This window comes from Mustela erminea, chromosome 6 (genome assembly GCF_009829155.1).
Source record: "Mustela erminea isolate mMusErm1 chromosome 6, mMusErm1.Pri, whole genome shotgun sequence".
NCBI classification, from domain to species: Eukaryota; Metazoa; Chordata; class Mammalia; order Carnivora; family Mustelidae; genus Mustela; species Mustela erminea.
In genome coordinates, this window is record NC_045619.1 from 52923953 (window position 1) to 53044132 (window position 120180).

General features: G+C 37.0%; 1 protein-coding gene across 1 annotated transcript; it reads right to left on the minus strand.

Annotated features, from left to right (window-relative positions):
* Window positions 1–49359: 49359 nt before the first annotated feature.
* Window positions 49360–95245, minus strand: LOC116593234 (ovostatin homolog 2-like). Its single transcript, XM_032347209.1, has 36 exons — window positions 95011–95245; window positions 94517–94700; window positions 93848–94004; window positions 92213–92265; window positions 91839–91859; window positions 89351–89519; window positions 88795–88879; window positions 85241–85358; window positions 81765–81876; window positions 80360–80469; window positions 79863–80021; window positions 78663–78890; window positions 77812–77866; window positions 77230–77375; window positions 76689–76838; window positions 72880–73050; window positions 71900–72047; window positions 69213–69318; window positions 68149–68377; window positions 67654–67783; window positions 65385–65503; window positions 64580–64631; window positions 63381–63464; window positions 62360–62536; window positions 61516–61597; window positions 60380–60536; window positions 58351–58425; window positions 57068–57233; window positions 56037–56248; window positions 54842–55051; window positions 54041–54165; window positions 52975–53065; window positions 52542–52610; window positions 51427–51529; window positions 50639–50714; window positions 49360–50184 (listed from the first exon to the last, which is right to left on the minus strand). Exons 1-35 carry the CDS (start codon window positions 95073–95075, stop codon window positions 50662–50664), a joined length of 4371 nt encoding a protein of 1456 aa, XP_032203100.1. The 5' UTR covers window positions 95076–95245; the 3' UTR covers window positions 49360–50184; window positions 50639–50661.
* Window positions 95246–120180: the final 24935 nt, after the last annotated feature.

Genomic DNA, 120180 nt, shown 5'->3' on the forward strand with positions numbered 1-120180 from the left:
TGTGCTTTATAGTCCTCTATGATCTTAATACCTTGGAAATCTTCCTTGTTTATAGGGTATTGATAATTTAGGGGGGTTAAGGGATCAATTTGGATCTTAACAGGAGGGTCAGTATGAATTCTGCCTATGTCTATGAAGAATTTTGCCAATCAAGTAAGGGACACTAAAATTAATAATGGAGATGAAACTCATGTTTGATCTTCTTTGGTTTGTAAAGTACATTGAAAGGAAAAGATGTTGGATTTTGGGGAGTTACATTCGAAGGATATATATTCAGTTCAGGGAATTTGAACTCAAGAGAAAGAAATGGCAGTATGATATTTTCCTAGGAAATCTTTTCCTAATAAGTGGCTAGTTCACTGATGAGAAATGGATGTCTATCTTACAAAAGTCCCAAGTGAAAAGTATAGGTTTAGAAATAGGAACACGCTGTGGCTTATTTGAGACCCCCCTATTATTTGAATAAATGGCTTACTCTGAGGAAGAGAGTATTTAATTGTTGTGGTGTTGAACACCAATATAATAGTTCGCTCCTGTGTTAATATTGTGAGAATTTGTCCCTGATCTGAATAGTAGTTCTCCCTGGCCTACTTAATGGTAGAATGGGAAACAGTCCCTATGTTTCCCTGGAGTCCTATCATTGGTATAGTTTTGACATTGGGATTGGGATGAGTCTGACACTTGGCTCTTGGAAATCTCTGTTCATTAAACTTTTTTAATTTGTAGCAGTCCTTTTCCTAATGGTCAGGTTTTGTGTTTTTTTGTGTTGTTTTTTTTTTGTTTTTGTTTTTAACAATAATGACAGAACCTAATAGGGAGAGTTTGCTTAGGAGATTCCCTATACTGAATTTGGAAATTTGAAATTTTAGTTGCTTTTTTTTTTTTTTAATCATCTTCTAGGGTGTGGTTAATTTAATGAGATCAAGGGTGGATGCTATTTCCCATGCTATGCAGGTTCTCTTGACTAACAGAGGTAGATCTCTATCTAAACCATTTGTAAACACTGAATTAAGGGCTTCCCTGGCGAATTCAATGTCCCAGGGAGTCCAGAAGTTTCTTTAAAAACAGCTTGAAGTCTACTATAGTAATGATGAACAGATGAAGTCTTTTAGCCATTGGCATGAGCTTGATCACATAATAGGTCTGTGGCTGACTTAACTGGAATTCTAAAGATTGTTCAGGGCTTTTCTAATTGCAGGTTTCATCCAATGTTGGGCTTGACTTTCTCCAGCAATGTTGGGCTTGACCTTCTCCATCAAGCATGTGGACTAATCGATAAAGATCAGAGAAGCCAGGTTGGTAAATTTAAATTACAAAACTGAATCCTTTGGCAAGTCTATGAGGATCCTCAGTTACCTTGGGAAAATTTTTTTTACTGTAGCTCTAAGTTCAGGTTTGGTTCATGGATTGTTAAGAATTCAGTGGTTTAGCAGGATCCTCAGAGGCGGCATTTTTAAAGGTAGGGTTTTAAAAGGCTCAGTTGGTAAGGTTTCAGCTTTAGAGAAGACGGGGAGTTCAGATAGAGGAAGGCATTAGAAGAAAGCAAAGGTGGCTTTAAAGGAGGTGGGGCAATGGCATTGGGGGAGCCTTTACTGGTATTGCTAAAGAAAGGGCCTCAGATTTCTTTTTAAATCACCTTTAGGTTTGCTTTTTTTTTTTTTTTTTTAAGATTTTATTTATTTATTTGACAGAGGTTACAAGTAGGCAGAGAAGCAGGCACAGAGAGGAGGAAGCTGGCTCCCTGCTGAACAGAGCCTGATGTGGGGCTTGATCCCAGGACCCTGGGATCATGACCTGAGCTGAAGGCAGAGGCTATAACTGACTGAGCCACCTAGGCAGTTGGGGTGGGGGTCCACCTTTCAGTTTTTTATTTACTTCAGTTAACTTAGTATTTTGTAAAGAGGCAAATTTAGAATCCTGAATACATTTAGAATCCTCTAGGTATTGATTAAAATAGCTATCCCATTCAGTTAGTTTGTTCTATCACTATGGTCTTCTAATATAGTCTGAAGAAAAGCAAGTCTGGGAAGATGGCAAGTTCCCCATAGTAGCCATTGAAGTTCTAATTTAGAGACACTTGGAGCCTCTAAATACACCACTGTTAGAGCATTTAGGTGGTTGGGATCCCTCATCTCAGAGGTTTTTTGTTTTTGTTTTTCTTTTTGTTTGTTAAGATTTTAATTTATTTGAAGAGAGAGAAAGAACACAGGTAGGCAGAGTGGCAGGCAGAGGGAGATGGGGAAGCAGGTTCTCTGCTGAGCGGGGAGCCCAACACGGGGCTTGATCCCAGGACCCTGCAATCATGACCTGAGCTGAAGGCTGAGGTCTGAGCCACCCAGGTATCCCCTCAGAGGGTTTCTTGAAAGCAAAGAGAAAAGCAATCCCTGAACAGCCTGATGGGTGTGGTTTTATGGTTGGGAGCTGTGTTTTGTTTTACAGTGTTCCTTTCACAGGATACTTTCTTTTTTTCCTGGAAGATGGCCATTGCCCTAGTTGTCTGACAATGACCAGGTGTCTCTTACTGCCCAGAAGTTGTCTCGTAGTTGGCAGGTGACTAAATGCCTATTTGGCCTGTGTGCGATCAACTTACCCTCTTACAAGAGTCTTTTACTTCAGACATCAGAATCTTTTATTTGGAAGAGGTGGGCCCTCTAGTAGCATTTTTTGGTTTGACCTGTGCTGACCACATTTTTTTTTTTCTCTTAAGAATTCCAAAGAATTATACCAAAATTCTAGCATGCTTCTGGAAATCAAGAAAACAAATGAGTATTCACAAAAATGGACAAAGCTCTTAAACAGATCTCACATGAAATTAGAAAACTCAACTAAAAGGAAAGAGCTCAGAATGTGGAAGACACATGAACCAATCATAAGCAGCAACTTCCGGAAGCAAGGAGCTCAAGGGGCTTGGAGAAGAGAGGGCATCTCGCTCCATTTGGAGCTTCCTTCATGGTCATCTTTATCCTTCATAGTCATCTCCTTTGGATACCTCCCCCCTTCTTTTTCTTCTTCTTCTGAGTGAGAGTGATGGAGTGGGGAGCAGGGAGTGGTAGAGTGTAGGGGAGGTAATCCTTTTTTTTTTTAAGATTTTATTTATTTATTTGACACAGAGAGACAGGGGTCTCAAGTGGGCAGAGAGGCAGGCAGAGAGAGAGGGGAAAGCAGTCTCCCCACAGAGAGCCAAATTCGGGGCTCTATCCTAGGACTCTGAGATCATGACCTGAGCTGAAGGCAGAGGCTTAACCCTCTGAGCCACCCTGGCGCCTGGGGGAGGCGCCAATCTTAAGCAGGCTCCACTCCCAGGGCAGAGCCCCTGGCAGGGCTCCATCTCACAATCCTAGATCATGACCTGAGCCAAAATTAAGAGTGGGATGCATAACCAACTGAGCCACCCAGGCGTCCCTGGATCCTACTTCTGATACCAAGGAAATCTGACTTAAAAGAGAATAAACTGAAGAAGCTCAAAATTGTAAAAAAAAAAAAAAAAAAAAAAAAAAAAAAGAGGATGAGTTTATTTGGGAATAGCAGAGGAATTGCAATTTGGGATGGACAGACTGTAGCAGGAGGAATGTGATGAGGATTTGGGGTAGGCTGTATTTATGGGCAGGGAATGTGACGGGAGAGTACACTTTAGAGACTGTTAAAATCAAAAGCAGAGACCAGCTTTGAAAATTCCCTGAGCAGACAAAACCGGTCCAATCATATAAATAAAGTTCACTTTTACTTATTTTGTCAGATCAACCTGATCTGGGGCATTTCTTGTTTATGTCTATAGAAACTATAAATAAAAATATCCCAAAGTCCATATAAAGTAACCCCTGACCAGTTCCCTATCATTTAAGAAAATTTCAACCTTATCGGTTTTCTGTAAATCAGGCATTTATGGAAAATCATTTTCTTACATTTTGTTTTCCTAAGTGAAGAGTGCATATTCATGAGATTTTTCATTTTATATCTTCCAGTTCTATTTTAGATTGAAATTTCTTCACAAAGTAAAATAAACCAAAAGGGAAAAGGATGGAAATGATACAGAAAAGCAGACAACAATTTTAAATAAAATAAGTGCTTTCAAATGTCATCAGACTAGAAATGTTACTTCTGTTTCTCCATAAAATATCTAGAATGAAACAGACAAGTTTGAAAAGTAAAACAGTTAAGTACAAGACTAATAGCAACTCGTTATTTCCTTCTACTGAATACACAGCTGGTAGAGATCGGTTTCAAATAGAGACAGCAGCTCCATCTACATGAAAGAAGGCTGAAAGACATTTCATTCTTGCCTCCTTTGTTTAGAAACATTGGATGGTGTTAAACCAGAAAACTGAACAGTTATCCCTGAACTGTGTATGCTGTCCACTGGAGAAAGAAAGCAACTCTTCCAACCATCTTCTGCTTTATCATTGCATTTAAGAGCATAAAAAACCAGGGCCAGAAGGCTTTGGGGAGAGTGGTAAGGAGGAATGTGTCAAAGTATCAAAAAAAGTTTTATTATATCCTGATGTGTAACAAATAACGAACATCAGAAGGTGGATTTGAATTTTGTTATGTTTCTTTATTTCAAAGGATTAGAGATACAGGCCGTGGGGCTAGTATTTAAACCAATTTGAGCACAGCCGATCAAGTCAGGAGCAGTGCTCTTCAAACAGTTCTGACGATGACAGTGGTAAGAAATGCATTCTACAAACATATATATGTATATGCACACACAACTGAAAAAAGCCATCACCAAGTAATACTTCAACAGTTATGTGTGATGCACAGTGACATTGCTGGTTGTGATTTTCTTTCTTTCTTTTTTTTATTTTTAAGATTTTTTTATTTATTTGTCAGAGAGAGAGAGCGAACACAGGCAGACAGAATGGCAGGCAGAGGCAGAGGGAGAAGCAGACTCTCTGCTGAGCAAGGAGCCCGATGTGGGACTCAATCCCAGGACGCTGGGATCATGACCTGAGCCGAAGGCAGCTGCTTAACCAACTGAGCCACCCAGGCGTCCCGCTAGTTGTGATTTTATAAAATGATTTCAGGATCTGTTAATACATGGTAATCTTCAGTTTGGAAAACACTGTCTTAGAGAAAAGAGTTTGGGTAGAGCACTGGGAATTCAGAAAAGTGCTAATGACAACATATTGACCTATAAGTATAAGTTTTAGAAGGGCATTTAAGCCATGTATGTGTATATCAAGTGAATAGAACCAAGAAAAATCTACATGCCTCTTAGCATGGGAGTCTGGCAAGATTCCTACTCATTTGAGGAAACATAAAAATATTTTTAAAAAATAGTATAAAAAAGAAGAAAATCTTAAATATTAAGAAAAATGATCATAAACTTTAAGACTCAGAGGAAGAGCTCAGTTTTTTAAATGGCTTACTGATTAAATTAGCTAGAAATTTAAAGTTAAAACTGGTCATCAACTGTTGAAAGGTATGACCTCTGTGGAATAGGGACAGAAAGTTTAGGAAAGAACAGATTAAGGTTCTAGGAAAACTAGATAAAAAGGAAATAAAGATATGAAAAGATATAAGTACAAATTATAATGACACAATTTAAAAGTGCACTAAAGTTAATAAAAAAATGAACTGAGGGTGAATGATTGTTTTAGGCTAAAGTTTGAGTAGTTTCTGAGATGATGAAGACAGAGATGTAGGGAGTAAAATGTTGGGAAAGAAAATTTAGAAAGCAAAATAAAAAGGAATCATGAAGTGTATGTTTATAAAAAATTATAACAAATGAGATAAAAGCAACACTTAAAAATATTAGAGAAGAAAAAAATTTGGCATTAACATATCTGTAGCATATAAGTTGATTTATTTTGTAAAAAAATACTTCACTGGGTCTAATTTAATAAAAATTTAAAAAAATTAGACACATATTGTAGAGCATCACATTCTTTATTTTGATACCTGTCGAGATTATCACCTGATATTTTTCTTCTCAGTTTACCTTGTTAATTTACAACATAAACGGATGTTTATTCTTTAATACCTGCAATAAATCATGCTTCTTCCTAATATATTACTTTCGTAAGAAGCCTTTAAAATACTAACAAATCGGGTGCCTGGGTGGCTCAGTGGGTTAAGCCTCTGCCTTCGGCTCAGGTCATGATCTCAGGGTCCTGGGATACAGTCCCGCATCGGACTCTCTGCTCGGCAGGGAGCCTGCTTCCCCCTCTCTCTGTCTGCCTCTCTGCCTACTTGTGATCTCTCTCTCAAATAAATAAATAAAATTTTTTTAAAAATAAAATACTAACAAATCTATGTTAATCAATATGGTTTGTCCATAGTTTTGTTTTATGGTTTTAAGTTAGTATTATATAGAAGAAAATGATCATAGTATGAAAGAGATAAAAGAAAACTTAGAATAAAAAAACCACAAAATTTAGTTAGTGCATAACATTTGATAAGGAGAGAAATTAGGTACAATATTACTCAAGTACATGTTTTTTAAAAAAAATACGATAGAAAGATGACAGAATAAATATATTGAAATATATTGAGTTAAAATATATCCTCATAAAACATCATTGAAATACTCAAACATTAATTCAAAATAGAATACATACATACATACATAATACAACATACATAATAAGAATAAACTGAGAACAACTAAGTTGAAGGAATTTGAAAAGAAAATTATTTTGATGTTCAGGGAAAGATAATCCAAAATAAATAAAACCTGTACTTCTCAAAGCATCCTAATAAGTGGAAAAGGTATTATAGGAATAAAGATGTCACACTTTGCTTTCAAACCGAAAGGGCATCTTTTGGATGTAAAACGCGAGAGACTTAGAGGAACAAAGTAGGGAGAAGGGATGTGTTCAGGTCCCCGAACCGGGGGGGAGGGATTTGTCTTAGACGAAAATGAAATAGAATGAATATAACGATGAAGGTCCCAAAATAAGGAGATACACATTTCAAATTGCAAGTGTTTGAGCACTGAAAGTCATCATAGGGTACAACTTAAGATACGCAATTTAAGTAAGACTTCCCTAAAGAAAATTGTATTAAGGTCTGTGGTTACCGGCTCTTTCTAGAGTCTTTACCAATGATTTTTAACTTATCAACATATATTTTGATTTGATGCAAGGAGAAAGACATGAACTATTTAAAAGGAAATGTTAACGCTTTCTCAAAATTATAGATCCGTTAAAAACTGCACTGATTGGTTTAACCCTACCCTTTAAGCTGCCGCCTGCCCTAACCATGAACAGGTGAGAGGGGCTTGAGGAGGTTAACTGTTCTAGGTGTTGCAGATTGACCCCTGGTGCCTGGGCTGGGTCTCCTGCCAGCGACACCCGGCCCGGGCCAATCCCAGGTAAAAAACAAAAACAAAAACAAAAACCAGCGTGAGTGGGGAGACATCCAGGATATGCCTATTAGAAAAAAATCTTGATAGGGAAAAGAAATTGATTAAATGTTTTGTGAGCTTTTATTCCTTGCCAAAAGTTATTCTTGGCAACTTTTGATCTTGGTTTGGAAACTGAAAGTAAAATAAGGAAGACTTTGTATTTCCTCTATTATAGTTCCTCTATTCTAAGACGTCTGAGTACCATGGGGAAAACCCCTGACAAAAATTGATTTTACCTCTCACTAATGCTGCAGCAGTGGAGATATGGTTTTCTTAAAAAACTAGCTTCTTTAGTCACTGAGAATACATTAATTGTGAAAGAAAAAGTCTCCCAGGTTTGGTTTTATAAACAATATTCTAAAAGGAAAGCTATTTTTGATAACAAAGAATTGAATTATTTATTTCCCAAGTAGATGAAATTAAATTAATACATGACTGGTGTTTTCAGTGGCTTTTTCAAATGAAATTTGTTCACATTACAGTTTATTTCCCGCATGTAAATTCTTTAGGAAAAAGTTAATGAACTTCACAAGCTTCTGAAAGACCAGATTTATGAAGAATTAAGGATAGATTCAGGATGTATTTTTTCCTAATTAGGAGTGACTTCCTTCTCAGGGAAAAATTGAAGTTTCTTTCTTTTTTTTTTCATTCTAATAAGGCAGGTATTTAAGGTCCATAAGAGACAAAAATCAATCAGAGAAATTCACAGAATATTAGTTTGCTTTCTAAACACAACACCAAAATAATTTTTAGTATTACTGAAATTGGAATGTTTTTCAACTCTGCCTAAAATGGAAAACTTCATTTTCATATTCACAAAGTAGAATTTCCGTCTCTCATGTCAGCATTTTTAGGAGCAACATGGGAGGGAGACACCATCTTTAGTTGCTTTAATTGTAGGATCGTTGTTGGCAGATATTGTTAAGCTAAACAAACAAAAACTTCTATTGAGCTGAGAAAAAAAAACATTATCACCTGTCCCTTGATGAGTGTAAATAAATTTTTTGAAAATTTATCAAATATTTTAAGGCCATCACTGCAATGGCAAATTTGTATTTTCTTTCTGAATCTGAAATTCTAGAAGCGAAAAACAAATAGCTCGAACAGAAGAGTCCTATTTTAGCCTCTCAATACAGTTGTACTCACTCTTTCTTGGCACTACTACTAATCTTCCTAATGTTTAAGATGCAGGATAAATAGGACTGTGTTTAGACACTAGACTCTTCCGGGAAAATTTGCCTGTCCAGGGATTTAAACATGACTTCCATAAATGCACGTCAGGGATTAAATATACCCCTAGAAGATTTAAGCACTTAAAAGAAATGGAGAGCATAATCTTCATGTTGAAAGAGTCTGAAGCTTAATCAGATTATTAGGGTATGTGAGAGCCTAACTTGATCTAATCACTTGAAATTGCTTGGCTGGATTTTCACTGATCAAATTTACTTTCCTTTAAAAATCGAACTCTCCCACTGGAAATCTGTCTTCGGCAATTTCAGAAATGGAGTGCTTGCCATCCAAGGTGAGTTATCACTTATACCCAGGAGTTAGAGAAAAATTGGAATAATCGAAAACTGTTATCAAAGTTGTGTAATTCTTTTAGGGCAACCAAGCATCCTGGGGATGCTAAGGGAATATTGACATTGGACATGTGAATTTAAATACTAGTGACTCCACGTCCAGGGCATGAAGGGAATGTTGCATAAAAAAATATTAGTATCGAACTACTTCACCATTCAATGACTGTTAGCTCTAAAAAATTATATATAATTATAAATGTTCTTGTGAGGACTATGGTAGTATAAAAGTGGAGCATAAATTCACTGGAACTGTACTGGATTTTTCTTGAGCCCATTGTTGGGCACAGAATCACAGTGGCATTGGGGCAAAGCCATAGATAATGGAACTCTCTCCAAGTGACTTCAGTGACCTAATTGCCTATGAATGTTCTGACTAAAAGCAATCAGATAAAATTTAAGTTTGTGAGATAATTACAGCTTTAGTTTCCCTTTATCTTTTGGGTGACAGTATTCAGCAAAAAGACACCCACCAATGTCAAATTTAGTTATCCACTCTGTCAAATAAATCTAATTGCTCCAGTGTGCTCAGACATCTTACCAAAATGAAAATTATCTAAATTTTATTTTCCAGAATCATTCACTGGAAATTCCTTGGAACATATTCCAAAAAGCGGCTATCTCCCATACAGGTATCCTTTTCACAACCTTGACCCTCTCATCAGAATTTGCGTGTGTTATTCCTTTAGCTGTTGCCTTTAGGATCCTTAATCCTATTGCATTTAGGATCTGTTACTTTTCAATACTTTTCTGTCCTGGTTGAGGAAAGGAAAAAGTCAAGACCGAAGAGAAGACTACATCTTTAAATCGTCGGAGCTTTTAGTCTTTTATGAATTGAAATCTTCCCTCCTGTTTCACTCTATACCTGAATGAAGGAAGTAGGCCCACTTCTCGTCTCTCTCAGGCTGTGCCTGTCTCTCTTTGTCTCTGTTATCTGTTAGTTTGTTTGCTTTTCTTCTTCTGTTATCTATGGTGCCCGCTAGTGCCGTAACTCTAATTCTTGAAGTGGGGGTGTTACTTCATGTTGAACAAGAAGAATATTTTTTTGTGAAATATAATTTCCTCAGAAGACTCCAGTTTTCAGCAGTTTTTTTTTTTTTTCCTCCTATATTGTCAGATAAACCCGTCGTCGGTGATGAATTTCTAGTAAAGTTTTTACAAAACTATGAAATGGAAGAAGATGTTCGAATGCTATTGGAGATGCCGGCAAATGGAGAAAAAGAACTAGCAGGAAGGAATGATGGGTCTCAAGCTACTTCACCAGGTTTGTCTCTATGAGAGGTTTTGAGGTCAGGTGGGTGGGGCACACATAGAGATGAGATGTAAGAGACAAGGTTTTATTCCTGGCTTCTTGTATTTGCTTAGGACCTACTTCAGGCTCTTAGACTCTCTCAGTTGAATTGCTCATACATACAGCCCCTCTTTCATGTATATATTTCTACATGCACGGATCTTAATCTCAAATATCCCCGAGTCAGGAGAAACTGACATTTGTCATTTCCCCTCAGGGCTAGTTTTCTTGGAAGGGTCAAATTTGAAGCTGGATGATCAGGAGGGAGAAAAGATATCCCTGGTTTCTGAGAGGGACCGGGGTGGAAGGTGTGAGTCAAGACCAGAGAAGATACTAAGGAAAACTCACCACCGTGCCAGGAAAAAGGTACAGCCTATGGCAATTTGTGTGTAAAATTCATTTCTCAAAATGGACATTTATCTTTGTGTCAGAGGCCTCCTTGAAAGGAGAATTGCCTTTAACTTGGCCACATTCGAAAGTAAGAGATGGTGGTTTTTGTTTTTTTTTAAAGATTTTTATTTATTTGTCAGAGACAGAGGGAGAGAGAGTGAGCGAGCACAGGCAGACAGAGAGGCAGGCAGAGGCAGAGGGAGAAGCAGGCTCCCTGCCGAGCAAGGAGCCCGATGTGGGACTCGATCCCAGGACCCTGGGATGATGACCTGAGCCGAAGGCAGCTGCTTAACCAACTGAGCCACCCAAGCATCCCAAGAGATGGTGGTTTTAAATACTTGAATTTCCCAAAGTTCCATTCACGAGAGTATATGAACATGAAAACTTCACCATGATTAAAAAACAATGAGATAAATACGGTTTTTTAATTTTTAAACTAAATAAGATTGAATAATGAATACAATTCATTTCTATTTTAATGAAGGCATACCTGCCCCATAAAAAGAAGAGAACATTTCTCAAAATGTTGTATGAAACAATGGAAGAAGTGAAGAGCTGCGTAAGTATTCTTTCTCAGTCTGTCCCTAGTCACTGAACACTTTCTCTTCCCAATACCTTTATCCACTTCTTTGCCATGTTTATTGGCTTGACCAGAAGCTGTGGTCTTAGGTTCACATTAGCAATGAAATCCAAGAGACACAACAGGCTTTGTCCTGCCCAGTTTACTTTCCTTATGAAAGTAGGCAGGACAGAGGCGCTTGAGGGGTTCAGTCCAAGTGTCTGACTCTTGGTTTTGGCTCAGGTCATGAACTCAGGCTTGAGAGACGGAACCCTGTGTTAGGCTCCGTGCTCAGTGAGAAACTTTTGAGATTCTCTCCCTCTCCCTCTGCCCCTGCTCCCAAGCACTCTCTCCCTCTCTCTAAAGTAAATAAATAACTTAAAACTTAAAGAGTATATACAGGGCAGGGAAAACCACAGTGTATGGAGGTCTTCCAGAATGACATTCTGAAATCCCTAAATCAAATAGTATTAGGGACCCCAGTGGTCATAAAGTCATGACAGATGAGGAGGGATTGGCTCAGACCACCTCCGCTCAGGGCGGCCATCAGACCGCGATATTTTCAGTTTTTATGCTGTCAGTCACATAATCTCTTCCAGTGCTCATCCCGGGCATAAGGGACCAGCCCTCTTCTCAGGTGTTGTTGCAAGGTTCTTCTCTCGAGCGGAAGAATGAATCTCGCAGACACAAAAGGGTGAAGTGAAATGAAAGTTTAATAAGTGAAGGTGAGAGCAGAAAGGAAAGAAAAAAAGCTCTCTAGAGGGAGAGGGGTCCCAAGTGGGTTGCCACTGTGGGCTGTCACTGGCAGTCTTTTCTTTTTTTTTTTTTCATTTCTTTTCAGCGTAACAGTATTCATTGTTTTTGCACCACACCCAGTGCAATCCGTGCCCTCTCTAATACCCACCACCTGGTTTCCCCAACCTCCTACCCCACCCCCCGCCCCTTCAAAACCCTCAGATTGTTTTTCAGAGTCCATAGTCTCTCATGGTTCACCTCCCCCTCCAATTTCCCTCAACTCCCTTCACTGGCAGTCTTTTATTGAGAACTGATGGGAAAGCTCCTTGTGGCCTTGAGATTCTTGTGCTGTTTTGGTTTGAGCAAGGACTATTGGTAACATCCTTAGTGTTTATTTCTGCTTTGAGGTCTGGTCATTTTCTGTGGTTACAGTGTAGCTGCCATAAAAAATATTGCCTAACATCCAGGGTAGGGTGGTCTGGTTTGTTCCCTTATCTCTTTTTCGCCCTGTCTTAGCATCTCTGCCTGCCAGGAATATTTCTGGAGCCCAGTCAGGGCCCTCCTCTGTTTCCTTGCCTACCCCTTAACCTTTCCCTACTCAGTGTTTGTGCCTTATCATTCAGGTTACCCTTTACTCAATAAACTTGACAGTGAGTACAGAGTGACCTGATCCAGAGTCTCATTATCTTACATCTGAGGTACTCTTACTTTTTTTTTTTTTTTAAGAGTTTGTTTATTTATTCGACAGACAGAGAACACAAGTAGGCTGAGAGACAGGCAGAGAGAGAGGAGGAAGCAGGCTCCCTGCTGAGCAAAGAGCCCAATGTAGGGCTTGATCCCAGGACCCTGGGATCATGACCTGAGCCAAAGGCAGAGGCTTTAACCCACTGAGGCACCCAGGTGCCCCATCTGAGGTACTCTTACAAATTATTTGAAATAGTATTTCTTTTTTTTTTTTTTTACATCCTCACAAGTTATTTTTATTAAAGCTTTCTTAAAATTATACATATAATTTTATATCTACATATCTCTATATATCTAGAATCATATTCTTTTTTTTTTTTATTTTACACTTTTTTTTTTTTTATTTCCAGCATAACAGTATTCATTATTTTTGCACCACACCCCGTGCTCCATGCAATCCGTGCCCTCTATAATACCCACCACCTGGTACCCCAACCTCCCAACCCCCGTCCCTTCAAAACCCTCAGATTGTTTTTCAGAGTCCATAGTCTCTCATGGTTCACCTCCCCTTCCAATTTCCCCCAACTCCCTTCTCCACTCTAAGTCCCCATGTCCTCCATGCTATTTGTTATGCTCCACAAATAAGTGAAACCATATGATAATTGACTCTCTCTGCTTGACTTATTTCACTCAGCATAATCTCTTCCAGTCCCGTCCATGTATTTCAAGGAGGATTTGACCAAAGATAAAGTCCTTGGGCATCCCTGAGGCTGGAAGAAAGAACAAAATCCAGCTGTTCATCCTCCCACTATCTTTTATTTTTCCTTCTGTTTCTCTTCTTGTTCTTGCTCCTTTTCCTCATGGTTCTCTCTTTTTCTCTGTATATGAGCATCTCCCTTTTTCACACACGCTGTCTCTCTCCATGACAATTCATGGAAAATCTTACAAATTTTAATCTTAGTCTCTTGTGTTCTTCTTTGGAATACGGTGAAAGCATATGGAACATGCTTTTCAGACCAATTATGAGATTATTTCTTTTCACACGTTGCTTCTGAATTACATATTTTATCCAAGTCTCTAGCTGCCCACAAATACATGGATATACAATTACAGTACAATTAATTTGAACATTTTTAAAAAATTTCTTCCAGGAAAAACTAGTTTCAAGGATGCTACATCTTCTGAAATGACCACTGCTTCTAGAAGATCAGTCAACTGAAAATATTTGTGGACTTCCTTCCAATAACTCAAGGTTTCAAATGAAACACTGTGAATATCTTGTAATGCTTTCTACATCAGCCTGGGCTGACTTGTCACCAATACAATTACAAAGCAACATCTAACCCTGAGAAATGACTTTTTAAGGGAAACTTTAATTCTGATAAATGAAGACTTCAATGACTATACATTGTTGTTATAAGAAATTATATCAAAAGGTGTCTAGATATGAATTGTTCTTGCATATTCTGTGAATAAAATCTGTTTTTGATATGTTACTGGATTGTATTGGATAGCATTTCATTTAGAATTATCTATACTCCTATTTGATATTGGTTAGTTTTCATTTTTGGAGCCATGTCTCTGGGTTTTGGCATTAAGCTGACTTTATAAAATGAAATGGAGGTTCTATTCGAGAGAGTAGTTGAAATATTACTGGAAGTTCCCAGCTCACTAAATGTTAACTATAACTCAGTTAAGTGCCTTTTTTAGTAAAATTAGTAAAATAAATATGGTATTTATTCTGTTCTAGCATTCAATTATATTTGTGTCAAGTTTAGTCATTTACTTCATACTAGGAAAAGTCTACTCTCTCTTTATTTTCAAATTATTGCACTGATTCTCATTATAATCATCTCTTGAAATAAGTAAAACTATATAATATATTGTCCAATTTAGGACTTCTGACACAAAATGGCCAGTAGTCATAATTAATTTGAGCATAACAGGCACAAGTCAGTGGGTCCCAGACCGACTAGTACATAAGTTTAGTACATAAATTCTTCACTCATAAATTATTCATTGCCCATTTAGGCAGACTTATGTATCCTTTCTCATTCCAGTGCTGGTTTTATGGGTCTCTATTTTTCACTTTTGTAAGAATGTTAGTTTTTACATTTATTTTCAAAGAATTGTTGGTTGAGTTCACTCCTTTTTTTTTTTTTAAGATTTTATTTATTTATTTGACAGAGAGGTAGAGAGAGCAGAAGTAAGCAGAGATGCAGGCAGAGGGAGGGGGAGAAGCAGGTTCTCTGCCGAGCACGAATGTGGGGCTTGATCCCAGGGCTCTAGGATCATGACCTGAGCTGAAGGCAGCCGCTTAACTAACTGAGCCATCCAGGTGCCCCTGTTCACTGCTTTTTAAAGTGTGATTTTCTGTTTTATTTTTTATTTTGATCATTACTAATTCACTCTTTCAAGCTCCTGAAAATTAGCTTTTTATAATATTTTTAACTACATAAAGCGAGTAATTAAGATCATTATTTACAATCTTTCTTTGATTAGCTTATTTTAAATCAAACATTTCCCTCAGAAAACTCCTTTTCTTCTGCTTTGGTGGCTGTGGTATGAAGAGGCTTCAATTTTCATTTCTTTTTAAAGAGTTTGTAATCAGTTCTGTCAACCTTACAGTTTATTTGCATAACAGGTTTTAGATTTCTATTTCTTTCTTGGTATTTTTGTGAGAAAAGTCAGGCTTTTTGTTCAGTTATTTTTTTCAGCTTTTTCTCTCTCGATTCATGTGGCAAGATATCTTTCTCACGCAGTTCCAAGGATCCCTGGGCCAAAAGAACTTTCTAGAATCCTTGTTTCAGAAGTTTTGATTACCTTCCTTTTAAAGCTCTTTTATCTCTTCAAGTCACAAATCAGCTTTCCTATAATTTTTTTTTCCTTGATAATTTCCTGAAGCCTGACTGGTTGTCAATCAGGTTTGTTGCATGTATAAATTTTTCATATAGGCTATTCATGTCTAAATATCCATTAATTTAAAACACTTCCAAGCACCCTGGATATCATCAAACTTAAACCTCTCTTTCTCAGGGGAATGGTTTTAAAGCAGAGAGATAATTTGAACTTGTAAAACCGAAGCTGTATTCCAAATAAATTATAGTTTTAAAGAAATTAAGAAGACCTCTTTCGCTTGGTTGCTCTTTTATGGTGACTTTTTGCCGTTGTTCTGAAATAGCCTTATTTCCAAATTGAAGTAATTTTTCTGCTGTGTGAGTATTTGTTGCAATACACCTATAACATTGAATAACTTGGGTTTAAGCATTTTATCCTTTTGGGGGCTCTGTATGACTTATTCGAAGAACATCAAAGTTTTGGAGAAAGCACATATACATTTCTGTCTTCCTGTTACCTCTTTCTCTATTCTTATCTTTAATGCATTTCCAAATCAGAGAAGGACATTCTTTTTGTCCTGTAATTTGAAAATAAGATTTCAGGACAGGTCAACATTTCCACATTTTTGACACGGCTGACATCTATGACAATCATCTTGTGGGCACATGTCTAACTAGGCTTTCTTCCATTTCTGTAATGTCAGAAATCTTACTGATGTGCTTCTGCATATTTTGAAGAAGCTAAAAAGTGAGAAATCTTTCATTATGAAAGCCTCAATACTATAGGTAAGCAAATTACACCCTTTTCAGCTATCTTGTGTACATGATATGCAGGACATTTTTCTTTTTTCTTTTTTTTTTTTTTTTGTAAAAATTTATAGACTAAATAGAATTTGTCAAAGCTTATATTTTCATGGTCTGCCAATGTGAAAAATCTAGTTTGTATTTGGAGAAGGTATCAACAATCTTTTGTTTTATATTTCCTGTGGTTTTGTTAATATCTTCATTAGAAATCAAGGAGAGGATTTAAAATTTCATTTTTCATATCAGAGTACATAAGATCTAAGGAGGACATTTTTGTGAATATAATTTGATGAAAGTTACTTGATACGCTGTTGAAGTCATGATCTTCGGTAAAGATCTGAAAAAAAATAGCTTTAACCTATAAAGGACCAAAGACACGTCTGTCATCAAAATTTCCCTCTTGTTTGCCTACAGGCCATTGTAGTTGTGACCTTTAAATCAGAAAATGTAATTTTACTTAGTTTTTCATAGAACAGTCCAGGGATGGATGCAATGATGTGTGTCCCTCCAAGTAGCATGCCAAAACAAATTTAGTGGCTATTATTTTTCACTAATTGATTTGGGAGATGAAAAAAACTTTTGGCTGACCTTGGAGTGATCACCTGTCATACTGTAGACTTGTGAAAAACAGTCTTTTTCTTTAAAATCACTTTGAGGTATGACTAACATGCAAAAAACTCTATATATTCTATGCATTCAATGATGAGTTTGTAGGTGAATATAAATCTGTGAAATGATCACTAGTGACATACACATATCCATCACTTCCAATAGTTTCCTCTCATTCTCTTTATTATTATTATTATTGTTATAATTATTTTTTTGAGAGATTCAGTCTTCATGTGCTTTTATATCCTTTTCTCCACCATGCTTAATTCCAAATTCTTTCCTGCATGCTGTGCAGGATGCTCACTCCCTGATCCAGTTGCACGTATCCTTTCATCGATCATTAAAATAACACATAAAATTAAATGCCTGCTTTCGGCTCAGGTCATGATCCTGGAGTCTTGGGATCAAGCCCCATGTTGGGTCCCAGGCTCAGAGGGAGTCTGCTTCTCCCTCCCCCTTATCCTTGCTCCTTCTGTCTCTCTCTCTCTCTTGCTCAAGTAAATAAATAAATAAAATCTTTAAAAATAAAATAACACATTTAGCTTTTTATTTTTTTATTTTTTTTGTATTGTCTGGGTGATGCTGGCCTTGGTATATCCCTGGGCTGAGTGTATCACCCCAAGGTTCACACATTGAGGCCCTAATCTCCTGGGATGGTTTTTAGAGGTGGGGCCTTTGGGAGGTACTTAGCATTATATTAATTCTTGAGGCTGGAGCTCTCATGATGGGATTACTGCCTTGATGAAGGAAGGAGGAGACACAAAATCTCTCTCTACAACTTGTGAAGATATAGCAAGAAGACAACCATCTGTATCCTAAGAAGAGGGGTCTCACCAGATCCAGACCATGCTAGCACTCTGATCGCAGATTTCCAGCCTCCAGAACTATGAAAAATAAATGTTTGTTGTCTAAGCTACCCGGTCTATGATATCTTGTTATAGCAGCCCAAACTGACTAAGACTACAATGCAACCATTTTCATTTTAATTATCTGAACTCTTATACTACATAATCAAAATAGTCATGATGTCAAAAATTAAAGTAGTACTCTTTTAATACTGACACTAGTTCACGAAGTTAAGGATGGATTGTTAATGTCTATGACCACAAAACACATAAGTTGCTTGCTTAAGTAGCATCACTTTGGTATAATGGATGGCCCATTTTTATGATCGATGGATCATGGTGGTCTGTATCAGTGGTTGGAAAAAAAACTAACTATAAGAGGCCGATAATGCTATATACAGTAAACATTGAAAACAGTGTTGTTTCCAGCCCCTATATTTTGCATCATCATATGTGTTTTGTACTTTTTCTCCAACTTCTCACTTCCAAAAATCCGAATTTTTTTTCATCCTGGGGAATGACTTACCAGGAAATAGATTTTCATTGCCGTTGTGGGCCAGACTTTGGTGAATCAAGAGGGTTGGCCATCGTAGGGTATCTGTTCTTATTGAGACATTGGGAAAGAAAAATCTGACTCTGCATGAGGATCTTATTGCCCTGCTCTTATGTCAACAGTTTTTTTTAGTTTGTTTTCTTTTTTGCTGTGGTCTTGGAATGCTCTAAGGTGCCAGTGAGAAAGCACAGGGGAGGGAAATATTTTTAAAATAAATAGTTTAAATTCTGAGATCTAACCCTACCATACTTAATAACATCTGCTGAATACATTAGACTCATTTTGAAATTGAAAAGCAAACAAACACCCAAGCAAAAAAAAAAAAAAAAAAAAAAAAAAAGACTCTTACAGAGCTTGCTTGATTTGCAGAGCAGAAGGTCATAGGATAAATAAGTAGCTTCTCTGCTACAAATGCCCTTTCATCCACTTCGTGTATATTCAGAGCAGTAGGAAGGATAATTAGTTGAAAATCCATTTTTTTCTTAAACAATGTGATCTGGTTTTCACCAGAAAAATAATAAGGAAGAGATTAACTTGTCATTATTTTGCTATAGCACTCCACAAGGATAATTTGCTAAGTGCTTGCCATAGAACAGATGCTATCCTAAGAATGTGACACTTATTCATGCATTTAATCCTTACAGTAATCCAGTGATGGAGTTGATACTATTATCTCAATTTTAGAGTCGAGGAAACTCATGCACAGAGACATTGGCAAATTGCTCAAATCTGGAACTTGAACCTAGTCGACACATTTCAGAGATTGTGTTTTTAAACTTACACTTAAAAAGATAAAGCTGAAATCATCAGTGGGAAAAGAAATATTAGAGCTAATAAAATGATTCAATAAAATTGTCTGATAAAAAGCAGAAACACCTAAACCAAGAATTTTATAAAAACCAGGTACAAGCAAAATAAAGACAAAAGCAGGTCACAAAAACATTTTTTAAAATTAAGAATAATATTATTGAGAACAACATACTTGTCTGATTACTAAAACTTTATGATGAAATAAACATAGTTGAAGGTACAGACATAAATTCTTTATTAAGGAAACTAAGTCTTCACAAAATAGTTCAGCTATTTTCAAACAAATCTAAAATTTGGAAATGACTGCCAAACTTTCTGAAGATTCTACTGTCTGGTCATTTTGGGAGAGAATTCCTCTCTGGTAGGGCCTAGCATAGTAAAAGTTAGGTTTTAAAACAAATGGGGGTATGTGTGTGTGGAGACCCCTACCTTAATATCTGTGGAATATTAAAGAAAAGTACTAGCATTATCTTCATCGCCTGAGCTGAAGTCAGATGCTTAACTGACTGAGCTACCCAGGCTCCCTCCCCCTCTTTCTTCAGAAATAAATAATAAGAAGGAGAATGGTGATGATAGTTTATTTCTGTATAGAAGCTTATTTGTAAGGTGGTTGTTAGTCTGAACTGTGCCCCGCCCCCCCATTTCCAAATCTATATGCTGAAGGTCTAACCCCCAATACCTCAGTCTGTGACTGTATTTAGAGGTGCGGCCATTGAAGAGGAGATTACATTAAAAAGGAGGCTGTTAGGGTGGGCCTAATCTAATCTGACTCGTGTCTTTATAAGAGGAAATTTGGACACCGCAAAGACACTCAAGGAATTTAGAACACAGAAGAAAGACCTTGAGGACATAGCAAGAAGGGCAATGGCCACATGTAAAGCAAGAAAAAAGGACTCAGAAGAAACCAAACCTTCTGACACCTTGATCTTGGAATTCCAGCTTCCAGAACTGTGAGAAAATAAAATTTAGTTGTTTAAGCCCCTCAGTGTGTTGTATTTGTTACAGCATTTCTAGCAAATGAATGAGGACAACAGTAGGATGATTTCCCCACATGCAGGTTAAAAGGCCCAGAATGCCAATGGAGTGTATCTAGATTATACCTCTAGACTGCTGTTTGCATTTTTCAGTTATGCTGGGGCTGTGAACAGCCAAGACTACTTGCCAGAAAGAAAGGTTATTAGATGAACAATTAATGCAAAACTATAAAAGCTATCAAAGAGGTGTGTTAGTCCCATATTATTCTTGGATAGATTTTTTTGTTGTTGCTAAAAATTCACACTTGCTTGTTTAAATACCAAATTGCACAATCTTGGACAAATAAGAAGGGTATACATAACGGCAAAATGAGAGAAGTCCCACAGAGAAAGAATACTATAGGATGGGGAGAGGCCTTGGCAGAGGATGCAGAAATTTTTTTTTTGAACAGCCATCAGGGCACCAGGGACAACCAGAAGACTGAAACACTGACACCTTTCTCTGTCCAGGTAGTCCAGAGGCCAAACATTGTTCCATGAGCAACCCAACTAGGGCTCTCTGTTATAGGATGTTGGGAGATAGAGGTACAACCTGGGGAATCGCAGGGCTTCCCAATGGTGTTGTGAAGGCTATTTTCCTGGAAGTTGCTGGAAGGATGTGGGGGGAGCTAGGGAAATGGGATTTATAGTGCTGAGATGGAGGCACCTGGGTGGCTCAATCATTAAGTGTCTGCCTTTGGCTCAGGTCATGATCCCAGGGTCCTGGGATCGAGCCCGGCATCAGGCTCCTTGCTCAGCAGGAAGCCTGCTTCTCCCTCTCCCACTCCCTCTGCTTGTATTCCCCCTCTCCCCCTCTCTCTGTCAAAATGAATAAATAAATCTTAAAAAAAAGAAAGAGTGCAGTGATTCGCATCTGGGCAGCCAAGGCCACCTTGGAAGTCCAAGCGGCAGGGGCCAGTACCTGGAGAACTCAGATCTGGCAGGAGGTGTTGACCAAGAAGAAGAAATAGTAAGTAACCAAAAACATTTATTTGGAGTCAATGGATTGCTATTCTGGAGACAAAGTGGACCAAAATCAAAAGTGAGTAGTACAGGCTTGTAAAGGCAAAAGCCCCCACAAGGTTATATAATCTGTTTAGAAGGAATGGGTGCTGATAGAGTTAAAAAGGCTAATAGACAATTGCTATTCAGTTAACAGATGCTACATTATCTCTATTTCACTGCAAAGTAGTAAGATGTATTCCATAAGATGGTGCAGGTGCAACTGACAGGTTGCAATTGACAGAAGCCAGAAGTTCATGGTGTTCCAGAAATTGAAACAGGAGACATGCATAAGTCCTGCTTCCTCAATATCCTCCTGACCCTATTCTGAGGGACTCTTTTAGCCATGTTTACTTCATTTGGAATTTTCTTCCACATATGTTCTTGCAAGAGGCTGAGCCCGACTTCCCTTACCAGAGATTGTCCCCACCTTTCTTCCTCAATTCGAAGTACCCACCTGTGGTACTACATATTTCACAGTTGAAAACACTGAAGCAAAAGGTGTTACAAAATGTGCCTAGATTGCAACCTTGACATTTTAGCCAAGGTAGTGTGCTTCCTGAGTCTATGCTTTTACCACTGTACCATAATGCTTCTACAATGAAGTAATTAAATAATTACTGAAGTAATCATATAATTAAAATTAAATAATTAAATAAATAATGAAGTAATCAAATAATTAATAATTAAATAATGAAGTGATTAAATAATAGTTAATCAATTAAATAATCAATTAAATAATTAAATAATTCATAAGAAGTAATTCAGAAATAATATCAAATACAATTACCACACATGAATGGACTGAATTCTCTCATTAAAACACAGACTACCAGATTGGGCTAAAGAAAAGAACATTCACCTTAAAATAATTTACAAAAACATTTAAAACAAGAATGTCATAGAAAGCCTAAGGTAAAGAAATGGGAAAATGGAAAATGTACTCAAATTAGGAGCTGGTATATCATCAGCATGCAAATGTTATTTAATGTTGAAAATAGTAAATTAGTTAATGATCAGCATCACATAATATACAGCAGTAAAAGGTAATTTACCAAGAAGATACTAAATCAGAGAACATAAACCTACAAACATTAGATGAGCATTAGAAACACAGGAAGTTACTAAAAATAGTAACAGCATTGAGTAAGCACAGAGAAGTCAATAATATGAGCAACACATTTTATTTAAAGCAAGTTTAAAGACTCTCATATGCTTTAAAGAGTCTATAATAGTAAAAAATGGTCATTTATGTTGTCAAAAATAAAATTTTAACAGATTTTATTAAGTATTGATTTTATTGTCCACAGTCTCTGATCATAATATAATAAAAAAAGGTTCAAAGTGTTGCAGGATTGCAAAGTTCTTGTCTCATAGACTCAAAGAATGAATCTTGTGGACACAAAGGTGGGAAGTGAAGTGAAAGTTTATTAAGTGAAGGTGAGAACGGAAAGAAAAATCAAAAAGCTCTCTAGAGTGAGAGGGGGTCCTGAATGGGTTGTCACTGAGGGCTTTTTTGGTTGGTCTTTTATAGGAAACTGGGTAAATATCTCATCTATAGTATTTAAGACAAACAAGGTGGATTTGTGACTTTTATGAAAATATCTCACTTTTATTTAGAATAAACAAGGTGGATTTGTTGTGCTCTTTTCTCTCTGGTAAATATCTTATCTATAACACTTCTCCACAGCTGGGATTTCTGCGAGCCTGGTCACCTAGCGCCCCTGAGTGATCCTAGTCTCTTAGCCTTCTACCTATCTCCTACCCCTACCTGTTCCTTACTCAAAAGGATTTCATTCTCTCATCCAAAACTAAACAAGTAAACCACCAAAAGCGAGACAAATAAGCTGGCATTTGTTATAGAAATTAAGAAATGTATTCATGGATAACCCTCAGGAAAGTAATGATCTAAACGGTGTTATAAAATATTTAAAATGCAATAAAAATCACTAACATTTTATATAAAAATATATAGGGAAGAACACCAAAAACAATACTCCAAGGAATGCTCATAAATTTTAAAAGTGCTCATCAAGAAAAACTACTAATAAAAGTATTCACTGTCCATTTTAAGGAATTAAAAATATTAAATATGAACTTTGAGATTTAATATACATAATTTTTTATCTAAGGAAAGCAAGGTGTTGTAGTACAGAGAAATTTCCATCTCAAGTCAGAATACCCGATCAGAACAGAGCCCTTGTTCTGTTGTTTATGAGTTTTGTGATTTAAGTAAGAAATCATCATTGTTGAGCTTTGGCTAAAACAAACAACATGATTAAAAATTTGGTTAAAGAAGAAAATGGAAACACCAAATTACTTAGCAAAGTAGCTCTAATTATACAAATATTTTATTTTACTTGAAAAATCTCACTGGCCTGGGAAGTATCTGGATAAGTGGATAATAGCCTTTTATACAGATAGCCAGACTAATTCGTTGAAGGATCAGAGACCAGAGTAAGTTACTTCAGCCAACAGTCAGCTCTTCTCCAGCCAAGAGCCTGCCACCAGCTGGACATTTGAATGGTGTCACCCTAGATCATTTAGCCAGACTGACCTCAGAACAGTTGAGCCCAGAACCCGGCCCAGTTGAGCTCAGAACCCGGCCCAGTTAGCTGGGTTGATCCATGGTTGTAAGGTTTCAAAATATGATTTGTCAAATATTCAAAATTATTTTGACAATGTTATTTTGAGGGACACCTGGGTGGCTCAGTTATTAAGTGTCTGCCTTTGGCTCATGTCATGATCCTAGGGTCCTGGGGTCGAGTCCCACATTGGACTCCCTGTTTGGCTAGAAGCTTGCTTCTTCCTCTCCCTCTTTCACTCCCCTTGCTTGTGTTCCCTTTCTTGCTGTGTCTTTCTCTTTCAAATAAATAAATAAAATCTAAAAAAAATCCCAATATTATTTGACACTTACATCCTTAGGAAAATTTTTAAAAAAATTAAATAACTCACAATATGCCTCAGATATATACACCAACACACAAACCAGATTATGACAGTAAACTTACATTTCCAGATAGAAAAAGGCATGGCCGGATTTGATTTCTACTTTGTCATCTTTCTGAAGCTAAAATGAAGAGGATAAATGTGCTGAAAATTCAGGGAACAAGTTTAGTTTCAAGTTGGTGGTTATTCTGCTTCATTATAAATACTTGCAGTGTTTCCATATAACCTCAATAGCAAATATTAATCTGTGAGACTCACTCCAACATTTTTGAGAGATACCATTTTGAGAGATGGGTAAATATTAGTTTCTAATTTTTAATAGATAGTATAATAAAAAAGGATAGAATAATACTGAACACCAACTCATGTACCTGTTTTTTTTTCATGACTGTCTCAACAATATAAGGATATAAATTTGAGAAGTTCAATGTTGTACTACTAGAGACATATGAGACTCAAGTTTTATTCCTTAAGAAAAGAAAACACATCCTTTAAAAAATCAACTTGGGTCAATGTACAGCACAGGACCTAAGACACTATATCTATGTTTGAAGTTATTTTAATTAAAAAAAGATTTAATTCTTTCCCTTCTTAACAGATGATTTATTAGGTACAAAGTCTGAAGCATCAGTGACTGGTCCATGTTAGAAGTGTGGCACCTTTCATAACTTTTTAAAAAAGGTACAAAATTTAAAAAAAAATAAAATAAAATAAAAAAATAAAAAAGGTACAAAATTTAACATTGAAAAAAATTTGCTCATTATTTAGGAAAATGAATTAACAATAAAAATGCATTTTTATGCAAAGAAATTTGTCATAACCTTATAGCTTTCATGGTTCTGATACTGGAATAATTTAATAATAAACTGAAATTAATTGTGATGCAGTGCCCACACAATCCAAGACATTTAGAACCCTCACTTGGAAAGTGGAAACCAATATAATCATTTTGCCAATCTCTTACTGGTTGGAAACTCTGGTGAATGTCCCTGACTTCTTTGGCAGTTGCTTTGGGCATTGTTTAGAACACACAGGACATGTTCTTATTTCATGAACCAAGTTACTGTACTTCAAGGACAACCTGGCATCCTTGGCAATATGCCACCTCACTTGGGCAGCACTGCAGGGGTCACTTCTTCTATGACCTACTGAAGGGTCAGTTGCTAAGGCTTAACCCTTAGCTAGGGCATCAGCTTTTTGAATGGCAGGGCGTGTCAGTGACTTATTAGGCAGGATGTGGAAGACAATGAAGACAGTTGAAGGCTTTTGCAGGTGAGCCCACACACATCCTGGCCCCATTAGGGCCCATTCGTGATCATCCACTTCTTGGCTTCCCATTGTCGAAGACATTGGGTTAATCTCTTTAGAACAGCCCAATAGTACAAGAGGCTAATGGCCAGGGTTTATGAGTGATCACCAGCCAGACCATGCTGAGCTCAGCCTACTGGCTGCCGTGGTTTGTTCCTGTTTCCAACCAGATGGTGTCAGTGTTGGGCCGAACAGGGTCCACAGTCCCTGTGGGTGAATTTCCTTGACTAGATCCCGCTATATACCAGGCTTCAGAGGAAATTTATCCTGCTCCCTCTTTATAGGACTAGAGGGGGAATCTCCAGGATCCACATATTGGTAGCACCCACTTGTCTGGAGACAGTACTCCTCTGCTGCAAAGAGACATATCACTTAGTCAAAGTGGGATTTTGAGCCATGCCAGAGGTGAATCCATGGAACATGTTGTCAACCCATTCCTTGCTAGGCAGGAAAGTTACCATAACGTGCTGTCCTTCAGTGAGCAGCTCTACTTGGTGGGGGGCGAGAGAGGGGTGCTGTATACACTGCTAGGAATGATCACTTTAGGGGGGTATATCAGGTTTCTGGCCTCTTCTAGAGCTGAGGCCAAAACCCAAGAGTAGACACTCCTGTTTTTTTCTGCCACAGGGTCCATCCCATATTTTATGGAGTCATGGAAACATCGAACTCAAACAGTAGCCCTACTTGGGAGATGCCCAAAGCTTTAATGTGTTCTACCAGTACTTTTGCCTTTCCAAAGGCAGCTTGTTGCTCTGATCCTCAGTCCCATAGGTGCACTTTCTTTACCAGGCAGTGTAAGGGATGGATGCCAGGTAGGGAATAAAAGTCCTCCAAAGCCTCCAAATCCCTACAAAGGTTTATACCTTGTTCACATGCTTAGGGGTTGGATAGGTTTGCACCTTATCAATCACATTTTCTTAGACAACACAGGTCTCACCCAACCAAATAATTCCCCAAAGATTTACAGTGGTGCCTGACTCTTGATTTTTCTTTGGGTTAGTTGTCCATCTTCTCCTTCACAGATGTTCCAGCAAAACCTGCAGAGTGTCCTGCAACAGAAGCAAGTCTTCCCATGTTAACATTATCACATCAATGGAATGGGCCTATTTTACTGATGTGGGGAAGGACAACAGGGACAGATCTTGGGGTTCCATCCTATGACATAAGGTGGGGTTGTGCAGGTAAACTTGGGGAAGCACATGAAACGATCATCGTTGCCTCTCTTACATGAAGGCAAATAATCTTGAGACTCAGTGGCCAGAGGTATCCTGAAAAAGACATTTATTAAGTCCAGCAGAGTGTGATAAACTCCTAGGACATTGGCCAAGATATCTAAGATGACAGCAATGTTGGGCACAGCCACAAGGATGGGGACAGGGGTGGGGAATACCCAATTTGCAGGGTCCAGAGGCCCTTCCTGACTATAATTGTGTGCCCTTCATATCTGTCAAGGGCCTCAAGGGGGCCAGAAAGCTTCTGAAGGTTGCCATGCATTAAAGGATCAGCTCTACTGTCCACCAGAGCTACCCTTTGTGTATTTCTGGAGAGTCAGTGCATAGTGTGCTCAACATGAGGCTTCTGATCACTCTCAATGGCCCTCATCTGGAGGCAATCTTGGCCTGTAGTTTATACCCAGGGCACAGGAGGCACCCATCCTGAACAGCACTATGTCCCTGAGGCCCCTCCGGGAGCAGATGGTGCATCCGGGATGACGGGGCAAGTGTGGCGGCTCTGAACTGTTGTTCAGACTTTAGGGCTTTCCACAGGGCATTCAACACTGTGTTAGGTTGTCCGTGTGTTCAGATGGGATCCCCACAGCAAAGAGGTCAAGCCATATTTGCTTCTGGGTTACATTTACCTGACCCTTTACAGCCAATTAGCATAGCCTTTTGGCTTTCCAAGCTCCTTCTCTGTCTTGGGTCTTTCCCACAGATTGTATCTTTTCCCAGGATTTCTTAGTCTCCCCCAAATCAGCAATGGATTACCCATCATCATAAGGTCTTGTCCTGCAGCTGGACTCAGCATGGATATCAGTGTACCATGCCAGCAAACGGTATTTTCAAGGGGTCCTTGTACTCACACTGCAGTCCACAAGCATCCAACATACAAGCTATCCCTTCTCACATGGAAGACGATGGCCAGTATGGGATTTGCCCCACAGATGTCTCTTTCCCAAGGCCATTTCTTCAGTTTTCTGGCTGGCTCACCCGCTGTTGGCTCACAATCCCCTCAGGCACTGCAAGTAAAATCAGAAACCAGCACTGCCCATATGTGGAGGGCAGGGAGAGACCAAGGAAAGAGGCAAGCTACTCCAGATGGTAGGTGATAGGTTTAGTAAACAAGGGAACTTACACATGAGGCTTGTCTTGGGCAGCCTCAGGATGAGTGAATCCCTGCACCCACCTGCCATATCTTAGAAGTTTATGTGGAGGTCTTACCTGGATTCAGTCATTGACACCAGCCAGAAGCTCTCAACACCACATGACCATCTCAAGGCTGCATCCTATGTATATTCCAAGGACAGAGAAGAGGTGAGGAGCCTCCAACTGGGGAAGTTGAGCCTGGAGGTCAACCAATGGTCAAGTCCTCTCCACGACCCCCTCCACCATGCCCACAAACATGAATGTGCAAACACATACGAAGAGTGTTCATCACTAGATGATTAGACTAGTAGGAGTGTTCATCGCTACCGGAAAATAAGCAATGGATCTTGTCTGTGCTGAAATTTTCAAAGGGCAAATGCTATGTGTACATTTTAATTTTGTGAAGTTACAGGTACAAGATGTGATTTCACTATTAAGAAGGATATTGATCCAGCATTTTTTTGTGGTAGCCACAAACATGTAATTCTAGTGCCTGTTACTGTTTGTTGGTGTAAAATGTTTTAGCGCATAAGAAGCAAATTTTGGGTATCACCAGTGGGCTATGTACTGAGATTGGGTGACAAGTTTTTAGCAGTGCATTAATAGGATATGCAATGAGAAAGATTTCACTATCCTCTTCCCCTTGAACAAAACAGAGGGGTGACATGTCAGGCCCATCGAATTCAGAGAAGGGAACACATTTTTTTTTAATAAAGATTGGTTTCTTTCTTTCCACATTTCTTTTGGGGTGGGGTTTTTCATATCTTCCAAAGGTACTGTTGCTTATAAAATCAGGAACTATAACTTATTTATTAAAATATTTTAAAATTTATTTTTATTTATTAAAGAAAGGAAAGTCCCGGGAATTTATAGGAGGAGTGACACAATTTGTAAAATTATTATATGCCCGAGGAGGTATTTTGAATCAAAGGAAGCACAGAACGCTCTGCAAAGCTCCCATTAAACCTTATCCTTATTCTAGAAACAACATAGAAAGTAGCATGGAAAATGCATGCTATATTATTACAGTGATTAAAAGAGTATAGTGTAAAAATAGAAAGGCAGATCAATCTACATAATAAATAGAGAAGACAGCAAGCAATATAATAAAGTTGGTGTCAGAATTCAGTCGGCACAGACAACATTAACTAATAAGACATTTCTGGTAAGTGATAACCTATTTAGAAATTAATCATATACACATCATACAATATAGTGAAATAAATTCTAGGTTGATTACATTAGTTATAAGTAAAATTAAAATAGACCAGAAAGTTTTAAGGGCAGTTACAAGGGTGAAAATAAACATTGAAAATAATCATATACAAAATATTTCTCCTCTGGACTCATTGTACTGGAAACCAGAAGGGACATGAAGCATCATCTTTGTTGCTCTTCTATTTGTGAAGATTTTTGTTTTAATACTTACATTACTCAATGCTAGTGATAGTGGTATCAGTCACACAGACACTGTATGTGTAATGGGAGTATTTTCGGGCATAACTCGACTATAAACATCAACCCGGTGACATTATACCAGTATAGAACTTTAAAAATTTCACCTACAAATATCTATCCGAAGTCAGTAACAACCTCGGGATACATATTTATGTATGAGAATGTTTATACAACATTATTCTGAGTTCATTTAACATTAATGAAAGTTCAGCCAGTGTATAAAGTTATGGTGTATCTATATGATGGTCTATCATGAAGTTACTAATTTCATGTTTTTCAGTTATTCTAATGATATGACAAAGTCACTATAGGTAATGTTAGGTTTCAAAAAAGGCAGACTAAAAACCCAGTAGAGCACAATCTCAATTATGAGAACTGAGGAAAATAAGCCAAATTTAATCATGGTTATCTTTGAGATGTTGACATAACGCAATTTTGGTTAATTTCTTATTTTAAATTCTCTGAGCTACTTTTAATAAGAAGTAGATTCCTTGCACACAGTAAGCTGAATGTTTCCTTCTATAGGTTTGCCATATGCATACCTAATAAAATGAAAACAATAAAATTACAGAGATTAATGTCATTATTAATCTGTGAGCCTGTTTTGAAACTTTTCTTTAGTGGCTAAAATCACTAAATGTAGTGCGCCTACATTTAAATAGCCAATTACTTTAAATTTTAGTTTCTGGAGGAAATCTATAACAATGCGACTTTAATTGCATCAAATGCTTTAGGCAAAGATAGATTTTAATTAAAAAGTTAGAAATAAAAAACATGTAGAAGTCATATATCTAAATCACTAAGACAATATAAACAAAGAAAGACACTAATAAAAAAAGAAAGAATGACTGTTGGCTTTAATTTCTTGGGATACTATGTTGCATTTTTTAACTTTTCTGCATTTCCAAAACATGCTATAATAGCATACGCTATTTTTTACTTTTAAAATGTAAATTATCCTTATTTTTAATTGCACAGAGTATATACATATATATGGTTTCACTGTTAAAAAATTAATGCATTAGGTAGAAAAGGTGAAGAACAAAATTGTCTTTAAGGAATATCAGGAGATTCCTCAAGGCTAAGTTCTATGACAATTTATCAATTTCATCTTTCATTTAGTGACTCTCTTATCAGTGTTCTCCATTTTCTTAATCAGTCCATCTACACATTCTTTTTTTAAAAAATTTTTAGATTTTATTTATTTGTCAGATAGAAAGAGCACAAGTAGAGGGAAGAGCAGGCTGAGGGAGATGCAGGCTCCCTGCAGAGCAAGGAGCCCAATTTGGGACTGGATCCCAGGACCCTGGGATCATGACCTGAGCCAGAGGCAGGCGCTTAACCAACTGAGCCACCGAAGCTTCCCCCAACTAAATATTCTTATTTTAAAAATCAATATGCTGAATTCCAAGACCTTTCATTGATTATTTTAAGAAGATATGTTATGCACTCATTTCTGAGTATATAAATTTTACTTATCAATAAATTCTTGTTCTGGTTGATCTTTAACTGTTTTTTCAGTTATAAGCTACTCATTTTTCAGTTTAATATCTTGATTTCAAGCTGTTAGTCTTTAGCCATTGGGTTATTCATGTTTATGTTTGGGGATTCCCAACTGGCCTATTTCAGAGTACTGGTCTGCCAGTCATAATCTCTCTCCAACAAGACAACACAGATGCTGACACACAGGCAAGCATGACTGATGGTAACTTGTTCATCTGGACTTGGGGGATTTCCTTTGCCCAGGAGTTTTTCCAGCTAAGCAGGTAATTTCCTGCCTCCTCAAATATTGGGACTTTCCTGTCCCCTACTTCTTTTGCTTCCTCTTGCTCCAACGCTGGAAATGAAGCCCAAGATAGGGATATTAAAAAGGTCAGCCATGCCCCTTCTTTACTGTTACAGACTTCAAGTTTAAAGCAGACAAGCTGGAGAAGAGGCAGAAATTTAACCTTGAAGTTTAGCATGCAGTTTTAGAGGACTAGAATGAGACTTTCCTTATAACTAGAAATCACCAGGGTACTTTTTATTTCTAATTATCCAAAAGGAAAGGTATGGTAATATGCATGAGATTTGATTAATAGAGAAAAAATTAATCCTCACATCAGGTCTGAGGAGACAAAGCTTTATGTTTGCAAACTAGCGGTCCTTGCTGGTTACATAAGCTCGGCTAACGCTTCTGCATTTAGTTAGGTGGTGGAAAGAAATTAGTTTGAACTACCTGGCTAGTCCTCCACCATATACCAATTAAGTGCCATGTTATTTGTCTAAAGTCCCAGCCTGCCTTTGATATCCGGATTCCCCACAGTGCAGCAGAATTACCCAGGAATCACCACAGCTCTCATAGTGGTTTTCTCTGAGAATTTTGAGCTACAAATTTTTTCTATAATCATGTAATATATAAAGATTAAATCAAAAAGTCAGAATAATCACATGATACTGTCCAATAGAACTTTCTGGAGTGATGAGATTGTTCTATGTTCTATGTCTGTTCTTCTCACTTTGGGAGCTATATATGGCTGGTGGGCATTTGAAATGCGGCTGGGATAAGTGAGAGACTGAATTTTAAATTATATCTAATTTTAATTAATTGAAATTTCAATGGCCATGTGTATGCGTACAAAACTGTATTATCTTGTGCTATAAATAGGAAAATAGAAACAAACCATAAGAGACTCGTAACAATAGAGAACAAAGTGAGGGTTGATGGAGGTGGTGGGAGGATGGGCTAGATGGGTGGTGGGCAGGCACTTGTTATGATGAGCACTGGGTGCTGTACGTAAGGGATGAACCACTGAATTCTACTCCAGAAACCAATATTGCATTGCATGTTAACTAACTAAAATTTAAGTAAGAAAATAGTATGCTGCTGCCCCTCGGAACAATTTGTTACTTAAACTGTAACCCCTGGAGGATTTTACTAGTTGCCAAGCCCATTTAGATATGGCCTTAAGAAATACATATACTGGCAACAGGTCTTTGGGGAGAAGGACGATATATGACCGTGAAGCTGGGCAGCTGGAGATGCCCGGCTCGCTCAGGGCGGAACGCCGCCCCTTCACAGAAGCCGGGCAGCCGGGAACGCCCGGCCCGCCCAGGGCGGAACGCCGTCTGCTTCAGGGAAGCCGAGCACCGGGGAACGCCCGGCCCGCCCAGGGTGGAACAAAAACCGCCTGCTTCCCTTTTTCCGTGATCGCTCCTTTCTCTTCCCAGAAGTGCCCGTTGTTAGTTAGATGAGTCCTTTGAATGTGCTTGTTTAACTATAAACTTTATTCTCCTCCTTGCTTGCATGGAAGACGTGACTAACATTTGACCATCGATCCTTCTGTTGGCTACTGTTTTCTATCCAATGAAAGTGAGATGGTGGAGTTGCTCGGGGCAGCAGTCCTTTTCGACTGTTGTGCCCTGCTCCCAGTCTTTTGCAGCTGACTTGTTTGTGCCTAATTCTTCTCTCATTGCCGACTGGAAGCGGCAATAGTAGCCTTAAATTATTAACTAAAACCATGTGCCATAACACATGTTCAAATAATTAGACACATAGTACAAATTCATAAAATTAGCAATATTACTTCACACTTTTCCCCTTGCCTTCTATGTGTTTCTATATTACTTCTTTTTAGTTGCCTTCATCTCATTCTCACATCTTTCTATAGATACATCATTTCTTGGTGCACAATTTAAACTGACAAGGCACAGATACTAACTTTGAATTCAGGGTTCACAACTAAGACATTTTCTTATGCATCCATAGTCATTTGGATGACACTGTCAGTAAAAAGAAAAAAAAAAAACCAAAAGCATTCATAAAAAGCAGGTGTTGTGCTCTTGACAAATCATGAACTTTTGTTATATTTGGTGTTAATAAATAGTATTAGAAGGGCACTGCAGGTCGTAAGAGCTGGATTTTGGAATTGGATAGGAAAATGAACATTTGAATTCCAAATCCATAACTTCTGAGGTATTGATCATGGGAAAGTGTGTCTCAATATTTTTCCTGGTAGAATGGGAATAATGATACCAAAATAGAACTTTTATGAGGGTTTTGTAGTAACAAATAGGGAGTATATTCTTATCAACTAATGTAAATTCCTTTTACACAGAGTGCTTTCAGTTCAGTTGGTTGAGCACCCGACTCTTGATTTCAGCTCAGGTTCTGATCTCAGGGTTGTGAGACTGAGTCCCAAGTTGGGCTCCACACTCAGCTCAGAGTCTGCTTGAGATTGTCTCTCTCCCTCCGTCCCTCCTTCCCACTTGTGCTCTCTCTATAATATAAATAAATAAAATCTTAAAAAAAAGAGACTTACTACTTCAGAAACCATCATATAAACTGGATTTCAAATACCAAGTACCAAATACCAAAATGAAATTATGACTGCGATCTTAGGTTAGAAGAAAATTACGTGAATATTACAGGCTGAACTAGGAGATAAAGACAAAGTAGACGGATAGGTGGAGGATCCGGAGACAGTAACAGAAGATAAGGAAGGAGGCAAGGAAGAGATACACGTATAAACATGCTATTTAAGGGGTGCCTGTGTGGCTCAGTCAGTTGAACAAACTTCATCTCAGCTTAGGTCTTGATCTCAGAGCTAGGCATGGAGACTACTTAAAAAAAAAAAAAGTGTTATTTAATAATCAGGTCCTTCCAAAACTGGACAGATTTTATTATTTTTCTTATCATTAGTAGATAATATCTTCATAGCTATTACGTACTATATCTCCTCCCACTCCCCCCAAAAAGCAATGATGCGTTTTCAGAGAGCCTCTCCATGGTGATTTCATACCAGCCAAGGTTGGGCTGTAAGGTTGATTGGAAGGAGAGCTGTGCCACACCTCTGAGAGACTCCTTATTTACCCACTGAATTCGATTAACATGTGGATCCTGAGAAAAAAGAAAGTGTATTTTGTCGCATGCTGAATTTTTTTATTTATCAGAAAATGTCAGCAAGAAGCTTCCCAGTTATTAAGATTCCAACCTACTGATTCAAAACATGAGGATGTCCTCTGATTCTCCAGGGGTAATTGATTGCTTTCTGGGTTCACGTGGCTACGTAGAACCACGTAGATTAGATTTTAAAGATGCCAGTTTTTACAAATCTATTTTCTGCATAGCGTCTGTGAGCTTAGCAAGCTTCTATGTAACCATGCTCAGCGGACAGATTATTGTGGGAGCTGGAAGTTCCACAGTTAGTTCTAACACAAGGGAAGGAAAGAAGCCAATCAAGGGGCCAATTAATTTTGGGCAATGACTTAACTTCTGCCTGGGCTGGCAGGAAGCTGCAGAGCCTAAGTCACACTTCAGTCCCTCCCATGTTTAAGAAAGCAAGCTAAGTTTCTATACTCTAACGCCAGGCAGTTACTAGTGATGGGCAAACCCCAAGGTAGTGGTAAAAACTTTCCTTCCCTGACTTGCTTTCCCCCATACTCTTTTTCATTTCTCTGGGGGCCACTTTCTTAATAACTCCCTGGTTCATTTCTCAGAATCTGATTCTGGGGAAGCTGACCCAAGATAATACCTCGGTTGATAATGAAAATATGAAGCATCCATATGTTTTCATTTACTTGTCACTTAATTCACTCATTATATCATATTTACTCATTACATAATTTATTCATTATTTAACATTAAGAACCTACTGTGTGCCATGTCCTCTTCTTCCAGATATCAAGGAGACAGAAATGTATTTTGTTAATTTATACTTTTTTAATGTCACTTTGATTATGGCTATTTATGTTCTTCTCCACATACTTTAAAAAAAATACTTATTTTAGAAAGAAAGAGAGAGAGAGAATGTGCGCGCATTTACAGGGGAGTGTGTGTAGTAAGGGTTCAGTTAATTAGAAATCTTGTGAGGAACTGGGAAATATATTTAACTTTGCTCACCTGGGGGTGGGGGGAGAGAAAGAGAGAGAGAGAGAGAGGAAGAAGAAAGGCAAAAATTTATTTACTTATTTATTTATTTTTACTTATTTATTTTAAGTAAACTCTACCCCCAATGTGAGGCTTGAACTCAGGACTCTAAGATCAAGAGTTGCCTGCTCCACTGACTAATAGGTCATAAGGCTACTAGGAATACACAATTAATAATAAGATCCACCTGCCTCATTTTTGTGGATTACTTTTGAGAGAGGAGAAACAACAATGTGTGTAAACACCTACGTATTTCCAATTATAACTTACAATATCTTCAACAGGCCTCACGTAATCTTCCAGAGACACAGCTCAAAACATCCCTGAGAAGGATATAAGGCTAACGTAAGGAAAGTGTTTATTTTTTGTGTCTTCAGAGCTTTCCTACTAAATTAATTAGATAAATCAGAAAGCTTTAACTTATTGCAATCTGAGACATAGAATTGATTTCTCCTTTACCCCAACACTGTTTACTCGCTGTCTTTGTTCAAGATAAGATCTTCTTTTGTTTGGTCTCTTGCAATAGTCTCTAACTGGATCTCTGCCATTGGTGCTGTCGTAATCTAGATAATTCTTGCGTAGTTATCAGTGTTAACCTCTCAAAAAAGAACTCTTATCTTCTCTTCTCTGCTGAAAGCGTTCCGTTGTGTAAATGTCAGTGCCCTCATATCTTGGGAGGTAGCTGGTCATACATTGCTTTTTGTTAAAGTCCTGGCCTGTCAGGTGCCTGGGTGGGGCTCAGTGGGTTAAGCCTCTGCCTTCGGCTCAGGTCATGATTCCAGGGTTTTGGGATTGAGGTCCGCATTGGACTTTCTGCTCAGCAGGGAGCCTGCTTCTCCCCTCTCTCTCTGCCTGTCCCTCTGCTTACTTGTGATCTCTCTTTCTTTGCCAAATAAATAAACAAAATCTTAAAAAAAAAAAAAATCCTGGCCTGTCTTCTGAAAGCTGCTATCCAGTCACTCCCTACGATGCTGCCTAACCTGAAGCCAGAGGCCATGTCTTTCCTACAGTTACTCCTTCATTAGCATTACCTGCACTTTTTCATTCCGTACAGGGGATTGCTTTCTCTCTTACCTTGCTGTTGGAAGCACGCGGCAGCCCCTTCTTTAATTCTCCCAAACACAACTGGAAGTGACCTCATCCTTTATCTCTCTGAATTCATTCCTATAGATTTCCATTGACATATGTCTTTATTACCTGAAAAATTTGTCATTTTATTTTCTTTTGGTTGTACTTTTTACCCCCATTATTCTTTGTCCTTGCGACTATAGAGCAGTTACCACAGTGCATTATACATATTTTTATTTAGGTTCCCTGGTCGGTTTCCTGCTTATGAATTTTGCATTGCTTCTTCACCTTTTTGTTGCTATCCCAAATAGATTACCCAGCATTTAACAAGAGCTCTATACATTTGTCGATTATATTGATTTGTTTCAACCATATTAAAATATGAAGATTTATAGTAAATACCAGATATTTACGATGACATTATTCACTGTTGATTTGAAGGACAGATTTCTATGGAATTATGAATCAATGTTTCTTATAATGTCAAATAGTTTATGTGTTATTTAAATTTTATTATAAAGGTTTAATGTTTCCTAACACATAGTCACTAAAGAAAATTAAGACAAAACTCCTAAGATATAAGATAAAAACAAATTCCTTATAAACCAATTACAGAAACAATATCTGAAAGTGGTTTGTGGTTTGGGTGCTTATATCTGTGTGTATATTTTCCATGTAGACTCACCTTAACAATACTGCATTTTCCCTTTTTTTTAACACATTACGCAGAGTAAATTAGGTATTTTTGAATTGTGTCAACACCCTGTGAAATATTTGAGACAGCTATGTATTCAATCACAATAGGTTAATTTTATTACTTTTTTTTTTTTTTAATAAGAAGTCACCCTTCTTGTAAGATATATATTCTTGAAAATCTCGGTGTAAAACTTATTCACTTCAGGACTTATCCTGTTAAAAGATGGCATGCATTTTTTGTGGACTACTTAAAGTCTAGTCCCCATGTTGGCCATAGCAGAAAAGCTTAAAGTACACTCAGATTGCCAGCTTTATTTTATTATTTAATTTAATTATTTTTGCCAGCTTTAAAACTATGAAAAGTGAACTATTTTTGTCAGTTAAAAAATATGAAGGGGTGGCACCCGGCTGGCTCAGTTGGCTAAGCATCTTTTCTGCCTTAGGCTCAGTTCATGATCCGGGTTTTGGGATCAAGCCCCGAATCAGGCTCCCTGCTCAGTGGAGAGCCTACTCCTCCCTCTGCCTGCTGGTCCCCCTGCTTGGGCTGTCTGTCTCTCTCTCTCTAACAAATAAATAAATAGAATCTTAAAAAAAAAAAAAAAGAATTTAAAATCTAAAACTTAAGATTCAAAATTTGAACAATTTTGTTATCAATAACTGCCTGTAAGATTTTCGGTGTGGACTGATGTTGTATCTTTTGGAATTTCGCAGAAGAAGAGGGAGAGATGACTGTATCAATATCAAAAGGCAGTTAGGTCACATATGAAGTGAGGGCAACCTGGATGTGCTTCCTGTTTCCCTCCCCATTACTTTTTTGAAGTACATCTCTTTATATTCCTTGGTAGGCCGAGTTTAGGAAAGTAGTGGGACAGTTAGCCTTAGAAACTTAAAAGGACTTCTGGGAGGTGAAGAGATCACTGTAGCATTGACCACTAGGGAACCGTGGTCAGAGTGGCGTGAGGTAAGCCTTACTGAGCCCCAGTGATCCAGGAAATAAAGGTATCCTGGCGGACACTGCAGAATTGTCCCCTTTTTTGCATTGTATTTGCTTCTTTCCCTTTCCGAGATGATTGCCAAGTATTTTGTGTTACTTTATTACTAAATAAGAAACTCTTAGAAGACAATCTCATGATTGCTGTGGTCTCGTCATGTATCACAAACGATTTCTTCTGCTGAGCTCTGCCTCTAATGTTATCCTTTTATTGAAAACAGTGGGAAATCATTTTACAAGGCAATAGAACAACTTTTTTGCCCCTAAAATGCAAATTAGTAATAATATGTCTTTAAAAACTCTTTAATGGTCTATAATTACATATGGGATGAATCCCAAACTCTAGTAAATTTCTTCTTAAGAAGGTTCTTCACTACCTTGCCCACTTTCCTACTGACACGCTTTGCTAATTTCCATGAAAACATGAACAGTTTCTTATATGAGCCACACACTCTGTCTCTCCATGCATATATGTGTCTGTCTAAAATCTTTCTAGAATGTCTCTCCATGGCTTGTTTTCTGTCAGCTCTGTATCTCCTTCTTCATGGTGCACTTCAAACTTTCATGAGTCTCCAGATGAAATTAGTTGGCACTGTTTTAAACTCCCATAACTCAAAAAAAAAAAAACAAAAAAGAAAAAAACTCCCATAACTCGGGTACATATCTCTATTACAGAATATCATGTTTCTGTATAAATGTTTGCTTTTATGTTGCATCTGCACGTGGCTGTCAGAATTTCAAAGGCACCATTGGTATGCTTAATTCATGGTTAACTTTCTAATAGTGAGACTATTACAAGCCCTTAATAGATGCCAGTGCTATTTTAAATATTTAATAAATGCGAACACCTTTTGAGTTACTTATGGCTTTTAGTCAGTTTCAGAGATTGCATAGGATTTTGTCTCTGCTCAAACTAAGCATATTCTTAGGAAGTAAAGTAGGGCAGTTTAATGCTAGCAAGAAAGAAAGCTTCTTCCTGTTCACTGAACCCACCTTATGATGTAATTGAGGTAGTACTCTTTTTTCCTTAAGTTTCATTAGGATATAATTGACTTATAGCACTGTATAAGTTTAAGGTGTACAGTATAATGATACATCCACTATGAAATGACTACCACATTAAGTTTTGTCAATATTCATCATCTCGTATAAGTACAAAGAAAAAAGAAAAAGAAGAAAAAAAATTTTTTTCTCATGCTGAGGGCTCTTAGGATTTACTTTCTTAACAACTTTACTTTCTTTAACAACTTTCAAATGCTCTGTGCACTATACAGCAGTGTTAACTATTGTCATTCCTAGGACTTATTTATCTTCTAACTGGAAGCTTGTACCTTTTGACTGCCTTCCTCCAATTCCCCTCCCTCATCCCTCAGCTCTGGTATCCACAAATCTAATCTCTTTTTCTACTTTTTTTCTTTTATTTTTAGATTCCACATATAGGAGATCAGACACTATTTGTCTTTTTCTAACTTATTTCATTTAGCATGCTATGATGGCCACAGGGTCTACCCATGGTAGACCCTTCTTTTTTAATAGTCAAATAATGTTCATTATCTATCTATCTATCTATCCATCCATCTATCACCTCACAATGAATGAAGCACTCTTGATCCCCAGATTTTTTAGGCAAAAACCCATTTACACAGTGGTTTAACAGTGGTGAGACAGTGTAACCCAGAATTAGACACTGTTTTTTAATGGAGAAAGATGCACCTTTCCAACCAATAGTGTCTTTTGCTGGGTTCTCACTGTTGCATGTTTCAGATTTAAAAAAAAAAAAAAAGGACCAAAGCCAGTCATCTTCTAGTGTTCAGATGTGAAAATATGTTAAGAAAACCTAACTCAAAATTGCAGTCGATGGGGGCACCTGGGTGGCTCAGTCAGCTGGGCATTGGACTCTTGATTTCTGCTCAGGTCATGATCTCAGGGTTGTGAGATGGAGCCCTCTGTCAGGCTTTATGCTAGGCGTGGAGCCTGTTTTTGTTTTCTTTCTCCTTCTGCCCATCCCCCCTCCCCCAACCTGGCCCTGCTCTCTTCTCAAATAAATAAATATATCTTTTTTAAAAAATTGTAGTTGGTGGGATGCCTATGTGGTTCAGTTGGTTAAGTGTCTGCCTTCAGCTCAGGTCATGATCCCTGGGGTCCTGGGATTGAGTACCACATTGGGCTTCCTGCTCAGTGGGGAGTTTAGTTCTCTGCCTGCTCTGCCTGCTGCTCCCCCTGCTTGGACTCTCTCTGTCTGAAAAATAAATAAAATCTTAAAAAACAATTTCAGTTGGCAAGCCAAGAAAAGAGGGCTTTTATACATGTGACACTTGTCACAGCTTCATAGTCCAACAGGAAGAAGAATAGATTTTTTTTTTTTTTTGGCGGCAACAGAGTGCTGCCCTTGTCTGCAGCCAATGAGAAGCTACCACAGCCTCAAACTCTCATTTTCTTTCAATAAACTTTTGCTCAAACAACTCCTTCCAGCTTCCCGGTTCCTCCATAAAATGACGCTGTTCTCCTTTGTTCTCTGGGCTTGCTTATGTCCACCATAATTTGCTTGTGTCAAATTGTAACTCCTCTGCTATTCTTGAATAATCTCAATTTTGATGGCTGAATTGTTCACCTTTTTTCTTTTACAAGGTTGACAAAATGTATGGCCAGCTTAAGGAGCATTGACCCGTGTTTTGTTCTTGTTCTATTTTCACTCACCTCTTTCTTTTCTTTTCTTTTTTTTTTTTTTAAAGATTTTATTTATTTATTTGACAGACAGAGATTACAATTAGGTGGAGAGGCAGGCAGAGAGAGAGGAAGAAGCAGGTTCCCTGCTGAGCAGAGAGCCCGATGTGGGGCTCGAATGTGGGGCTCGATCCCAGGGCCCTGGGACCATGACTGGAGCCGAAGACAGAAGCTTTAAACCACTGAGCCACCCAGGCATCTCCGCTCACCTCTTTCTAAAAAGACAGTCTTGTATTGTGTATTTCTTTGCTTTGAAGATTTTGGCCAAACCTAAAGAAAATTGGTCCCACTTAGTAGACCAAGACTGTCTTTATGCCTTTAACCTAAGACTTCTCTACCTCACAGATAGGAAGGAGTTTCAGATTGGTGATCATGTACGTTATCCCTTATGAAAAGTAATAACATGTTTTCCCATTACTGATCCCTTGGCTTTTTTTTTTTTTTTTAAGATTTTATTTGTTTGACAGAGACACACAATGAGAGAGGGAACACAAGCAGGGGAGAAACAGGCTTCCCACTGAGCAGGGAGCTCAATGCAGGGGTTGATCCCAGGACTCTGGGATGAAGACCTGAGCTAAAGTCAGAAGCATAACAACTGAGACACCCAGGCACCACCCCACCCCCGCTCCCGCCCCGGCATTTCTTTGCCCCTTGTCATAACACTCCCTCCAAGGTATAATTTTACAATGTCACTGTGATTCTAAATTACATTCAGAACATTTTTATTATTAAATGCAGAATATAAGTCATACCAGCAATGGGGCATATCTGGAAGTCAAATGTTTTTTAGGGCTTTATTAACATATTGTAATTTGATGCTTTAAATCTAACATCAGTTAGAGGAAATTCAACATGAGGAGTTTCGAAAACAAGGTAATTACTATAAATGTTTAAATTTGTTGAATGAGGAAAAACTTGCATAACACTTCCTTTTAATAAGAATTTGAGGGGCGCCTGGGTAGCTCAGTGGATTAAGCTTCTGCCTTCCTCAGGTCATGATCTCAGGGTCTTGGGATCAAGCCCTGCATCGGGCTCTCTGCTCAGTGAGGAGTCTGCTTCCCCCTCTCGTCTCTGTCTGCCTCTCTGCCTACTTGTGATCTCTCTGTCTTTAAAAAAAAAAAAAAAAAGAGGAGTTGAGTTTATATTTACACATATACATGTAATCTAACCTGATTTGGTAGAGATAATCATAATTATTAAATATTTGAAATGCTATTCTTCTGATAAACATATATTTACCTTTAAGCTCACTAAATTGACTTCCCCATATGAGAATTCTCTAGATTACCGATTAGCAACCAGAATTTGTAGTGTCTACCTTATAATTTCCTATCTGGGGCTCATGTTTGAAGTTATGGTTTATTTTCTTTTTCCATGGAATTATAATACTCAGAGAATGAGTCTCCTAACCTTATTTATACTTGCCTCTGATTATAAATCAGTTGCATTTGACTGAGACTATGATTGCTTATCACTTTGTGATGACTTCCTGGAACCTCCAAAGTGAATTTTTTGGAGTAGCCGATGTATGTGTATGTGTGTGCTTGCATACGTGTGTGTATATCTCTCAAACACACCCTCTAAATTTGATAACAGTTATCTAGCTGTTTAAATGGTAACAACGACAGAAGTGTGTATGTACCCCCAAACACAGACACACACAAGATTTTTAGGATAAATTCAATGAACAAGAATGTAATTTCTATAGGGAATGCTGAATGGTTGCTTCCGATTCCCAGATTGGATTTTTCATCAGACAAAACTGGTGTCATACTTCCAATATATGGTAAATCCCCCTTTTCCTATTCACATACAGTCCAGTGTACATTTTTTTAAAAATGATTTTATTCATTTATTTCAGAGAGAGAGAAAACGTGTGTGCACACACAAGCATGAAAGGTAGAGAGAGAAGCAGATTCCCCGCTGAGCAGAGAGCCAGAGGTGGAACTCCACCCCAGGACCCTGGATCACGACCCAGCTGAAGGCAGATGCTCAACTGGCCGAGCCACCCAGGTGCCCCTCCATTGCCCCTTGTAAGGCAGAGATACGTTTCATCATGAAGTATAAAAGTTTAAAGTTGGGATAAGGCCTCCTCATAATTACTAATAAAGAGGTCCAAACAAAATCTAAACTAACTCTCTTAATTTCAAGATCGTTGCTCTAGTTTAAAATGCATCTTGGGGTTCCCTTTATGGAAAATATCTTCAAAAGAACAGTGACTTCCTCTATGAAATCAGGAGAATGAGTCCAGTAAGTATCAAAATGAAATATCAAGGGGCATCTGGTTGGCTCAGTGGGTTAAGGCCTATGTCTTCGGCTCAGGTCATGATCCCAGGGTGCTGGGACCAAGCCCCGCCTCGGGCTCTCTGCTCAGCGGAGAGCCTGTCTCTGCCTGCCTCTCTGCCTACTTCTGATCTGTGTCTGTCAAATAAATAAATAAAATCTTAAAAAAAAAAAAACCTTGAAAATGAAATATCAAGAAGACATAAGTCCAAGTCTGTATATTTGTGAATATATTGCAATGTTATTCATAGATACTGTGTGCTTTTATTTCAATATATTTATGTATTTAATATACAGAGACATTTTATATCTAGTTACTCTTGTCTGCATTGAAAAATTATTGAAAAGTATATAAGCAATATATACTATTAAAAAGTAATAGGTAATAAATACTCATGAAAAGTCAAAACAAGAAAGAAAAAGACAAAAAGACAAAATTATGTTTTCCATCTGAACTGGAACACATTTTCAGTTCCAAAGTTAATTTTGAAGTATAACTTCTGTTCTATCCTCCCCACCTTCCTTGCCTCACTTTCTTTAAGGTGCAGGTGGTAGTTATACTTTTTAATATAAAATATGAAACTTCTGGGAAGAAACCTCACCATTTTGCCAACTTTGACAATCATGACTTTGCAGAACATTCGGTGTTAGGGTAGAGGCTAAAGGGCTGAGAGAAGTCTTCTGGGAAGTACTACAAGTCATGTAAAAAAATGAGAACTTGTCCTTTCCTCTGTGGAACCTGCCCTTGCTGAGAATTCTATCCACAACCTCAGTAGACAGATATTTCAAGCAGTCGAGGGTAAGCAATGCTTATCTGTGTTCTCCCCTCAGACCTCTCTTTGTGTAAAGACCACGGAGTATGTACCTGTGGTGGGGCTCTGTCAGGGGTAGCAAACGCACAGTGTTCTCTTCTGAGTTACTGTTACTGAAAATAATAAGGTGTCTGTAAACTTGTTTTGGTTTTGGCATCAAGGTTTTTCCAGCAAGTTATAAAAATTTCCAGGATCTTTTTCCAGCGGAGTCAGACTTAGTCTTTCAGGCGGCGCGTGACTGGGAATGAATACACCGTGCTGGGAAAGGCTTGCAGTAAAGGCAATCCCTTTGCATAAATAAAGTCCTACTTTTGTTGTAGTCCACAGGAAACCGCATTTATTCACCTTGTCTTTTCAATATTAGTTTGTTAAGGTTGTGATTTGTGTGTAGAATTTTCCTTCCTTCTTTGCAAAGCAGTTAGAGTGCAAAGGCTCAAGAGCCTCAAAAACCTTGGATCTCAGTTCTTACCAGAGGAACGACCTTGACTAAGTTCTTATATTCCCTGTGTTTCTTTGTCCATAAATGAGAATGATAATAACAATACTTCATAAGCTTGTTGTGAGGATTACATAAATTAATATATTTAAAGTGATTAGTACACAGAAACCCCCAAAACGTGGAGGTATGGGGAAACCAGAGATAAGCATGTGGGATGCCCTAGGTGTGTGGGTGGATGTCTTTATGATAATCCCCTGTGACCAACAAAGGAAAACCAGACCCTAAAAAGGAAGTAAGTAAGGTGTTATCAATAGAGATGTTAAGAAGGATTTAAGGTCCCTGGTTAGCTTTTTTTTTTTTTTTAAAAAGACTAACCCTAAAGGCCCTCCTGGGCAACCCTATTGGGACCCCTCTCACTCTTGAGAACTTTTTCTGTCTCTTCACTTAATTAACTTCTTTCACTTAAAAAAAAAAAGTGGTTAGTACAGCACCTGACACATAGAAAACCTTGGATAAGTCCCTGTTGAGACCTAGTATCACACACACGTGTGTGTACACACACACATACATACATACAAACCCACATACATACACATACATACACAACACCCAAAGTTCTAATTGTGAGGAACAGTACTGTGAACAATGGGTGACTCCTGTTAGTCATTTAGCTCCTGTACTGGCCCCTCTCCAGAATGATTTCCCTGGGATTAGTAATCTAGAAAGAACTTAAAAAAGGAGATATCACAAGTTCTATATAAAGATATGATAGGAAAAGAAAAGGCGAAGAACTGGGGAAAAAATGACGAGAAAATCTTTATCAGCTGTAAGTAACAGAATGCCTAACTAATAAGAGACTTGGAAATATCAGCATTTCTCTCTTCTGTCACAAATTCTCAGGAAGGTGGTATAGGCGATGGGCAGTTTACCAATGCCTCCAAGGGGTCTCTTTCATTCTTTCTGCTCCACCACATGGTGAATCAGTATTGTTTGCCATTTTAGTGACAGCCGACCTTCTGCATTACCAAATGTTATTTATTCCCAGTAATATCTCAATCTTAAACAAATCCTAAACAAAGGAGTCGGCAGAAAAAGAGTTTTCCTCTTCTGAATCTTCCACATCTCTCTCCCTCTCCCTCTCCTTTTCTACCAAGGAGCAAAATTATCCAGATGCTGTCCCAAGAAACATCCCTGTATAGGTCCTTCGTCAGATTTGGTTCTTATATCTCATTGCTAGACCAAAGTAGTGATCTGTAGTGTGTCCTTTACATATTCTTCTCTATGGCGGAAACACTCATAATCCCAATGAGTAAGGAAAGGGTTAAGGTATAGGCAGGGAGAGGTAGGGGCTCCTAGCTGGGCTCTGAAACTGTTCCTGGCAGGCAGAAGTGGCCGCCAGAGTGAGGAAGAGGTAAGAGAATATACCAGACCACCTGGCCTGGGATGTTAGGGAGTATTTTTCTTTGGCGGCTACATTGTAATCACAGAAAGTTGACCAGACCTCAAAGAAGTAAGTCATTAAGGATGTTATCAATAGTGCTTACTCAAAACCAAGGTGGCTTAAGAATCTCAGGGCCACAAGCTTCCTGGTCAAGCTGTCAATAATAGACTTTCACTAACATCTCTAAGTGGTAACCCATTCAGGCCCCCTCTCGCTCTAAAGAGCTTTTTCTTTCCTTTCCGCTCTCCCCTTCACTTAATAATCTTCCACCTCACTTCACTCTTTTATGTCCCTGAAATTTATTCATCCACTTTGTGAGACAAGAATCCTGCAATTCGGTTAAGACCAGCTTCTAGAAACGCTGGTGGCTATTGGCTCTTAGGTGAATTTGGCTCTGAAGATTTTCCCGAGTATCAGAGAAACTTTTCATCCAAGTTCCCCCTTCTCCTGAAAGGCAGCTTGGTTTCCCATATGGGTGCTGTGGTGGTATAAAGACCTAGCTCCCTTGCCTTAAGATGGGAGAATTCTAGAAGTCCATCCCAGCAGCAAAGCTCTCTTTGGGCTGAAATTTTTATTGGGATCCCTCGAAGCAAAGCTCCTCTCCCTGTGCAATCCAGATTCTTTTATCCTCCACCGGTGTTCTTCTTTAAAGCCCTCCTCAGTCAAACACCCTACACGGAGATCTCCACCTTAGAGTCCATAGTCTAGGAAACCTGACCCCATCGACACCACTCACTGCCAGAGGGAACTGAGATACTGTGATTGGCTTAACAATTGTGATTCATTCAAAAGCACCCTGAGGCCAGAGCAATACACAAGTTTCTGTTTTTCTAGTTGCTCTCACTGCCTGGAGTATTCTTCCCTCAGACATCTATGTACCTAACTTCCTCACCTCCTTCAAACTTTTTCTCAAATGTCACTGCCTCAATGAGGTTGAATGTAAAACTGCCCAATATTTCAGTCCTTCTCCTCTTCCCATCTCCCTGGGCATTCCGGATCCTCCCATCCATCTCTACAGTTTTTATTTTCCATAACACAGCACCTTCAATTTCTTATATTTTGCCTATCTATGTTGCTGATTTTATGCCTACATCTGTTGTTGGATTATATCACGTGTATTGTATATCTCTCCCATTAAAATGTGAGCTCTGCAAGGGTTGCCGTTTCTTGCTATTCTCAATCACCGAGAGAGCCTGACATCTAGAAGAGGTTTTCGGCATATATAGGCACTCAAGACTGGTGGTCTGAACTAGGGCAGCATGGCAGTGTGGATAATATCAAGTGGATCAATGGGTCATTCATGTGGTAGGTCAATACTGGTCCATTATCAATAGTATCCAGTAGAATGTGAGAGATGAGACACGGATGCGGTTAAGGTTGATAGTCGGGCAATTGTTTAGTGATGATATTATCGTACACTGAGATGGGGAACTCAGTAAAAGAACCTGGTTTGGGGGTAAATGATGGATATTATTGAGGTGCCTGTGGGACATTTGGCTAAGGTATGGTACACAGTGGGATCCATGGGGCTGAAAGGTAGATGCACAGGCATATATTTGGGAATCCTAAAAATACAGATGTAAATTTTTGTTTCACAGGATTTTTAGTGTGTATAGTGAGAAGAGAAAAGGACTTGCTAGAATCATGATGAAAAACACAATTTAATGTTTGGGAAAAGAAAGTGGATCCAAGACAAGAAGATCAGTTAGTATCTAGACAGTACGAAGGCAATGTGTACATTATGGGGAGGAAGGAATCAAACTTTTAAGTGGTGATGGAAGAAAAATAGAACAATGACAGGAAAGAGGCTGAGACCTAAGAAAAGAGAAATAAGAAAAAAATTGATAGAATGAGGAGGAAGTCTAAGAGGCTAAAATTTCTTGAAGACAATAAAGGGGATTTTAGGGTTAACTATTTCATGTACTTGTTAAATATATACATAACTTATTTCAGAATGCAAAAAAAAGTGTGATTACTACATCAAAACATGATAGAGGGAATGAATTATTCCTGTTGTCCAAGTACTTTTGTTTAGAGGGGCAAGAGGGGCAATTGTCATGTGCTGCTTTGATAATGTGAGCCTCGTCAAGATCAGAGCCATACATCTTCCAAGAAATATTCCATGGCGGTCTAGTTCACCAAAGATCCCTTCTTAAATACACACATGTACCCATAGACATACACTATCACATCAAAACTTGGCATTTCCCGGGCGCCTGGGTGGCTCAGTGGGTTAAGCCGCTGCCTTCGGCTCGGGTCGTGATCTCAGGGTCCTGGGATCGAGTCCCGCATCGGGCTCTCTCTCTCTGCCTGCCTCTCTGCCTACTTGTGATCTCTCTCTGCCAAATAAATGGAAGAAATCTTAAAAAAAAAAAAAAAAAAAACTTGGCATTTCCCAGTCAACATTCCTAAACTGGGCTATCTGATATGCCCCATTTTATATAAAACTGTGGGCCAGAGATATGATTTTGTTTTTTGGTCCAACATAAGCTGGAACAAGGTTTCAATGCAAAAGGCAAGTAACAGAGCTCTACTGTTCATTAATAGTCTTTTATTCTTTAGAAGATATTTAGATCTCTGGACTCTGGAAAACACATTGAGGGTTGCAGAAAGGAGGAGGGGAGGGGATAGGTAACCAGGTGATGAGTATTAAGGAGGGCACATGTGGTGATGAGTGCTGGGTGTTAAACCCAAGTAATGAATCGTTAAACACTAAATCAAAAGCTAATGATGTACTCTATGCTGCCTAAATGAACATAATAATAATAAAATGATATTTAGATCTCAGTTCCCTGTCGCCTCCCATACTCACCAAGAAATTTTGCAAATGTAAACATTAAATTCTAGACTTTCTCTGTGCCTTGAATCATAGCCAGTGGCAGACCTCCCCATACCCTTCTTGCAAGTTAGAATTTGAGAAACAATTTTATTACATCAGTGAACTAACTACTTAATACATGCCAAGTAAAATGAGGAGTGAAAATTTTTTATTTTGGCAAAAAAAAAAAAAAAACCAAACAAAATAGTTTCCCACAGAAGACATCATTTACCACAAAGTAACTTCCTTTATTTTACCTGAATCTTTAGCCCAAAATGTACTAGAAGAGTCCTATTTTTCCTTAAATGAAATCCCCAAGTATGTAGAGAGCCTAGGGTGTTTTTCAAAACTCTGAGCAGTGATATCATACATACCCCTCTGATGTGCAGTGTTTTGATAAAATAAGAGAACTGAGAAGATATAAATAAATTCTTAGCACAGTGAAATAAACTTTTGTAGCACGAGATGTGGGTTGACACCAGCAGTTTAATCTATGATGAATCAATTAATAAACAATTTATTTTTAAAATTTAATTCTATTATTTTTTTATGTGTGTTCCAAAATTCATTGTTTATGCACCACACCCAGTGATCCATGCAATATGTGCCCTCCTTAATACCCACCACCAGGCTCACCCAGCCCCCCACCCCCTACCCCTCCAAAACCCTCAGTTTGTTTCTCAGAGTCCACAGTCTCTCATAGTTTGCCTCCCCCTCTGATTTCCCCCAACTCACTTCTCTCTGTCTCCCCATGTCCTCCGTGTTATTCCTTATGCTCCACAAGTAAGTGAAACCATATGCTAATTGACTTTCTCTGTTGATTTACTTCACTTCGCATAATCTCCTCCAGTCCTGTCCATGTTGATACAAAAGTTGGGTATGCTTAATAAGCATTTATTAAGGGCCTGATTGTAATTTAGGCACTATTAGCAGTATACCCTGGGCAGGGAGCCTACAGAAATAAGTAAGTCTAACCATCATTTATTAAAACACTTTATTTTTAATTTATTGGGCACTGATAGATTCTAGGGCACTCAGTTTCCATTTTTTTTTTTTAACTCTATGACTGGAGAATTGATCTGTATCTGTTTTTTATCTGTAGCAGTATCTCAGCAGGGATAGAAGCCTGTATGAAAGTCGGTAGAGAAATTAATTTTCACTTCTATCCTTATTTTCTCCAGTTTCTTCCTGCCTCAGTTCTCTCAATATTACTTTATTGCTTTATCAGTAGTGTTCATGAGCAAAGGATAGACATTGAATATTGCTTTTCAGGAATAAGTGACAAGATCAGTACAATAAAATATTTTCAAAAAGATAAAATAACCTTGAATTACCCTCTCAATCAAGTAAGGGAACTCAATAAATCCATCAATTAATTTATGATTTTCTAAATTCTTCTCCCCCATTCTTTGATGGTATTTCATGGAGAAGAGTCTGTGTGTTTTGTGTTGTGTGTGTTTCTTTTATTTCCTTGAGCTCATATGAAGTCCTTTCCAACTTAGTCTTTTTACCTCACGTCCGCTGACCCTGGCTTTCTCTCTCTTTCTCTGGATATTGGAGGATTCCATATTATGTACGCCATAATGTCTAAAAGCTTAAACTCAGAATTGATGACAATAAAGGAAATTATGAGAGTTGTCATCAAAGAAAATCCTGAGTTTTCTAGGATGAAAATTTTGTATAGTATACTGAAAAAAAAAATCACAGACTCGGATGAGAAATGAGAGCATTTTATGGGATAATAAAGAAATAAAGTCTGATGAGAAGTCAGAGGCAGACTGCAGTATATTCAGTACAGAAGGTGGTTCAGGGTTTTCTTTCAGGTTTGATACAGAAGAATGAGTTTGTTCAAAGTAAATAACCTTTCACCTGGGATTTAAAACAGTTTAAACAATAAATACCGTGGGTATTTATGTATAAATAAATATATAAATACAGCTAAGCAAGCACACATATATACAAACACACACATACATATGTCATATGTATGTGGATATGTATACATATAAGTCCATATGTATTTAATGACCTATCAATTTATAAAACAAAGATGAGTGATTTTTAAAAATGAGACATGGATAAAAGCCACATATATAGTTGTAAATTCTCTAAAGCTATTTTAAAGAAATAAATAAAATCTTAATGACTATTAGAATATGTACCTGGTGCACATAGCTGGTCAAATCCTGTGACTTATCACAGACTTCTCCTTGCTTCATCCATTGTTTTTTTTTTTTTTTTTTTTTTTTTTTTTAGGTTTTCACTTTAGTAACAGATGTGTTTTCAATGGTTTCAATATTTTCGATACTTGTAATTTCCTTACCTTTTCCTAGGACTTTATCTGTCTCACTGCAAAACTGAAACACTGTTGATGTTGTAAGAAACAAGGCCATATTCATCTGGAAAATAGGGGGAAAGTTTACCCTTTTTAAATCTCCAACAGCCAGATTATGTCAGATAGTACAGATACATCATCTAATCTTTCCAATAATTTTCCAAGATAGTCAATCACTTCTCCATTTTCTAAATCCAAAAATGCCCTATTAAAGTTTAAGGAACTTGATGCAGTATATTCAACTAGTAAATGACAGAGCAGGAATTCAAATCCTTGAATGACATTCAGTGAGTAACTAACAGCACTGACCTTTCAGGGAAAATTTTTATGGTCTTTACAACATCCTAGTAATTGTTTTCGAACCTAATCTATCAAGACTTTCTTATAATATTTCAGAATATTGCCTGCTCCCCTTCTCAAATCAAAGTCCATCAAGGTTGCATGAAATGGTAAGTCTTGGCATTAACAACAGCAAAAATAACAACAAAGAGACTTTGAGGCTGAGCATGGTTTGCATTTCAAGTTGAAGAGGCCCCCTTTCACACTATATCAAAATGATTCTAGGAATTGAAAAACCCTGGTAACTGGAAAACGACCAAGTCAGAATATATGTCAGGGAGGAAAAAATATCAATATGTAAAGTAAAAACCAGTCATCATTTAGTCTTTCATGATGGAGGATAATTTTGGAAAATTTAGTGGCTTTTGGAAAATTTAGGGAGTCTAAGATCCAGATATCATGTCCTGTAGCTTTCAGGCATGGCATTGCTTGCCTACCTTTTTCATAATAATCATAGGCCATAACTGGGGCTGGCTGAATGTTAGACACAAGGTTGGTTTGCTCAACAGAGAAAGTAAAATGGCTTGCTGTACCAAAAACCTGTAAAGATACAAAGTATAAGTACATCAGGTCTGCATCACACAAAGACACAAATCATAAATACATTAGGTGTAAATACATCAGCAGGTCTGCAAAACGAAAATCACGGGGCAAATGATCTACAGAAGTTCATGATTTACCCAATTAAACAGATCTAAGGTATCAGGATCTTACATAATGACAAAATAATGAGTCTGGTGATATTAAATGAGTGAAATTTTAAGTTCCATTGCTTATACTGAGGTGCAAGAAATTTAGTTGAAAGCGTTGAGGTAATGTAGGCATTTGTGTGACCTGTAGCGGTGTACACATAGAAGGGATGACTCTAAAACTCATGCCAGCCTTTGTTGGAGTTCAGGTCAGACTATTAAAGAATTATACATTTGCTCTGTGGCCCTACTGTGTTAAATGCTGTGAAGAACAAAAAACAGAGACCTGATGTTTCTGACTTGAGAGTCATCTAGTAAAGTAGCCAAACCATGTATGAAATAATGTTAGAGTCAACAGGGAGAAGATAAGTTATCAGTGGGATTGAAGAACACTGATCATTTTTAATGTCCTGTATTTTCTGACAAACCCTATGATATTTACAGTTGATCCTTGAACAATGCAGGGGTTAAGGGCACCAAACCTCTGTGCAGTTGAAAATCTGCATATAAATTTTGAATTCCCCCAAAACTTAACTACCAACAGCTGTTGACCAGAAGCCTCACTGATAGCATAACACATATTTTGTAGGATATATGTGTTTTTATGGTATTTTTTACAATAAAACAAACTAAAGAAAGTGTTATTAAGAAAATCATAAGGAAGAGAGAATATATTTACCGGATTGTACTGCATTTATAAAAAATAAAAAATCCTGTGTGTGTGGACCCAGGCAGTTCAAACCTATGTCATTCAAGGATCAACTGGGTATATTCATTTACATGTGAATAAAATATAAGCATCCAGTTACCTTCAGAAAAGAAGAGAAAGCCATGGAAGAAAAAGCAGTTACTGCTCAACTTACAGTTTCCAAGTAGAAAAGAACGTGGTCATTCTTGACTTCAGTCTTCATGACTTGGCCGTTATTTTCAAGCTTTATAGAAATTGGCAGGGAGGGATAGGAGAATAAATAGTAAAGAATACCTTCCAGTGTTGAATGTTTTATGCTTTTTACTTAACTGATTGTCAGGAATCTATATTATGGATGTTTCCTGTGCCATGATATTTTCATAAACACAAGTAGTGACTAAATAAAGAACTAAATTATGAACTATGGGAAAATGACTGCCAGTTGTTACAAATTAAAAATACTGTCTCTTTAGCATAACAGCAGAAATAAACATTAACTCTGAATAAATCTGTTTAAAGGAAGAACTGTATGACTTTATTTGGCTAATGAATTATTTTATCTGCACATTATTGCTTCTGTGCTGAAAGGGTAGGCTTCTGTTATTTACCTCCTCAATGGATGCCATGACTGGAGTAAATCCTGACAGCATTTTTATATCAACGACGACCATATTGGAGTTATTGCGAATTCCAGTATACCTGAAATTTAAAAACAAACACAAGTTTAGACAGCAGTCTAGAATAATGACTATCTTACAGCAAGGATGGAGGATACATAGATACCAAGTGGCTTTATGTCTGGAGCAGAGGCAAAAAGCTGAAGAGGGAACACCTGAGGAAAGTCACTCTCAAACGTTTGAAAATAGGCACAGCTAGATAGACAAGGGACACATAAGTTGGAATAAAGAGCAAATTATCTGGACCTGGAATCTCCCAAATCTCTTTTAAGCTTACCTGAGGCCTCAAAGTCCTAGCTTATAAACAAAGCTGATAAATTTATATCACATATACTTATGTTAGTCTTAGATTTCCACCATACTTAAAGGATATCTTTGTTTAGAAAGCAAGTTGAGAGCTCTATGGTGTATGTAGTACTTATCTTAGCTCTGATGTTTAAGATGTTTAAGAGATTTTCATTTGGAAATCCTAAGAAAAATCCCCCAAAGGAAGTTTACTCAGTTTCCCCACATATTAACCAGGGCTAAAAACTCTCTGGCAGCTATAAATTATATATTAGTTCAAGAGGATTATTTTGTCTACTCCAAAAAAAAAAAATCTAAAATTTTGCTCTATGCAGTTATAGAATAAGCGTCTCTAAGTTTTCTCATGCTGGACCACTTGTGCTTGTCTTTAGAAGGAAAAATACACTCTCCATTGTCCAAATCCAACAGTAATTCCATACACACAAAACAATGGAGGCATTGCTGGAGTATCAGTGAGGCAGAAGCTTTCAAATTTATACCCGCCTACAGTATACATCTTACTTGCATGAATACTAAACTGTGGTGTGCACACAGAAAGCTAGAAAGAGACGATGCTCTAGAATATCACCACCAATATATCAACTCATTGTGGTAACCATCTTAATATTGATTTTGCTACTGTTTAAAACAATTATTTTTTTCATCTATCATTGCTCTAGCCCAGGAGTTGATATCAAAATGGGACACTTACTTGATGGTTACTGTCAGGTCAAAATTACTCTGGAATGTATCTGAAGAGTTTTTCTTGGTCATTTCCAAGGAAAGGGAAAATCCAGATGCTTTTTTAGGTAGTAGTACATTATATCTCAGGATACCCTGAAAGAATAGCAAGTCAGAAGACAATCCATTCATTTATCCTGTAGTAAGAACTGAAGGACTTATTTTTTCTTTATTTTCATTATTATTGCACTTTATTTTACATCTTCACCATCAAGGAATAAGGCAAAATGTAATTGTTCAATTTTTAGAAGGTGCAAGAATTTTAATAAACAAATAATCTTGACATAATGGAAATATCAGAATGCTTTCTAACAGTGACATTCTTTTAGAAACTCCTCAGTTATTTGGCTATGCTTAAGAGTAAGTATCTCTTCATAAAATAACTTTCACTTTCAGCTATTGATTAGAAAATAGCAATGGAAGAAAGAACAGAGATAACAACAGAAATACACAATGGTAAGATAACACTCCATCTATAACTGAAAGGATAATCTAGCTCTAAAATTGGCAAATATCTCTGTCTCAAGTAGATTTCCTTTTTTTTGTTTGTTTGTTTTAGATTTTATTTATTTGACAGAGAGAGAGCGTGCGCAAGAGAGAGCACAAGCAGGGGGAACAGCAGGCAAAGGGAGAGGGAGAAGCAGGCTCCTCGCCAAGCAAGGAGCTTGATGAGGGCCTCGATCCCAAGAGACCCCAGGATCATGATCCAAGCCAAAGGCAGACATTTAACTGACTGAGCCACCTAGGCACCCCTCAAGTAGATTTCTATTACCTGGATAAATGCACAGCCTTGTCCTTCTACATCTACTGTATATTGTCCATGAGCTTTTGTTAGTTCAGCACGCTGGACCAGTAAGCGATTGTCATTGTTAACCTGGAAAATCTCGTTGGATTCTTCATTGCTAAAGGTGACAGTGTTCTGATCATTAGAGAAGGTGAACTTCATATAGTGGGTTATGGCAAGAAGACAGACAGCAGTATCCTGCAAATAACCATAGAAGCCAAGATCTAAGCTCATTGCAATGCAATATTAGCCATCATTTGACCATGAACTTTAAGTCAATCCATAAAAATATTCCTAAATCAACAGAATACAGAGAATCAAATCCTAAACAACAGGACAATACATTCGCTCACGCAAATGTTGTCATTTCGTCTCCGTCAACAAATCTTAGAGTTTAGTAGTCTAAAGGATTTCACAAAGTATAATCTCTGCTGTTGAGAATAGTGCCAAACCACTTCTAAAAATTGACATAATGTAATATTGTTTATATAACATTATTATCTTATAATAATATTTCCAGTATGTCAATTTGCTAAGTATTTTGGCTGTCTTGGGTAATGCTTATGCCCATCGATCTTCAAGGAAAGGAGTCAGAATCAGAAAATGATGTTGGCAGATTCACTAGCACATGGTTTTATTCAGAAACTAAGACAACACCAAAGAAAGTAAGGAGGGAAGTGAACATTTCCTTTGTGGGAATGACACTGCATTTCTTTGAATTTTGATTTTTTTTTCTGTTAAGACATAAACCACTATTCTTTTTATACCCCTTTCTTCTGTTACTCTTTCCTTCGTTTGTGTTTACCAATGTATACAACACAGAAATAGAGAGAAATCTTTTTTTCTTTGCTGATTGATATGTAGTAACATAGTATCATTGGATATCTAACTTATCATCAAGACTCTATGACAACAATGTCTTCTAGTCCTATCTTAAGTTAGTCATAAATTCCTTGAAAAGATACCTTAATTTATTCATTTGTATATAAGGAATTCTTACTAGTGTCTGTTACACAAGAACTGCCCAATTAATAGTTGTTGACTAAATAATAGGATACATAATATCAAATATTCTTCATCTCAGGAGGCATTTTCTATGATTACCTTTGCTATCTAGATAACTGAAGAGAAGCATCTTTTGCAATACACATATTGTTATTAATATCGAGACTACATCAGTCACCTGAGTGGAAGAGAAGCCCCCGTGGGAATTCATCTGTTGGGCAAGCCACTGCACAATCTTACTCGCATAGGTGAGGTCGGGAGTTTTCTGGGAAAGAACAGCCAGCAGCACATAACAAGTCTTCTCAGTCTCAGCAGATGGTGCATGAGGAATAAAGGATGGGGATGATTCTGTCTTGGGTTTCTTTGCTCTTTCCCAATATATTAAATTATCTGAGGAAAAGGAAAAATTTTCACACAGACTGAATAAACACCATGAATTACACATAAGAAGAGTACAAATTCCATTCCTGGCCTCTGCTGTGGACTAAGATATGTCCCCTCAAAATTCACATATTCAAGTCCTAATATCCAGTACTTCAGAATGTGACTGTATTTGGAATCACAATATTTGGAATCACTCTCAAAAGGGGGTGATTCCCTTAAAATGAAGCTGTTAGGGTACACCCGAATCCGGTATGACTGGAGTTTCAATAAGAAGGGGAAATTTGGATTCACAGAAGGGACACTAGGTAGGCAGGCCCCCAGAAGCCCATGTGAAGACAAAGGGAGAAGATACCCATCTATATGCCGAGGAGAGAGACTTTAAAAGAAACTATTCCTGTTGACACCTCAATCTTGGACTTCTAGCTTCCAGAACTGTGAGAAAACAAATTTCTGTTGTTTAAGCCACCTAGTCTGTGGTATTTTGTTATGGTGGCCCTAGCACACTGATATAGCTTCCAGTAAAACTTCTTAAGGTTAAAAGTCATGTGTGATGAGGTCCTACAAACAGTACTTTTGGTCTATGGCATGGTCACCATGCTTGGTTTCATTTACTTCACTAATCTGAAAAGAAATTAGCAGAAAGGAGAAAGAGGGAGGTAGAAAATATACAATGTTCTTTAATGACAAAGGGGCCACTGAGAAATTCTGTAAGAGAAATGGAAGCATACCAGTGATGACAGGGTTCCCATATGATTGCTAAATAAGTTTCATTACTTTATTCTCAAGGTCATTCCCATCAGTAGTAAAGTTAATAATAACACTTACTTGTTTTGGTAGCAGACTGATCCAGGATCTGGAGTAAGGATTCTACTTGTTTCTCTCTTTCCGCTAATGCAAAAGCATAAGCTAGAATCGCATGGATGTAGCCATTAGTGACACCGTCTTCCAGGGCCTCCTCTAGGCAAAAGAGCCCATTTCGTAGAGCGGGAAACTAGTCAAGAGAAGGATAATATATTTTAAAATAATACCTGAATGCTTTATAAGCTTACTGAATATTTAAACTAACCATTCTTTAAAATGTATTTAATTTATCCTTGAGCTATAGTTTACATAGAAACCTATTCATATACACACATGTATTATTTATACAATTTAAAAATACTGTTGAAATTAATTTTTAATGGCAATATTAGTATTTGAGAAAGAAAATGTAAGTAATATGAAAATAGTAGTTTTATATCTCATCAGTTATATTTTAATTAGTAATATGAATTTCTTCTATGTGGCAAAGCATATGAATGAATTTATTTTTATTTTTATTTTTTTTAAAGATTTTATTTATTTATTTGACAGAGAGAGATCACAACTAGGCAGAGAGGCAGGCAGAGAGAGAGAGAGGAGGAAGCAGGCTCCCTGCTGAGCAGAGAGCCCGATGCGGGACTCGATCCCAGGACCCTGAGATCATGACCTGAGCTGAAGGCAGCAGCTTAACCCACTGAGCCACCCAGGCGCCCCTGAATGAATTTATTTTTAAACCAAGGTATTTTACTCTAATGCTTGAAATAGAGGCTAATATTTCTAAAGGCGATTTTCGAGATATACTAAAGACAGTGAAAATTCCTGATCTCTTAGCTCAGGAATAGATTTTTGAGTCTGATAATCTGAATTTGGGATTGGGGAGTAGCCAATATGAATCATGCTTACCTTGAAAATGTTTACACACTGAATTGGGTGTGTAAACACCCAATATTCTGACAAACAGAATATTGGTTATGTCTATACACAGAATGGGGGTTCTTAACCTAGAATTCATGGCTGAACCTAGAATTCATGGCTCAACCTCAGGCACTAGCTCAATACCGGAAATGGTATGAAAAGCTTGTGTATGTGTGTAGTTGTGTATTCTCCCTAGAGAAAAACTCAAGAGTGCTCATCACCAGTTTCTACAAATCAAAAAAATGTTGAGCAGGATTCACTTAAGGGGTGGTCATGTATTAAGTGCTCTCTTGATGTTTCATTCAGTCTGAGAATCTGAGATCACCCTGAATCCATAATTGATTTAACGTTCATTTAAGTGACTGGAATTCAAGAATGATGGAAAGTCATACGGTGACATTGAGTCCAGCTTCAAGGAAGGCTCCAACAACATATGCAGTGAATAAAATGTCCTCTTCTTCTCCACCCTAAACACAAAGGGAAAATTAACCAGACAGGACAGTAGACCACAAAAAAAAAAAAAAAAAAAAAAAGCTAGTTTTCTGAAGTGAAATGCAGTATGAAGGAAACACTGGAAGAAATATCTTAAAAAAAAAAAAAAAAGCCAAACACCTAAAATGTAATTTTAAAATTAAATGGCAAATAACAATGCTATCTAAGAATCCATCAGGATTCATTATAATGAAATAAAAAAAGTACTATCAAGTATGCTAATGACATATGTCATCATCTACTGATGTGACCTACTCTTGGACATGAATTCTGAACAATTCATATGGCTCTATTTTACTCTATTTGTTGTTAATTTGGAAAAGCAAACTAAGAACTTCTGCTGCCTTGGGGCAGAAAGTTTCTGTGAAGCTGCCTGAACTTCCCTGGAAAAGTACCCTAAGTGGTAATAATAAAGGCTCGTAGATTCTTACAGTGTAAAAGCGTTTTTAAGCTACACAATTTGTAAGCTGACAGTGCACAAAAACGCAGTGGGGAACATGAGCCTTAAATAAACCAGCATCTGCTCAAGAGGTTCGGATTCCGTCAGGAACAAGACCCAGGGACATGAATGGGTGCTCTAATGATACTAATGCAAACAGCATTCAGAGGGCACTGGAGATCCACTGATCTGGTATAAACCTCTCATTTTCTCTATTTAAGCAAAAGGTGACCTCTTTCTTCTTTAGAAAATGAATATCCAAGGAGCTCAGTTTTCAAGGTGCAAATAACTGTAGAAGGAAACACTAAAATAAGATGTGGGGATCCATTTACATTATAACAAGTTCTATCACTATTCCTCTGCAGTGTAGGTTCTTATTTTTCCTTTGCTGCTTCTTCCTAACTCAACACACACACACAGTTATGGAAAAGAGATTAGGTAAGATCAGACAAACTGAAGCAGTAATCAGTAATGAATCCAGTAAAAAGAAAGATGTGGAGAGGCTTTAGAAAAGAACGTGAAAAATTCTCATTTTCTACATGGGAACAAGAACTCTTCTCTACCAGGGAGCTCCTGGAGTGAAGAACAGATTGAAAATAATTTAAAGACGTTTTTCTACACCACAAACAGTGTAACAATTTGAAAACAATTTGCATTAAATTAAATACCACACAAAGTGGCCATTTGACCATATTTTGAAGAGGATTAGCTTTACGTTCCAAAATCCCAGTAGAGGAGGAGTGATTAAGAAGGATCCAGAGGGAAAGCTCGAATATTTCAGGTGATATGAGGGCATGCTAAAGTATCATATCAGAGGGATTGTTTTCAGATGCAAATACGAAAGTTAGGAGAATAAAGAACACAGAAGGTGGAATGGAGGTGGACAGCTATCTGCAAAGACGGGAAATCAGAACAGAAAATGCCTAGTGATTCACCTTAATATGGACAGGGAAAGGGAAGCTGTGGGTACCTTCAAGGACATAGTTCATCTCAGTTGAATTTTGACCCACAGCAAGCGAGGCCTTTATGATTTGACTTGAGAAGGTACTGAAAGAGTGTTTCACTGAAGTGTTGTAAATTACTAAGTATCGAACTTTCTTGCCATCCATAAATAGGAATGAATTCCCTAATCAGGATGCCCATCCTTGACATACTGTCTGGTTCCAAATTTATGAATGTTTCCTTCCTAGGTTTCTTTTCTCTTCCTTTGCTCCTGTTTTCGGTTTCTCCCCCAAAGGAGACTAGTTGTATGGGAGAATTAACACAGCGAAGCAAACCACATATTCATGAAGAGGTAAGTCTAGCTAGTGTTAGCGTGTGTGCCGTGGAATGATGCTATTGACCAATATGCCCTGGGCCTATGGCTCCAGCAGACTCAGAAAGGGTAATGTTCCCAGGGAAAATATTCCTGTTCCAGGTCAGTTAAATCAGTCATAGGAAAGGTAGGTAATGCAAAGGGGCGAGGAAACCTCGTTCTGTTCATTTCTCACCTCCCAGGCATTGTTGAAAATCTTGCCATCACTTTCAAAGCAGCCATTTATTTTCTGTTTGCTTGAAAGCCATATTAAGGTTTCTTTTTGAACTTGTTCATCAATGTAAACATATTCCTTCATTCTCTCTAATGTCTTAAAAGTAAGGGCACTGAGCCTGTAATACAAATCACTAGTTAGACAGAAGTAGATAAAAAGGAAATGTCAGGGGCGTCTGGGTGGCTCAGTGGGTTAAGCCGCTGCCTTCGGCTCAGGTCATGATCTTAGGGTCCTGGGATCGAGTCCCGCATCGGGCTCTCTGCTCAGCAGGGAGCCTGCTTCCTCCTCTCTCTCTGCCTGCTTCTCTGCCAACTTGTGATCTCTGTCAAATAAATAAATAAAATCTTAAAAAAAAAAAAAAGAAATGTCATCAAATCCACGTGTTTAGCTTCCTCATTCTCTTTGGATAATGGATGCATCTAATTTGGCCAATGTTGACTATAGGGAATCTTTATTGATAGTGCATTTTTCCTTTGGGTCCATAAAATGTTATGAATATCAATATGTAAAAAGAAAAGTAGGTCATTTTCAGCACGTTTACAAACAAGCTTCTTGATTTGTGGTTCATTGGATTATCTATACATGGAAATGGAATGGGTATAATTTGATGCTGGGAGGCCTTCTAGGTTTTTTGTTTGTTTGTTTGATTTTTAGAGAGGGAAGGAGAAGGGTGTGGAAGGGCAGAGGAAGAAAGAGGCCGGGTGAGACCCTGAGATCATGACCTGAGCGGAAATCTAGAATTAGATGCTTAACTGACTGAGCCATCCAGGTGTCCCTGGGGCCTTCTTTCCTCTCCATTGACTCTTTACATGGGTCTCTGGGAAGTGTGGACTAGGCTGTGCCATTTTCCACAAAGTTAGGCTGTGGAAGTACCGGAGGTTGTCAGTAAATGATAAGACTTCTGGGCAAATCGTCAGGGCACTCCAGGCATATGGCTGCACTGGAATTAAGAATAATAGCTTCTCTGGTTCATCTCTGTCCATTCACTTAGAAACCCACTTTGCTTCCAAATCTCACCATACTCAACTCTCTCCGCCTGTCCCAAGCCCTTCTCACATCATCCCTCTATTATTTAAAATAAAATTTTCATCTCTTACCACATGCTTCCTTTCTGATTCCTCTGCCGAAACACACTGTATGAACCATCATAGTTTTTGAAAGACAGTTGCTTTTGATAACCTAAAGTACAAAATGGTAGGAGATTATCTTTTTAAGCTAAGCAAATTAGAAGAAAAAGAATGGCATACTGCAAGCCCTGTGTTTGGGTTTTAGACAGACGAATTACTAGATTGGTCATTTCAGTTTTAATTTCTGAAACTCAGGGTCCCTATTCATAGTGAGAAAAACTAAGTTCTACTTTAAAGGGTTTTAATGACAAGATGTTACATGTGACTATGCCCAGCTCAGTAACTGGCACTTAACTAATTGTTTAATACCTTTTCCTTAAGGTTAATTGACTACTGTGTTATCTTTCAGAAAAGAGAACCTGAAGAAATTGTACCCATGAGCCATTCCTTGATATCATATTTCACAAGATTTATATACCTCTTTTCTACATACAAATCCAATTACTTCATTGCAATGGAACACCACTGAGCCAACAAATATAGAAGCTGATAAATGAACTATTTATAACTACTATTAGTAACAGTAGCAACAAACTAGGTAGCTTGGCAAAATATTCAGATTAAAAAAACTGGGCTCATAATTTGAAATGTTATTGTTCTGAATTATGAAGCTAAATGACCACACATATACTGAAGTAGCAAAAAAAAAAAAAAAAAAAAAAAAAGAATAGTGAGGACTCAGAACACCCCAGTTCAGAGTTCAGATCCACTTTTTCCCCATGAGAATAGCTTATAATGATAACTTTGTGATAGCTTAGTATTAGTAAAAATTGATTTTATTTTTTATAGGCAGAAATTACTTAAATGGTCTCACCATTAGACAAGAAAAAGAAAGCCTTAGATTTAACTTCTTCCGTTAACTGTTTAGTAGATTTCAGATAGTCAAGGACATAGGTATCTGATGCTAGCAGGGCAATATTCTGCTCTCCACATCCATATGGCATTTGGAGAAGATTCTCCAGATTTTGCATTGCAAGTCCTAAAATATCCCCTAAAAATAAGAAAAGCTGAAGGTTACTACTGCTTATAGTTGGCATCTCAGCATTAGTAACTGTGGATAAAAGAGGCATAACGAAAGGAAATATTTAAAATTGCATTTAAAAGGTGGAGATAAGGAAAGTTTTCGTGAGGTAATTCTAAAGAGGAGATAGGCATGAAGGGTGAAGCAAAAAGAGTCTATGGTATGAAAATATTTCTGGAAATCTCATTTCCAGAGAGAGGGGGGAATTAGATAAGAGTGTGTTTGTTTGCTTGTTTGTTATTATTATTGTGCATGAATTTTCCTATTATGACAAAATTCCCACCATCTTTAACAAGCAGGGTTTATTCTGATTCTTCAAAAGGGAATTTAAGGGGCCTCTGGGTGGCTCAGTAAGTTAAGCGTCTGCCTTCGACTCAGGTCATGATCCCAGGGTCCTGGGATCGAGCCCCAAGTGGGGCTCTCTGTTCAGCTGGGATCCTTCTTCTCCCACTCGCCCTGCTTGTGTGCATGCTCTCTCTATCTGTCAAATGAATAAATAGAGTCTTTTAAAAAAGGGAAATTTAATATTTCAGATGCATGAGTTATATAATAGAAGGCTTTATTTTCTAAATGCCAGTTATCATCCAGCGAAACAAGCGTTTCCTAAGGACATGGATTTAAAAATGGTATGTAATCCCTTCAGATCCCACATGGAAACAAGCATAGAGAGGATGACCTTCAATAGTACTTTCCTCCAACTAATACTTACAGAAAAATCTCTCCATCCTGTTATTGTAAGGATTATTATTTTTTTTTAAATTACCTCATTTAAATTTTTCAAATCATCGTGAAAGACAATACTTAACCAACTTACCCACAACAGTGAAAAAGGCTCTGGCGGATCCTTCTACCACACTGTCTGGCAAGTCCAAAACTACCTGTTTGGAGGCTTTGGTCCCTAGAAAGAAAATATTGATAAAAACGATAGTGTGATAACTTTCTTTTCTAAACAATAGCGGCAGATGTGTGGGACAGACATATTAGGAAATAGATTCCGTTATTTACTTTTATTTTGCAAGTTGCTTGTTTGAAAAGATGAAATTGCCATCTCTGACCTATTTTGGAATTATGGTATATTCAGAAAATGGTATATATGTGTGTATTGGAAAATGTGGCCCTTATTTTCCACTAGTTTAGTGCCTCAACTACTTATGTATGAAAAAAATATAAAACACTACTGACAGATTAAATGGCACACACAAAAGGAAAAGCTTGGAGACTCCCGCTGAAATCAGATTATCATCAACAAGTTGGCCACAAAGCAGGAGACGGGAGGCAGTGATGTAGCTCTCGGTTACTTTACCCCAAGAGTACAAAGAGCCTAATCCTGATCTTCCTCTGTCCAATACTTTGCTGCAGTCATGACGAGAGGAGCCCAAAATGTATAAGATGGAGAAATGGGTTGAGGCAAACCAGTGTCATAAGTGAATTTAAAAAAAAACCTCATGGATGGAACTAGAGCGTATCATGCTTAGCGAAATAAGTCAAGCAGAGAAAGACAACTATCATATGATCTCCCTGATATGAGGAAGTGGTGATGCAACATGGGGGCTTAAGTGGGTAGGAGAAGAATAAATGAAACAAGATGGGATTGGGAGGGAGACAAACCATAAGTGACTCTTAATCTCACAAAACAAACTGAGGGTTGCTGGGGGGAGGGGGTTTGGGAGAAGGGGGTGGGATTATGGACATTGGGGAGGGTATGTGCTTTGGTGAGTGCTGTGAAGTGTGTAAACCTGGTGATTCACAGACCTGTACCCCTGGGGATAAAAATATATGTTTATAAAAAATAAAAAATTAATTTAAAAAAAAACCTCATAAATAAACAAACTTTTTTGTTAGCCAAAATTATATCATGAAGATAGGGCATGAAACGAAATAATCCTCCACTAGCTACTGAAAAGGGAATCAGTGAAATGACTCAGTATGGCAAAGGAACCAATGTGGAAGGAGAGGAAATTAACTGATAATTTTTCTTTGGGACTAATTTGACCACCTAAAAGATCCTCTTACCTTTTGTGCAGATGAGGAAACTTTGAGTCATTTCCCTTTCAATACCTTCAGGCTGTCAAAGAGTAAACAAAAACAAGCACAAAATGAGTCTGGGCCACCTTCCATGTAGGCATGGCTGGCACACGTTTGTCTCTGGGAGGCGATCCATTCCTTGTTCTCCTCTGTAGAATTTTGAAAGTCACCGTGCATTTATTTCCATGACCCCCTTGAGATGCTGTGTTCCCATAGGTCAGATCAGAGATAACTTTGATGTCATTGTGGTACACTCTCAACTCCTCTGATCCTGTCTAGGATCTCCAGTAAATAAACAAAAGTGTTTTGCAGAGTAGGGACAGGCCAAGAGGCAACTTGAGAAATACGCACTGGCGAGGGTTAGTTCTTGTTGAAGATGATGGGAACCACATGGTAGTGTAGGACAAGAAGATCTGTCTCTGATTTGAGAGTCGGTTAAAAAAAGGAAGGAAAGAGCAGCAGGCCTACAGGAAACAAGAGTCAGGAGCAAGCTAAGTGCCGTCAAGCCTGTTTCAAGTATTAAGTTTTACTCTCCTAGGGTCAGTAAATTAATTTTTAATTAAATTAATTAATTCAGGCATTAATTAAGGAAAGTTAATTAAAGAAAATGAATTAAATTAATTAATTCAGGTATAAATTAAAGAAAGGATGAGCTTTATTGCTGTATTAATTCATATAAAATGATATATATTACGTGAAAGTAACTCGAGTCCATTAATTTAGCCTGTTCAAGAAGAACATCTTTTCATATTTAACTTTCTCTGAAGAGCTTGAGAGTTTCACATGTACATACCTCTACCAACAGACTTTTGACTACAGTATCTTTCCAGTTTAGATTCTGATGGTCAGGTCCTTCTTTTGGGCAGGCACTACTTTGTCTGGACTCAGCAACTATAGTGATATTCACTTTCCCTGGAAAACATTCCCAAATATAAGTTAAATGATGCCTGGCCCCTTCTATAATGGGAAATGATTAGAATCTAATGAACCACATCTTGAACTGAATGAACTGAATACTATCATCATATTTATGCTTAAACCAATATAACTTGCTCTTTTTCTTGCCTGAAGATAATTTGGCATTTTCTGTTTTATCTGTTTCAAGATTCTTTACATTAAGTAAATGATTCGTTACCTAAAAAGCAAAACAAATAAGTAAATGAACAAACAAAAACCAGAATCAGACCTATAAATACAGAGAACAAACTGATGATTGCTGGAGGGAAAGGGGTGGGGGAGATGAGCAAAATGGGTGAAGGGGAGAGGGAGATCCAGGCTCCCAGTTAATGAAAGAATGCCATGGTGATAAAAGGTACAGCATGGGGAATAGAGTCAATGTATTGTAATAGCCTTATGTGATGAAAAATTGTAGCTATACTTGTGCTGAGCATGGCACAACCTATAGAGATGTTGAATCACTATTTGTACACCTGAAACTAATATAACATTATGGGCCAGCTATAATCAAATAAAGAAGTTTTTGAAAACTAACCAAACAAAAAATAAATGACTCATTTACTTAATTAAAAAGTAAGAAATTTTAAGGAAAAATAATAATTTACAAAACCAACAGAGACAATTCCTTGATAACTGTTTGTAAAGGTTACATATGCCCATACAGGAACATAACATCAAATAACCAGGACTCTTAACTCATCCCAAGTTTGAACAAGCAAAAAGAATAAAATATGCCATAGGGGAAAGGCCATTGGATTTAAACGATTAGCAAGGAATCCATTTTTTTTTAACTTCTTGTGAATCATAGGTCATGCAATTAAAGCTGATCTTCAGTTTCCTTATTTGTAAAAATTAGAAGACTGAAAAAGAGATTTCTTTTGTTTTACTATTACTTAATATATACATATATATATACATATATATTTATATATATGTTTATATATATATATATAAACAATTTACTATTCTTGTTTTTCCTTGCTGCTGTGTTTTGCCTCATTTGTTTCTTTTTAAGAAAGCTGTCAATTCTTCTTTCTTAGAACTGTGTCCCCCACTTAAAGCCATAAAACTTGCCATAAAAAATGCCATGCAGTGTTCTATCTTAATTGCCAGGGAAAGATTTTTGAAGACCTAGAGTAGTCAGAACAACTGAGAAACAAAATCTAACAGGAAAACTACTTTTAGAACAATCTCACAGGTGAACTAAAATGATCTCATAAATAACCTCTTTGCTGCCCCAAAAATACAATGAATAGGGGACATGAAATAAAGGAAATTTTAATGACAATTTTTACATAAATGATAATAAGTCTTATGCATCTACCACATCTAGCTTTTTCTGTTTACTAGACTCTTTTTTAACCCTTCCCTTATATTTTTCAACAGTCTACTTCCAAATGTATTTCTCTATATTGCAATAATATATGCATGAAGATGTTACTCTTCTCAGTGTTTTATCTCCATCTAAGTGTTCAGTATTTTTGGTGTCTCAGGATATATTTAGTAAATCTGCAAATCCTGGCAATTTGTGATGGAGGAGTAATTTGGGGATAAGTGACACACGTTCATGATGACAGGTGAAGAAGTAAGTTAGAAGTGAAGGAATTGGGCAAAATTAATGAAAATACCACCTTCTTTTAGGATATGATATATGGATTTGATAGATCATGAAAATTGGCATTTATATCGTATTTCAATCCCATTATACAAATGCAAATAATTTTATACAAATGAATGTTAGTTTTGCTCTACACAAGCATGAGCTACCAGAAACTAGATTATAAAAATGGGATTTTTAACTGAGGATTTTAAAAAAAGAGAGGGAGAAAATTATGTTTGTATAGAGGATGTATGGAAAATAAATGAAGACAATAAAAATAAGCTGGTTTTCCCCCTCACCTAATTCACCCACCCCAAGGATTAAGAGTATACTTATTGTGATGAGCCCTGACTAATGTATAGAATTATTGAACCACTATTTTGTGCACCTGGAACTAATATAACACTATATGTTAACCATACTGGAAATAAAAGTAAAAAAAAAAAAAAGGAAAGGAAAAAAGTTTGGCTTTCCATGAGAGATTGGCGTACACATAGCTGCTTACCCAATAACTTAGGTAATAGAGTCCAGACATATGTTTTCCTCTCTCCAGGTTGGATAACCTCACTGCCATTGTTTTGAGGGGTGCTGATATTTGCCTCAAAATCCTGAGATGCTTCCAGCTGAACAGAAATCTAAAAAAATCGTCATGCAATGAGGGTGGCACTCCAAACACTTTGCTGTTACTAATTCTCTTCCCATCTTGAGAAAATTAACTATTTTAAGTTAGCAAAAATTAAAGATACCAAATGACTTCTCACAAGAAGAAAAATAAGGTAGAACACACATCATTATGAAATGACATTGTCAAAGCGGTATTTAAATCTTTGCTGTGAATTCAAGCAACTGTCTTAATCTAAGGATTATGGAAACAGGTCTCATCACTTTATCGTACCATTTTGCCCTTGAGAATAAAAAGAATAAGGTGATATTCAGGGAAAATATTGAGGGATCTTTTGGCCTTGTAGATTTCATCTCTAGGTCAAAGGGAACAACTTACCTCTACACATGTGTTCAGATAGCTGAAGACATTGACAATCAGATCAGATTGTTCATTTCGAACAACTGAAAAGGGCAAGGTCATTTCAACAAAGAAAGGTTGGGAGATTTCCAGAGTAGCTGTTGATGAAATGCCAAATCCAGCATCACCATTCACACAGAAGCCATCTGCCTGCCACTGGGTTATAGTATCAGGGATGTGGAAGGACAGATTTGCCGAGCCTGAGGAACTAAGGAGAGATCATTGATGAAACGTATTCTTTGTCTCAGTGAGGAAACTAAATTTAGTCCAGAGCAAGCAAAAAGTTGTTTTTTTTTGTTTTGTTTTGTTTTAAAGATTTTCTTTCTTTATTTGTCGGAGAGATAGAGAGTACAAGCAAGGGGAGCATCAGGCAGAGGGAGAAGCCAGGAGCCTGATGCAAGACTCCATCCCAGGACCTTGGGATCATGACCTGAGCAAAAGGCAGACACTTAACTGACTGAGCTACGCTAATGTCCCATAAGCAAAAAGATTTTAACTGAAGGTTAAAAGTAAGCTAAAACGGTTAGACAGGGGATTGGGTAATAATCTTGAGAGCTGGATTTCTATGAAAATTATCCTTAAAAATACCACATTTCTTGGGGGCACCTGGGTGGCTCAGTTGTTAAGCATCTGCCTTCAGCTCAGGTCACAGTCCCAGGATCCTGGGATCCAGTCCCACATCAGGCTGCTTGCTCTGCGGGAAGCCTGCGTCTCCCTCTCTCACTCCCCCTGCTTGTGTTCCCTCTCTCACTGTGCCTGTCTCTCTGACAAATAAATAAATAAAATCTTTTAAAAAAATCACATTTCTTTAAACAGTGCATTTTTTTTTAAATTGAGGCAGTTTACATCTATCTGCATGAGATTAATAAATGAGAAACAATGCTATAGAAAAAATAAAATACATGGTCAGTACATACAAATGAATAGTATAATATCTTTTACAAATATGGCACTGCTTTATATATCCAGGAATAAAGTTTAAGAGATCACAACAAAAAGAAAATAGAAATAAAGACATGTAGGAGGGAAAACTCAAAACTCACTCGACACTGACGAGGTCCCATATCCATGTCTCTGGAAAGTTTGTTCTAACTGTTTCTCTTATAGCCTGTTCTGCATAGCCAAAATTCTCCTTCATGCTTTCGTGAGCTAAAAGGAAAAGAAATGCTTTCTTAGGAGAGAATGAAGGTATGGGCTTCAATAACACACATCTATTAGCCATGTGTTTAACCACACAATGCTTTGCTCCCGGAGCTCATTGTCAATAAATGTGCATCTCAACCAAGGCATCAGTATTCTGTTAAAATCTCTGTCATTATTAAAGACAACAACAAACAGACAAAAACAACAATCAGCCTACATTGTTCCTCCAAAACCAAATTTAGAGAAAGTGATGTTTATTCCATAAATGGAGTTTCTCATTTGAAATTCTGGTGTCTGCCAGTTCCACTCTGCTAACCTTCCCTAGAATTTCTAGTGTCATCAATATCACTAATTCTAAAGAACACTTCCTTTCACTTTCTTTGCCTCTAGGCTGTATTTGCAATCATAATCACAGTGTTCTTTTTAAATAGTCCCTGATCTTAGCCTCTGTGATGTCATATCCTTCTAGTTCTCTTTTTTTGCCATTCTCATTTCAAGATGTAATTTCTCCCTCTTTGACGTGTTCCTAAGAGCTGTTTTAGGTCCTTTTCTTTTCTTTATTCCCTGTTTCCCTACTGATATCCTCACACAGGACACCATTAAGTACGTGAGCTGATGTCTGCCTTCCCTCCCCCCACCTCTGTGTCTCCCGCCTGGACCTCTCTTCCGAGTTCCAGACTTATGCGTGTCATAGTCTTATGCACACATTTTTCTTTTCAGTTGCATTTTAGGCATTTTAAGTGAAACTCTTCCAAAAGCAAATGCATTATATCTTCCACCTACTACTCTCCAGTATTTCCTGTCTCCATGAAAGGTACCAAAATCCACTCACCCAAATCAGAAACTTAAGAGTTGTCCTTGATTCAGCCCTTCCATCCGGCATTTCCTATCCTAACCAATCTGATGAAAACTGCTTGAAAACAGCTCTCAAATCTATCCATGGTTCTCTATTTCCATTGCCTTTGAAACATTTATTTTATTTTATTTTTTTTCAGCGTTCCAAATTTCATTGTTTATGCACCACACCCAGTGCTCCATGCCTTTTTATGGTAGTCCAAGCATCACCCTCTCTCAATTTAATTAGTAGCATTTAGAATATTTCATACAAACAGCCCAAATCCCAATCTCCTTTTCCACAGAGCAGCCAAAGATAACTTTGAAAAACACATATTAGATTATTGGCTGAAAACTTGTCAATTGTGCATTATTCATGAAAATGAGTTCCAAACTCTTTAAATGCCCTACAAGGTCTCCACGAGCTGTCTACCCCTCTTGCTTTGGCTGTCTTCACCCTGGCCCGGAAGCTACCTTTCTGACATTCGGCATTTATTTTCTTAGCTATTGATATTTTCCTCCCTGCTTGGAATGCCCTTCTATCTCTTTCTGTGGTGCATGATCATTCATCATTGAGGTCTTGGTATAAATGCTCTTTCCTTCAGGGGGATATAAGAGGCCCTTGAGAAATTGAGAAATTTACATCTTCTATTCATATTCTTTGCATGTAATGTACTCTCCCAAGGCTTTTGGAATTACCTGTTTCATTGTAATACTTCCCTGTTAGACTAAAAGTTCCAGGACAGTAAAGATTAAGCTACTGCCTTTACAACATCTAACTCAGTGCCTATAACTCAGTAAATGTTTGTTGAGTGACTTAAAAAATGCATAACAGAAGAAAGATATTAAAATGAGTGACTTTAGGTTTCAGCACATTTTATTGAAAGATACTAAAAAGTTGAAATGTTTCTGATAAGGCTTACTGACTATGGTGTCATCGAGGAGCAGAAAAGTGGAAAGCTTCAACCGCTTGACTAGGATTCCAAAGTGGTTTCAAACTCGACTTTCTAAGGCCTCTTGACTACCCCCTGAGTCCACACTTGTATAAAGTTGTCAGGTCTTTCATTTTTCTCAAGTAGTTTCTGGTACTCACCTTCAGGATTAGCCCCACTTCAATTAATGGACTAATTCAACCTTACGTAGAAGGAATTAAGAAAGTTGTTCAAGTATTTTCAGACCTGGAATTCAGTTTTGATTTTATTTCTATTTTGATGACTTGTTTCATTTTGCTTCTCTGACTAAATTTCTGTTTTGAAAATCTGCTTAATTCCCTTATTCATCTAAGACTATGGCTGATTTTTGTGCTTACAGGCTCTCCAACAGAAAATGGACTAATAGTTGAACACACTTCTCTGATGCCAGCTTTTTGGCTATCTGGGAGTTAAAATACCCTTTCTCTTGAATTATGGTTTATACATAATAAAGGTATAAGGGCTCCATCAGGACACCTCATTCTCAAGTATCACACTCACTTATAATGACTGTCTTTCCACATCCCTACACACTGCCAGCTTCCTATGCTCTTCCTTTCATAGCTGAAGCTAATTCTTCTTTTTAACAAAAACCAAACCAAAACAAAAATCATTTCCGGTCTGCCTTATCCTGCTTTGTTCACTTGCAAGATGTCTAGTTGTAGCCAAAAACATGGTATAATTCACACCCAAATCCCAATTTGTATAGTTTTATCCCAAATATACCCAATTCCATGATTTCTTTTAGCCATCTCTCAGACACAAAATTCTAGATTACTCACACGCAATTCTAGATGGGGCATAACTATACATTGGTGCATATTCTTCTGAGGCTAGATACAATGGCCCAGGGAATGGCAGCCTTCTCTCCACTGAACATACTTCTGGTTTCCGATAATGAAGATTGGTAAAGACTTTCAGACCCATAGCCTTCAAAGAAAAAAACAGCAAAAGAAAGTTGTGCTTTCTTTCATGTTAAGACCCAAAAAGACCTATCAACTATACTATAATCATAAGGAGATGACACAAAAAGGTTTCCTCTGCTAGCAAGGGTCTGGGATTTTAGAAGTCAAGTCACCACTATTTGATGTATGGGAAGTCTTTAATTTCGAAAAAAAAAATGATAAGCACTATGGCTTATCTAGCATTTATGTGCTAGGATTTGGATAAATATTTTAAATCATTCCCCACTTAATTCAAAGGGAAAAATACTTCTGATATAAGCACTATCATCACCCTAATTAACACCAAATAAACACACACACACACACACACACACACACACACACACACAGAATGCAATCAGTCTTTTGGAGAATTGGGACTTAAGCTAAAGTCTGCCCAATTATATGCCCCTTTTCTTCTATACCTTTGACCTCAATTGTAAAGATCCTTTTGTAGAGGCCTCAGCATATCCAATGGATAGCCTCAGTATAGATAGAGTTTGGAATATATTTTAGCTTCCTGATTTGATGAGTTTTGCATAACATCTCTTGCAATAAATTGAAAACTGCCTCATTACTTTAAACATAAAGTTTTTATATCTTTACAGAAACTAATTTATTTTTTAAAAAAGAAAAATCAACAAAAATTAATATCTCCTTTTTATAAGACAATTGCAGAGTGATCTTTAAACAAATTATGGACACCAATCTCCAAGAATAGGAAGAAAAGCACACAATTAATAAGACATAGATATGAATTCTGAATACTAAAATTAAAATTGAGATGAAATAATTTTTAAAATCTTAAATGATCTTACCCTGAGAATATCATAGATGTCTCCATCACCATAATTGCTTACAGGTACATAATACAAACCATTGTAAAACATATCCTTTTGAGGAATGCAAGAGTCAAGCTTGCCATCATCAAGGTTGAGCCCATGATGGAAATAACCATATAGTTCTATATTTGGAAGTAGGCTGTACACCTATGAGAAAAAAATCACATGGTTCCCAATGATTTTAAGCATTCCTTTTATTTTGACAAAATTGGCAAGTTTTGTGCCATTATAAAGAGGAAGAGGGAAAATTAGAAAATCATGTTTCAACTATCACACCAATATTGGTTTATGCAAAAAGTATCAATGGATGCTAACTCTAAGAAAATTTCGAGGAGGAGCAGGGTATACAAATAGTTTTAATAAACACAAATTGCTTATTAGTTGAAGGAAGAAAATAGCCCATGGAGATATATGGAAACATATTTATCAGGTAATCAAAATTACTATCACCAATGATGGGCAGATGGATCTTGCATACCTTGAAAAGTGCACAGTATCATGTATGTGGTATTCTGGACAGAGATGTATAATCTTGCCCCAATCATGAGAAATATCAGACAAACTTAAAATGAGGAACATTTATCAAAAACTACTTAGGTGGTTTAGTTTAGTCTGTTAAGTCTGACTCTTGGTTTTGGCTCAGTTCATGATCTTGGGGTCATGAGATGGAGCGCTGTGTCAGGCTCCATGTCATGGAGTCTACTTAAGTTTCTCTCTCTCCTTCTCCTTCATACCCCTGCTTATACTGTCTCTCTAAAAAAACAAAAAACAAACAACCCTCCCCACAATACCCCAAGACAACAACAACTACAACAGCAACAACAAAAACCCAAACAAATAAAATATTTGGCTTAAGTTCTCCAAAATATCAATTTCATAAGGGACAAAGAAAAATTGTGTTCTAGGTTAAATGAAACTAAAGAAACATGAGTACCAAATGCAGTATGTTATCCTGTCTTGGATCTTGTACTAAATTAGGAAAAATATGTGGCAAAGGGGACATCTGATCCGAAGTATTGAATCAATGTTTAATATTCTAAATTTGACAACTGTATTATAATTATGTAGGAGCATATCCATGCTCTTTGGAAATGAACACTGACATATTAAGGAATAGTGTAGCGTGAAGGATTCAACCCAATCTCACATGGTTTAGGAAAAAAAAAATGGAAATGCTATGTATATATATGTGGGCATGTTTGTGTGTGGGGTGGTGGGAGGACAGAATGAGAAAGGGAAAACAAATGTGGCAAAATGCTAAAAATTGGTGACTGTGGTAAAGAGTACATGAGAGTTCTCTATAAAATTCTTACATCTTTTAAAATTATTTAAGACTCAGTGAGAAGTCTGCTGGAGAGTCTATCCTCTCCTTCTGCCCCTACCAAAGTAAAAATCAATAAGTAAAATCTTTTTTTTAAAAATGAGGACAAGGGCACCTGGGTGGCTCAGTGGGTTAAAGCCTTTGCCTTCGGTTCGGGTCATGATCCCAGAGTCCTGGGACTGAGCCCCGCATTGGGCTCTCTGCTCAGCAGGAAGCCTGCTTCCCTTCCTCTCTCTCTGCCTGCCTCTCTGCCTACTTGTGATCTCTGTCAAATAAATAAATAAATAAATAAAATCTTAAAAAAAAAAATGAGGACAACTGTATGGCTCAGTTAGCTAGGTTTCTGACTCTAAGTTTCCACTCAGGTTATGATCTCAGCATTGTGAGATTGAGCTCTGAGTCAGGCTCTGCTTAGTGTGGTCTGTTTGAGATTCTCTATCCCTCACCCTATGCCCCCGACCTGGGCTTTCTCTCTCTTTCTCTCTAAACTAAAATAAATAAATAAAATCTTTAAAACTATTTAAAACTAAAAATTAAACTTACATAATATTAAAAGTAGAACAAACCTTAATAATATGAGTTGGAATACACTCATTTATATAACTTTGCTTGATTTACACTGTTAATATGGCTATAGATAATAACCAAGGGCAACCTCTTTTGGCTCTAATATTATATTCTCATTCTCTTGAATCTTCTGGTCTGGTGAAGTGCTTCTGGAATTTTCTATTGGTTGACCTTTAATGGTTTTCCCTCAAGGTGGTTTTTCTAAGACGTTGCTACCTCCAGTTGTAGGAAGAATGGGCAGAAGCTATTTAGTTTGGCTCCATGAAACTCTTAGAAAGTGTATATTTATTTTCCACACTTACAGATACGTTTATCCTTTATTTTTTGATCCTTTTCTAACTGACTTTGAAATCAGTTAGAAGCTTCTTAGCACCAATAAGAAATTTATATGTATTTAACTTTCACAAGTAGGGAATGTGGGAAAAAACACAGTTTATGTTATGATTAATCATTATTAATATATTGTTATTAATTAATTTTTATAGTTCATACTTAAAACTAGATGTACTATAGAATGTTAAAAGCAGAAAACAAAATTGCATTTTTCAGGGAGATCTCATTTGTAACATATATATACCTTCAGAAAACAGATTTAAAAATAGTATCATAAAGAGGCGCCTGGGTGGCTCAGTGGGTTAAAGCCTCTGCCTTCGGCTCAGGTCATGATCTCAGGGTCCTGGGATCGAGCCCCACATCAGGCTCCCTGCAGCAGGAGCCTGCTTCCTCCTCTCTCTCTCTCTGCCTGCCTCTCTGCCTACTTGTCATCTCTGTCTGTCAAATAAATAAATAAAATCTTTAAAAAATAATAAAAAAAATAGTATCATAAATGTTCATTTCTGTAAAATAAAGGTCCATTTTGTGAAATAAAAAAGTCTGAGTGATAAGATTATGAATGATTTTGAATATTTCCTTCTTTATTTCTTTGTGTATTTTGCACATTTTCTAAACTACACAGGTGCTAAATGTGTCTTTCCAAAATAAATGTGTTGAAATTCTGATGCCCATTGTGGGAATTAGGAGGTGGAGACTTTGGGAGGTGATTTGGTCATGAGGGTAGAAGAGTAGAGAATGAGATTCATGGCCTTATAAAAGATGCCTGAGAGATGTCTCTTGTCCTTTCCACTATGTGAGGATACAAGAAATCTGCAAACCAGAAGAGGGCTTCACTGACCATGCTGGCCCCCTCATCTTAGAATTTCAGCCTCCAGAAGTGTGAGAAGTATTTTTGCTGTTTATAAGGTATCTAATTTGGGGCATTTTTTTTTTTTTGGTAGCAGCTCAAATAGATTAAAGCAATAGGTATATTTAATAATAAGAAAATATTTAATTTATTAAATTAGTTGTAAGTAGGATCATACATCTCAATATTTATATGTTCTTGTATTAAAAATAAAGGGAAAATATCCAACAGTTATTAATGGGAATAATTTTGATGTCTCAAACTCGAGAATGGCTGGTCTGGAAATGCTTATGACAATACAAGATCTGTTCATAGATAACAACTTTGGGTGCTATACCCAAACTTATCCTTCAACACAGAGATTTAGCTCCAGGTCTCAAGAAAAATCAAACATGTAACCCATGAACAAAGGAAGAAAATATTTGATATTCTCAGTATGTTCATCTCAAATGAAAACATCAGCCGAGGATGCCTGGGTGGCTTAGTCCATTAAGCGGCTGCCTTCGGGTCAGGTCATCATCCCAGAGTCCTGGGATGGAGTCCCGCATCAGGCTTCCTGCTCAGTGGGGACTCTGCTTCTCCCTCTGCCTGCTGCTCCCCCTGCTCATGCGCTCTCTCTCTTGCTCTCTCAAATAAATAATCACAATCTTAAAAAACAAAAAAATATAAGCTGAAGGGAAGGAGTCCAGATGAAAATGAGGAAATCAGAGAGCTTACACTTTCAGCTGACAGCTGTTGTTCTGATTTCAGCAGAAGGACACTCTTATCCACAGCCCGGAGTGCACAGAGTGAGTCAGGGGCTGCTTGTAGGTAGAGACTGGTGTTGGACCCGGGTAGCCCCTGCTCCTTAGAGAACTTTATGCTAATCTGCAATGGAGGAAGAAAAGGAGAGTAAGATCATTTAAAAAATAAGTTGAATAAATACGTTTGAATGCATTCAAAATAATTTGAATACATGCGATCTTTTCCAAATAAATGTTTATAGATTTCTGTATTTATGTTTCTCCTGCCCGTTCTCATCCTTAACTCTCCCTACAAGGACATCTTCACGTTCCTCCTCTCATTCCAGGATTGGCATTGCTACCAAAAGTTATTCATTCTGCTGGCAATTCCCTTATCCCTAATAATTTAATTATACCAGCATTTACTCTGAGATCACCACATAAAGGTGATAGTAATTATACTAGAAGACAACAGGAAGAAAAGTGCTCACTGCTCTGCCTCTCTCAAGACAAGCAAGAAATAGAAGACACATCACCTTGTTTTTAAAGCACTTGTCAACCTGGAATCTGGCACTGTCGGCCACAATTTCCCCACTGGGGTGAAGGGTGTAGACAAGCATGACAGCCACAGGAGCCAGGTCAGCACTGATGTCGATCGGGAATGAGAAGCTACCATTCCAGGCTGTGTGAATAGGAGACGTCATTAACCAGTACAGTGCCCGAAGTTTCCAGGTTCACTGGCTACACTTAGCTAAAAGAGAATGGCTTATGGGAAGGAAGAGCAAATTGGGCTTTATTTTAAAGGCAAAGTACTTAAATAATGGAAACTATGTGCACAAATAAAAAAGACTGCACAATTTAGGCACTAAGAATGTTTGGGTTTTGATCACCACTTTTCTCTAGTGTGCTTGATGACCTGGCAATAAAAGAAGCAAGTAGAAACCTTTCTTTGAAATCGTTGGAAGGAGACCTTGGGCTGTACTACTGCTTTCCAGCCACTGATGGTTAACATTAAGTGCTCTTCCTAACCTCTTGACTCTATCCCTGTAACATTTCCTTAAAAGGAAAGAAAAAATGAAAGCAGAGTACATAGTAAAAAATGAATGCATTAAGTATGCCTTTGTTTCTGATTTCCTTCTGTCCGCTGAGGAAGATAGCTCCTTTCACCATCACCTGTGTAGAACAAAGAAAAAAAAAAAGAGTAACATCACCCAATTCACAGATATTAAAAATGGATAATGAATGGCTTAACGAGAATTCTATTCCCAAGAGAAGGTAGTTTCTGTGAACAAGTGTGAAACATAGACTCTGCACAACTTGGAAAAGGACACAGAAACTATGATTAATTGAAAGCCCATTATGCGTTAGAAACTTCATGAATGATACACAGTGTACTGTGCAAGGGCATTTACAGTACTCTGAATTATTTAGACTGGCTTTGGGTAAGCGAAGTCATTTCACTTCTTCACCACCGTTCCCTTATTTGTAAAATGGAGGCATCCTTGGGGGTGGAAAAGTCTATCTCTTCCACCTTTCAATATTCTTTATAAGGACAGAATGGATAAATATGGGGAAAGAACCAAAAAAGCGAATTCCTTTTACTGCTTATCAAAATGAGCAGCCTTGTGCCTTACTTTCTGGTATCCACCGAACATTGCAGTCTCATGAAGAATCATAAATGCTTGGTATAAGTTATAATCAAATGATTAAAATTGTAGACCTGAATAGCAAGTTTTTCAATCTTAGGGAAATTGAAATTGCCTTGGATCTTTTTATGTGTTTGTTGGCTTATGTTTAGGGGTTCGTTTACTAGTTTCTGTTTGTTCTTAATAGCTCCAATATCATTCCCAGCAAAGTGAGAAGGTCGACTCACTCAGATGCCATGGGATGATGGACAGACCCGTTCCAACCTGCCCTGTGCTAAGCAGACAACTAGACAAGACCCAAGGATCCATCAACTGAGACTTACCAAATAAAAGAAGTTGATACTTGAATCATCCCTATATGCTTCCCCGTTTAGGGAGTAATGCACAGTAACAATTTTCTGTTGGTTGCATCTAAGCTGCTTTGGCTCAGGAACAATCTTCAGGAAGCTATTGGTTCGGGAGTAAAAGCGTGAAACTGAGAAATGAGCGTCCACATACTCAGGTGTTAGCCAGCTGGAGGGATGGCAGCTCATAGGTCGAAGGTATGTGGCCTGATAAGAAAAGGAAAGCAAAGGATCTTAGAGCAACAAAGACCTTTAAAGATAGGGATTATTCCAGAATGGAAGGCTTCTTAACTCTTCAAAGTAGGGAGGAATCTTAGCTTGTGGGTGACGTTTCAAATATCAAGTTATTGGGAGTAAAATAATAATAACACTTTCTTCTTTTTTGTATATAAAACATGACCATAATTGTATGTATATTTTATTAGACCTATGTTAATTTCTTTTTTCTTTGTAATTGAAGTCAGGGGACAGCCTACACCCTGTGTCTTTCAGCTATCTATGTGCACGGACAAATTGTTTAACTCCAAAATTCTGTTTAAGAAGCCGAGAGATATTGGGGAGGGTAGGTGCTGTGGTGAGTGCTGTGAAATGTGTAAGCCTGATGATGTGTAAGCCAGGGGCAAATATACTTTATATGTTAATTTAAAAAATGGGGGGAAAAAAAGAAAGAAGCAGAAAAAAAGACATCATAGTATCTTCCCTATTTATGCATCAAATGATCAAAGGGGAAGAAAAAACAACTCAACTGCATGAACTCCTTCTAGTTTCTCAGAGGAAACTATTGATTGGTAGACTTTATAACAACATCCTCTCAAATAAGTTTTCTTACATATAATTTAATAAAGAACAAGTATATAAAATACTTCAAATTTTAAAACTTTGTTAAGATATTTTTAAAAAAGATTTGTTTATTTTTAGAGAGTGGGGAGGGGCAGAGGGTGAGGGACAGAGAGTCTTAAGCAAACTTCACACTGAACACAGAGCCCGAGGGGGCTCTGTCTCATGATCCTGAGACCATGACCTCAGCCAAAACCAAGAGCCTGATGCTTAACTGACTGGGCCACCCAGGCACCCCTAAAATATATTCTTAATACAAATGATCTTTTAAGCAATTCCTAATGTTCAAAATCCCTAACACTCAAATACGTTGTGGGATCCTGTCTACTTTTGATGTCTTACTTTCAGGTTGAATGCTTGATCGAATATATCTGAAGTGTCAATTGAGAAAGGAGCTTCCCCATTCTCATCTGTGGTGTAGTTTCCTATAATCCTGTCATTGAGCTCCAATTGCAATAACTTGTCCGCCATCGGCACATTATTAGGACCGGAAAATTTAAGCTGTGCAAAAATAAATAAATAAATAAATAAGTTTTAAAACTCAAACATCACATTTCTACAGAGAAGGAATTTTTCTATGCCCTAATGTGATTGTTGACTTGTAATTTTATGAAATTTCTATATACAGAAATGTGTTCTATTAAAAGATACATAAAATGGAAACAGATACAATTTTATCTATTGCTTTCTTTCACCCTGGGACTTTTTCCTCGTCTGTCAGATGCAGTAAGGCTACAAATGTGTTACGAAAATAGGAAAAATATCTCCAGAAACTTTCAGAGGGTAATCCATGATCCCTGAAAAGGAAAAGAGAATATATATTTTTAAGTTAGACCTACAGTTCCAAAATAAGAAATTCCTCTTCTATAGAAAGGATCCATGTTCTCAAAGCTCACACTCCCAAGCAATTGAGTGATAAAAGTAGAAGCTCTTTCACTGATTTGCACACCTGTAAGAAGTGAAAAATAGTGTGAGGGAGGAAAATTGTTTGATCAAGACTCAAAAGAAAGACCAGCTTAGAGGACATGGCAAACTTCTGTACACAGAATGACATTCTTGTTCTACACTGAAAGGGGAGATGTGGGTGCTTTGGAGCATGTTCCAGAATGCTCCATATCTATGTAGTTATAGTATACATCAAACTGAATAATGAAAGTGTTTGAATCAGAAGCAGGAGAAAATGCTTTTAATTTCCTTCCTCTCACCATTCTACTCAGTTCTGGCTTGTAATTCCTTTTATGACACAATCTCATAGGCATCTCAAGAATAAGGTTTTTACTTCCTTTAAACCTTTCCTTAGCCTTCCAGATAGCTATGCTTTTAGATTTTTGCCAGATAAGAACAATACCTGAAAGCAAAGTAAATAAAAATGCACTATGGTATCAGCAAACTATGTGGTAAGCAGAGGTAAACATATCTAGCTAAGTTATAATATGAATGTGACAAACATTCATAATGAATGTCACACACCTTTGATCAAATACCTTTCTATAAAGCACTTTATAAATAATATTATCCTAATCATTTTTGAGTAACAAGAAATAATTAGTAATTGAATCTGGTTTTCTCCATCCCAAATTAATTTTCACTTCCCCCTTTTTCTTTTTGATTCTTTATTTATTGAGCACTAATTATGTGTAAATGTCACATTAATATTTTACACTTGCAACTGTCTCCACTTGTATCAAATTAGAGGTTGACAAACTTTTTCTGTGAAGACAATCTCATAGTTATTATTCTAGGCTTTGCACCGCAAGGTCTACAGCTATTAAACCTCGTAACCACAGCTTTTAAGCAAGGTTAACATATGTGGTCCTGTTCCAGTAAACTTCACATCAGTAAGTATGGAACTGGATTTGACTTTCTAGATATAAATCGTGATCTCCTGCATTAAATCAAAGACTAGACCCTGGCAATTGTTTATCAACTGATTTACACAAAGTTAAAGAGAGATCTATAATTTATTAGCTTAGCTCTACTACTTCAGGAGAAACTGCCTTGTTCTGATTGATGCAGGCACAGAAGCAGATATAAATATGTAGCATTTACATAATTTGTTTATTTTACATATTATGTAGAAAGTCTTTTCAAAAGCAACCTTCAGGTTGACCTATTGACAAATATACTCTACTTGACAATGTGGAAGAGTGAATGATCTCTATTTGGTGAATATTGCTAACTCGATAAACTTCTCTCCAGTGAGCTGCATATATCCCCAGGTTGCCCATAAAATGTGGTCATTACCTGTCCCAAATTCCGTAACTGTTCCAGTGATATGAAATGACATGAAAAATTCTGAACGGTAGAGTTGAAAGACTTTTGTGTTTACAGTTTGAGTGTTACAACCGTTTCTCAACTGAAAAATGAAGAGAAGGTATAACGAAAAGGTTAGGGATTAAAAGTCTTAAAAGGATGTAGAGTTTTAGCACAGATTTCTAACTCCCTCACACCACCCCATAAACTTGTTGAATGACCAAGAATTACAAAAGAAGGGGTGGGATTTCATCAGCAACTAAAGCAAGTTAAGGAGGAAATGTATTTTTTATAGATTTACCGAAAACAATGTGGATGGAAACAAATTAAAGAATGAGTCTCGAACTGAATGATATTTTAAGAATTAGAGATTAAAATCATCTTGAGTCTTCAAGTGTGTAACATCAAAACACTTTTTAAGGTAAACTGTTCATTTAAAATAAGGAAAAATCTATGGATAATCTTTCATTAGTGACATCAAGAATCAGAGAAATATAGATTTAATTATATTATAAAATAAACAGTGTCTATTAATTCTAAATTTAAAATATTAGAGGGATATAGCAATTCATTTGATTCTCAAAACTACCATATGAGCTAGACCTCCACTATAAGGATGAATAAACTGAAGTAGAAGTAGGTTATATAATCTGCCCAAGGTCACACAGATAGAAAGTGGTAGCTAGGAATTCTGATTGGAGAATATGCGCTCCTCTAAATTATCAACTATAACATTAATTATAAAAAAGAAAATTTTACTTCATATATTTACAATTCAAATTAAAAAGAAATGTAAAATGTCATCAGAAGAATCTTAAGTGCCTTGAAACTAAGAAAAAAATATTTTTCAGTAAGCCCTGAGACAAAGAGCTAAGAATCTCAACATTAATACCAAGGAAAAAAGTGCTTTGCATGAAAATCCATGGTATTAAGCTATGGTTAAAGGAAAAGGTAAAACACAGTGTGTGTGTATGTGTTTTTTTCCAAAGGGTTTTTTGTTTGTTTGTTTGTTTGTTTTTAGTTTGAGAGAGAGAGAGTGAAAGAGAGAGCATGAGCAGAGGGGAGAGACAGAGGGAGAGAGAGAAGCAGACCTTCCTCTGAAGAGGGAGCCCCATGTGGCTCAATCCCAGGACCCTGGGGTCATGACCCTAAACTGAAATCAAAGAGTCTGAGGCTTAATCTACAGAGCCACCCAGGAGCCCCACACAATGTGTTTTTAGCAAAAAGAAAGAACTAACATTTTTTAAAACCAACAAAATGAAATTTTAGAGAAAAGAATGAATATGTTGAAAATAAAAATACATGATTTAGGAACACAAAAATAATATCAGAGAGAAAATAATAAAATGCAAGTCAAAGAAAGGCCAGTAAAATAGATTAAACTTTTATGAGCATGATGTAGAACAAAGAGGGAGAGCAAAGTTGTATAAGATTAGGTGTGAATACAACTGACCATCCATTTGGAAGAAAACAAAATGTTTTATTTTAGAATATAATCTAAAACTGTTTTATGTTGATTAGAGAAATGTTTAAAATCTTAAAGTGCTTTAATAGCTGTATATACAACATGGTGGTAGGTGAGAACTTTTTCTAAGGCCGAGAACTTATAAACATTAGGAACTTTGATATTTCAAAAATAACACAGTCAAAATTGGTATTTAAATAACAGACTTAAAAGATTTGCTTAGAGGATGGAGGGTAATATTTATAATAAAAGAAAGTTGCAATTTCACATGAACAGGAAAAACGGATAATTAAGAGTTCTTAAAAGAACAAACTCAAACTGATAACAAGAATATGAAAATATGCTCAAACTCAAGTGTAATGCAAATTAAAACAAATTTCTATCAAAATGGCAACATTTTCAAAACCGCTATATATATATACAGATGAGAGTAATTTGGGAAATATAGTGTTCTCACATGTTGCTGACAAGAATTTGAATGCTTAAAAACTTTTTGGAAAATAATATAACATAATATTTTTAAAAATTAAAATTGTATATATATATAATTGTATCTATCTATCTATCATCTATCTACTTTAACTCATAGAACCCACCCCAAGGAATCTATATCAAATAAGTAAAAACACTCAGATGATAGTTTTAGCAGATTATTTACTGCTCTATTTTCACAATGGGGGAAAAAGGGCATTAGCCGAGAGAAGACCTATCACTTGGTAAAATAGTTAATTAATGTACATTATAATCACACCATGGGAAAATGTGCTGCTTATGTGGAAGAATTCCACTCAGCCTTTCTTCACCTGCATTCCTCTCTAAAAGAATTCTGCTTGTCCTGACCAAATATTGATATTTACCTAAAGGATGTTCATCACTTTGGTGAGTAACTTCAGGACAATCAGACTTAAATTATAAACTGAACTGTATACAGATTTCATGTTCAAAGTCCAAAGTTGCTTCTCAAACAAATGGGCAGAATTGTTTACTTACGTGAAGATGCTACAGATTGGGAAAACAGATCATGCTATCACAAATGCACCTCAAATTTAAAGTAATACAAGTAGATACTCTGAATTGCTGGTGTTTGCAAATGAACTTTTTCCACAAGGACAGTTCTAGGTTGCATGGTGCGTATGATCAGGGATTCATTTATTTAACAGATAACTAATGATTCCACGCAGAAAGATCAGAGAGGTCAGTAGACAGTATATAAAGCAAGACAGCCAGTAAGATTGTTCACATTTGACAATTCTATGAATTCATCGGGGGGTAACAATCTACATGGCCTAGAGAACAAGAGACTATTGGAGGATGTTGTACTTGCTCTTCGTTCTTCACTTTATCTAGTTGAAACCCCCATTATCCGCAAAATGAAAATAGTGCTGTTAAGTTCCTCTTACAAATGAAATTGTAGAGGCCGAGGGCAGGCTTCCCCAAACGTGCCACTTCAACATATTGATTATTTTAAATAAAAGTTACTTAAGAAATAGCCAGTGTGAGGACACGCAGACCCTCGTTGGTACCTGTGAAAGCAGGAAATAGATCTCCTATATGAAAGGCATGGCCACTGCACTAAAAAGTAAAAAGACATTCTTATCCCTAGAGAGAACAGACCTTGAAGCGAAGAAAGCTATGGAAACAAATCTTACTTTCTTTCTAATCTACTACTTCAGACCAAATTCCGATTAAAATTCCTTACTAATTAAAAGCTCCCAAACATCTGTTTTCTTTATCCTGTCAATTCCTCACAAATTTATTGTCTAAAAACTATAAAAACTACCTGTCTCGGTCACTGTGTTAGATCTCAGTTTCATTATGGGACCTCCATGTGCACCTAATAAAACTGTTTCGTGTTTTTTTTCCCTCCTGTTAACCTGCTTCATGTAAATTTAATTCTTTGTCCAGTGGAAGACCATGAAGGGTAGAGGGAGAATTTTTCCTTCTCTACAGAATGAAATGAACAAGAACATTTTTTTTTTTAAATAAACATGATGATCTGTACCTGTGCAATAAACTGTTCACATATTTCATTGTTGTTGTTCTCACAATTCCCAGAGGAAAAATATTCCCTGCACACCCGGATTTGGGCTTTCCCTTGCACAGGTTGGCCATATGTGTACCTGGTAGGAGGAAGTATACATAATTATAGATGAACAATACCATGGGAGTATTTGATGGGCTTCTTCAGAAATTATATATGAAATCTGTAGTCTAGGACTATTCCAATGACCAAATTCAATTGCGATCCTCATCTATTAGTGCTATCTTCCCCACGGAATTTGAGTTAAATTAGGCACATGATTTTGTTATGAGGATTCAGCTGCTTTGTAACAAATCAAACTCAGGGGGCACCTGGCTGGCTCAGCTGGTAGAACATGTGACACCTGTTCTCTGGGTCCTGAGTTCAAACCCCATGTTGGGTCCAGAGCTTACTTTAAAAAAGAGAAAGAAAGAAGAAGAACAACAACAAAAATCAAATTCAAGGTAAGGTAGAATCTAAAATCTCAGTAAATCAAATTTAATGATTAAATTGATTTTTTTAAAATTATATTTTAAAATTATATATTTTAAAAATTATATTAAAATTATATTTTAGAAAAATAATAAAATTTGCAGCACTTTTTTCTTCAGCAGAAAATATAAATGTATATAAGTAACACATGAATTATTCAGGATCTTAGAATCTTCTAGGTCAATACTGTAAACAACAATTCTCATTGTGCATTTCATAAATGTAGAAGGTATGGAGATTGGCATAAACTAGATAAACTTTAATGAAACGCATAACATCTTAGGGGTAGGGTTAAATAAATATCTCACTTTCTCCTAAAACACACAAAAAACTACAACACATTTTTTTAAAGTTTCAGTTAAAGGCAAATACAGTTGATTTGAGATTTTTTGTTACTTAAGGATTGTTTCCACTAACGTTTAGAAAAACAGTTAATAAAGGTGAGATTAGTGAATAATAAAACTGAATATAATTCCATTTACCAATTATAATAATTTTCCTAATTGTTGGACACTCGTATATACCCGATGTTTACATAGATTCTCATTTATTTTTTTAAGTGACCCTGAGATGGAGATGTATTATCTCATGTGCAGGTTAGTGAAATGAGATCAGGCAACGCACTTCTCCACACTGTAAGATGTGAAATTGAAATTCCATATTCCATTCCATCTTCCTCTCTTCCCATAGCCCATGCTCTTCACACTCCACTAGTTGGCTTTTCTCTATTTAAAAATTCTCAGTGCTTTTGAGACTCAACCTAAATCACTAAAATCATCTGTGAGCTGTAAATATCAATTACATGCAAAATAGAGGGAAAACTAAGATCAGGGCACAGATGTTCTACCTGCACATGTCTTATAGTTCTTCTTACTGTCTTTTGCTTATGAAAAAAAAAAAAACCTCTCACTGTAGTGTTATCTATGGGTTAACACAGGCTCATGAAATATGTAGCTCAAATTTTTAAACAGATCATAAAGAATAAATATTATCCCTTTGTGATTTGAAAAGTTTTTGGTGGATACCAATGCAGTTTATTAAAATGCCTTTGCCTGTAGTCAAGTTTTTCTTCCTTCTAAAAGCTTAATTCATCTTGGAAGTTGTTGGCTAATATAATCTGATGTGCTATTGTTTGTAGCTGTCCCAAGTTAAGTCCCAGGGAATACTAAAGAAACAATGCACAGAACACAGTACATACACCCCGAAGGAGGCAACTCCTTCACTCCTGTCCACTCCTGGACATCCTGATTTCGTTCCTCCTGTTCCTGCAGCCTGCCCACAAATAGCCTTGTAGCCAGCAGAGCTTCTGTGGGGTATCATTACTGCTGATACTGACATACTCTTTAATGTCAAATTTAAGTGGGATGTAATGTTAAAGAAGGGTCAAGAAGTCCCAATTCTGTATCAGCATTTAGCTTAGTAAGTCTCTTATGAAGGCGTTACTTGATAAATATGTTGGCTCTCCTGATACGAGGTTTGAACTTTTTTAGCATAACAATGGGCAGATTAATTATAGGTGTTAATCTCATTAATTCTGGCTTCCGGTATGGTTTTACTAGTAAAATTAGGTTAGGACCCTGGATTTTTTAAAGCTTATATTGATTATTCCCTTATTTTTAACACATGTAATCTCCATCTCTCATATATTACATTTATGAAATTCTGGCACATGTCAGCTACTCTTCCTTGAAACAACAACAAGAAAAATATTGTTATGATTTTCCTAGAGTCCAAAGGACATTGTAAAAAGTGTCAGCCTTTTACCCAATATGTCCTTAAAATACTTTGAATAGTCTCAAAATAATTTAAAAATATTAAAAAAAATTTTAAATACTTTGAAAATACTCAAAAGCAAATAATTTCCATGTCCTCAATTAAATAAACAGTTTAAACAAATACATCAAATATTACATTTTTAATTGTTTACATAAATTATAACAGAGGCCTTGGTTAGGACAATACCTCTGAAGCCAAATAGCATTTGTCTAAATCCAGTGCTAGGTCTGCCATCCAAAAGCTCCACTAATTGATAAATTATTTTAATTCTCTGTATCTTATTATCTTTCTTTCTAAAATAGAGTTGATAGTAGCTTGTGTTTTATAGCACTGTGGTAAGAATATAATGATTGCAATGCTCAATGCAATAATCAGCATTCAGTAAATAGTAACTATATTAAATATTATCAGAAACTTGAGAAAGGCATCACACTTTTAAAAAATGTAAGACATTAGAAACAAGTTCTCAAAAAGAAAATGAAAATTTCTCAAATCATATAGGAATTCTTTTTGCATTAAGAGGATTCAAATTCATCCTAATTAAATTGATAAAATATCTTTTTTCTCCCACTATGACATTTTCAAGAGTTTCTTTTCTTTCATTTATTTTTTAAATGAAAACTCCAATTATGGTGATGATTTAATGAGGCAGGTACTTCTGTATCAGTTGTTAGAATTGAACGCTGACACAACTATTTAGTGGGTAATATGGCAATCAAAACCTGAAAGAGCATATACATTTTGTTTTGATAATTCCAATACTGGACATCTTTATTAAGTAAATATTTTTTAATTCAGAAGTTCTTATACACTTATACACAAAGACATAGGCTATAATAGTATTTGTTACTGGGAAAACAAAATCAAATTTCTTATGTGTTATATAATAAAAGAAGAGTTAATTTGGTATGACCTTATAGTGATATGTTTATGCAGCAAGGAATTAGGATTTATGAAAGTGTGGCTGAGTATGAAGACATGTTTTCTTAATTACAATGGGTAGAAAAGTATGATTGCAGTTGTGCAAAATATTCACAAAAGTTTGGAAGAAAATAAATCACAATGCAAATGGCAATTGGTAGAATTAATTATATGTAATTTCTTATATTTTTCCTTATCTCTTTCAAATATTTTACAATGAAAATTCATGACTTCTCTAATAATCTTAATGTAAGCAAATAAGTAATTAAAGTTACATGGTTAATTTCATTTCTCATTCTTTCTGAGCTTTGTATTGACCTGTGTAGTCAAATTTCCTTAATACTTACTTAGCACATACATTCACTTGGAATTCATCATCCGAAATAGTTATTGTTTGTGGTGCACTGACCTTAACTTCAAATTTGGGTAACACTGGAAATACAAAGAAACAGACTTCAGTTCCTACAATCACTGGTGAGAAAAACTTAGAGCAATCATGTAACTAAGTACACCTCTGTGCACAACACTATCCTATGTATGCATCTATATAAACCACAATTCAACTGCCCCAAATTATGTGTAAGTGATAGTGTCTTTCCTTTCTCTTTCCTGCTCTCAGAACACCACATTTTATTTATTTTAATCTTTTACATCATGTAGAAGATTGTCTGGATTGTAGAATATATTTCCTTGGTAGAAGAGTCAGAGGTTAGAATCAGACGATGGGACCAGGAGTGAGGAACAAGAAAAGAAAGATGATAAAGCAGAAAACCCCAAGAAAGGAAAATGACAGAAAACTAAATCAAGCCTCATTGACTTTTGCTTAAATCTAACATAAAAATTGTTTTGTTGAGTCCTTTGAGCTCTACATTTATACAGAACAACCAAGCAGTATTTGGTTACCATATCTATCAACAGTAAATTGGTGTGTCAATGTATTTCCTGATTTTCTTCTCACAAAAATAGAGTAATCTCCAAACATTGGTTCTGAAATCAGTTGGAAGGAGAGTTGGGTGATATTTTGAGAAGAGGTCACATTTTGCCATTGGAAAATTCTATTGTTTTGAGGATCCTGGAAATAAAAAAGAAAAAAAAATCAGAGGTCATAAAGAGTATTAGTATTTCCTTCTTTATTTTGGGTATGTTCTGTAGTTATTGTAAATAAAGAAAACTACCATCTTATTGAACTCATATCTCACACTGTAAATATAACATAACTTTCTCAAGGACTCAGATTTAATTAATATTAATATTCAGCTGATCTAGTATATCTCTAGTAAGCCCCCAAAAGATAAGAACAATAACCTGTAACGAGCGCTTTGAATTTTTATCTTCCTGAACCAGAGCTGCAAGTTAAAAAATTTAAAACTCAGTGTGTCTGCTCCAGTGGAGTGTTTTCCAAAGTAGAGTAGACCCACACCAACAGATGCATAAGGAGGTATTTATCCTCACAATTAGTTGTCCCTGGTGTTCATTTGGTAAGTAAATTGGTGATGAATTTTTACATTGCATGCAACAGTGGTTCAATGGAAGTTCTACAATAAAAAGGGTTGACACAAGAAAAAAGAAAGATAGGGCACCTGGGTGGCTCAGTGGGTTAACCCTCTGCCTTCAGCTCAGGTCATGATCCCAGGGTCCTGGGATCAAGCCCACATCAGGCTCTCTGCTCAGCAGGAAGCCTGCTTCCTCCTCTCTCTCTCTCTGCCTGCCTCTCTGCCTACTTGTAATCTCTGTCTGTCAAATAAATAAATAAAATCTTTAAAAATAAAAATAAAAAAAAAGAAAAAAGAAAGATAGATAATGCCACCCTTTCTCCTTTATTTGCTTTTAGTATACTGCAGCTTATGTGAACCTGGTTCCATAAGTTTGTTGATATCATCCAGTTGGGAGTAAAGAACTCCTGATAAAAAGGTTTCTACAAAGAAACAAAAATAGTATTTACTACTCACTTAGTTTTAATTCTTTTTCCTTTCCTCTATGATTAAGTCTAGAAAACTAAATTAATTTTCCATGCAGCCTTTCAGTAAGGATTGCCCATGACCAACTGTTGGCCAACTGAATACAAGTAGAAGTCACTGGGAGATTATTTCTACAAGAATCAGATGCAGCTGGCATTGAGAATAAAACAATGCACAGAGGATGGCAGGGAGGTTAAGTAGAAGAAGCCTGGATCCTTGGTAATATTATGCTGTTACTGTCCGCATCCCAAAGCACCTACAGTTAGACGTAGCAGTTTGTGAAAACAATAAACCTTTTACTCTCTGAAGCCAATGTTAGTTAAGCTTTCAATTGCTTTCAGACACTAGCTGAATTACCATCTGAAAATAGTACTACTCATGGATTACTAATGACGTATGAAAATGGCCAACTTGATATTTATCCTACTAGAAGGATGAACTATTTGCCACCCATATAGCAGAGTCAAAAAAATTCAAATTATAAAGAAGCTTATTTGAAGTAGGAATTTACATACATGTTTATTAATGATGATCTCAATGTAACAACATTTAGACTGAGTTAATAGTGATGGTACATATTGCATGTAGAAATTAAAATGCTTATGTTGGAGTTGATTGATACAAATGATTTACTGACAGACATGAGATTTGAAATGAGTTTGAAAGTCACACTGCAATAGAGATTTGAAAGCAAAGCATCCATTTTGTAATAATATCACCTAACTTATTTAAAATCTTTACACGTTTAGGTTTTCTATTTCCTTAAGATAAGATGTGATTAAATTAAGGTTGAAAAGAGCCAGTAGCCCAAACCAAGCAATTTTAAATGTAAACCTCCCTTAGAAGGAGCCCAATCTTTCATTTTCCCTGAAAACTCATTATGGTGCTTGCCACACAGGACCTCCACTAAACATGGCAGCCCTTCATACATCTTCATCTGATGCCTTACACTGCATATGTAGATAAAGGTTTTTTTCCTCCTTATTTCAGTTATCTTAATTTCTAACTACATGGAATTAATCTGAATATTTAAAAAATGAGTGCTTTCAGAAAATATTCACTTACTTGTAGAACATAAGGAATAGCATGGAGGACATTTGAAGAAGGAAGGGAAAATGAAGGGGAGGAGATCAGAGGGGGAGACAAACCATGAGAGACTGTGGACTCTGAGAAACAAACTGAGGGTTTTGGAGGGGAGGGGAGTGGGGTGATGGGTGAGCCCAGTGGTGGGTATTAAGGAGGGCACAGATTGCATGGAGCACTGGCTGTTATACACAAACAATGAATCTTGGAACACTACATCAAAAACTAATGACGTTTTATGGTATGGTGACTAACATAACATAATAAAAAAATAAATAAAATTTCAAAAATAAAAAGCGAGTGCTTTCAGAAAATAATCTTGAGAAATTGTGATAAAGTAAATCGCTTACCTGAAGTGTGATCAATGGATACTGAAAAGAAAAAAAAATGCAGGTTAATATTGTATTTGTAGACAAATTTCTACAATGAAGCATGCCAAGAAAACCCCAAATGCTGAGGGAGATCCTGAAGTCAAAAGCAGGTTCCATGCAACCCATTTCCCCCCTTATATTATAAGAAGGCCTAAAAAAAAAACCCTATCAGTTAGCTCACTATAAAGGGAAGTTTTAAATTTGGCGGTCAGCATTGAAAGTATACCTGTATAGCATTCCATGCTAGAACTGATTTGTGTACTTATGGAAAACTTTCTGATGACACTTTACACAGCAATGGATTTGTTTAATTTGCTTCAGGTTCATTGTACCATTCGAATTATTGAACTCACCAAATCCTCAACAGGTTTGAACTTGGTATCCAGTGTCACAATGCGAATTTGAACTAAAAGAAAAGAGGAAGAGGGGACAATATTTTTTCTTGTTATTTCCTTTCCAGGTATGATTGCTTATAAATAGATACAGAAATTAATCACCTTGCTACTATAGAATGCTATACGCCCTTCTCCCCTAGCTCTCACTTGACCCTTTGAAATTTGGGTTCTATTTGGAACGATCTCTTATTAATACATTTGTAATTCCTCTGTTGTCAATTGCTTTGTTATTATTACCAAAGCTGACACTAGCTGCTGCCGCCACCAGAAACTTCTACCCTAATGGCCCACAGGGATACCTTAAAAATTGGTGATGGAATTAATCATAGAAAGACAAATGTGAAATATATATAGTAGAAGCTATATTCTTCCTATAATTTTCTTGGAAAATTTATTAATGTTAGCAAACATTAAATTAATTTCAGCAGAATTCCAGAAAGACCATTTTAACTACCTTTGTATAATAACTGTCATCAAAGCATTTTAACAAGCAGATAGAATGCAATGCAGCAAAAAAATCTCACAATATGAATTCTGTTTTAACTCTTTTATTTCTTTTAAATTAATCATACAAGTACATAATTTTAGAAGATAATACATAGATGCTGTCATCCAACCCCTTAATTTTACAAATGAGAAAACTGAACATCTCAAAGAGCTGAATTTACTTGACAAAACCCAGTAATTTATCAACAAACTCAAAACAAGACCACATCCTTCAGAATCCTAGTTTGGTGTTCTTTCTGCTGCCTTTTACTTAATGCAATAATAAAGAAAATTAGAAGGACTCTGCTTAGGTTATCAGATTTGTGATGATTTCTACTGGTGTGAATAATAATAATAATAATAATATCATTTGCAGAGTCTTTACTGGGTGCTAGGTACTACTTTACATTGACTATCTTATTTTATTCTCACAATATTTCTGCAAGTGAGTCATTTTTAGTATCTCTGTTCTAAAGAGGAAAAGAAATGAGTTTAAACACAGGTTTAATTAGCTTGCCCAACTGGTAAATTATGGAGAAACAAATGAAACCAAATAATTTTGTTCCACGTCCCATGCTTGTAGTGATTGTATTATGGAAGTCTGTCATTAGAATTTTTAAGCAGCAAAAGTGGCATGGGTGAGTTGAAGAAGTGAAGCATTCAATTAATGGAGTTGGAGGAAACTGTTTCATAACTGATCTAGATAAACAGTAGAAATTCAAGAAATCCACAATCCCGTAACTTTAATTATTTATTTATTTATTTATTTAATTTCTTTTCAGTGTAACAGAATTCATCGTTTATGCACACACCCAGTGCTCCATGCAATACGTGCCCTCCCTAATACCCACCACCAAGACTTTATTTATTTGCAGAGAGAGAGCACGCGTGCAGGAGAGAGGGCACAAGCAGGGGGAGCATCAGGCAGATTGAGGGAGAAGCAGCCTTCCTGCTGAGCAGGGAGCTCCATCAACTGAGCCATCCAGGCATCCTGATCCCATAACATTTTAAATTGAAGACTCTGACATTCATGTGTTTGGATTGCTCTCAATCTGAGGATGTGCTCCTGAGGCCAGTGATATGAAGGAAACACAAACACTGACTTACCATTCTCTCCGGGTTTGTAGATGGGTTTATCTGTTTGCATGAAAGTTACTGTCTCCTCTGAAGTGAGTGCTACAGATCTCCTCTCGAAGATTCTAAGCGTCTCTCCCTTAGCCAGCAATGTCACAAAAGCCAACTGCTCAGACGACTTCTGAGAAACCTGTTTATGTTACAGAGCAGAGAATGGGAAAACAATTTTTAGACATCAAGCTTGTAAACAATGTCTTAATTTGGTTTCTCAAGCTGAGAGCTTCCAGAGAGTAAATTATTTCTTAATGGGAGATATGGACTCCACTTTTTACAATTCTTTTATTTAAATAGCATTAGGGCATTTTCTAATAAACTTATTTTTATGCCTGCTAATCTTCTGTTTTCTTTTTTCATTGCCCCGAGTCCCAGTCTAGCTTCTCTGTCTCTGGATTCTCTTTCCTCATATTGTTAAATGGTTGTATCTAAAAAGAAGTGATTGCATTTTATTATCACTTCCTGTGAAAGAAAAATGGCAATATTTCACAAATTTTGTTGCATGGGTTCCTCTCAGGAATTCTCTAATTCCACTTCCTAGCTTCCACAATTCATCCCAAATCAAGATTTATCTCTCCTAAAATGATTTTTATGTCATAATTTCATCACCCTAACAGAAAATCAGAAGGGGCAAATCTAGTGCCTCACCTGGAAATCTGCACAAGCATAAAAGTTATCCTCTTCCACAGACTGGTCAAAAATAGTGGTATTGTAGCCATCAGATTCTAAGACGACACTCAGGGATACAGATTCATTGAGATTTGAAAGGTGGAGACAAGCCTTTTCGGTAGAATGACTCTGGATCACGGAGGAGACCCATAGTATATACTGTCTACACAAAGAAAGTGATCAACACTTTAAACAAGCCAAAATGCAAAATATGAAAACAATTTTGGCTTATTGAAATATTCCTGAAATATTTTCATGGTATTACATACAATAAACTTGTATTACAGAGAGGGTTATCTTAAGAAAAAGATGACAATTCCCTTCTTACACTTGTTTAAAATTTATAAGGCAAACCAGCACTCAGTCTCAGAAGTTGAAATGGTGAGCTACAGTCAAATTTTAACATAGAATGCATTTAATAAGTTCACTTTGCTAGTACTATAGTAGGAATAAAGGATATAACATTTCCTTACGGTTCTGAAGCCACAGAAACAGCAAAATGAAGCAAAAAGGTGCTCAGAAAAATGACGGGCTCCATCTTATCCCAGGGTCTGAATCATAAAGACTTCAAGGTAAATATTTAATCTCTCTCTCTCTTTTTTTCTTAGTAGATGTTAACTGCCCCAATTATCCACTTTCTTTTCTTCCTTCTACTCTGCCTCTCTCTGTACCTCTTTGCTTTTAAAGTCAACGAAGGATCAGCTACATTATGGAAAAAGTCACAGGGACCCACCAATCACAATTAAATGGCCTCTCCCATTACTTGGCTGGGCGGTGTGTATGAGGGCGGTTGTCATTTTGTAAACAACTTCCTTCTCAAGTTCACTGGATGCTGCTTTCTGCTTTTGGAATCAGCAGCACAGGTTGTACAGGAAGAAAGAGAAAACAAAGAAAGCGGTTGTGTGACATGTGGGAGTTCATTAGTTTAATTCAGCATTTCCGTTCCAGGGCTGACTACAGTATCAAAAGCATGAATAGACAGGAGTTTGCATTTGGAAGAAAAATACCTCTTCAAAGAGCTATTACCATCCCAATTGTCAAAAGGTAAATTTTTCAGGCTGCTGAGAAAAGTAGTGTATCTGATGTTGTCAAAACACAGATGCAATTAGATACCTCAGTATAGGCTCATTTTACAGATAATTGAAACTGTTATTCTTTTATAAATTCCTAATACAGAATACAACATTTACAATGTTGATATGCAGTCAACTTTTACGATGATTTTTTCAAGAAGATTTTCTTTCCAATGTTCAGTATTCTTTTCTACCCTAAATATAATAAAAACAAATAAATAAAAGGTAATAAATTTATGTGTGACTGTGTACACACCTACTGATCACTTCTTGGCCTAAAAAAAAAAAAAAAAAAAGAGGGAGGAGGGGTTTTATCATAATTTTGATACTAAAATGTTTCTAAAGGGAAAATGAGCCATACCAAAGAAATTGACCACCTCTTGACTGTGTCTCTTGTGTGTTAATTTTCCCACTTATCTTCCTTTCCTTTTTTTTTTAAACATACTTTTTATTGCAAGTATTGATGGAGTTAAAACATCTGGTTTGAAGAATGTTACCGTGTGTCATGAAGAGAGAACTGGTTTCAGTCAGGCTGGCCGGCAACAGGGCAAGGGCAAATCCAAAGGGAAAAACAATAGCAAATATACAGATGAGGAGCTGTAGGTGAGGTAGTAAGAAGTCTCAGGAATGTGAGAGGAAGGGCTCCTAGTGGAGCACACTTTGTGCTCCAGTGCAGAAGTGTGTTCACAAAAGCTCTGACCCTGTTGCTCTCTCAGTACAATTGAGACATTGCTCCCTTCCTCATTTCTATATAGGACTTTGGTTTTTGTCTGTCTTTTCTCTAACCCGGCAAAGGAAACCATCTCCCCTGAAATTTCGGCTTCAGCGCTAATGCTCAATTCTCAACCCATCCTGCCAGATTTATGATTTATTTCCCCTGGAACCTCAAATTGTTCATCTCTGTTTTTGAATAACACCTTCACCTCTGATATCCCCTCAGGCTTATTATTGGAACACTCTCTCCACACCACTCCCCAGACTTACAAAATAAATGAAATCACTAACTTCCCAAACAATTAAAGCTCATCAGCTTTTTTACTCACTAGTATTCAAGATAAACGGCTCCATGAGGCAGATTGTTTAGAGATCCAAGCAACTAATTCTTTATTCCCATGGCTGATAAATCCAAAGGATTGAAACTTCTCTGAAGTATTTGCATTTTTCTGGGTGGCTCAGTGGGTTAAAGCCTCTGCCTTGGGCCCAGGTCATGATCCCAGGGTCCTGGGATCCAGCCCCGCATTGGGCTCTCTGCTCAGTGGGGAGACTGCTTTCCCCTCTCTCTGGCTGCTTGTGATCTCTGTCTGTCAAATAAATAAAAATATTAAAAAAAAAAAAGAGTCATACCCTCCACTGACTGAGAGGTCCCCCTCCCCTCCAGAATAAAATCTTAAAAAACAAACAAAAAAATTTGCATTTTTCCAAATGTAAAACTTTTATGCTGATTAAGTGACACGGTTTATATTAACTTTAATCAAGGCAATTTACTGCTAACAAAAATGTATGTTTTACCCAATTGTCTTAATTCATCTTCAGGACTAACATGTTTTTATGATATCTCTTTCCCAAAATATAATTTTATCTGATTAATGGGGTCTTCAGGTGAATGGGTTCTTCTCCCAGAGACTTCAGGTATGAATCCCAACTTATCTATTGAATACTAACATGATTATGAATTTTCCAGGTATAGTAGAAATTGAAGAAACTATTACAGATGTAACAGCGTTAAAAACGTTTTTTTTTAATTCAAGCATGATTACTATACAGTGTTACATTATTTTCAGGTGTATGATGCAATGATTCAGCAATTCTATCCATTACTCAGTAGTCATCATGAGAAGTGGACTCTTCATCTTTCACCTATTTCACTCATGCCTTCACCCACCTCCTCTCTGGCAAACACCAGTTTGTTCTCTGTATTTAAGATTCTGGTTTTTTGTTTATGTCCTTTTTCTTTGTTCATTTGTTTCTTAAATTCCACATATGAGTAAATCATATGGTATTTGTCTTTCTCTGACTGACTTATTGCACTTAGCATTATACCCTCTAGATCCATTCATGTTGTAGCAAATGGCAAGATTTCATTTTCCTTTATAGCTGAGTAGCATTCCATTGTATATGTGTAGACCACAGCTTCTGTATCCATTCATCTATGGTTGGGTTGGTCTGCTTCCATATCTTGGCTATTATAAATAATGCTGTGAAAATCATAGGGGTCCAGATACCTTTTCAAGTTAGCTTTCTGTTTTCTTTGGGAAAATACCCAGTAGTGGAATTACTGGATCATATGGTATCTGTGTTTTGAATTTTTTGAGGAGCATCCACACTCTTTTCCACAGTGGCTGCTCCAGCTTGCACTCCCGCCAACCCTGCATGAGAATTCCTTTTTCCTCACAACTTCACCAACACTTGTTATTTCTGAAATAACAGCTTTTTGAAGAAAACCATAAAACTACAAGAAATATTATGTATATTTTTAAAATGATAGGTCCTTTTGGTGGAGAAAGCAACGTGGCATGCAATGACATTCAATAAGGAAATTGAAAAAGGTTGTGGTTGGCTTGTGGGAAGTCTTTTTCTTGTGCTAAGGAGACTGAATTTTATGTTGAAGGGTAGTGAATATAATGACTGTACTCCATGGAAAACAGAAAGGGGTAAAAATATGGCAAGAGAGCCATATATAAGTATTCTCAGAGACTATTCTAAGTTACAAAGGTAAGAAACTGGACAATGGTAGTATCTCCTCAAGAACATTTTTTACACTCCAGTTGAGCGACATTGCAATTAGACAAGATAGAAAAGACAAAATGAATATACAGATGAGGTGATGATTTAAGTTTGGTATATACTAAACATGAGGGAACCACAGTGCAATAAAGATGGGATACCCAGTAGACAGTTTAAATAATAAATCTGGTGGCCTGAAAAAAGTTGGAGATGTGAATATAGATTTGGAAATCATTGCATCACATATATGATGTTAAATCTCATGGATTGCTAAAGTTATAGAGGAAAATCATTAACAACGAGAAAGAAGGTAGCCAATGGTATCAGAAATCCTGGTGAAGATCTAGCTTCTCTGCTACTTCAGCTGAGTGATATTTATCAGGTTATGTGACAATATTGGTTTATTTCCCTAGCACCACTGAGGTGGATCTGAAGCATGCCTTAAAATGTTTTGACATTATATGTCACACAAATTCTTTGAGCAACAAGAAAAATTTTCTTGATTTTCTTAGCTACATAATTAATAATAGTCAATATTAAGTGTCAGAAATTTAAAATATTTCAGAGTTCCTGAGAAAATCTTGAACTTCTGGCTCCCCTTTATGCAATGTTTAAGTCAACACTACAAATAAGAGAATTTCTCAATACCAGTAATATATAGGCAGTTAATTATGTTTTAAAATAAAACTATTCAGTTCCTGATGTTGCAATCCATTGAATAGGAAATCACCTTCACCTCCTAAAACAACCTGTTTGACAAGTGAAATCGCCCTTCTTGTTCTCAGATGTTTATCTTCTGCATCACTGATTGGTTGTTAAGGTTGCCAAGAAATTTCTAATCCCACAATACCCACCTGTGGATAAGTGATTAAAATAAAAGTAATGGGGAAAAACAGATGGGTGATGAATGGCCACGTGGATACTTACAATATGACTAGGCTTACAAAGCCATAGTTTTCAACTCTGCAAACAAAAATCATTAGGGTCGACGATGAGATTATTCAAGATCATTTAGGGCAGTTTTAACCTTCCATTTGCCTAAACACCCACTACCACTCCTAAATAATATTAATCCCCTCAAACAGACAAATAAATTTACAGACGAATGTCAAATGGAGTCTTTACCAAATGCTACCACCCATATTGGGGTTCAGGCACCTTCAGTTCTACAACCCTTTTCTTTACTAGAGAAAAAGGCTGAGGTGAGGGGTGGATGAGATGGGAGAAGAACACATAAGAATGATAATATGATGTAGTATTCATAGTTACAGGATTCGTTGCTGGAACCACCGTCCACCTGAACGTTTCTGTGACTGTCCTAGCTTGACCCATGGACCTCTTGTTCTTTCTCTTCTAGAGGGCATGATCTTTGAGTATCCCATTTTCATCCTCCAAAAGTGTCAACAAAACTGTGAAGAATCTGAGGTTTTATATTATTTTCAAGCTAACAAAGTTAGCTATCTATTTCTTGAATGCCAGCAGAAGACACTAGACTCCTGGAGCAGAAACAAATAACTTTATAATTCATGGTAAGCAGTTTAAATCACATGTTCACTTTGGTTTCCATGGTCCCTCCCAGTTCCACTGGGACAACATTGGGTGACCCAGAGAGATACTGCATAGGTGGTGGGTGTGAGTCACAGCTCAGCAGTCCCAGCCATAAGAAACTTTGATCTTGGGTCACCTGGGTGACTTGGTTGGTTAAGTGCCTGCCTTCGGCTCAGGTCATGATCCTGGGGTCCTGGGATTGAGCCCTGTGTCAGTCTCTCCTCAGTGGGGAGCCTGCTTCTTTCTCTCCCTCTCCCTGCCATTCTGCCTGCTTGTGCTCTCTCTCTGTCTCTCTGTCAAATAAATAAATAAATAAATAAATAAATAAATAAATTCTTAAAAAAGAGAAACTTTGATCTTTTACAGTAGGCCTCCAACAAACCTACCTGATCTTTGCTTCAGACAAAGGTTATTCTTTTTAAATACTAAAAATAGCTTAAATAATGTTTTTTTAAATAAAAGAGACATTACTTTTATTATATTGGACAGCAAATGAATCTTCCTTCTGCTCTGGAGGAAGACATGGTCTATATTATCCAAGGCTGTCCACCGTATCCTTGAAAAGACAGTCTGGGAGAAAAAATTATTAGTGTCTCTATTCCCACAATATGCAGAGAAACCTGTGGACAGTTGTCTACCGGTAATATTTGTATATTGTATGCATTGTTTTGCTCCTTTCTTTTGTAATTTGCTAATCTGTTTTAGAAATTTTACATAGAGTGCATCATCACTGGCTTTTACAAAAGCAGAGATATAATTATCAGGACCCTTAGATTAATTCAAGTATTTTGCCCCTAGGAACAGTGCTACAATAACCTCTAATATAATCTTTTTATACATGGACAAGTGTTATTGGTTGGAAAACTTTGCCAGAAGTGGAATTGACTAGGTCAAAGTTAATGTAATTTCAATTAGAATAAAGACTGGTTAATTGTCTGCATATGTGCTGTAGCATTTAGCACTACCACTAGGGATGCCTGTTAGATAACTGCCTTATCAACAGAACATACAACCCCTTTTGAGACTCATCCCAATACGGTAGGTGGAAATAGTAGTTTTGGTTTGTGTTTTATGATGAGTGAAATTGAACATCTTTTCATATGTTTAAACACCATGGGTATTTGTTTATTTGCTAAGTTTTGGTTAAAACATTTTTTGTTTCTTTTTCCCCTGGGTTGTTCTGATTTTTTCCGTTTCTGGTAGCTCTCTATACCCAAAGAAAATAAACTCTTCGTGTTGTGATGTTTTCATTTGTCTTTGACATCGCTTATGACTTTTTTTCTTTAAATGATGCAGGCACCTTTATTTTTATGTAGACAAATTTTAAAATCTTTTCTCTTTTGGCTTCTAGATGTTGAGTTATCTTTACTTTTTTGTTTTTACTTTATTTTTTTATTATTATGTTCAATTAGGCAACATACAGTACATCATTAGTTTTTGATGTAGTGTTCAACGATTCATTTGTTATGTATAACGCCCAGTGCTCATCACCACACATGCCCTCCTTAATACCCACCACCCTGTCCCCCTTCATCCCTTACCCATACCCATCCTTCCACCCCGCCTCCCTTCTGCAACCCTCACATTGTTTTCCAGAGTCCAGAGTCACTTATGGTTTGTCTCCCTCTCTGATTTCTTTCCATTCAGTTTTCCCTCCCTTCCCCTATGGTTCACTGTGCCGTTGTTCTTTATGAGTTATCTTTAGAAAGTTCTCTAACTCAAAGTAAGGAAGAAATTACCCTCCATTGTCTTTTAAGCTTTTTTATGGTTTTCTTTTACAGCTACAATATGATCAATTTGGTAATTATGTTGATGTACAGTGTGAGGTTTAGTTCCAACTTTTCCATTTCCAGATAGCTATCTAGCTGTTCAAGTATCATTTATTACCTTGTTGCTTTTTTGGATGTTGTTTATATCAAATACTTAATTTCCATGCATCTATTAGTTTACTTCTTATTTTTCTCTTGTTTCTTTTTTTAGTCTAACTACTCAGTCATGTAAAATAAACAAGCACCCACTTACATGATAAAAAATGTTTATATGTTCTAATATCTGATCATGCTTGCCTTCTCTCTAATTTCCATGCCGACTTTGGTGCTTTTGCTTTTTAGAGTTTTCTTGACTTATCTTGACTGTTTCTTTTACCATAACCTTTTTAGAGTCAGCTTATTTCTGGGATAAAAGAAAAATCTGTTGTTGGTTTTATTGGAGTTGCATTAAATTAGGAAGAACTGATGCTTTTTAATGTTGAATTTTCCCATTTAATGCATTGCATGTCTGTTCAATCTGCCAAGTCTCCTTTGTTACCCTCTGGGATATTTTAATAAGTTACTCTGTTTATTCTATTAAGTTTATTCTGAGTTATTTTATTTTATTCTTTGTTACTACTAAAATGGTATCTTTTATTATGTATCATAAGAGGTCTTTTATTTTGCACATGAAGACCATTGATTTCTGAATATTCATTTTATATTTTGCTGACTTGTTTTGTAGGAATATGTCAAATGATCCCTTTAAGTAATATTGTCTGCAGATAATGACACTTTCAGATATATGTATTTTCACTACCATTTCGGTAGAAGATTCTACAGATTGTAATCACACAGAAAAAAATTCAGATTTTAGTGATGTGCATGAATTTGTTCTTTTCTCTCCATGCATTAATTTGTCATATTTACTGAGTGCCTGCTATATGCCTGGCAATGGAGATCATCCTTTTAAATAGCAAAGGAAAGAAATAAGCTGGGTTTTGTTTATGCCTTGGGGGAAAAATGCTTTATTGATTGTAATTAAGATTTGTTGTTATTATCTGACTAGAAAAGGGGGAAGATATTGTAGTACAAAATTTCTTTTTTTTTTAAAGATTTTATTTATTTATTTGACAGAGAGAAATCACAAGCAGGCAGAGAGGCAGGCAGAGAGAGAGAGAGGAGGAAGCAGGCTCCCTGCTGAGCGGAGAGCCCGATGTGGGACTCGATCCCAGGACCCTGAGATCATGACCTGAGCCAAAGGCAGCAGCTTAACCCATTGAGCCACCCAGGCACCCTGTAGTATAAAATTTCTAAAGAAACACTGCCGGTTACTTTGTTGTGTAATATATGTAATGGATTCAGTGTTAGTACCTTGCTACATTTCATAAAGGCATCAGTGGGGTGAATAGACATCGGGTAGGGATTCATAATTGTCTAAACCTATAAATACAATATTTATTAAAGTCAAGTAACTATAGTTTAAATTATGTTCTTAACACTGACAAATAAGATAGGTAAAATGTGACTAAGTCATACTGATAGAGTAGTGAAAATATTTGTGTATAATCTTACACATGTGAGTAAATTCATTAGGCAATACTGCTAGTATTAGGAGAATAGAAAAAGGAGAATTAGAATTAAAGTGTAGGCTGTGGAGCCTGACAGGATTCAAATCCAGGCTCTTTCACTTACAAATGGATTGATATTGGGCATGTTGAAACCTCTTGGAAACTGATATCCCCATTTGCAAAAATAAGGAAAATAACAGTACCAATCTTACAGAGTTCTTCTGAGGATTAAATGTATTTTTAAAGATAAAGCAAACAATCTTTGTCATATAGTAAAAACTCAATAAATGTTAGGACATGTAAGGGGAGGTAAGATACGTGGTGCAAGCAAAGTAAAACTCAAGTCTGCTTTGTAGAAGGTGGTGATTGAGGGGCGCCTGGGTGGCTCAGTGGGTTAAGCCACTGCCTTCGGCTCAGGTCATGATCTCAGGGTCCTGGGATCGAGTCCCACATCGGGCTCTCTGCTCAGCAGGGAGCCTGCTTCCTCCTCTCTCTCTGCCTGCCTCTCTGCCTACTTGTGATCTCTCTCTATCAAATAAATAAATAAAATCTTTAAAAAAAAAAAAGGTGGTGATTGAGCAATACACAATCTCTATGATTCCTTCTATGTTTATACATCCTACCTCTGAGGTTAGACTAACTGATATTCTAAGAAATAAATAGAATCGATTGTTTAGGAGAGCAAGTGGTCATTTGTTTGGTGCCAAGGCAGTAATTTGCGTTGTTCCAGGAAGGAGGAAGGAGAATCAGTTGCTTGCTGTGACTTGGACTCTGCCTAATTGGTCTGGAATTGTGCAAATTAGTACAACAATGTTTGATTACGCTAGTCCAATGCAAACATGGGCAGATTTCTTTCTTACCAAACCCATTCTGGGAACAAAGGGGAAAAAAAATCCAAGGGTAACAGCTTTTAGAAAGTCAGGCATTTTCCTTTGTAAACTAAAGATTGTATAAATAAGAAAGCACTTATTTGGGATTAGAAAATATTCTAGAGTCACAAATGACTAAATCTTTGTTGAAAGCCTCTTAAAGATATGAATGGTATATGTTTTTTTCTTTTGTCTATTGACCTGTGATATCTTTAAAGTATTACAAAGAAGAGAGAAGCTACCAATCTATTATCCAACATCTAACAAAAGAAATAGAGCATTTTTTAATTGTAAAATCCTTATTTTTCTAGATAGCTTTGACCAAGAATAAATGTGCCTTTCTTTTTAGTCATGGTCTAGTTTTGAAGAAATAATGCAACTGCACAAGTTAACCCTTTGTAGAGCAAAACTGGTGATGGTTCAGCTAGTTAAGTCACTCAGTTTTGCCTGTGAATTCTACTTTTTCATAGTTTTATCCTATTGCATCAATAAAATTGAGAACATCATATATGATTCATTCCACATCTCTCAAAAACTTTCAAATATTTGAATCCATTTTTCCTCAACTCTCTCTTTTCTTTTTTTAATGTCAGAAGATTAAATGTCCCTCCTTCATTTAAGGTAAATTCTTCCTCCACCTGTATTTTAGATCTTTTCTATTCATGTCTTTGAAATCTTACTACCTAAATAATTGGGCCATGGCTAAAGCAAGCTAATATTTTGAACCAACTAGTTTTTGCCTCATTGTATCTAGGAGTACAGTGTTGCTAATGTCTTTGCAATATGCAATCGAACAAAAGATGTTACCAAAAATAGACGAAAATGTTCCCTCTTTCAATATTTAAGTCAAATCACATTCACTTTTCTCTATATTACAATATGTAGGACTATGGACTTTAGTCTACTTATGAAAATTACCAAGAATAACCCTCAGGTACCTGGGCACCTGCCTCCAGCTCAGGTCATGATCCTGGCTGAGGTCCAGGGATGGAGCCTGGTATTGGGCTCCCTGCTCCATGGGTAGCTTGCTTCTCCTTCTTCCACAGCCCCCCACTTGTGTTCTCTCTCCTGCTGTGTCTCTCTTTGTCAAATAAATAAATAAAATGTTTAAAAAAAAAAAAAGAATAACCCTGAGGCTTGAGGTGCCTAGCCAAAGGAGCTGACCTTGCATAGAGCCAGTGTAACTAACAGAGGTCAAGACTCTAAACAAACTACTGGGTATTTACAACAAAGATTCAGATGTAGTGAAAAGAAGTGCCACCTGTACCCCAATGTTCATAGCAGCAATGGCCACAGTCGCCAAACTGTAGAAAGAACCAAGATGCCCTTCAATAGACGAATGGATAAAGAAGATATGATCCATTTATTCTATGGAGTAGTAAGTCTCCATCAGAAAGGATGAGAAGCCTCTTACACTATTGGCAGGAATGCCAGTTGGTGCAGCCACTTTGGAAAACAGTGTGGGGTTTCCTCAGAAAGTTAAAAATAGAGCTACCCTATGACCTTGCAATTGCACTACTGGATATTTACGCCAAAGATACAGATGTAATGAAAAGAAGGGCCATATGTACCCCAGTGTTCATAGCAGCAATGTCCACAATAGCCAAACTGTGGAACGAGTCAACACGTCCTTCAACAGAGGAATGGATAAAGAAGATGTGGTTCATATACACAATGGGATATTACTCAGCCATCAGAAAGGAAGAATACCTAACTTCTGCACAACTTGGATGGGAGTGGAGGAGATTATGCTGAGTTAAATAAGTCAAGCAGAGAGAGTCAATTATATGGTTTCACTTGTGGAGCATAAGGAATAACATGGAGGACAAGGGGAGATGGAAAGGAGAAGTGAGTTGGGGTAAATAGGAGGGGAAGACAAACCATGAGAGACTGTGGACTCTGAGAAACAAACAGGGTTTTGGAGGGGAAGGAAATGGGGGGTTGAGTGAGCCTGGTGATGGGTATTATGGAGGGCACGTATTATATGGAACACTGGGTGTGGTCCTTAAACAGTGAATGCTGGAACACTGAAAAGAAATAAAATAAAGAAAAATGGAAAAAAAAAACTGTAAACAAAGGTTGTTTGTTTCTTGGAAGATGTGGGGCCCTGGCACTTTTTGCTTTATACGATTTCATTTACATAACTTTAGAATAAGGCAAATTTTCTAGTTAGATTTGCTTTCATTTTTCAAGCCCTAATTTACAATAACAAAGCCTGAGCTCAAAAGTCTTCAACAAAAGCGAATGTATTTTCTTTTTTGTTCTTTTTTCTTTTTTTTTTTGCAAGTGTATTATTTATTTTTAAAGCTTTTATTTATTTGACAGAGAGAGAGATCACAAGTAGGCACAGCAGCAAGTAGAGAAAGAGGGGGAAGCAGGCTCCCTGCTGAGCAGAGAGCCCAATGCGGGGCTCAGTCCCAGGACCCTGAGATCATGACCTTAGCTGAAGGTAGAGGCTTAACCCACTGGGCCACCCAGGCAGCCCTGCAAATGTATTAAAAAAAAAAAAATATTTGCCCTACTTAAGATCTGGTGGCCTTCTTTCAGTTCCTCAAATAGAAAGGTCTTTTACCCATACTATGCTTTATAATGAAGAAACTTTTATTTTTCATTTCTTAGAATACCTTTATACTAGATCACAGGTGTAAGATAATATATTATGAAGTAAAATCTTCAAACTATCATAATCCTTTTTTTTTTTTAACCCATGGCACAACTTAATGATTCCTCCTTCATATTGTATTGCATTTGAAATAGATAATTCAGTGTTTGCTCTCTCCTACTTAAATGTGACCTTAATGAGGGCAGAGACTAAAAAACTGTCTTCTTTTGTACTGTATTTTCAGTGCCTTGAACTGAAACTTGTAACATATGGTGATTGTTTAATAAATATTTTTTAAATGAATGAATTATGGTATATAGTTATAGCATAGAATATAAATATGTGATATTATGGTAGAACATCATTCACTCAAGTAATGATTATGAGTCTGGTTTTTAAAAAATAATTACTTCTGCTTCTTTGATGAGAATAGGTTTTAGAGAATCAAAAATGGAAGCAGGTAGACCACCAAGGATGCTATTTGGGAAATGCAAAGAGAGATAAATGTAGCTTTGTACTGACATGGTAGTTAGGAAGATGGAGAACAGGGAGATATTTGAAATATGTTATGAGAGGGAAGGAACGTGAACTTGGGGTGAAGAATAAAAGAATATGAGGAATAAAGAATGAATCCTTTATTTTAGCTGGCTAAAATGACTAAGTAAATGACTTAGTGAATGACTGAATGACTAAGTTAAACAAATTTCTGAAGTGGAATATGAATGAGTAGAGAATTGACAATTCTACTTTATACATGTTGTGTAGAAAATATGAACACTTTTGGGGTGCCTGGGTGGCTCAATGGCTTAAGCCTCTGCCTTCGGCTCAGGTCATGATCTCAGGGTCCTGGGATTGTGCCCTGCATCGGGCTCTCTGCTCAGCAGGGAGCCTGCTTTCCCCACTCTGTCTCTGTTTGCCTCTCTGCCTACTTGTGATCTCTGTCTGTCAAATGAATAAATAAAATCTTTTAAAAAAATATGAACACTTTTTTCCCCCTCACATATCATGTGGGAATATCAAGTAGACAAATAGATAAATTGGTCTGGAGAGCAGGGGAGGGATGGGAGCTAAAGATGTGAAGTTCGTGCCTTATTGGTATATAGTTAATATTCATATCAAATATTGACCAAGATTAACCAGTCAAATTCTTTTAGGTTATTAAACCAATAGTCATAGTTATAGTTATCTTAAGGCAATAAAAATTAGTTTTTATATACTTCTATAGTTAGTAGGTTCTCTGGAAGTTTCTCTTAAAAATTTTTGATATGTCATCTTGTGTGACTTAAAAAAAGTCCAAACTCATAATTTCTTTTTGAATTTTAATATATTTTCATAATGTATTTGGATTTGAAATATAGATCCATCATTTTAGGTCAATATTTTACTGAAAGAAAGTACTTTTTGGCAGGGTTTATTAGGTTTATCATGTACCATACTTTGACCATAACAATTTGTACTTCTCCTATTTTTGTCAGATTATACTAAATTAAGAAATATTGTAGATTATCAGATGTGTTCCATGGACTGACCAAAAGACTTGAAGAACAAAAATAGATACATGATCCCAGCTCATGTTGGCTTGAAAATATGAGCCATTGAGTTCTTTACTACTGTAGTTATAGAATTGTCTGTGTTACTGTTGCAATTCCCATTATAAAACTAAAGTACAGATCTCTAAACACAGTATTGGCTTAATAAATGTTCCAATCAATTTGAAAGAAAAAATTCCCATGTATTCACTTGTATGTGTTATCCAGGCCAAGTCAACAAGATAACTTACATTTAGGGGTGATCAATCCTATCTTAAGTATCTAAATGAAGAACATGAAACATTTAGGACAAGAGTTCATTTTGTGGGGTTTATTTTTTGATGTACCTATAAGACTGTCAGTCAACACCACAGTTTTACTGGCATGTTCCAGAAGTAACCCCAAGAAGAAAATAATCCTGTGAGATCATGTCTAGGATGAATAATTCAATATAAGTTTTGACAAAATAATATATTAAGTTTAGGCAAATAAATATATTCTAATTATCATAATTAGCTCACTAACAGCTATTTTAAGATTAATTTATCTTGGAGCATCCATAATGAGTTATTTTTTTATGGAGATGAGGAAGTGAACTACTTTTAACTTCAATACTTCGATAGTGAAGAATGCTGGTGTATCAGTGATGTGCCACAAAGACTCAACTGGTACTTAATACTGTCATTCCTGGAGATAACTCTAGGCAGTACCTTCTGCATAAAGTTGTGAATTGCAATGCCACCCTTATCAGAGTGAAACCAGGACTTCTAACCTAATCACAATTGATCACAAACATCACACAATATATTGGGATGCCTGGGTGGCATAGTCAGTTAAGTGTCTGACTTTGGTTTCAGCTTAGATCATGATCTCAGGGTTCTTAAGATCAAGCCCTGAGTTGGGCTCTGCACTCAGCATGGAGTCTGCTTGAGATTTGCTCTCCCTTTCCCTCTGCACCCCTCTCTAATGCTCTCTCTCTCTAAAATAAATAAATGAGTCTTTTTTAAAAAAAAGTCACACAATAAAGAGCTTCTGTATTCTTTAGATCTATTTTTATTAGATCATTATGTGGAGAGTAAAAACTTGAGAAGCTCAAAAGATGACCTCAGAAGAGCCAAGCAAAATCTCTACATCAAGTAGACTATATTACAATAAATTCTTTTCACTTACATAGAATATCTTTTTCTTTAAATATGAAAATCTGTAAGTCTGTATGAGCCAAACGAATGCAAGTTAAGAATATTACTTGTTCTGCATGCACTAAATTATAGAGGCTACCCTTATACAGAGAATTATCAATGTGGTTGAATATAGTAATTAATCTAAATGACTAAACATTTTTGGTTCAATGCTTACAGAGAAACATGAATTTGTATACAAGACAATATGATTTATCTGCTCATTAAGGACATTTTTACACTTTATTAGGATCGCAATTTCAATATAATATGAATATTGTCTTGTATTATCCATGTAACATTGTTGATTTTTTGAAAAAGGTTTTATTTATTTATTTGACAGAGAGAGAGAGACCACAAGCAGGGGGTGGGGCAGAGGGAGATGGAGAAACAGGTTCTCTCCTGAGCAAGGAGCCCGATATGGAGCTCTATCCTAGGACCCCAGGATTATGACCTGAGCAGAAGGCAGATGCTTAATTGACCGAGCCACCCAGGTACCCAAATGTAACATTGTTATGTTGTAATATAATACAGAGAATGTGATATTTAATGTACTGTGTTAATTATATCGTAAGTTAAATTTACCTTAATTTTTAGTTAAATTTATCTTCCATTTGTATAGTTATACATACATAAAAATATTTGTATGTATAAATGCATACATAGAAATGTGTTAATAAATCTTTACTGCAAATTTTCACATAAATGATACACATGAGCAAAATTAGAATTTTTTTCTTTTTCTGTAAAATGACTATTTTTCTGTGTCCGGATAACTAATGCTCTTTTTGTTTGCCAATCTATTCTGTTAAACTTGATCTTGATGTATTTTAACAAAATTATTATTTTTTTAATATTAAATGTTCATGTTCATCTTTGGTTCTCATTGAAATGTATCTTTAAAACAGAGTATTCTATTTATCTCTTATTCCTTTGGCAATAGTCAATTTTGCCTTTCTCAAATTTAGGTCCCAAAATAGGAATAAGAGAACTGTTGAGATATCTTTTTTTGTATAAACAATTTTTGGGTCCCAGAAAGGTCCCCAGGTACCACATTTATTCCTTTACTTTATTCAAAGAAGTAGGGTAGTAATAATAAAAATAATCAAGTTTGTTTGTCAGCCTCAAAATTTGATCATTTCACACTACTGTAAGAATACTTTTTTAAAAAAGATTTTATTTATATATTTGACAGAGAGAGAGCACAAGTAGGCAGAGAGGCAGGCAGAGAGAGAGAGCAGGTGGGAAAGTAGGCTCCCCGCTGAGCAGAGCCGTACCAGGACCCTGAGATCATGACCCCAGCCGAAGGCAGAGGTTAACCCACTGAGAGATTCAGGCACCCTGTAAGAATACTTTTTTACTGAACTTAAAAGAACTGATAAATTTAGAAGAAAGTACATTTTCCTAGATTTATTACATATAAGTTAAGTAATATATGGTGAACATATTACAATGATTATAAATAAGGATTACAAAAAAAAAAAGCTTAAAAAAAGGATACCCATGTTGAGGCATAAAGGCTGGTATAATAATTATCTACACAAATTTGTTGTTTCTAGGATCCTAGTTTTCAGTACTCTTGTTAACTGAAGGCACTTGGAGTTATACTAAAATCCTCATATTTGACTCTTAATAACATAGCAAAACATCACTGTAATAAGCTGAATCCAGGATTTCTCCTTCTTCTACTTAACAAAACTCCTCAGTGGTATAATCTCTGCTAGAAAATGTTCCATGCTTTATACGTACACAGGCCTTTTGTAATTTCCTTGGATAATCCTGATTTAATTTTATTTTATAATGGTTAACACTTAAAAGAAAAACTTGAAATTATCAAGCAGGCTCTCCAATTACAGATTTAAATTCAATCTTGGAACATGAACAACTTCCTGAATTTGAATTAATCCACATGACCGAGTTAATTATCCTCAACTGGGCCTTCCAGGTTAAAAGAAGATAAAGATCAACATTTAAACAAATACAGATCATGTTCTAGTATGCCTGGTCATTATTTGCTTATTTTATGAACTACCTCTCACTGAGAATGTTATTAAATACCTTTGCAAGTCTTCTTTACTTTTTACTTTAAAATTATTGTTCTTCTCCTCAATCTTCAGAGAAACGAAGGAGAACAAATGGAATTAAAAACCCCCAAAAGTGGCAAAGGCCTCAGAGACTCTAGAACTTCCATGTCCTAAGGAATTGCCATAAGCCTTGATGATACATGGGATACAGACTCTCCCTTATAGATTAATAACAAGCTGCCCCATATGGTAGGGTACTTCCCTATTATGAACAGATACAACTAGATACAACCAATCTTATTAAATAGGTATAAACACTTTTTCTAAAATAGTCACTCAACACATCCCTTCATAATGTGGACATGGAAATTTAGTCCTCTCAAAGATATACCATAAAAAAATATCCATCTCTGTCTTTTGAAGGAAAAGATCTAAACTGGTAACATAACAACTAATATTGCAGTAAAACTCCAAAGTGTTGGTCCTTGGATGCATGTTTCCCACTTAAGAAGAGAGCATCTTCTCTTGACCACCGGGTATCATTTTGTTTTGATCACTGGTATCCACTTTCCTGGAGGAATTTAAAGTGTAGGTTCTTAAGTGTCCTCTAAAAAGAGGCAGCTATAGGGAGTAGAAAACTTCCATATAAGATGACAGAATAAAATTAATTTTTTGCTTCCCCACCATCATATTTCTTTCTGTTTTCTCTTCTCTAATCTTGCCTACTATTATATTTTTACATCCCCTATTGACTGACTGAATGATTTCCCAAAAAAGCTCCCCCGAGGGAGTCTTTCTCCATCTTTTTACTGTTGACAAACTGTGGTCTTCTGCCACTCAAGGAAAAGCAAAATTTTCTTATGCATTTTCTGACCATAGCTACCACTTTGAATGAAGTGATAGGTGTGTCTATCAACCTCCATCTGTTCCTGCTATAGAGCATCCAACAGCTGTTTCTTTAAAATACGCATTCTCAACAGGGGTGACATGGTTTCCAAGAGAGGAAAAATAAGTTCTCATGGGTTGAAAATGTCTTAGTTTTATATGTATAAGCATGGTTATACATATAGTGCATAAAGAGGTATACAGCATATCTAAATTTTTGGTATTAAAATTTCTTGGGTATGACAATTAGAAACAAAATGCCCAAAAGTGCTCCTTAGGGGAAAAAAACTGAAGAAAGATTGAGAAACATTGGAAAAAATATTTCAAAAGTTAGATTTTCTTTTGCAGGTCTTGTCTGGTACTTAAATTACCCTTACATTACTAATTATAACCTTTAATCTTGTAAAAATTGGGCCTTGACTCCCTCACACCCCTCCAACAGAATACTTCTCTTGAGGTCATTGCATTCTTTTAAAAAAAATTTTTTTTAAAGATTTTATTTACTTATTTGACAGAGAGAGAGAGATCACAAGGAGGCTGAGAGGCAGGCAGAGAGAGAGAGAGAAAGGGAAGCAGGCTCCCTGCTGAACAGAGAACCCAATGTGGGACTTGATCCCAGGACCCTGAGATCATAACCTGAGCTGAAGGTAGAGGCTTAACCCTCTGAGCCACGCAGGCACCTTGAGGTCATTGCATTCTTAGCAGCTAAATCCAGCCCATTGGAAGTCTACTAATTTCAGAACTATCATTAGTAAAATAGTGTCTCTTCTGTTTTCTCAGTGACACTTCAGAAATGATTTAACTCTACTCAGAAAATGTGACTGCCTTAAGGGACAAATGATTGATTCATTCCTGTTGAAATGAACGATACTTATATTACCAGTGGGGACTGTGCTCATCTAGGGGCTACAACTTCCTACATGGATATGGACATGACTTCTACTCTTAAAACTCAACAAGGGCGCCTGGGTGGCTCTGTTGGTTGGGTGTCGGCCTTTGGTTCAGGTCATGATCCCAGGATCCTGGGATGGAGTGCCACACTGAGCTCCTTGCTCAGCAGGGAGCCTCCTTCTACCTCTGCTTGCCTCTCCCCCTGCTTGTGTGCTCTCTCTCTGTCAAATAAATAAATAAAATGTTAAAACAACAACGACAACAACAAACCTCAAGAAACCATTTTAAATTCACAACCAAATTTAGCATGCCTATGATTACCTCTTAAGGAACTCCCAAGGGGGTGGGTGTTTGTGCCATAGCAAATCTTCCTTCTGTACCATATAAATACATTCAAGTAAACAGTCCATGACTAAGCTAACGGAAAAAGCCACCAAGGTCTCAGAAACTGACCTAGAAAGGATATTGAGAAACGTTTAAATGGTCTGATGTGGTTATCTAAATTTCCCGCTTTGTCATCTATTTCAACGACTAAGAGAGTTTTGCTGTTGGCAGATGTCTGTGTTGGCCATTGACTGCATTTTATCCAGTTTTGTAGATGCCACCGCACATCCATTATCACATCACACGATTCCACAACTTGTCACTGCATGGAGGAGTAACTCTTCATCCAACTGCAATCAACATTTTCTAGAAAATCTCCTGAATTGCAGAATTTCAGTAATGCTGAAGACCTGAAGACCTGGGCATCAAAGATTAATGTCTTAATGGCTTGAATTCTTCTGCCTTTAACCAAAAGCGGGGGGCTAAATAGAAAAAACCAAACTGCCAGCTCTTAGCTGGTGTTCCTGCTGAACATAATCATTTCATGCACTGCAAACACAACCCAAGATCACTCTGGGATCATGTCAATGTGGGACAAGAGCAAGGCCACTCCTAGTACTAGTACTACTCATAGTACAAACTCAAATCAGAACCTTGTGAAAACTCTAAAACTAATCAAATGTCTCCCTATTTCAGAGACATGCATGACTCCAGCTTCTTTCTCAAGCTCAGGTCTTGCTACGATCTTCCTGCTTCCTACATGAAAACTACTGAGAAACCTTCAGCAATTACACAGGGCATATAAGTGAAAGGAATCTCCAAATAGCATACCTAGACAAAGTTTGGATAAAGACAAAAGATCTGTATCCATAGGAGAATAAAAATGGCAAATATCACTAAAGTCTTAGATATCCCTGTACACCATCCAGGGTCCTCCTCCTTCCACACAGGCATGCTTGGTCTCTGGAACATGAACATGAACTGCCATGATGTGGGTATGATATTTTGGTCTCAGGGAAATCAAGGGACAAGTCTATTGAGAGGATTTTTTATCGCCCACTGGTCACATAGCTGAACCGGCCTCCGAAACCAGGTTAACCTTGTACAGAACATCAATCTGTATATTTTCAGTGAAAATTGGAGTTGAGCTGATAGAGGGCACATGCATGTGCTTCTTGGCATGTTAAACCTCACATAATAAATTATTAACTAGCACACTTATTCAGGCATCTCTGGAAATGATGATAGGGCTACCACAAAACAGCTGTAAGTTAGCCCTATCCCTCTACTATACTCAATAATCAAATTGCCCTATGGACCAAAATGCTAGTTTCTGAAAGTATCTAATCCAGAGCAAGGCCATGCTTTGACCCTTCCTTAAATCACCTAGCATAAGGCCAAACCCTATAACAAGTCCTCCCTAATACTCTCCTACTCAAATATTCCATTATGAAAGATAGAGTTGACTCACAGTTGAACTGGACAAGAACAGCTATAGTCTCTGAGGACTGTTGGTTGTCTGTCTTTGACTTTCAGCAGAGATAAGCACAGTGAGATTTATGATGCGCTATTGAAACTTCAAAACTCCCATGGTGACCCCTAGGGCTAGTTTGTTGATGGTTTTCAACTAGCCACAACCCATCAGGTAGCCTGACAATAATGTGGCCAATGGGGAATAAAAACCCAAATGGGAACTTCTGTCCTGAGCTTTCCCAGAACTACAGTTCCTTGCATAGATACTGATAGTTCAGTTTGGAAACAGAATGCAAACTATGTGTGAACAAGAACCCTGGGCTGACTGTGCCCAGAAGTCTCCAGGATCCCAAATGTTTGCCTACATCTCTTTCTCTGGCTGGACTGTGTCTGTGCCTTTTAGGTAAAGGGCTTACGTGACTATGCTCTGTGGAGTCTTGGAATTGCTCAAATATCCAAACTGTCAAAAACTATACACCTGTGGATTCCTATGGTGTGGGTACTGCTTGCTATAGCACACAATCAATACAGCTTTAACTCATATTTGTCCTTGTCTTAAACTGGCAGATATCGATGTGGGAAATCAAGGTAGACGTCTTGCCACCAAAGTGGACAACATAGCTTATATCAATGGAAAACAAAGATCTATACTACAGTTTACTTTAAAAAAAAAAAAAAGATTTATTTATGTATTAGAGAGAGAGTGAGAGAGAGCAAACACATGAGCACGGGGTAGAGGAGTAGAAGGAGAGGGACAGAAAGTCTTAAGCAGACTCCATGCTGAGCGTGGAGCCTGCCTACTGTGGGGCTCGATTTCATGACCCTAAGATTGAGACCTAAGCCAAAACCAAGAATCAGAGCTTAATCTACTGCACCACCCAGGCACCCCTCCCTTTTACTTTTTGAACAGAATGTTTAGAGAGAAAACAGATGGAACCGTAGTATACGGCTTTGTTTGGAAGAGTATAGTAATATGTCATTTTATATATAAAAGAATGTTTGGGGTCAGGGTTAAGGAGAACTGAACTGCTCTGCATTAAAAAATTAAAAGACTTAACATTCTTTCTTCTTTCTTTTCTTTCTTGTTCCCGAAAGATAGTAACTTGGACAGCTGGAAATGGTGCAGTAACCTAGCTAGCTAGAGGCTAGCAATGAAGTATAAATGTAGCCAAAAAACTATTCTCTTCCAGAACTCTCGAAATATAAAGAAGAACAAAAAACAAAACAAGAAAACTTGCATGGTTACTGGAAACTAGAGAGAGTGTCTTCCATGTGTATATGAGATAGTGCAGGAAGGTTAAAAAAAAAGAAAGAAAGAAAGAAAGAAAAGGAATGATGCAAAAAGGAAGGTCTTGATCTGCTGGTCTCTATTTAAAAGAGCAGTAAGCCCAGGGGAAATGTTTATAAGACTCTTCCATAATCCCACTAATACTCCTTTGTTTTAGGATAAAGTGTAGATCAGCAAAACCAACAAGAGCGATCATGTCTGTTTTTGGATTTAGCTGACACAAACTGAAAATCAGCTTATCATTAAAGCTATCTCTTAAGAGAGAATGATGCTTAGTAATAGCCTATAAAATTGTCCTTTTATTGTAAGAACAGGCTAGAGGGGGGACTGGAGACTGGGGACCAGCGATAAGCACACAGATTTTCTTCCAAGAACAAAAACCAGGCTGTTCGCCACTTCTGTGCTCTAATTACTAGGAGACTACAAGAGACAGCCTACAGAGGTTTTGTGTCTGTTTGTAATGAGATTTTGACCTGAGAATATTTCCCCTAACAACATTATCAAGTTAGGATTTGTTAGGGGTGAGAGAGAAGTCGGCTTTGTGTGAAAAGTGGGGATCCAGGCCCAGAATAAAGACCACCAGAAGGAAAGCAGCAAGCACAAAGCAGTTGATTAAAGAGAAAATACACTCTCGAGTGGTCTATAACCGCAGCTGCTTCCAGTCTTTTGGGAAACTCCTTGCACAGGTTGTCAGGGGGCGTTTTTGACCTTCCAAGTGTCCTGAACAGTTGGGACTGCCTTTCTCCAGCAGATGGGCGGTACCTTATATGCAAATGAATTATAATGAGTCTAGGAATTACCCTGGAGAGAGGTGGAGGAGGAGGGCTCACATTCTGCACCTGTGGTTTTTGATCTGTCAGGCCCAGGGTCTTGGAAGCCACAAGGTCTGGATGTTGAGCTCCTGGTCATATAAGGTGTCATTCATTTATCACCATCCTTGCCTCCTACTCCTGTCTCTATCATTCCGCCTCAGGGACTTGAGACCCTGCCTCGGGACCTTCCTTCCACAGCTCCTGTCTAGCTTCTACCCAAGCGAATTAAGAAAGTAGATAATTCCATGTGTTGACATTGGAACAAGATATTTCCAGCATAATACTGACTCAAAACACTTATAATTAATGCAATTTTTGGAATACAACATCATCTAAATGTATATATGAAAAGCTCTTTGGAATCTGTGTATGAAAATATTAAAAGTGGCTACTTCTGGGTATCAAAAAAAAAAAAAAAGAAAGTAGAGCTGATAATATCTTAACTACAAAAGAGAAATCACCATTTGACACCACCCTTCCTCTTTCCTGATACCTTTGGTTCCCTTACCTCGCAGGGAACCGCCCCTATGTGGTTTTCCTTCTTCTCATTCGTGTCTCGCAAACAGTGTTTGTTGATTCTTCTGCTTCCGTTGTTCAGTGTTGGGGTGGCACCCGGGCGAAGTCCTAGGCCCTTCTCTTCCCTGTAAACATTCCCTTTCTCAATGGTCTCCTTTAGTTCCTCAGCTTTATAGGCTAACAACCTCCGTATTTCCGGTTGCAGCCCAGAGCCCTAACTGGCAATGTGAGTATTGAGTTACATGCTAGGGATCTAATGAGCATCTGTGTCCCACCTGTTCAAAACAGATCCCTGAGTCTACCCCAAACCTGTTTCTGCTCAAAGTCTTCCTCCCTCCATTTCACTTGATAACACATCTCCTTCCAGGCTAAGGCCATGAAACCTGGAGTTATTCCCAACTGTCTCTACTTCTCACATAACACACCAATCCGTCAGGAAACCCTATTAATTTCTCCTTTAAAATGTATCCAGAATCTAAGCACCTCTCGCCACACCCCCTGCTGTCACCCCACTCGGAACCACCATCCTTGCCTTCCCACGTTATCACAGCTGCTTCCGTACCTGTTCCCTCGCTTGTCTTTGCCCTCCAGAGTCTCTTAATACAGAAACCACATGGAACATTTCAAAATGTAAACCAGCTCAAGCCCTTACTGTGCTCTAAACCTCACAACGGCTTCCCATTTCCCACAGAAGAAAAGCCAAACTCCTTACAATGACCTATAGGGTTTGTGCCGTCCTGCCTTGTTATCTTGCTGAAACCAGTTCCTGCCACTGCACCTGCATTGACTTAGCTCCCGCCCATCTTGCTGTTCCGGGAACGTGCTGGCCCTACTTTTGATTTTCATTGGCTCTTCCTTTTTACCTGGATCTGCTTTCACTGTGATAGCCTCTTGCCTGTCTCATCTACTCTCTTCAAGGTTATGCTCAATGTATCTGCCATTGACCGTCTTTTTAAGTAGAGCAGTCTACACCACCAGTATCCCTCACATCCATCACCTTTTGTTTCCTTTTTTTCCTTCCTTATTATTTAACACCTTTTACATGCATACTTATTTTTTGTTGTTGTTGTTATTCTAAACATTAAAGAATGGAAGCTTAATGAGGTCTGGGGTCTTTCTCTGCTATGTTCACTGACATATCCTAAGTGACAAAAATTGGCAGGCTTGTAGATAAGCCACTATTTCTTCAATGAATAATTGATTCTGAATTTTAATGTACCACAGTACAGGTTATGAATATCTATAGAAATGTTTTAAGATATATGTGGAATATGTAGAATCAAAATTATGTTGGGAAACTTTGTCATCCCAGATGCCACATTCTATAGAGTCACTTGACTAAAGATTCATAAAGATACAACACACTGCAATACAAATAATAAGGCAGATTCATGAGCTATTTAAATTATGTACCTCAGAGAATACACCATTTCTTTTTCAAAAAATACAAAGTATAAATTTAAATATATTGTCATTATTTTAGAAACCACTAAAACATTGAAAACAAAAAACTCAATGCTTGGAAAAAAAGTAGATCACTCCTCTAAATAATTCTTGAACAAAAGAGAATTTCAACAATAATTTATAATAATTTATAATAATTGATATTGACAGCATTGCATAATCCTAAGTATAGGATTGGGGCCAATTTCCTACCCAGAAAGAATGTCATTGCCTTGAGTGGTCTTGTTATCGGTAGATAAATTGAATATCCAATAGTTTAATTCACTTATGTGTGGAGGCCAAGAAAAACTAGGCTGTACCCACCTCGAGTCTAGCCCCGACGTAAGTACAGCCATCTTGGCAAAGCAAAAACTGGCACCTTGCACCCCCTCTCCACCCGCTCCCCTCCCCTTGGTAGTATGTGTGAGATTCCTCAGCCACTCCGGGCTTCCCTAAAAGATAAACAAATAGTTAACTCAAAGAGATCACAATCCTGCAGGACAGGAGTCTCCCTTGGTTTACAAATGTCCCAGTGATTTACAACAGAAGTTACCTTATCAATAGCCCGATTTCCAGAGGCACATAACTCAGTTCCTCAAGCCCTAATGTCACCCTCCCCTCCATAAACAAAACTGAAGGAGGCTGAGGTAGAAGAAAAAGTAAATAAAGTTAAATTTCTTCTAAACCTAAATCTCACTAACAAGGACACTTGATAGCAGGTATGTGACATTCCACCAGGAGACTCCCAATTGTCTTTATGTTAGTATCTCATTAGAGGGAAAGTGGCCTTGGCTTGATAGTAACCAGGACTTCAATATCCTGACAGTCTTCTTTACCCCAGTAGCCCTCTGAACACCCCTTTGTCCTCACCCACCACCGAGTCCACCCTTACTCTGCCTTTAAAAACTCTGACTGTAATCTGGCTCGGGGTCCAAGTCCCTACTCTGCTGTGTTGGGTATACTTGGGCCCAAGCTTAAGCTTGTCAAATAAAGCCTCGTGTGATTGCATCGGTGCTTGGCTCCTTGGTGGTCTCTTGGACGCAAAAACTCGGGCACAACATTATGCAGGATCATACAATTTCTGTGGCTGGATTAGGACTTGAACCCATTTATTTTCTCATTGCTTAATCTATATTACACTTCTG

Excerpts from the sequence above, each read along its gene's own strand:
- LOC116593234 (XM_032347209.1), bottom strand. The coding sequence starts at position 95,075 with ATGGAGCCCGTCATTTTTCTGAGCACCTTTTTGCTTCATTTTGCTGTT. Across the intron at positions 85,359-88,794 it reads CAAGTGAATGTATGTGCTAA|GTACACATATGGCCAACCTG; the intron begins GTAAGTATTAAG and ends TCCTCCTACCAG. Across the intron at positions 68,378-69,212 it reads TGGGACCTCGTCAGTGTCGA|TTCCTCAGGCTCGGCAAATC; the intron begins GTGAGTTTTGAG and ends ATCTCTCCTTAG.